Source organism: Oncorhynchus gorbuscha, linkage group LG04 (assembly GCF_021184085.1).
Source record: "Oncorhynchus gorbuscha isolate QuinsamMale2020 ecotype Even-year linkage group LG04, OgorEven_v1.0, whole genome shotgun sequence".
Lineage (NCBI taxonomy): Eukaryota > Metazoa > Chordata > Actinopteri > Salmoniformes > Salmonidae > Oncorhynchus > Oncorhynchus gorbuscha.
The window spans coordinates 20,778,085-20,921,711 of NC_060176.1; the positions used below are offsets into that span (position 1 = coordinate 20,778,085).

The window sequence follows — 143,627 nt, forward strand, 5'->3', positions numbered from 1 at the left end:
CCCTGTTCCCTGCATGGTGAAATCCATACTCACCACATCTGTCTCTTAGGAGGGATGCAATTGTCTCTGTTGATGGCAGTCACCCCCATAGCCATCTGTATCACCGTTATGTATTTCTGGTACTTCATGTTGTCCACCACTACTAGGTATCCACACCACAAACCAGTTTATGGAAAACATGTAATTTCTATTCGCTGGCATCCGCCTGCACCGCGTCTTCCTTGTTCAGCATCAGAACGCCATTTCCAGCGCTGAAGGACTGACAGGGAAAACACTCCCCACGGAGCTCAACAAAAGGTACCATGCCGCTGCAACCCATGTCTGCAATGACACCCTAATCTCATTAGTGCTCAAGAATAGATGGCTTATCCATTCAATGTTAGTCAGGACCACAACATTGTTTTGTTGTTCGCCCTCGAGGCACTTTTCTTTGGGAAAAAAACTCTAGCTAGCGAAACGCTGCAGCGGCACCCAAATGTCCGTGTGTGAAGTAGGAGAGTGTGCTGTGCGTGTGTTCAACGAGAAAGAGCAGGGAAGAGAGGCGTTAGAGAGAGGGAGGGAGAGGGAGGGAGAGTGAGTGCATGTAGAGCTGAGAGGGGTTCTTGTCCAATGAATAAATATTGATATTTAATTTGGGTGCATGATATAGTTTTTTTTGTTTTCTCAGAACAAACACAGGGTTCATAATTAAAACCTATAAAAAGGGCTGTATAAAAACTTGATTAATGGGCTGATCCTTGGACTGCTCCCAGACCGGTAGTTGTTATACCTACTGAAAGGAAGGGGGAGGGGGAAGGACAGCAGAGAAGAAAGATAGGCGGGAACAAGATACATATTTTTCTCCAACAATGTAATCATATTCTATTATCAACATGTTGATCACATCAATTACACTATATTAAATGAAACATAAATCATTAAATATTTCTTCCTACCCTATATCTTGCATTTGCAGGTAACAAGGCAGTAAGTGAAACTGAAAAACAGGGTTTGCTTCATCTGTGACAGCTGTCTACCTACTGACCTTGTTGTTTTAATCTCAATCTTTTTAGTCCGCCAAACCCTGCTCCTACTGAGGTCTGAAAGGCAGTCACCATTATCCCATCACTGGCTCAATTAAATAGAGTTCAACAACAAGGCTAATTGGGAAAGGGATTTGAGAGATGAGAATGTAACATTTGTTTGAATACAGAAACTGTTTCTAAGTGGTTTATGAACACAATACTACGTATCATTTTTGTTATTACTGTCCTAAACATAAGATTCTATATTGTTTTTCTGTCCTGACTCACAACGAGCAGGAGTCTCCCTTAACCAAAGATCCTTGACTGTCTGGTCCCAGATTACAGATGATTAGGAATCTAAAGTGGATTGAGTTAGATTAGCCAGCCTACTGCACACAGATTATTGTATACCGTTTCTGTTCTCATCACAAATAAAAACAAACCATCTCCATAATGAGACAGTTCTTCTCTTTTTCCCGTACAGATATATTCACCTATATTATTCTCTTGATACATCCCTGCTCAAGAGTCTTACATAAACATCTCATAAGAATCAGAGGTCAAACCAAGCGGTCAGCAGTCAAAGGCCAAAAGATCCCAGTATCTCTGGGAGGACCACTATTTTCACATCGATTCAATGTCCAATTCTAAGCAACAGTAAACATGTCTACATTTTCAGATACAACAAGAGGTGGAAAACACTATACAGAACATTAGACTTAAAAGGCTTGTCCCTTTCCGGTCAGATGAGTTCATGATCCAAGCACTGGGACTGTTTCAGAACCGCTCGGCCTCATGGGAAGGACCATTAACCTTTAAAGGTTAAACAAGTCTCTGCGTCAGACCTACAGCTCATTCATTTGAGCACAGCCACTGGACTGGATACACCAAAACATAAAAACAACATGATTGAATTTTACATACTGCAGTATTGGATATGAAATATTCAAAACGGCTTGTGAAACTGACGTCAGTGTGGTGCTAACAGTATATCTTCTTTCACTGTCCCTGTAGCCATACCGGGCTCGAACCAGTGATCCTCTGCTTTGCAAAACACACGTGACCGCACTCCTTGACAACGTACACATATTTTGCCACATACTATGCTAAGATGCTAACATGACATGTTACATGACAATAGAAGAATAAAACGTGCAGTTGCTTGGCTAATAACAAATTCAGGGCCAGTGAATGGCTGCCATTTTGTTTCCGTTGTATGTCTATGGGCTGTATTCTGGGAGTAAACAAAGTGCCTGTCCAATCACATTGAGGGATGGGGCAGGATGGCCTGTGTTTTAAATGGATGGTAGAGGTCTGTGTGTCAAATGGAAAATTTGGCCAGGGCACTAGACGTAACAGTTAGTAATCTTTCATTAAGCGCGAAGGGATTCTTAATGACTAAGCTGGGCCACAATCTCCTCTACCTCCTCTTAAAGCATGTCACTGCAGAGGAACATTACCGCCCATCAGCCTGGCTGGGAGGGGGAGGAGGGGTCTGATGCAAGGTAGGTTATATATCAGATGCCAATGTGGATATGCTATTGTGCAGAAAATATTCCTTCAATGGGTACAGGGTACAGGGGCCACAGGTTAGTCGTGGTAATTAAGGTAATATGTACATGTAGGTAGAGGTGAAGTGACTATGCATAGAGAATAAACAGAGCGTAGTAGCAGCAGCGAAAGGGGGGGGGGTCAATGCAACTAGACTGGGTAATGACTTAAATGTAATGTAATGTAATGTAGCCATTTGATTAGCTGATCAGGAATCTTATGGCTTGGGGGTAGAAGCTGCTAAGAAGCCTTTTGGACCTAGACTTGGCGCTCCGGTACCGCTTGCAGTGCGGTAGCAGAGAGAACAGTCTATGACTAGGTTGGCTTTGGCCATTTTTAGGGCCTTCCTCTGACACCACCTGGTATAGAGGTCCTGGATGGCAGGATGCTTGGCCCCAGTGATGTACTTGGCCATACGCACTACCCTCTGTAGCACCTTGAGGTTGGATGCCAAGCAGTTGACATACGAGGCGGTGATGCAACCAGTCTCGATGGTGCAGCTGTAGAACTTTTTTAAGGATCTGAAGACCCCATGCCAAATCTTTTCAGTCTCCTGAGGGGCACTCTTCATGACTGTCTTGGTGTGTTTGGACCGTGATAGTTCATTGGTGATGTGGACAACAAGCAACTTGAAGCTCTCAACCTGCTCCACTACAGCCCTGTCAATGAAAATGGGGGCATGCTTGGCCCTCCTTTTCCTGTAGTCAACAATCTCCTTTGTCTTGATCATGTTGGAGGGAGAGGTTGTTATCCTGGCACCACACTGCAAGGTCCCTGACCTCCTCCCTACAGGCTGGCTCATCGTTGCCGGTGATCAGGTCTACCACTGTCGTGTCGTCTGCAAACTTAATGATGGTTTGGATGTTGTGCCTGGCCAATACAGAGGGGACAGCTTAGTGATGAGCTTTGAGGGCACTATGGTGTTGAATGCGGAGCTGTAGTCAATGAATACCATTCTCACATAGGTGTTCCTTTTGTCTAGGTGGGAAAGGGCAGTTTGGGGTGCAATAGAGATTGCGTCATCTGTGGACCTGTTGGGGCGGCATGCAAATTGGAGTGGGTCTGGGGTTTCTGAGGTAATGGTGTTAATGTGAGCCATGACCAGCCTTTCAAATCTCTTCATGGCTACAGACGTGAGTGCTACTGTTCGGTAGTCATTTAGGCAGGTTACCTTGGTGTTCTTGTGCATAGGGACTATGGTGGTCTGCTTGAAACATGTTGGTATTACAGACTCGGTCAGGGACAGGTTGAAAATGTCAGTGAAGACACTTGCCAGTTGGTCATCGCATGCTCGGAGTACACGTCCTGGTAATTCGTCTGGCCCTGGGACCTTGTGAATGTTGACATGTTTAAAGGTCTTATTCACATTGGCTACGGAGTCGTCCGGAACAGCTGGTGCTCTTACGCATGCTTCAGTGTTGCTTGCCTTGAAGCGAGCATAGAAGTAATATAGCTCATCTGGTAGGCTCGTGTCACTGGGAAACTCGCGGCTGTGCTTCCCTTTGTAGTCCTTAATAGTTTGCAAGCCCTGCCACAACCGACAAGCATCGGAGCCAGTGTAGTACGATTCAATGTTAGTCCTGTATTAACGCATTGCCTGTTTGATGGTTTGTCGGAGGGCATAGCGGGATTTCTTATAAGCATCCAGGTTAGAATCCCGCTCCTTGAAAGCGGCAGCTCTACCATTGCTTCTGGATTGAGTAAGTACGTACGGTCACTATGGGATGTCATCGATGAAGCCAGTGACTGATGTGGTGTACTCCTCATTGCCATCGGAAGAATCACGGAACATATCCCAGTCTGTGCTAGCAAAACAATCCTGTAGGTTAGCAGCTGTGTCATCTGACCACTTCCATATTGAGCGAGTCACTGGTACTTCCTCCTTTAGTTTTTGCTTGTAAGCAGGAATCAGGAGGATAGAATTATGGTCAGATTTGCCAAATGGAGGGTGAGGGAGAGCTTTGTATGCGTCTCTCTGTGTGGAGTAAAGGTGTTCTAGAGTTTTTATCCTCTGGTTGCACATGTAACATGCTGGTAGAAATAAGGTCAAATGGATTCAAGTTTCCTTGCATTAATGTCTCTAGGAGCGCCACCTCTGGATGAGCATGTTCTTGATTGCTTATGGCCTTATACAACTTGTTGAGTGCGGTCTTAGTGCCAGCATTGGTTTGTGGACAGCCATTGGTAAATAGACAGCCACAAAAAATATCGAGGAAAACTCTTGGTTAATAGTGTGGTCTACAGCTTATCATGAGATACTTTACCTCAGGCGAGCAAAACCTTGAGAGTTCATTAATATTAGATTTCGGCACCAGCTGTTACCGGAAGGAGCTGTTCTATTTTGCCGATGCATGGAAAACCCAGCCAGTTGTACGTTATCCATGTCGTCGTTCAGCCACGACTCGGTGAAACATAAGATATTACATTTATTACATCAATAGCCTAACCCACTCAGCCTATAGGCTATAAGATTGCAAGAAGAACATCTGAGACCTCAGAGACCCTACTGTATGGATTTAACCAGCCAGGAAACCACAACATCCTTAAATGTAATAAATAAATGAACAGCACTAGAACAACAGTTCATGCCAGGATGTACAAGCTGGCGAGCAGCTGGTGAGGAAGGTCAAAATGAAACTGCTATTGTCAGCACCACTTTCTGTTTTTGGAAGAACAGAGGGGTGTCCTACTGAAATAACTGTCCACAGCCAAAATCTCAGTTTCTGACTTCCTGTCTCCTTAGGCTTATTTCAGACAGAATGGAACTTTAGGGAATGGAACTGTTAATACATGACAAACATAAATACAAGTGCGCTATCTTAATTTGACCATGCTTCTCTCAGCAGGAAAATAATCCTACAGAAATATAAATGTGAATTATTATCTAGATACATTGTTCATAAGGAAATGTTTTTTTTTTTTGTTTTTTTTTTTGAATTGTCATGACACTGTGTATAAGACAGTAGTTTTGGAATTGTTAGTTAGATTACTTGTTGGTTATTACTGCATTGTCAGAACTAGAAGCACAAGCATTTCGCTACACTCACATTAACATCTGCTAACCATGTGTATGTGACAAATAAAATGTGATTTGATTTGATTTGATTACTTCGGAATGGTAAAATATTTTCAGTGTAAAATTAAAAGACTAAAACCAAATATAAAGTATGTAGAAAATATAATGGAGCAATGTATTATTTAATAATATAATCTTTAAAAACTAACAATCACCAAAATAAAAACTAGACAGTCAGGGAGAATTTTTTTGTTTGTTTTTTTGTTTGATGTGTGCAGGAAAATTCTCTGCGACAACAGATTGATCAAATTAAAATAGCAGATCTGTACAAACAGAAGAATGCACACAAACAACACACACACACACACTGTGGAAGGTTTGAGGTTGTCGAGTGCAGCACCATAACAGGAGAATGACCTGGGTTGCAACCATGTAGAAGACAAGAGAGGACAAGGTCAAGGGAAGTGCAAAGTGATGCACAAGTCAACCCACAGCAGATTCTTTCTCCGCTGCTCCCCACCCTGCCCAGCACCCCTACACCTCCCAGTCACAGGTGACAGAGCCCAGCCTCCACTAACTCAGATAAACACAGGCAGTCTGCCTGCCCATTGACCACATGCCACCAGGATCAGGCAGAGAGAGGGCACACAATCACATCCATTTAAGTTACTGTAGCTTTAACGTGGTCACACTTCCACATAATTGCAGTTGTGGAGTGGAATTGAAGAACATTGGATTAGTTTAAGATTGAGATTTCCACTAGGAGCAGCACCCATCTAATGTGTTGATTATCCCTCGCCATAAATGACACTATCCACTGGCCCTAGACCATGATTAATCACATGACCCACTGCAGCAAGATTACATCTGTAGCCTTGAACTACAGTCTCTCACACTCTACCAGTCTCTCTCTTTCGCTCAAACACATAATAGAGAAACACTTACACTGCAAACATAACACACACACACAAGAACTCACACAAAGGGAGACACGGACATAAACAGCCACACAAGCAGAGTAGCCGTTATCACAATAACTGTGTGTGGCACGTTCTGCAGTCAGGCAGTGCAGGGCAGACAGACAGTGTGAGCCTCCAGCTGCTTGATGTCACTGCAGTCATGGAGGATCGCTGTAACTCAACACTCCACTGCAGTGCTGCTTTCATTCCCCACACACACACACACACACACACACACACACACACGTTCCCCTGCAATGCCTCGCATCGGCAGCTTGCACGGCCCTCCATCTCCTCTCTATTTAGAGATGTGGCTGCTGACACACAATTTACCATTTGCATACCGTACATGTTATTTGTCTCACATGCCAGAGTATAATGAAGTGAACATGAGGCACTGGTAGCATGGAAATTGCATACAGAGAACGTGTGGAGCATATTCATTTTAACATTACATGGGGTTGTCAGGTAATGTAATATGTATGCAAATGGACCAGAACAGTGTTTGCGAAGTGCCCACTACTTCCGCCTGTCCTCCTCAGCCTCTTCCCTCCTCTGCTCGCTACTGTTTTTCTGTGTTTGTGGTCTGACTGTGTCTTGGTTTTGTGCAGGCGGAAAGGCAGTGAGAGGACTGTGTGTGTGTGGCAGAGGAGGCTGGTGGGAGGCTCATTGTAACAGCTGGAATACAATGAACGGAACGGTATCAAACATATGGAAACCACACGTTTGACTCCACTCCAATTATTCCATTCCAGCCATTACCATGAACCCATCCTCCTATAGCTCCTCCTACCAACCTCCATTGGTGTGTGCGCGTGCGTGCGGCTGGTCCCGGAGGAGGCCTGGTGGAGAGGGGCCAGAAGGACGGTGAGGCAGGCAGACCTAGCTAGGAGGAGAGACTACGGCTTAGCGGAGGATGAGGCACTGGCCTGGCTGTGATTTATGGCTCCAGCTTCAGTGGAGAAGCAGGAAGTTGAGAGGAAAAAGGCCTCTCCGTGTGAGGAGGGATGCCAGGTGGAGTGGGCAGCCAGGCAGGCAGGCAGGAGGCTGTGTCGCAGTGCTCTGGGTGTAGACTGCAGGCAGCAGGTAGGAGACAGCAGGAGGCTGGGGGAACTGGCTCACAGCGTGGATCCAGTCAGCAGGGCAGTGAAGCAGGACTCGACATCTGCCCTCTCCTCCTCTGTCATCTCTTTTTTAAGAAGCTGTCTGGTTCAGACTTTTCCCCCTAAGTGCATCACAGCACAAATATGCTGAGTCAATGATGAACAGGGGAGCCTGCACACACACTGGAGCATCCACTCTCCTGTCAGAAAGATACACTTAACAGGTAACTACACTACACTACCATAAAAGTAGTTTATCTATAGCGCAGCAATACAAAATAAAATATATTGCCAGCCAGATGTCAATCACAGGTTTCTTATAGCAAGTAAAACCCCTATTTTAGAACCCATGTGCCAAAGGCAAGCTGTTACCTACTGCCTAAGATGGAACCGTATCCCTTGTCAAAGACCAATAGGTCACGAAACTTGAAGCAAAATCACAAAGGGGAGAAAAATCTATCTGTGTAGCTCCTAAGAGCCCCATGAAAGGACTCAGCAGATCAGGTGGAAAACATTGCAGTGAAAGTAATTGCAAAAACAGGTTTTGGGAAAGGTCTCTGATCTTAGGAGAAAACACACTCTGAAATACTGTACAGTTCAAAAATAATCAGTATGGCATGAGTGACTTATGTCAAATCACATTCTCAACCAATGAGAGGGAGCTGTTGATCTGACTGTTTTTCCATGGAGATCCGACAGGAAGCTGTGAGGATGCTGGCCCAATACTTCACACATAAAAAAGGTTTCAAATGAATGTGAACATTCACATTGAATTATGAAAATGACACCAAATCGCCAGGGGGAAATATGCTAAAAGCAATCTTTAAAGCAAATACAGAAACAATATTCATATAGGCCTAATATATGTTTTTTTTCAACTCCCACAACTGTGATGTTTACAGTGTCGTGCCCATGTGACCCATCACTCCGTATCAGTCAGCCCCTGTCAGTCAGTAAAGAGTGAGGACAGATAACAAGAATGTGAAAGTGGTTCTCTGCAGACAGAGTGGAGGAACAGGGTTACAGTGGAGGGAGGCACATTGAGTCTTCTTCCTGAGAGCAAGTGAGTGGCATCCCTGAGTGGGCCCAGTAGAGCTGGGGGATAAATGTCTCAGCGGGAGCTCTCAACTGTCCACGTGAAAGAGGGGGAGAGAAGGTAGTAATCACTGCAGACCAGAGTCTGGCCCAGCTACAATCACCGCTACTGTCACTCACCCTGACGCCAGGCAACTGGATAGCTAGCTGGGTCTGTTATTGACCATCGTTTCTGATGCAACACCAGTCAGTCACGCGAATACCTTACACATCTTTTAGCTAGGTCTCGCACTGACAGTCAGTCATGTGCTGTTTATGGCACAATGCTCCAATAAGTCTGAAGCCTTCAGTTTAAATTATCAGACGGCTTCCCTCTGGAAGGTGTGTGGGTGTGGTCTTGTTCTTCTATCCTCAGTGTTAGGTTAAGGGTGAGAATTAGTGTTAGGGGTTAGGTTTCAGGGTTAGGAAAATAAATGTTAGGTCCCCACGAGAACTGAAAAACAAGTGTGTGTGTGTGCGCACGCTCGCCTAGACTTCATGTAATGGCTGTAATACTTACATAACTGCACAAATAGTTCAACGAGTGCATTTTAACCTGGCACCGCTCCCTCCCACACCCGCACAGCTGCCTTCACCCCCTGCTGAGCCCTAAGGCATCGCTGTGCTCACCTCTAGCCATAGGCTTATGAGAGGTGGACCCATGCATGCAATAACTACTAAGCACACAAACATTGACAGATTTGATATGAGCACAGCTAAAGAGAGAGAAGTCACAATACATTTTCCCACATTGACATTGGTTTTAAGGTCTCTGGGGACCAACCAGGTCTCACTCTCTAAATAAACACATTTATTCAGATATATTCACACCCACATGCTCATGCTGAGTAACAGGGAAAGACGGAATATCCTTGATATCCCTTTGCTTTTTTCCTGTGTTTACCTCTCCTCTCCGTGCTGTGGGCTGAACGTGTGCCAGGCCAGGCAGGACTTGTCAGAGACAGAGGGCTGGGAGCAAGGGGTGTGGTTCTGCTGCACTGGGCAGATCTGATCTGCAGGGCCAGAGTCAAGGTCAAACCCAGTGCTCCCAGCCAGAGGCAGAGGAAACCTGAACCAGCACCGGAACGGAAGATAGCACCTCTCCCCTCACTGCACTCACTGCCTGTCTACTGGAGGTGTGTGTGTGGGGGGAGAGAAGGGTGTTGGAGCTGTCTCTCCTCCTCAACCATGGGCGTCCGTAAAGATCAGAAGCCAGGGAAACAGGAGACAGTCTGGATGGGCTTGGCTGGGGCTTCTGTATGCTGATACGTTCTGCATCATTAACACTGTCCCGGCATAGTGAAGAGCACACTGAACACTATCCACACGGCAAAGGAAGGACTCAGCAATAACAAACCTACAGCCCTGAGCCCTTGTAACGTACACCACACACACAGTTACCATGGTAGCGAAATGTAATTAAGCAATTAAAAGCTTTCTAGACTCTCTCACTCAAGACAGAACTAAGCCTATTACATAACTTAATAGCATCACAGCGTAGAGTAATAACATAATTCAGTGTACAAAATGTAAGACACGATATTACCGCTCTACAGACTTTTCCATTTATGTGGTTCCATCTATGTAGTTGATTAAAGCTCTGGGAGTGTCTCTGGATGAGAGGCACATTTAGAGTTGAACTACACCGACCAAAAAATGTGCTTAATACGTTGAGCGGATCCAAGGGAGGTGTGTGGAATTAATCAAGGAGATGGATGGAATGAAGCATTGAACTAAAACATCCCTGGCAGGTTGAAGTGAAATAACACAATAAAGGCAAGTTGAAATTAAAAGCCTGAAACTAAATGAATGATATAGTGCTGCTAAATGATCATTTCAGTGAGCTAGCCTATGTATTGTGGAAAAGCCTCCTCCATCTGCTGCTGTTGTGAGCTGAAGACACAGCCCAGGGGAGGGAGCATCAGAGCTGTCAGTCATCTATCCATATGCTATCTGACCTTTCACATATAGCACCTAGACAGGACCTAGCATCCGCCATTAACCAGAGTTCACAACGCATAGAACCCTACTGGAGGGCAACAGATTCTTCATCCTCACCCCTTAATCAAGGTCTTTTTATTAACAAGATTTAAAAGCTTTGACGGACAGGTCACTGATCCAATCATAAATGTCCCTGAGCATCTTCCCAGAGCTTTTCCTGGGGTTCTATCTTTGATCTGAGTCATTTGCACTCAGCTCTGAAACCAGGCCCCACAGAGACAGGCCACTGTCCCAAAGTACAGACCTATTTAGCCTAATGGTGCTTTAAGCTAATGGTGCTTTCTAACACAATAACGAGGGTTAACAGTTTACTTTTCACGCTAGAATTTGAACTGCTACAGTTCCCTGATGTCAGCCTAAGTCCTACCTTCAGTTGTTGCTAAAAACATCCATCAAAAGAGTTCCGTTCAAACTTAGCTAGAGGAATGACTGGGCATAATGGGTGGTGGTGTGATGCGTGTCTGACAGACAGTGGGTTTAGCAGCAGAATCCATCCTGTGCTCTCTGCAGTAAGTAGGTCCTCAAGAACTCAAGCATGGCAGTACTGGGTCAGGGGACCTCCACAAGGCCCTGGCTGACTAAGGAGGATCCGCCAGGCGTAGAAACATACGGTGATGCATAATGGAACCAGGAACAATGTGGTGACAAGTACACTCTTGGAAAAAAGGGTTGCAAAATGGTTCTTTGGCTGTCCCCATAGGAGATACCCTTTTTGGTTCCAGGTAGAACCCCTTTTGGTTTCATGTAGAACCCTCTGTGGAAAGGTTTCTAGATGGAACACAAAATGATTCTGCAAATGAACTGCAACCAAAAAGGGTTATTCAAAGGGTTCTCCTATAGGGACAGCTGAAGAACCCTTTTAGGGTATAGAAGCTTTTAAACTCACATTTGGGCACTTGGCTGGCAAATTGCCTTAAAAATTATATAAATATTATGCTATTAACATTTATAACCACAATGCACCTGGCTGTGACTGAAATATGACTTGGACATGATGTATATAGCTATTATCTAGCAAAATAACTACATGTTTTTATCTAGCACGGCGATACCACTGTCTTCGTTCTGAGAGGGCATGTCATGAAACTGTGCCATCAGTGAGCAGCTCCTTAATACAAAAACCTTTGATCCGATGCATGAGCCCATGAACTCATTCAGCAAAGTCAGTTCAGAAATATTGTGTATAAAAATATGCTGTATAGAGTTGACGATACAATACATCTGAATAGTGCTACAGTAATCTAGGTTTTGTGAGGTGAAACCAAGGAAGACATACAGTATAAACATTTCACACCCAACTCATGACCAAGGGGACATGACAAAGGACTATTTCTGAAACTGAGATGCTACATTGCTCCTTTGGTGACAGGAACCTAAACAGTGGTGTTGTATGGAATGCAGAACGAAGTGTGATTCAGTATAACTACCAGGGTCCAGACCTCAGCCTTGTCAGCCACAAGCTCAGGGGATGTGTAAATGAAGAGAACAGTGAGTCTGTGTTTAGACACGGCATCCTGTGTTGTTAATAGAGAGGAGGAGGAACAGGCCTCAGCATTAGGCTACACTACAGGTGGAGTGAAACCAGACTCCCCAATTACATCCTACACACTTCAGCCAAGTCTGTTGTTTATGCTGTGAGTGTTATTTTACTGTATGTACGTTATGGACATAAGAGAACCTTAACTTCTCAATGGTCTTATATCATCGAAGACCATAACAAGCTACCAATAAACGTACCTTGACAATAGAGGATCATGAACCATACAAATATACAACTTATTTCATCTCTTCTCTTATGATACAATTACTGCACTTGTGTTTTTGTGAGTGTCTGTGTGGGTGTCTATGTATGTGTCCCTGCCTGCCTTCAACTTCCTGTCCTTATTACAGTCCTTTAAATCAGGGGGCATGTGTTGTGTAGAGGCTACCTTGTCCACTCTGACCCCACTGTCAGACTCTCCTCACAAACTCCTCCACAGCCCCTTAACGGTCGGGGAAGCATGAAAACGGGACCTGCTTGCCAGGGATCCTCACATGGCCCAAAAATCACCCTGAGAAATGCCACAGTGTGCACAAGGCCTGACACAGAGTCCAGACTCCCCGTGGTGAGATAACAGCAGCTACAGCCTCTCTGCTGCTAACATTCTGGGGCAGCTGCCTTCTCACATTCTAGTTCCCATCTAAATAAGATATAAATAGAGCAAAAAAAAATCACCAACATCAACAATAATATAGTGGCAAATGTGCTACATAAATTCAAGGGGTTTGCGATAGCATCTTAAGTGCTTTGCAAAAGCATCAGCTGATATTGCACCAATTAGATGCATCACTACTTGAATATGGCGGTCTATTGAATCAATCAGGTTCTACACACACACATTCTCTGTTGGCTGCCATGCGCAAACTTAAGCTGGTGTTCCTGGTGGCATGCTATTGCTGTAACATGCGTTACTCACCATGCATGTCTGTTTTCTGCTTTCCCAGCCTCCACCTGTTTGGGCTCTGCTTTGGGACAGAGGGATTTGTACAGCGTACCTTGCTCACTGCCTGTTTTATAATTATCTTATCACGCATGCTCTGGCAGTGAGCTACCGCGAAGGAGCAGAGCCTAATGCCAAGACTAAGGTATTGTATGTATTGTAAAATAATTTTCTAACAAATGTAAAAATGAAATATGTGGCATTTCCTGACTGAATCGAGAGAGCAAAAACACATGGGAAAAGTAATAGTATTTTGTGTTGGAAAACTAGAAACATTTCCATTTTTCAGTGTTATTCTCTTCTACTGTATATTCAAAATATGTGGTCTGACAATATGGTCTGACGTATATTCCGTCGCTGTCGGATGAAAACCGTGTAACTCCATTTTTTTACCATTTGAATATTTTTTACATGTATTGACAGCAGTAACCCCTCAATGTACTCTGAACATTCCATGACTTTAGGACAAAGAAAATGTATTCAAAGTAGGTTGTGAAGTTATATAATTGTATGTTCCTTTATGGGAAAATGTTCCATTTCCTGAGAAGTTTCTGACAATGACTTTTCCCTTCTTTGTGGAGGCACTTTGTAATTTATTAGCAATGCTCTGTGTTAGTGCTCTTCTCTACATTTGGAAATGTAAAAATAGGACTTCTATTTTGGGACTGATAGTTCTGGCCTGACAAAATATCTTATACAGAAAGGCAAGTAGGTGAATGAGATGACACTCCAAAGGTGGAGGGAGCTGAAAGAACACCATCCTGCGGTGGCCTAAATCCCAGAATACCTGCAATAAAACACACTCCTTTAATATTTTGTGTCTGGCTCAGAGTGAAAAGAGAGACTTGAGAGAAGATTTTTGAGAAAGGAACCTTTTCATAGCCTATCCATTGGAAATGTACAAACCTATAGGTATACCTTGTTACCATCCTCCTACCATGTTATTGCCACTTTATTATAGACTGTTGTGTAGAGTGCTGACTTGGAATCAAAGAGCCATTCATAAGAAAAAGCATAGAAAACCAGAAGCTGACCGACACCATGAATGTCGGTATACAGTCAGACTAAGTGCTGTACATTCTAATGCTGTTAGCCTATAGAATGTACAGTAAAGACGAAGAGAGAACACTGGCTGGCCATCTCATGATGTCTTGAAGTAGCCGTTTCACCCTGTTTATCCTCGTTGGTCCACATTTATACCTCTGTCCATATATATACACTGCTCAAAAAAATAAAGGGAACACTAAAATAACACATCCTAGATCTGAATGAATGAAATATTCTTATTAAATACTTTTTTCTTTACATAGTTGAATGTGCTGACAACAAAATCACAAAAATTATCAATGGAAATCAAATTTGTCAATTCATGGAGGTCTGGATTTGGAGTCACACTCAAAATTAAAGTGGAAAACCACACTACATGCTGATCCAACTTTGATGTAATGTCCTTAAAACAAGTCAAAATGAGGCTCAGTAGTGTGTGTGGCCTCCACGTGCCTGTGTGACCTCCCTACAATGTCTGGGCATGCTCCTGATGAGGTGGCGGATGGTCTCCTGAGGGATCTCCTCCCAGACCTGGACTAAAGCATCCGCCAACTCCTGGACAGTCTGTGGTGCAACGTGGCGTTGGTGGATGGAGCGAGACATGATGTCCCAGATGTGCTCAATTGGATTCAGGTCTGGGGAACGGGCTGGCCAGTCCATAGCATCAATGCCTTCCTCTTGCAGGAACTGCTGACACACTCCAGCCACATGAGGTCTAGCATTGTCTTGCATTAGGAGGAACCCAGGGCCAACCATACCAGCATATGGTCTCACAAGGGGTCTGAGGATCTCATCTCGGTACCTAATGGCAGTCAGGCTACCTCTGGTGAGCACATGGAAATGCCGCCCCCCAAAGAAATGCCACCCCACACCATGACTGACCCACCGCCAAACCGGTCATGTTGGAGGATGTTGCAGGCAGCAGAACGTTCTCCACGGCGTCTCCAGACTGTCACGTCTGTCACATGTGCTCAGTGTGAACCTGCTTTCATCTGTGAAGAGCACAGGGTGCCAGTAGCGAATTTTCCAATCTTGGTGTTCACTGGCAAATGCCAAACGTCCTGCACGGTGTTGGGCTTGTAAGCACAACCCCCACCTGTGGACGTCGGGCCCTCATACCATCCTCATGGAGTCTGTTTCTGACCGTTTGAGCATACACATGCACATTTGTGGCCTGCTGGAGGTCATTTTGCAGGGCTCTGGCAGTGCTCCTCCTTGCATAAAGGCACTGAAAGTAAAGGGGCTGAATAATTTTGCACGCCCAATTTTTCCGTTTTTGATTTGTTAAAAAAGTTTGAAATATCCAATAAATGTCGTTCCACTTCATGATTGTGTCCCACTTGTTGTTGATTCTTCACAAAAAAATACAGTTTTATATCTTTATGTTTGAAGCCTGAAATGTGGCAAAAGGTCGCAAGTTTAAGGGGGCCGAATACTTACAGGCACTGTAAGTAATTTTTCCAATAATTGTTTACAGACAGATTATTTCACTTATAATTCACTGTATCACAATTCCAGTGGATCAGAAGTTCACATACACTAAGTTGACTGTGCCTTTAAACAGCTTGGAAAATTTAAACAAATTTTAATGACTCCAACCTAAGTGTATATAAACTTCCTACTTCAACTGTACCACTTGGATCCTGTTTCAGTAATAATGAAATCAGACCTTCTTGTTGCGTGTCTGATAATTTACTGTTTATATAGGAGTGGTTAAAACAAGCTAATAATGGCCCTCTGTGTATATCAAAAACAGTTTGGTATGATATTTGCATTGCTACTAAGTAAACCTCCAATTGGTCCCCACTATTCCACCCGCTAAAACCGCTCCTCATCCCGAGTTGTCATCCCAATGCCCGGCAGACCACCCCCGACTCCCCGGATCCCATGGCCCCGGAGAGACCGGGACCTATCCTTCAAGAAGAGCACACAGTGCCTCACACAGAACAGAAGCAGATCAACCGCCAAATTCATGGCAGTCTCTTTGGGGGTGCCACAGAGTTCAATTCTCAGGCCGACTCTCTTCTCTGTAAACATCAATGATGTCGCTCTTGCTGCTGGTGATTCTCGGATCCAGCTCTACGCAGACAAAACCATTCTGTATACATCTGGCCCTTCTTTGGACACTGTGTTAACAAACGTCCAGACAAGCTTCAATGCCATACAACACTCCTTCCGTGGCCTCCAACTGCTCTTAAATGCAAGTAAAACTAAATACATGCTCTTCAACCAATCGATGCCTGCACCCGCCCGCCTGTCTAGCATCACTACTCTGGACGGTTCTAACTTAGAATATGTGGACAACTACAAATACCTAGGTGTCTGGTTAGACTGTAAACTTTCCTTCCAGACTCACATTAAGCATCTCCAATCCAAAATGACATCTAGAATCGGCATCCTATTTCGCAACAAAGCATCCTTCACTCATGCCACCAAACATACACTAGTAAATCTGACTATCCTACCTTTCCTTGAATTCGGCGATGTCATTTACAAAATAGCCTCCAACACTGTACTCAGCAAATTGGATGTAGTCTATCACAGTGCCATCCATTTTGTCACCAAAGCACCATATGCTACAAACCACTGCGACCTGTACGCTCTCGTTGGCAGCCCCTCGCTTCATATTCATTGCCAAAACCACTGGCTCCAGCAGCTTACCGATCATTTCACCTGCACACAGCCCATCTGTAATTAGCCCACCCAAATACCTCATCCCCATATTGTTATTTATGTTTTTGCTCCTTTGCACCCCAGTATCTTGACTTGCATATTCATCTTCTACACATCTATCACTCCAGTGTTTAATTGCTAAATTGTAATTATTTTGCCACTATGGCCTATTTATTGCCTTACCTCCCTAATCTTACTACATTTGCACACACTGTGTATAGATTTTTCTATTGTGTTATTGACTGTATGTTTGTTTATTCCATGTGTAACTCTGTGTTGTTTGTGTCGCACTGCTTTGCTTTATCTTGGCCAGGTCGCAGATGTAAATGAAAACAACTGGCCTACCTGGTTAAATAAAGGTGAAATAAAAAATTACAATTAAATCCATCGCCCTCACCTCAATTTATATATAGCCATTAAAATATATATATATTTTTTTCAAAATCCTGTTTCTCTTATTTTCCATAATTAGCAGTTCATGTTTGTAGTAATGTAGGCAGTCTCTTGTCCACTTTCCCCTTTGACTCAGTCTCTCCAATCGTTTTATTTTTTTATTTAACAAATTAACTTAGTACCAGCTGGATTTCATATAAGGATTATACATACAGGCAATATACTGCACTTAATAGGACAGTAAGTAGATAATATATAAACATATAGACATGCACATTGACACCTAGGTTCTCTAACCAGATTTTAAGCTGAACATCATCAATCAAATTTCAATCAAATGTATTTATAAAGCCCTACTTACATCAGCTGATGTCACAACGTGTGGTACAGAAACCCAGCCTAAAACCCCAAACAGCAAGCAATGCAGGTGTAGAAGAATCAGGGCTTGATTTATAGTACACAGCCCACTGTGACAGCCATGCTGGCATCAAGAGCACACAGAAGCATTTCCCATCAATTTCACAGCAGATAGCACACTGTCCACTGCCCACACAGTAATATATTTTTTAATAGTCTCCTCAATATATAAAATACAAGGCTACATGACATTACTGCATTCAGAGAGACAAAACCAAATTCGTATTGGCATGCATCTTTGTCAGCTAGCCTATAAGCTCCTGACCTGCAAGCAAGCCTTCACTGATGATGACAAAATATTTAACGTGTCCATCATGTGACACCAGACCAGACAAATACAAATACAAACATTTTGTACAGAAAAGTATTAAGTCATTATATCAGTCTCTAATCACCAAGTGTGCATACTAGGATTGCTTGAGAAGCCAATATTTTCCTGTTTTAACCCCTCATTCAGTGCATCACTTACTTAGGTCACCTTCCATCGAATGCTGTTCATCCACTGCTAATAGATCAGAGGACCACTTTGTTCAATAGAGCGGACACTGTAGACTAGTGCTGAGCGATTAGTGCTTTTTGAGGTCGGTTTGGTTTCGGTTCGATTAAAAAATGATCACAGTTTTCAATATATATATATATATTTTTAAAACATGAAATGCACTTTGTGGCTTGAATGCTGTGACACAGAATAAAACAATTAATACAAGTCCCATAATGGTAGTGACTGCCCATTACTGCGTATCACTTATTAACCATTATTTATTCACTTTACTTTAATAAAAATGTTCAGCTGTTGTGTATATTAAATGTGTTTTATTTGATTACTTAATTATTTCATTCTAAGTCATCTCAGTAGAGCTACTGGCTATGCTGTCTGACAAAATCACTATTTTAGTAGCTCTTCAAAGTAAATAAGGCATACTTTTATGACTGCTGAATACCAACTATCAATCCCTTAGCTAATATATTTCAGGTAGAGATACCTCGAGAAGCAACTGCTCTCAAGACTATCTCTCTCAATCGCTCATTCTTCTCTCTTTTACATAGCAGGCATAAAAGAAACACCGACCGGACAAGTAGGCGTGCAATGGATTATGGCCATTGTAGTTCTTTAACATGTTTTCTGCGCTAAACTGCATTGAATATTGGCCTGTTGGAAAATACAACTCCCTACTACATCGCACAGTTTGGGCTTGATCTGATTTATCTCTATAGAAACTGCACATTGTGCACATTGAGCTCACAGACAAAAACAGAATTCAATGGAATTCACATAATTGAACCGATGACGGTCAATTACTTAGTTAAAAAACAAAAAATAACCGAAATTTCCGTAAATTGCTCAGCACGACTGTAGACACTAGTCCTTGCCATCTGAAAGTAACGGCATGTGTGAGATTTGCTAACATGGTCTCTAGAGAGTTAGAATTGCCAAACATCCGCTAAATTGGTTCAAATTAAATACTTTTAAGACACAACATATTGATCATTAAAGGTTAAGGTGTAAAACACACGGATTAATTCAGTTGTGTCCCAGCATCAGGGCCAGAAGACCACTGACCCCCAATAAAGTCAGCTCATATCACCATCATGTGGTTCTAGTAGGTACTACATCTACAGCCCATTGTATGTGATTGTGGTTGCTGCAGAATGCAGTTTTACTTTGTAGATATTATTGCTCACCTTGTGTTGAAGAGAGGGTCGTTATAGATGAATAGAGGGTGCATCACTGTACGCTCCCGAGATAGAAACACACCCTGGTTGTGAGGAGCCATGACTCCCCCTCCTCCTTGTGACAGCTCCTCAACGCAGGCTGATCTGTAAGAGATAATATAATAATAACAATGAGTGAAAGCATCCATAATATTCAAACTAATTTTACCATCAGATGAAGAAATACTGATGTGAAAACACACTTCACTTTTCCCAGATGATGAATTAAATCATGTTACAATATGCCACGTCATCATTCATTCCTTTGTTTAGGCCTAAACACCAGAAATTGAACATGTAAACAAAAATACAAACAAAATGCTGATTACCCTTTCTCTATTGTTTTCTTCATTTTACTAATTAGGACAATGGACTGTCTGGCACTGATGCAGCGGCCATGTGTTACAACATATCCAACTGGACAGACAATAATCTCTTCACTGCTGTGGCTTACATTTGCTATTTTGTCCCAGTTCTTAGGCAGTTTAGCAAGGGTTAAAACCTTCAGCTAACATCAACACATGAAACTGACAAAAATTACATATTTTGTCATTTAGACTGTGATTTACTGTACCTTTAATATCCAACAGAAAAGAGGTTAGCAAGTGTGGATACACCTCTTCCAGAACAGAGCAGAAAGCACAGAAGGCCCCAGGGCCCTTCAAAGACAACTTGTCCAGAAATATCTCTGCCCTTTTCTTATTGGTGTCATAACCCAGGATTTCCTTGCATTCCACCAGAGAGAACACCCTGTCATACACAAGGTATGGCAGCACCTTGTTGACATCCAGCTCCTTCAGTAACCGCTCCCTATGGTGTCTCATATTTTTGCCAGATGGTCTCCGGCGGCTCATCTGCTTCTTCACAAACCAATTCCGAGTATCACTGCCCAGCATTTTGAGGTTGGATAAAATTACTTTTTCTTAAACAATTACCACTCTCTTAGCAAAAGTAAATTGGATGGTAGCACATATTCTACAAATGTGGAGGTTGCCATGCCAAATATTTCCATAATGGTGACTATGTTTCCACCAGACATAATATCTCTAGACAGGAAGGTGGACAGTCTGGACATGGACAAAAAAAATAGTTTGGTGCTTATGTTGTTAAGAGGATTATCATACTCTGTTTAGACCTTCACAAACTGCTCACCATGAAAATACAGCACTCAGACCAATTTACTATTTGGCTTGGTTCTAACAGGCCTAGTAGTCTAATCATAATATTTATATTTGTAATACTTGTCTATTTAAAATCAGTCTATAGTCCCAATAAAATCAGGCTGGGCACTGCATATTTATTTATTGCCATGCTGTCATTGTTCTCTCTTTTCATGTCCCGACAGTGAGTTGAGGAGCTGTGATTGTGTTATAGAATTTATTTGGCATAGGCTACCAGACAGTAGCCTGTGAGTTTGGAGTCAATAAACCGTAAATTCGAGAACTGGTGTGGATACTATAATATCGGGGTGATAAGAGTACCAACCTTTTTTACCGCCAAGATGTCCATGCTGCGCTGCGCTGCTCGCGCCCTCGAATGGCAACATCCGGAACTCGGCCGATCATTGACGTCATCCTCACCTTGATGATTTGCTCAACATAAAGGTTTTCAGATTAACAAGGACAAACATTTTACAAACACTTTTTTTTTACTGAAATCTTTGGACAGTCTTTGCAAAGTATGTTCACAAATAGAACAGCATGGTTCTCAAATAGTGTGAGAAGAGGAAGCCGTTGGTTTTGGGGTAAGTTAGCTAACTTAGCTAGCTCAAGACTAAGTTACTTAGCTACACTTGAATACAATAACGTTACCAGTTTCATAATTTATTGAGTGCAAAAAATATGTATATTTCAGTATCTGAGGGTGGCGGTATTACAAGTTGGGAGACTGCTGACTACCTTTTCAGTGAGGATGCCACCTGTCCTGATACAGAAAGGTAACGTTAGGCTAGCTAGCTAGACTTGAAATCATTGTTGAACACTTTAATAAATGGATCACTAACGTTAGTCACTTTAATAATGACACTTTAATAATGTTTACATAGCTTGCATTACTCATCTCATTGATTTGATTTAGCTAACGTTAGCTATGCACATCTAGCTAGACAGTTATCTAATAAAGTATTTATTCATGAACTATTGTGACTCTTTACCGTCCAGATGAATTCTTACTTATTTGTAAAATAAAATAGCCACTTCGGATGTTGCTTTTGTTTTCTCTTGTTTGTACCTTTGGTCAACCCAGCTGAGCATGTTTTACTCTTTTTGTTCACTGATTTTCCTCTGCAAAATGTGACCGTTTTTGTCCTGTTTCCTGCATGCTGTGTCACTGTCATAGGCCCGCCCCTAGGGTGCATGGTTTCTTCGTCAGCAGTGCATCCCAGGAAATATAAATCGAAATGTAGACCCTTTTTTATTTATTTCAGGATATTTGAGAGTGTGGACTATGCTGAGAACAGGCTAACAGTTTTTCACAGCTTCTATCTAGCTGCCTGTGAGAAATGCCACAGTGTCAAGTCAGTGTGCATCGGTCATTATGTGCTGCCTCCAGTCTCTGTCCAGGAGGGTAAGTAGATAATATCTCAGCTTTCCTTTCCTTGCATTTTGCATGACAGTCATAATGCCATTTTTCCCCATAATAATATTCTCCATAACACTGAAAAATATGCACACAAAATATGTGAATAATTTACCTTTTCAGTGGTGAAAGCAGTGGTTGGGAGATTCATTTGGGAGCAGGAGGATAATGCAAAGGCTGTTGATACAGAGGTCAAATATGCTCTTCATCTTAGTTTCAATTTAGTGAGTCATAATTTGTTCACTTTAAGCACAATTCATTTGTATATGTATTGTATTTCTATTGTAAGGATTCAGATGACAGACTGGCATTGGGCAATAGGCAGAAGGAAGAGGAATACAGTGGAGGTTGCTGTGATCACACAGACATCAATAGTTGGTATGTACTGCGTCTTGTGTGGGTCTCCGGATCAGCTACTAATTTTGAGGGGTTCAGCACAATGACGTATATACACTGAGTATACCAAACATCAGGAACGCCTTCCTAATATTGAGTTGCCTCTCCCCAGTCAGAACAGACTCAATTCATTCAAGGTGTCAAAAGCATTCTACAGGGACGCTGGCCCATGTTGACTCCAATGCTTCCCACAGTTATGTAAAGTTGGCTGGATGTCCTTTAGGTGGTGGACAATTATTAATGCACACAGGAAACTGTTAAGTTTGAAAAACCCAGCAGCATTGCAGTTCTTGACACAAACCGCACCTGGCACCTACTAACATATCCTGTTCAAAGGCACTTACATCTTTTGTTTTGCCCATTCACCTTCTGAGTGGCACATACAGTACACAATCCATGTCTCAATTGTCTCAAGGCTTAAAATCCTTCTTTAACCTGTCTCCTCCCCTTCATCTACACTGATGGAAGTGGAATTAACAAGTGACATCAATAAGAGGTCATAGCTTTCACCTGGATTCACCTGGTCAGTCTATGTCATGGAAAGAGCAGGTGTCCTTAATGTTTTCTACACTCAGTATTTAAATAATTGGTCCAGAACAGAGCAGCTTTTTTTACATTTTTACCAGTAGGGGTCATATTTTCCTATGCAATGATTACAACTATTCAGTATAATGTGCTCACACTAAACAATATACTATTTTGTGAAATAGCCATGCCGTACCCTTTCTGGATACTCCGGATACTCCACAAAGAGAGGGTGCTCTGTGTTGTGAAGTACAACATTACCCAGTTAATAACATGGTTACAGGTAAAACAAATACTTTATCACCCAGCATTCTTACAATTATCCTTATCATGTGCTTTCCATGTGAATATATTATCAATTATAGAAATACATCCTTTCTTGAATAATGGAAATGTTTATAATGTAACAATGTTTTTTCTATTTGAAGGGTATGTCAGTATTGATGAACTGAGGACTTACTCAGGAGAACTTCAAGACTTCCTACCAGGCCATTGTGGTTCTTCAGTCTCTAAAAAAAGGCGCTCCACAGTAGATATTGCTTAATGTCATATTACAAGGATACAGATCACAGGGATAATTAAGAGTAACACTTTTTATTGGAGAAGAACAAATACACTATGGGATGTTAAATGGAAGATTTAGCAGGATCGCTAGACAATGTTGTCCCTTTTTCACTATTCACCATTGTTTTAGTTGTTGAATTATAAAAACATATATATATATGTTACCTATTGAATTAAAGAGTTTACGTACATATATTTTTATTTACACAGACATGATGAGATATACAGTGTGTTATGAATCAGAAATATCTGTCTCTGCTTCATTCACTTTTCCCAGCAAAATGAAGTCCAAACCCTGCATGAAGCATAGAAAATCAAAACTAAATGGTTACCAACACACACACATAGCACACCTGAACCAGACTGGTTTGCAGTCAATACTTAATCAACACCTTGAAGAACAATCACAAGTTCCATACTTGAAACAGTAGATAATTGTACCCAGCCTTTTGCTTGTTACCTTCCAATTTATTTTTATTTTATTTAACTAGGCAAGTCAGTTAAGAACAGGTACAATGACGACCTACCAATAGGCAAAAGGCCTCCTGCGGGGACGGGGGCTGGGTTTAAAAATATAGGACAAAACACACCACGACAAGAGAGACAACACAATACTACCTAAAAAGAGATAGCATGACAGCACCACATGACAACACAGCATCAGCATGGTAGCAACAACATGGTAGTAACACAACATGGCAGCAGCACAAAACATGGTACAAACATTATTTGGCACAGACAACAGCACAAAGGGCAAGAAGGTAGAAACAACAATACATCATACAAAGCAGCCACAACTGTCAGTAAGAGTGTCCATGATTGAGTCTTTGAATGAAGAGATTGAGATAAAACTGTCCAGTTTGAGTGTTTGTTGCAGCTCGTTTCTGCTGCTAGCTGCAGCGAACTGAAAAGACGAGCGACCCAGGAATGTGTGTGCTTTGGGGACATTTAACAGAATGTGGCTGGCAGAACGGGTGTTGTATGTGGAGGATGAGGGCTGCAGTAAATATCTCAGATATGGGGGAGTGAGGCCTAAGAGGGTTTTATAAATAAGCATCAACCAGTGCGTCTTGCGACTGATATACAGAGATGACCAGTTTACAGAGGAGTATAGAGTGCAGTGATGTGTCCTATAAGGAGCATTGGTGGAAATTCTGATGGCCGAATGGTAAAGAACATCTAGCTGCCCGAGAGCACCCATACCTGCCGATCTATAAATGACATCTCCATAATCTAGCATGGGTAGGATGGTCATCTGAATCGGGGTTAGTTTGGCAGCTGGGGTGAGCGATTACAATAGAGGAAACCAAGTATAGATTTTACTTTAGCCTGCAGCTTTGATATGTGCTGAGAGAAGGACAGTGTACCGTCTAGCCATACTCCAAAGTACTTGTATGAGGTGACTATCTCTAGCTCTAAACCATCAGAGGTAGTAATCACACCTGTGGGGAGAGGGGCATTCTTCTTAGCAAACCACATGACCTTTGTTTTGGAGGTGTTCTGAACAAGGTTAAGGGCAGAGAAAGCTTGTTGAACACTTAGAAAGCTTTGTTGTAGAGCGTTAAACACAAAATCCAGGGAGGGGCCAGCTGAGTATAAGACTATCATCTGCATATAAATGGATGAGAGCTTCCTACTGCCTGAGCTATGTTGTTGATGTAAATTGAGAAGAGTGTGGGGCCTAGGATTGAGCCTTGTACTCCCTTGGTGACAGGCAGTGGCTGATACAGCAGATGTTCTGACTTTATACACTGCACTCTTTGAGAGAGGTAGTTAACAAATCAGGCCAAAGACCCCTCAGAGACACCAATACTTCTTAGCCGGCCCACAAGAATGGAATGTTCTACCATATCAAAAGCTTTGGCCAAATAAATAAAAATAGCAGCACAGCATTTCTTAGAATCAAGGGCAATGGTGACATCATTGAGGGCCAATGATGTGGTTTGTGTCTGAGTGGTAGTCATCCCATTAAATCCAAGGATCAGGTCATCTTCCAGTGACGTAATGTCATTGAACTTCATACTCATGACTTGAAAACTTGTCATATCTGTAGAAAATATTTAATTGATTATGCATCTAGGCTAATAGTACAACAATAATATTGCGTTTGCTTTTAGCAACTTCTCTCTGCAGATACACTGTAAAGAGACTCAATGATCAGTTGAATGCACATGAAATCACTGACCTGAAAGTGATTTGGGCACATGCTCAAAACGGATTCTGTCCAAGTTGATAAAGTTATTGATTTAATCTGGAAGAGCCTTTAGTTCATTGCCTGCAGGTTCAACCAATGTAGGTCAGGAGGCAGTTCAGTGATTGCGTTATTGTTCAGACCAAGTTTTTGTAACATGTTGAGTTCTGATGGAGGAAGGCAGCATCATTAGACCACAGGCCTCAGCCCACAGCTCTGTCTCACAACCAGGCTGTCAGGTCTCCCAAGGCACATACAGTGGGGCAAAAAAGTATTTAGTCAGCCACCAATTGTGCAAGTTATCCCAATTAAAAAGATGAGAGGCCTGTAATTCTCATCATAGGTACACTTCAACTATGACAGACAAAATGAGAGAGAAAAAAATCCAGAAAATCACATTGTAGGATTTTTAATGAATTTATTTGCAAATTATGGTGGAAAATAAGTATTTGGTCAATAACAAAAGTTTATCTCAATACTTTGTTATATACCCTTTGTTGGCAATGACAGAGGTCAAACGTTTTCTGTAAGTCTTCACAAGGTTTTCACACACTGTTGCTGATATTTTGGCCCATTTCTCCATGCAGATCTCCTCTAGAGCAGTGATGTTTTGGGGCTGATGCTGGGCAACACAGACTTTCAACTCCCTCCAAAGATTTTCTATGGGGTTGAGATCTGGAGACTGGCTGGGCCACTCCAGGACCTTGAAGTGCTTCTTACGAAGCCACTCCTTCGTTGCCCGGGCGGTGTGTTTGGGATCATTGTCATGCTGAAAGACCCAGCCACGTTTCATCTTCAATGCCCTTGCTGATGGAAGGAGGTTTTCACTCAAAATCTCACGATACATGGCCCCATTCATTCTTTCCTTTACACGGATCAGTCGTCCTGGTCCCTTTGCAGAAAAACAGCCCCAAAGCATAATGTTTCCACCCCCATGCTTCACAGTAGGTATGGTGTTCTTTGGATGCAACTCAGCATTCTTTGTCATCCAAACACGACGAGTTGAGTTTTTACCAAAAGGTTCTATTTTGGTTTCATCTGACCATATGACATTCTCCCAATCTTCTTCTGGATCATCCAAATGCTCTCTAGCAAACTTCAGACGGGCCTGGACATGTACTGGCTTAAGCAGGGGGACACGTCTGGCACTGCAGGATTTGAGTCCCTGGCGGTGTAGTGTGTTACTGATGGTTAGGCTTTGTTACTTTGGTCCCAGCTCTCTGCAGGTCATTCACTAGGTCCCCCCGTGTGGTTCTGGGATTTTTGCGTGATCATTTTGACCACACGGGGTGAGATCTTGCGTGGAGCCCCAGATCGAGGGAGATTATCAGTGGTCTTGTATGTCTTCCATTTCCTTTTTTTTGTTTTTTATTTTTTTTAACCTTTATTAAGAACAAATTCTTATTTTCAATGACGGCCTAGGAACAGTGGGTTAACTGCCTGTTCAGGGGCAGAACGACAGATTTGTACCTTGTCAGCTCGGGGATTCGAACTTGCAACCTTTCGGTTACTAGTCCAACGCTCTAACCACTAGGCTACCCTGCCGCAGAAAAACAAAATTGCTCCCAGTTTGATTTCTTCAAACCAAGCTGCTTACCTATTGCAGATTCAGTCTTCCCAGGCTGGTGCAGGTCTACAATTTTGTTTCTGGTGTCCTTTGGCAGCTCTTTGGTCTTGGCCATAGTGGAGTTTGGAGTGTGACTGTTTGAGGTTGTGGACAGGTGTCTTTTATACTGATAACAAGTTCAAACAGGTGCCATTAATACAGGTAACGAGTGGAGGACAGAGGAGCCTCTTAAAGAAGAAGTTACAGGTCTGTGAGAGCCAGAACTCTTGCTTGTTTGTAGGTGACCAAATACTTATTTTCCACCATAATTTGCAAATAAATTCATTAAAAATCCTACAATGTGATTTTCCGAATTGTTGTTTCTCATTTTGTATGTTATAGTTGAAGTGTACCTATGATGAAAATTACAGGCCTCTCTGATCTTTTTAAGTGGGAGAACCTGCACAATTGGTGGCTGACTAAATACTTTTTTTGCCCCACTGTATATGGGATCATAAGGTTCCTCAGACATCTAATGGCAATTGGCAGCATAGTTTGCTGGTTCCCATCAAGAACCAGTTCCTCAAGCTGTTCTAAATGCAGGATCTTCACAAGAAAGTAATTTCTAATTGGCAAGATTTTAATGCTAGGCATTTGTACAACTTTTCCCCATGAGTGGTGCTATGTAGGCCGGCCTATGGATAATGTGGAAAATTGGGGTAACATCTTCAATGAAAGTTATTTTTTTCAGTCTTGCTTACCTCGTTTGAAGGGAAGAGAAGACAGTTGTCATTCAAAAACAGCTTTGTTTTATTTTGGTTAGTGTTGTAGGTGGAAGTACAACTTGACATGGGTGACTAAAATTGAACTTTTCCAAATGTTTGCGAGCACATTCAACAACCATATCGTTTTCAAAAGCCAAATACACTAAGTACAAAGCAGACGGACAGACATTTGAGTCAAAGATTCTTCACATTTATACATCCGGTGAAATATCTGTTCTATCTGTGGGTGAGTCTTATTCAGACCACCGATTCCGACGTCTTTAATATTTGTCTCCATAGAAACATTTCCTGTGTGTTTTCAACATCATTCCCGCCCCCGGAAACAAGACCTGTGATTGGTCCATTTACCAGGCACTGCAATTATGTGACAAATCAGAGCGCTCTGGGTTAGCTCAAATGCGACGCAGGCATTTTATAGTCTTACACCATTATCAACGTATAAATCATTAGAATAAGTCAGATTCGATTAATAAAATAGTTACGAAATAGCAATACACTTTTCGTTCAAATTTAAGAATAGCTCAATTCGACTCTCCCTTCTTTGCTATAATGGCATGTTCTCTCCAACCGTACGCCAATCACATGTTTTGTTTTGTCGACTGCCCACCTAGCAATAGGAAGATGCACTTTGAGCCCTGCACAGACCAAACAAGCATTTTACAAGATTTCTGATTTTATTCACACCGTAGTTGTCTTTGAGTGAATACAACATGGAAAAAGAAAACCTGTCCGTGGTGTTGCATTCCCAGGGTGACCTCAGACTGGTAATAAAGTAGTCTATAACTATGTCATGATGATGTAAGCAGATCGAGATTTCATGAAAACTGCAGCTTTCGGTCAATATCAGAAAGTTGCTAACGTTCGTTAGCTCATCTGCTCATGGCATTGCTTCGTCCCGGAACTAGCCATATAAATGACCATTTATAATATTAACAATTTTGACTGACTTTTGAACTTTACAAGTAAAAGCAAGATGCTTTAATATAAATGGTCATTTAAATGGCTGGTTGCGGGACACTACTCGTGAACATGGGGGAATGCCAGTATGAACGGATAAATAATTGCGTTTGATTATTTGAATGGTCGGGCTAATTGTGATGATTGATTTCTTACAGGAACAACGACCCATCCCTGAACCAGGTCCAAATGGTATAGGAACAATGTAGTATCCAGACGGCTTGTACAGTATAGTTCTGCATTTCATTTTTTTTTTGTGTACAGTTGGTGTATCCCGTGGAGCAATTGCTTGTCTTTCCTTTATTCAGAGGTGTTGCTTCAGATGCATTCAGTTGGGATCTGTGGGTCGGATGTGCACTACTGGCAAAATGGGCGCATAGGTGACTTTGTGGTAAAGAAGCCCATGGTGCTGGGGCATGAGGCTGCTGGTCGGGTGGTGAAGGTGGGCTCAGCAGTGAAGAACCTCAAAGAAGGTAAGAACTATGCAAGCATGTGAGAAGGAAATACTCAGTTGATTCAATGAGGTTCTGTTTGGCTTTTAATGCAGTTCATCAGTTTAAAAAAACATTGATCAGATAATGCAACTTTGGGTTATCTGTGTCAATTATTAATTTGTGTTGGATAATTAGGGGATCGAGTCGCTGTAGAGCCAGGTGTCCCTCGCGAGATGGATGAGTTCTTCAAATCAGGAAACTACAATCTTTCCCCCACCATCTTCTTCTGTGCCACACCCCCTGATGATGGGAATTTGTGCAGATTTTACAAACACAGTGCCAACTTCTGTTACAAGTGAGTTCATTATTTCTACTTTATCTACAAGGACAGATAACTGTCAACATACTGCAATGTAGAACATTGGGGGTAACATGACAAACCTACATTGCTTAAGTTCTCTCTGTTTCTGTGTATGAATAGGTTGCCTGACAATGTGACATATGAGGAGGGGGCCCTGATTGAGCCCCTGTCTGTGGGTATTCATGCCTGCCGCAGAGCTGGAGTGACCCTGGGCAGCAGTGTACTGATCTGTGGGGCAGGTAGGTAAAGCTCGGCTGTCATTCATTGTTACTGTTATTTGCTGTTACTGCAGCTTGGACCCATGAAGTGTGACACAATTTTGCAGTTGCAGCTATTCAGGTTTTATGTCCAGTCATTCAACTACTACAAGACATAATCAAATGAAATACAATTAAATGTAACTTTGCAGAATATACAGCCAATTAGAAGTATGGAGGTTGTTACATTCCACTAACATGCCCATGCAAGTTTGAAAATTAAAAAATGTGGTTTAGTTACAAAAGTGAGAATCATGTTGACACAGCATAATAACAGTGGGGAAACCCAATGAACTTAAAAACATGTAGTAACAGACTTGATATTTAACAAATCTACTCTTCTGGTAAGTGAGCGTGCTTTATAAACCATTAACACATGTAAATACCTAAACATTCATTAATGAATGAAAGGGTTGGTTAAATAAAGATCAGCTCTTGCTTTTTAGTTAATGATAGATGTATTTTCCATATAGGCCCTGCGATACACTAGCGTCCTGTCCAGGGAGTGTACTTTTACATCAAGCTGCCTCAAGCTACTGAATCAGGCGATAGGCTCCTGCCCTATGGGCCCTTCTGGCTCAGACAAGGCGTACGTACTATTTCCTATACCGACCCCTCATGTCATCACTTCTAGCCCTCATGCACACAGTTTCACAATGACCAGCTAAATTGAAAAATATCCAGTAAGATTACTAGCACAGCCTCATATCCCCATCGAGTGCATCGGCATGGAGAGCAGTGTCCAAACTAACAATTAACACGTCCACATTCAACATAAGCATCTCTCTCGTTTCTCTTTTCCCTATCACAGGACCAATTGGGCTGGTCTGTCTGCTGGTGGCCAAGGCTATGGGTGCCTCACAGGTGGTCATATCTGGTAAGGCACTGGGTGTAATAATACACTCTTTATGGGATCAATTTTGTTTCACTCAAATCGGAATGGTCTACCAGGGACTTCCTTCTTTTGAAAGGGCTTCGAAGTGAAAAGGTATAAATGTGGGTACATTAGTAATACTGTGTGCTGGCCCAATATAGTAGGGACTGCCACAGTATTCTTTTTGTCCTTCCTGTTTCAGACCTGTCAGCAGATCGCCTGGTCATGGCGAAGGAGCTGGGAGCAGACTTCCCTCTGACTGTGAAGAGAGAGGATGGGCCTGAGGAGCTGGCAAAGAGAGTGGAGGGAATGCTGGAAGCACAGCCTCATATTACCATTGAGTGCACTGGTGTGGAGAGCAGTGTCCAAACTGCCATTTATGTAAGTATAGCCACAAGAGTGATATTAGAGCCCATGGAAATACTGTACTGTGAAATGTTGCAGTTTTCTCTTAGAAAAAAACAAACTATTGGAACCATGACAAAGAACTGATGTTGGTACGAGATGGAGGGAATGTTGGAGATTAACTGACGAGATTACAGTTAACGAAAATGTACGCTTAATCCAGTATAACGTGATCTATAGAATTTATTATACAAGAGACAAAATTCACTAATTCTACAGCACAACGACAGAGTCATGTCTTAAGTGTAAAACTAATAATGACTCAATAATCCATGCTTTCTGGGAATGCTATAAAGTCCAAAAGTTATGGGCGGAGAAAGTTGGCTCTCAGAAGTATTCGAATGTGAACATGCTTTTAATCCGTCTGCATATTTCAAGACATGGCATATGGGGGAATAGTGAGAAACGCATTAAGAAGGAAAAAAATTCCACAAATTAACTTTTAACAAAGAACACCTGTTAATTGAAATGCATTCCAGGTGACTATCTCATGAAGCTGGCTGAGAGAATGCCAGGAGTGTGCAATGCTGTCATCAAGGCAAAGGGTGGCTACTTTGAAGAATCTCAAATATAAAATATATATACAGTGGGGCAAAAAAGTATTTAGTCAGCCACCAATTGTGCAAGTTCTCCCACTTAAAAAGAAGATGAGGCCTGTAATTTTCATTCACTATTATTCAACAGTATAGAAAATAGTCAAAATAAAGAAGAACCCTTGAATGAGTATGTGTCCAAACTTATGACTGGTACTATATATATATATATGCTTGCACCAGGCTACACGTCCTGGAGGAGTGGTGGTTCTAGTGGGGTTGGGTGCAGCGATGACCACTATCCCACTGCTTAATGCTGCTCTCAGAGAGGTGGACATCAGAGGGGTCTTCCGCTACTGCAACACGTGAGTGAACCTCCTCTCACGTTGACTAGGTACAGAAAATAAGTTGTTTCCATTTACACAAAAGTGCCCTGAAGCCAGCGCAGGACGTAGGTCTTCAAATCAAATTTTACTTGTCACATACTTCGTAATCAACAGGTGTAGAATAACAGTGAAATGCTTACTTACAGGCCCTTCCCAAAAATGGGAGGTCTTCAGGAATATGGTCCCTAATGTTCCAACAATTGCAGCAAGTTGTGTTTATCTGTTGTCTTATAACTCTTCTGTTCATGTGTTTGTGTCCTCTTATTCTAGCTGGCCAATGGCTATAGCGATGCTGGCCTCTAAGAAGGTGAACGTGGCGCCCCTGGTGACCCACCGGTTCCCCCTAGAGCAGGCTGTGCAGGCCTTCGAGACCACACGTCAGGGACAAGGGGTCAAAATCATGCTCAAGTGTGACAAGACTGACCAGAACCCCTAAGAGGACTGGGAACACCAGGACCAATAAGAGAGCCAGTATAGACAACCACAGCGCTGTAGATCTAACAGTTGATTATTGTTATGTCTATTTTTCTTCATGTTATTGTACACTTTTAATGTTTGATTTCAATGTCAGATTATGTTCAGGTATACATCTTAATCAGGTTACCTGTTGCCCAAACAGCAACTTTCACTCTTGAAATGTGATATTTGGAGACGTTACTGTATGAATCTAAGTATATGATTTGACAAAATGTTATGCTCACAGCAGCTTTCGCTTTCATCATGTGATTTCAAGTTGCTTTTGAGTGGCAAAACTGTTAAGTACAGCCTTAGAATCTTGTTATAAACCAGAATGAATAGAAATATTGTACTTTAATTTTTTGTCTCGTCCTCTCGTCAGTACCTAGCTGCTGCCACCAGGAGGAGGTAGAGACTAATTCACACGTTGTATGCCAAGTCCAGTGTGTTGCACATACTGTAATGCAATCAATCTCCTGTCCATACAATAAATATTTTAAAAATGGAAATGGTTTATGTGAAACTGTTGACTGATAAAACCTAATGACACAATTCACAGTAAAACAAATATATTCCAATGAGTCATCAAACAGAAATGGGGGTTTATTTGAGATTTTATTGTTATCTTGCCATAATGACTTGATACTATCATGAGGCATGCACACAGATAAAGTTAATTTTTCCAATGTAATTTTTAGTACAATGCATGTTAAAAGCAATACTCAGTCGTAAGGCTTCCTCAGTCACAGTGGGATTCTTTGTTCATCTTTCTCTCAAGGCTGAAGCCCGACACAGCAGAAGTGGGGATGTTTCCAGTGACTAACCGTGACGCTTATGATCACAATCCTAGACAAAGTTCTCTTTATGTACAGACATTCTAATACGGTTTATGGCAATGGACACAGTTCTTACAACACAATACATTCACAAATCGACTCAACTGAGTTTCTGTTGGGGTGAAACACACAAGATGAACATAGCACACGTAGAAACTACCCTTTCAAGTTTCATACATTGGTTTGATTTTCAAAAGAATATGCAATGTTGAGTTCAATAGTTTGGAATTAACTGTTATTAAAATGTGTGAGAGACAGTGCTGTCCAATAAATTGTGTTGACATAAGGAAGTTAAAAATAACACTTGTACACTAGTCAGTAACATTTACCTCATGACTTGTTGTCATGACGAGGTGGAACTAATGTAAAATGAAAAAGTTCAAATCGGAAGGGATATGGCGTTTTGTAACATACAACCTCTACTGCTAGCATTGGCTTGATATACAGTACCAGTCAAAAGTTTGCACACACCTACTCATTTAAAGGTTTTTCTTTATGTTTACTATTTTCTGCATTGTAGAATAATAGTAAAAACATCAAAACTATGAAATAACACATGGATTCATGTAGTAACCAAAAAAGTGTTAAACAAATCTAAATATATTTTATATTTGAGATTCTTCAAAGTAGTCACCCTTTGCCTTGACAGCTTTGCACACACTTGGCATTCTCAACCAGCTTCACTGTTATTCTACAATGTAGAAAATAATAAAAAATTAAGAAAAACCCTTATATGAGTAGGTGTGTCCAAAATATTGACTGGTACTGTATATAAACAATATTATATTACCCAAGTCATTCCCAAATTCCCTTTTATTGTCCATCTAACTATATTGACACGATACGACTTCAACTGTCCTTTAGCGGTCAAGGGCTCTCTTCCCTGCTATCAAACCAGCAGGAAAAGTCAATAAATATTTACAAAGCAACCATGACCCTTCCCCATTACTTCTGACGCATTAGCAAAATATGTATTTACATGAAAATTAAACAGAGCAAAGAGAACTAAATGAAACAATATGCAGGTACAATATGACATTGATATGAATATAAAAATATACATTGTGAGGCGTCCAAAAAAATAAAAAACACAAATAAATAACATAAACACCTTCTGCCCAGATGACCCTCTTTAGTATTAACATCAGCAAAGTATCGTGAGTGTCAGTTGAATGAATGTTAGCTCAGAAAAGATGGAGGAAATAAATGATAAGTCAGCGACACAACAGTAAGAAAGACAATCCTTGGCTCACTAGCCATCCTCAGACACTCATTAGTCTGCTAATCCTGTCCACCTAGAGCTCTCCAACTGGACTGTAAACAACAACCGCTTACAGCTCCCCTGTGGACGAAAATGGGATCTGTCCTTGGTTTATATATACATAGGAGTCTCCTGTCCTGTTAAGAGTCTGAACATGGCTGCTGGCATTGTCTTCATGTGAATCTGGTTTAGGAAAAGACAGAAAACAAACATTTAGCTCGGCACTTGCATCTAACGCTTGTTGTTTTATCTTTATTGAAAATAATCAAGCTTAGAGGCACATGCTTACAGCCTAATGATTGTATTGATGAATGCATATTATGCTCATTCCTGCCTCGGCCAGTAATCTAGTTTTGTGAATTCTCATACTATTTGATTGTGGTGTCCTCTGAGCTCCTTTATGAACTCTATGTGTGTATCTGAACGGAACCTCACCTCGCCCACAGAGTTTGAGAGGGCTTGGACAATCTTCTCATGTGCTGTAGCCACCACGCTTTGGCCATTGATCTCAATAATGCGGTGGCCAACCCGGACACCCCCCCGCTCGGCAATACCCCCCCGCATCAGGCTGCAGATCTGTGGGTGAAGATGACAAACAGAAGGTGAATATTGTCCTTCATGGCAGTCACTCACCCCCAGGGGCAACAAGACAGGGGCAGTTCTAAAAGGGGAATAAAGCAATGGTGCAACGTTGTTCCATTAAATCTGCTGGAACAGTTGTATTGCTAAAATGTCAAGGATAGTTCATGGGTTTGGTCGTGTGATCCTGATAGGGAGAGGCCAGGGTGGGATTTGAGCTCTGTGAATGACATTGTGAGGTTAATCTGTATGCAGTAGCAAGCATCTAGCTTCAGCCTCAGTGCAACGATAGCCACAAGAGATAAAACCGCAATTACATCTGGATTTATTTTTCTTTTTTTCTTATTGGATTTTAAAGGAATATTATCAGGCTATATAAATATTGCTCTAAAGAGATGACCATTTGTGTCACAGAAGCAATGTGCCCCAGAGGATAACCTGAACACAGCAGAGACTTGAATAAAGTGGTATGAGGAACACACTAAAACACGTGTGTATGCGGCATGTTTTTTTTCCACCAAAGCTTGTAACGCTCATGATGCAAATCACATACGTACAGACCTATAGGCTAACAACCTGTCATGTCGTTTAAACACGGTATTATTTCCCTCAGAATTGGTTTCTTTAGACTCTACCAGCTGAGAGGAGAAAACAAACATAATTGACGGGGCTGTCTTCTCCTATTCAGTTAACGTCCGCTGAAATCCTCCTGAGGGAATTGAAGTTCCATTGGACAAAGACATTGATGTAGTCCAGAATCTCATCAAAAACATTTTTCAACCAGTCACAGTTTGTTATCTCTGTGTTATTAAACCTACGCGGGAGAACACAGTATTCCAAAAACAGACAAAAAGAAGAGTGGTCAAGGCCTTTTGCTGTTGAGTGATGACTTGAATGAAAACATTACTGTAATGTGTTCATGGTTTGACATTGCACACAGGGCTAAAATGTAGTGCCTGATCTGATCGTACTTACAATCCCATTCTGGACGCTGAAGCCCAGCTGGTACTTGAGGTCTGGTCTCTTGATGAGCACGGTGGTGACAGGGGGACAGCTCACAATGTTCAGCTTCACCTGCACCTGGTTCTTCAGGCCCTGATGGACAAACACAGTGGTCAGACAGAGCAGAGGGCGTCCTGAAACCTCCACTGGGTTTAGTCAGTGGATTATTTGATCAAATTGCAGAATTCATGTAGTGTTACACAATGAATGCAATGTCACCATAATAACCACTAATGACTTTTCCTAGAACTCTGTCCCTGTCCATGCACCTTGATGATTCCCTGACAGGTGGCGAGCGGCAGGCCCACCAGGCTGGTGTTGTTGATGGACATGATCTGGTCTCCGATGCTGAGCTTCCCGGAGCGGGCGGCCGGCCCACCGTTCATCATGTTGGCCAGGATGACCGTGGGCAGGATGGAGCCCCAGCCAGACTCCACTATGACCACGCCCAGGATCTCTCCCTTATGCTTCTCCAGCTGCAGCTGTGGAGCCAGCCAATAGCGAGAGAAAGAGAGATAGAGTGTGATGAGTGCCTCAAGTCAAAGCGATTGTGGGCAGGAGAAAAATTAATCAGGGAGAAATATAATGGTGTAGTGGGAAGAACATAAACAACGTGCGGACGAAGGAGGTCCAGATGGATATAAGACCACTGTCAGCTTCTCTGGTAATTGGCTCAGTCCATGTGCAGTACTTCCACAGAACTAGACTGCCTCACCGGTCATCAGAGACTCTTTCATCCTAAGTAAGAGGTCACTGACTGAGCATCCAAAAGTCCTCAGAGAAGTAGATTGTACAGTGCATCTGAGGCACCATGATACAGTTACCTCATACAGTTAAATGAGAGTCTAACCTCTTTGCAGTTCTCAGAGTTTGAGAAGTGGATGAGGTCATCGTTGTACATCTCCTGCGTGTTGATGATGTCACTGTACTCCTTCTGACTCAGGTCCTCTGGGTTGATGCCGTTGGCCCTCAAGAACTCCTGGTAAGCCACGCTAAATGACTGCCCAATCGACTGGGCTATGAGCTGGGCCTGGAGAGCCAATGAGAAGAGAGGATACAAAACAGAATTTACCAATGAGTGTTTGAGTCAAATTGCTGTGGTCTGAGAGGCTTTTTCCCCTCCTAGTAATTATATTTCTATATAATAAAACCAGCTATGCATTTGTCAGAGAAGCAATACACTGACAATACACTGTCATAGTGACAGCAATGGGGAGAATCACATTACAGAGCAACTGGGGGATACAGATCAATATTCATTTATGTGGTATGAATCAACGCAGTGGAGCAACATGGAGTTGCTTCACTGTTGCCAAGTACTATATGAGGTCCAATAAACATTGGATTTAAATGTCAAAACCTATTTGCCATGTCTTCATTACTGACAACTAGCTTCTCTCCTGGCATCATTGAATAAAACCATATAAATGGACCAAAACATGTTCGAAAAGCTAAAGTAGTAAGCATCATGAAGCCTGTAGCCTTGGTGCAATGATTTCTTCATTTTTCGTATAAAATGGCAAAGGTATTGATTGTAAAAAGTGTCTCTAAAGAGAAGAAAAGGAGAGTAATCTAATTGCATATCATATGATATTAGAGGTGGTTCTATCCCAGTTTCCCTATAATTCCCTATATTTACCTCCTACCTTCCCTCAGGCAGTTTTAAGGAATAATATGTTTTCAAAGGAAGGAAGCTGTGGTTGCCCTGTTAACAAACTGACATTCAACCGCATGCTGGGCTTTGACAGACACACGAAGCACATCCTGGACTGCGGTATGGGTGAAAATTGGCAGTATTACTGTGACAGACAGCATATCACACATTGGCAACACATCTACACTGGCCGAGGGACAGGGGGGCAGTTAACCAGTGATTGAAATGTCATGGCGATATAAACAACCTGCTATTTGAGTTGTAGGAATCCCCTACACCTAAACCATGGTACAACCCAGTCAATCCTGCCCATAACGAATGAGGACAGTAAAGCCAGTTGTTGTCCTTATTCAGACCTGTAGATCAAGGATCAGGCCTACCAGGCAATAGGTAAACAGTAAGAAGACACTGTTGGGAGAGGCATAGTTGAAATATAGAATTGTCACTTCTGAGCTGAGGATAAATGACTCATGTGTTAACATTCAGACTCTGTCCTTTATATCACACCAGCTAATTAGGCATAGAGAAATGGCGACTAAGAGGAACAACGGCAATGCAGGGGCAGACGCTCGCTGGCAAGGGGAGGAGACAGGCAGAGAGACTGGCCTATCAGAGGTGGATCATCTTTTCGTTTCTTTTTAATGTTATTTAACCTTTATTTAACTAGGCAAGTCAGTTAAAAACAAATTCTTATTTAAAACATGTCAGAGGGTGTTCCTGGTGAGCATGTCATTCATAATGTGTTGTTGCGACTAATCTCTGAATCAGTTACAACCCATTACCTCGACATTTAGAAACATGTCCTGTGCCTAACCTTTCACCTGGTCCTGATCCATTCTACCACTTGATATTAGCCTCAAGGGGCAGATCACAGACATTTACACGCATTCACTTACGTCCTCAGACTCAAAGACGTGGCAGATCATCCGGTACTGTTTCTTGACCTCTGGGGCTCCAGGTGTGGACTCGATGCAGTCCTGGGAGGCTGTGCGCGGCATGCGGCGCCTCGCCATCAGCACCACGATGTTCCCAATGTCAGCTATGTAGGAGATGGTGCGCAGGGCGTTGTCCATCATAGTTTCCTGTGTACACCACCACAGCAACAAACATGGAACAACTAGTACCTTCCCTCGTAGACGCATACATGTGAACAACAAACAGGGCATCGTGACGACCGAACACACCGCAACAGGTGTACTAATACACAGAATAAAAATACTAAAATATCTACTGTATTACAGTTGACGCTTCGAGTCAAAGAAACACATGGTGTGCTTTGTAAGCCTCAGGCGAAGTATGACAAGGTGCTTATCTTCACACGAGCGTCTGGTAGCGAGGGAGGAGGAGCGGGAACGCTCAGCTCCGACCTGCACGCTCTTCAGCGAAACATCATTAGTCCGTCAGCAGAATTAATGATCCAATGTGTCTGTGCATGCCGCGCCCAACACCTTCCGCTTTTCTCATGGCGAGCAGCCTCAGCAGAGTGGCAGGACTCCATGCATGTCCCCTCAGTCCATATGCTCCGCAGCAGGCCGAGGCGTAGGAATCACACCTCTAATCAACCTGAGGTTCTCCAATGTTCTCATCCCCTCTGGTACACACAGACAGCAGGGGCTGAACCGAGGCACGGACATTTTTATTCGCGGCACCAAATGTTCTTAGTGTGTATGAAATATGACATTATTCCATCTAGGAAATGGTCGAATTGGTATAGTAAATAAGACAAATCACATGAAAGTGTCATTGTGCTGCAGTTCTGATTTCAACCTCTCACCAACTAACCAACAGAGCCCCATAAAACCGGACTTCTCCCATCTTGATGGTTGTAGGAAGCAGGTAGCCTTGTTCCAGGCAGGGAGTGGAGTGGAGAGACACTGCATTGCAGCACATTACAGTAGGCTGTGCCAGGCAGCCAGCCCACACACTGCTGTTCTGTTCTGTTCAGTCGGACTGCAACTCAACGACAGGGACACACATTCTGTTCACAGTCAGTCAGCTGGCACTCTAGTCTGTACACCAGAGACGTCACTGTTAACACTGCAGCTGAACCTCTCACATTGGACAACCTTGTTCCCCATTATGTTGCCATAAGACATGACATCAAAAGTAAAGTGCTACACAGTACCTCATGTATAACTGCATTACTGTTCAAAGCTATGTGTGTGTGTGTGTGTGTGTGTGTGTGTGTGTGTGTGTGTGTGTGTGTGTGTGTGTGTGTGTGTGTGTGTGTGTGTGTGTGTGTGTGTGTGTGTGTGTGTGTGTGTGTGTGTGTGTGTGTGTGTGTGTGTGTGTGTGTGTGTGTGTGTGTGTGAGTGTGTGTGTGTGTCCTAAATAATTAGGCTTTGGAGTCGAGATGATTTCTGACTAAGTATTATTGCAGATGGATTGGATTGGGAATCAAACGGGTTGGGATACAAAGTGTTTAAAGCCAGCTTTCATCTTCCTGCTACATCCCACTTTATTGACAGCTGTCCATAGAGACTTTCTGCCTTTAACGTTTATTTATTTGTATCCTCACTCAGAGGGAGATCAGATTTGAAAAAGATTCAATAAATAAAATGATCATCCAAAATCCATCACAAAAGTCACCGAGAGGAGTTGCGTGGCTATGGCCCCACTGCATCGGATTGGTCCTGTCAGGGCTGGAGTCAGGACCTCTACTCACCTGTGTGTCTGTCAGGGCTGGAGTCAGGACCTCTACTCACCTGTGTGTCTGTCAGGGCTGGAGTCAGGACCTCTACTCACCTGTGTGTCTGTCAGGGCTGGAGTCAGGACCTCTACTCACCTGTGTGTCTGTCAGGGCTGGAGTCAGGACCTCTACTCACCTGTGTGTCTGTCAGGGCTGGAGTCAGGACCTCTACTCACCTGTGTGTCTGTCAGGGCTGGAGTCAGGACCTCTACTCACCTGTGTGTCTGTCAGGGCTGGAGTCAGGACCTCTACTCACCTGTGTGTCTGTCAGGGCTGGAGTCAGGACCTCTACTCACCTGTGTGTCTGTCAGGGCTGGAGTCAGGACCTCTACTCACCTGTGTGTCTGTCAGGGCTGGAGTCAGGACCTCTACTCACCTGTGTGTCTGTCAGGGCTGGAGTCAGGACCTCTACTCACCTGTGTGTCTGCGTTGAGCACTTTGATCCTCAGGGTGGAGATGAAGAGGTCCACCTCTGTCAGTGTCTGTGCGTCTCCCTCTGGACTCTGGACGGAGACAAAAGAGAGACAGGTGTGTCAGAGTCCCCCCTGAGGCAGGAGAGAGCGGCCCGGGTGCCCGTTCTCTAAGCACCCTGGCCGGGGACTGAGGAGAGCTCACCAAGGGCCCACGGTTAACAGGCTGTCCTCTTTAATCTCCTGTTGAGAGCAGTTTTAAAGCTATTTCATAAATCGTGTAATGGTGTTATAGGTTGGGCCCCCAGCGGACTCCTGGCACGCTTACAGTAGGTGTTCAGTCAGTGCTGGACTATGGCTACACCCATAGAGAACAGCCATAAAATGTACATTCATATTCCATCTCGTAATCGGAATTCTAACACATTGTAACACATTGATATCTACTAAAGGATTGGGTAGTAGCATTACCATAGCATGTTGTTGTTGTTTATTGAGTGGTGGTCATGCTCACATTGTTCCACACAAAATGGGTCTCTGAAGGCTACTATATCTATACAATGGGGACTAATAATATAAATTCATGATAAATGGTCATGTGACTGCGCATGCAGGACTGCATGGAATACATGTGGAATTAAAAACAGCCATCTCTGTGACAGACAGGGTCAGTATCCACATCAGAGCAGAGTGGAAGGGATTTGAGGCAACAGCAGTGAGGGCTGGTCAATATAGTCACAGAGTGACCCGGTTGGCTCTGGGGCTTTACATCAATAGGTCCGACATGATGTTGGTGTGTTGAGAGTCGGCACAGATGAGAGTAGGCGCAACAAGGCAGCTAAGCCATTACAAGCTAGCGAATGTGTGTGAATACCAGTCCTGGACATGGGGTTTGCATTCACGCTAATCACCATACACTGCGTGTTAGTTAATTCATCTAAATCAAACGTGATTTAATTAAGTACTGATGTGTGTATAATGAGCAGCAGAATATACACGTTTTTTTAAATATGCAATATATAATGAAGCAATTTGTCTAATGATATGTCTAATAGTATTAATTAGAATTTGTAGTAATTCTGTGGAGGCTAGAATATTTCTTTGCATCATCAATATCATCAATGGATTTCACGTTGGCTGGCTCTGATTTTCAGAGCACAAGCTGCAGGGATGTTCCCAGAGTTCACACAGTCCAGCCTCTCAGTGATGCATGCAGGGTAATCAGATGGAGTGGGATTATGGAGATTCTCATCATAACTCTAGTCACCTCCTCACACTCCACGGCTCAGAGCGTGTCAGGGTGAGACAGACAGACGGAACACACAGACGGAACACACAGACGGAACACACAGATGGAACAGGGAGCCGGAGGGTGAGGGTGGAGTCAAGGTGGCCCCTCTCTCTGTTCCTATCAGATCAGATTGTTTTTACACACCGCCTTTTTCTTGATTTTGGCAGCCTTCTGAACCCTCTGGGTGGAGACGTTGGGACAGAACAGGGTCGTCAGACACGGGACGGGAGGAGCGGCAAAAACAGAGGGCAGGAAGTAAAGAAAGTAAAAGAAAGTAAGAGACAATAACTCAACCAAACAGCAGGTGTATCATTGCTCTGTAAAGGGATAGGAGCGATGACACAGCTGTGTTCTGCAGAAACAAATTAAAACGGCAATTAAAAGGATCATGATTGCTATTTTCCTTTTGAATACAGCAAATCATAAAGACATGCAAAAATGAGTTGATACCACACCTAAATATCAAAGTAAAAAGGGAACTTGAGCGTAGCATATGCAAATACTCTGTCAAAGGGTTTCAGGTTCAAATGTGAAGTCAAGGCAAGGTATCCTCAGCATACCTTTCCTGTCCACAACACATTCTTTCCGAAAATGGTGAGGAATTACAGCAGAGCCCAGCATCCTGAGATGACTTGACATGTAATTTAAGGCAACACAATGACTTAGTCCTGTACTGACATCAGTCACCATCCCCCTAGAGAAATGAGATGTCAAAACTGACAGTTGGTGACGGAGTGGTTTTCAAATGGTCTAAAAACAACATATTGAGAAACCTACTGTAGGGTGGCTAACCAGAAAACACTGACAAACACCAATTCCGTTATTTCAATTGATTCAGATTCAGTTCATTCAGATTCTGTTAATTCAGTTAAGATTCAGATTCAGTTAATCACACACCTCCTGTGCAACTGACTAGGTATCCCCCTTTCCCAACACGGAACCCCACAAAAAGACCTTAACGATGTATGTCAACTGCACAGGACCAGAAGGAGGGTGTGGTGAAGTCCAGACACATGTTTGTGAGCCCTGAGCTGAAACTGGTTCATCTGTTCCAGTCCCATCCATCATCAGTCAGATTGACTCCGTTACTATGGCTGCCTCACCATTTGCTGAGACACAGAGCAGAGGGCATAATCACACCTCTGTCGGGTCGAGGAAGTTGGATGTTTGCATGCTGCAACTAGTCCGTTTATTTGCGTTTGTATGAACAGTTGAACTTCAACTGTTCTGCCTGCGGCTATGGAACCCTGACCTGTTCACCGGACGTGCTACCTGTCCCAGACCTGCTGTTTTCAACTTTCTAGAGACAGCAGGAGCGGTAGAGATACTCTTAATGATCGGCTATGAAAAGCCAACTGACATTTACTGACTTGCTGCACCCTCGACAACCACTGTGATTATTATTATTTGACCATGCTGGTCATTTATGAACATTTGAACATCTTGGCCATGTTCTGTTATAATCTCCACCCGGCACAGCCAGAAGAGGACTGGCCACCCCTCATAGCCTGGTTCCTCTCTAGGTTTCTTCCTAGGTTCCTGCCTTTCTAGGGAGTTTTTCCTAGCCACCGTGCTTCTACACCTGCATTGCTTGCTGTTTGGGGTTTTAGGCTGGGTTTCTGTACAGCACTTTGAGATATCAGCTGATGTAAGAAGGGCTTTATAAATACATTTGATTTGATTTGGAAGCAGAGCAGAGAACAGCCTTTGGGAGGTGATGATCCTGGGTTGTTTGTAACACATTTACTCCTCCACCTTCTAATGCAAAGCAGACATCTGAGTCCTCCAGCTACATCTACTGCATCAAATCAAGGCAGGCAGAAAAATGAGTGGGCAATGAAGCTGCATAAATATTACATCAAAATGATGGGAGCATGCCAAAAAATATCTGTAGAAATAAAACATACGAAAACATTTTTTGTGTGTGTGTGTGTGTATTTGTGTCTGGCTTACTTTGTTCTCTGTAGCTTCGGACTAAATATTGTGGACAGCAGTGTAATTAATCTGTGTGTGGGTTGTTGTTGGTGTGGCTAAGATCTGAGAACTATAAAATGGTACAGAGGGACCCTGCCCAGTCCCAGTGCTCAGGGGTTGGTGTGTGAAGAAATGGTAGCTACCAACACATAAAAGAGCCCAATCCCCTGCGTCCAGAGTGACATATGGCCAATTCATATGTGGAGAGAACACATCATCTGTAGTTCCTCCTCAGATGAGGGCAGAGAACAAGTGGCATGCTTCCCGATGGCCTCCTCCACAGCTGAACAGCCAACATAAAGATAATGAAGAAGAAAAAAAAGATTGGATTTCTTTTCACTGGGATGGATGGAGCCAGATCCCAGAAGCAGTGGAAGGGAGGCAGGGGCCTTCAAGACTCAAATGTCCCTACAAAAGCTGCCAGATGGAAGGGACAGGAGGACAGGAGAGTGTGCCGCTGTGTCACTGAGCTGTGGGCCAATCTGACCCGCTGAGCTAACATATACTCCCATCTCTGCTCTGCAGTGACTGGCAGGCCTTGCCCACAGGTGGATGTTCCTAAAAGTAGATCCCAGCCAAGTGCCAGTGGACCACTGTGAGTTAGGTTATAGAATATTCATTATACAGCCCAGCACATGTTTTCATTAGAGGGAGAGGAAATGTATTGTGCCTGGACAGTTATTTGAACATTTGGTGTATCATCTTGGGTTGTATTTTCTTTGATCCAATAGGTATAGCTCCTATAGTCATGTATAGTCTCAACAATGGTCTCAATAATACATTGGTCGGCACACATGAACTCCTTCAAAAACATACACATTTCATTGCATAGGAATGCATACTGTGCAAATACTATATTTGTGATCATACTGTTATCAGACTGAGGGAAAACGGCCCTTGCATAAATGGCCTTTTAAAAGCTAGACTGCCAAAAGCAATCATAACTCCAGAGCTAGTTGAGAACCAACCAGTAGTGAAGTGATTGGAATGCACAGTGGCGGAGTCTGCTTTGAATAAGGCCATCCTCTCTGGCTGCTGCCCATCAGTATTCATAGCAGACGATAAATGTAGAAAAGGGAACGGAAATGGAAAGGGAAACATAACCTCTGTGAGCCAGCAATCCATTACCAACACCATGTGACACATGCTTTACCCCAATCTGACCCAACTGGAGCACTAATGGACTGCTAATTCTGGCAAAATATCAAACTGCTCTGACTGGGGAGATAAACAGCGTTGACGTCTATGTGGATTTAATAGGCCAATCTGGATCTCACTTGAATTAAAAAGACCAGCACCTTGCACTCACATTTGAAGTCCATTTATAAAACTGTATTTCTGTCTGCCAGATTGCAGACTATCTACAGCAAGAGGTTCCACTTAGAGTACTAATTAAAAAGGTTTCCAGAGGTTATGTCAATACTCTGTACCAGCTTTGAAGTCTCCATCCGGTTTTATATATGCCTGAAACATGAACATAAAGTTTATTCAAGATATACTAGAATCATATTGATGAATATCTTAAAGGTTGTTTCCTCTATAGGGGCATCATTAAATCCTGACAGTATAAAAATCAAACCGTGGGTTGTAAGCAGAGCTAAAAGGACTGTAAACTAACCCACTGGGGAGGAACATGATTACACAGTACCAGCGTGTCCTACAGTACAGTAGCAATAATCCTACTAGATTGGACACAGTCTCCTGGGGTGTAAACAAACACATCAGACACCCTTCACTCAGAATTTTCCAAAACGGTTCCTAGAGTCACAGTGAAAATATACCAGATAAAAACAACATCCATATGAAAAGGAAGGAAGGGAAGCTGTTTGCAGGATTTGAAACGGTGGTGCAGTGTGTGTGTGTGTGTGCGTGTGTCTATGGGTGCGTGCGTGCGTGCGTGCATGCGTGTGTGCGTGTGTGATGAAAGGCCTGTCTGCTGTCTGTCCGTACCTTGACCCGGCTGACAGCCTCCTGGGCCTGCATCATGCGGATGTTCTTGGACGGGTTCCTCTCAGAGAGCAGCTGGGTGGAACCCAGGTAGTTAGCAGCAAAGATGATGCCATCAATAAGATCTTCTGGCTCACAGGGCCCCGGAACTGACAGAGAGGGAGAATGGATGGACAGAGAAACGAAGGAGCAGGAGAAGATAAACGCTATTAGATCATATTTCTTTTGCAAAACAAAGAAATCTCTGTGTTTTTCTAGTTAAGCTCTGAGTTGAAAGGTCATATACTTACACTACCGTTCATAAGTTTGGGGTCACGTAGAAATGTCCTTGTTTTTGAAAGAAAAGCACATTTTTTGTCCATTAAAATAACATCAAATTGATCAGAAATACGGTGTAGACATTGATAATGCTGTAAATGACTATTGGAGCTGAAACGGCAGATTTTTTATGGAATATGCGTACAGAGGCCCATTATCAGCAACCATCACTCCTGTGTTCCAATGGCACGTTGTGTTAGCTAATCTAAGTTTATAATTTTAAAAGGCTAATTGATTCCCCCTTTTGCGATTATGTTAGCACAGCTGAAAACTGTTGTTCTGATTTAAGAAGCAATAAAACTGGCCTTCTTTAGACTAGTTGAGTATCTGGAGCATCAGCATTTGTGGGTTTGATTACAGGCTCAAAATGGCTGGAAACAAAGACCTTTCTTCTGAAACTCGCCAGTCTATTCCTGTTCTGAACAATTAAAGCTATTCCATGCAAGAAATTGCCAAGAAACTGAAGATCTCGTACAACGCTGTGTACTACTCCATTCACAGAACAGCGCAAACTGGCTCTAACCAGAATATAAAGAAGAGTGGGAGGCCCCGGTGCACAACTGAGCAAGAGGACAAGTACATTGGAGTGTCCAGTTTAAGAAATAGAAGCCTCACAAGTCCTCAACTGGCAGCTTCATTAAATAGTCCCCGCAAAACACCAGTCTCAATGTCAACAGTGAAGAGGCGACTCCGGGATGCTGGCCTTCTAGGCAGAGTTGCAAAGAAAAAGCCATATCTCAGACTGGACAATAAAAAGAAAAGATTAAGATGGGCAAAAGAACACAGACACTGGACAGAGGAACTCTGCCTATAAGGCCAGCATCCCAGAGTCGCCTTTTCACTGTTGACGTTGAGACTGGTGTTTTGCGGATACTATTTAATGAAGCTGCCAGTTGAGGACTTGTGAGGCGTCTTGCTCAGTTGTGCATCAGGGCCCATTTATTGCTTCTTTAAATCAGGACAGCATTTTTCATCTGTGCTAACATAATTGCAAAAGGGTTTTCTAATGATTAATTAACCTTTTAAATTGATAAACTTGGATTAGCTAACACAACGTGCCATTGGAACACATTAGTGATGGTTGCAGATAATGGGCCTCTGTACTCCTGTGTAGATATTCCATAAAAAAATCAGCTGTTTCCAGCTACAATAGTCAATTACAACATTAACAATGTCTACACTGTATTTCAAATCAATTTCATGTTATTTTAATGGAGCAAATAAATGTGCTTTACTTTCAAAAACAATTACATTTCTAAGTGACTTTTGAACAGTAGTGTATGAGTATTGGCAGCCTTCTGTGTCTCCCCTCCTGTCTCAGCCTCCAGTATTTATGCTGCAGTAGTTTTGTGTCGGGGGGCTAGGGTCAGTTTGTTATATCTGGAGTACTTCTCCTGTCCTATTCGGTGTCCTGTGTGAATCTAAGTGTGTGTTCTCTAATTCTCTGCTTCTCTCTTTCTTTCTCTCTCTCGGAGGACCTGAGCCCTAGGACCATGCCCCAGGACTACCTGACATGATGACTCCTTGCTGTCCCCAGTCCACCTGACCGTGCTGCTGCTCCAGTTTCAACTGTTCTGCCTTATTATTATTCGACCATGCTGGTAATTTATGAACATTTGAACATCTTTGACATGTTCTGTTATAATCTCCATCCGACACAGCCAGAAGAGGACTGGCCACCCCACATAGCCAGGTTCCTCTCTAGGTTTCTTCCTAGGTTTTGGCCTTTCTAGGGAGTTTTTCCTAGCCATCGTGCTTCTACACCTGCATTGCTTGCTGTTTGGGGTTTTAGGCTGGGCTTCTGTACAGCACTTTGAGATATCAGCTGATGTACGAAGGGCTATATAAATACATTTGATTTGATTTGATTTGATTATGTGCGTACAATTTGAATAAATAAAACACTGCACTTCTGTAGCTGTTGGGTATTATGAAGAGAAACAATCATGGCGGAGGCTTGAGCAGTAAAATGGCCACGGGTGGGCTGGGAGCTGAGAGAGGCACCAGGGGATTCATGTGCCTGTGTGATACGTAGATGTCGACTCTGTGACAACCACTGAGGGATACAATGCACTGTCATGATACCAGAGAAAGTGAAAGAAAGAAACAGCTCAGCCTCCAGGAAGATGAAGCCCTGCCGTTCGCTGCCCAGTGGTGAGAGGGGCTTGGCGAAGAACGCCTTGAAAACTTCTCGAACCAAACATACAGAGGCCTGGGACTGGCCTGCTTAGATACAGCCCTCCCACATTGACACGTCTGACATGATGGCTCTCAGGTAAAATAAAGATAGTGAAAAATTACTATGATCATTTGTATTTACTTTCTTTCAGTTTGTCTTAATTTGTTGATCTCTCTCTCTCTCTCACTCACTCACTCACTCACTCACTCACTCACTCACTCACTCACTCACTCACTCACTCACTCACTCACTCACTCACTCACTCACTCACTCACTCACTCACTCACTCACTCACTCACTCACTCCATGATCTGTCATTTTGCAACTAGATTTTGAGTGGTTATTAAGGAGCTTGAATTTTAAAGATAAATCTACTATCCTTGGAATGAGCAGATTCCTGCACCCAAAGTGATATAAGCCTCTTACAGGAAATATCTGTTTTTGATGTTGTGAATTTGATTCATTTTTGTCTTGATTTCATCCTCAAAATAAATAGACGTAGAGGTACCTTACCATCAACAAAGCTGGGGAAAGATGCAGCCTTCTTAGTTTCCTGAAAAACATAAAATCTTGATTGAACTCTCTGAATTAGTCAAGCAGAATGAAATATGCATTCTCATTTCATGAAACTGAAAGGAAAACCGCCTCTCTGCAAAGCCTTCGGCTTCCACAACAAACAACAGACCAACAAACTCCAAAAGCTTCATTCTGTCAAAGAAGACAAAACATTTTTGAACATCAGTTCAAAGTAACCTATGAAATTGATACAAACCCTATTCATCAACAGATGAGGAAGAAAATGGAAGAAGCGATGCAAAAACTGAATACATAGAAGTGTGCTACACTCCTAGAAAACAATGTGCCATCTAGAACCTGAAAGGGTTATTCAGCTATCCCCATAGGAGAACCCTTTGAAGAACCCATTTTGGGTCCAGGTAGAACACTTTTGGGTTCCATGTAGAACCCTTTCCATAGAGAGTTCTATATGGAATTAAAATGGTCCTACCTGGAACCAAAAGTGGTTCAACCAGGAACGAAAAATGGTTCTCCTATGGGGACAGCCAAACAACCCTGTTGGAATCCGTTTTTTCTAAGAGTGTATAGTACAGATCAAAAGGAAGCACAACTTTATGGCATCACCTGATTGTAAACAGTGGTCCATGTTAACATGTCGGGTCATGACATGCATAACTCTTCAGATGTAAAACACTACTGTATATCAATACTTCTACAGAAAAAACACTCTGAGTAATGGCCATCACTTAAAAGACATGCCACTCAAATGGAGGGTCCAGGCTGATATGTGTGGCCGTTCATTACAGTCTGTGAGGAAAGCCCAGGAGCATTATCACACCACTTAATAACTTAAAAGGGCAACAACTTCCTAGTATATATATATATATATATATGTACACGTATGCTATAGTGGCCTCCCACAAATATACACCAGCTGTTGTTTTGCCAATACTTAAATCCTACCGTATCATACTAGATTAGAGGTTGACCGATTAATCGGAATGGCCGATAATTGGTCATAACAATCGGAGGGATCCTTGGGGGATCAGCTTGGGGGATCCTACTTGCAATTTACAGTTAACTAGTCCAACGCAATAACGACCTGCATCTCTCTCGTTGCACTGTTACGCGAATGTAGTAAGCCAAGGTAAGTTGCTAGCTAGCATTAAACTTATCATAAAAAACAATCAATCATAATCACTAGTTAACTACACATGGTTGATGATATTACTAGATATAATCTAGCGTGTCCTGCGTTGCATATAATCTGACTGAGCATACAAGTATCTAAGTATCTGAGTGAGCGATGGTAGGCAGAAGCAGGCACGTAAACATTCATTCAAACAGCACTTTCATGCGTTTTGCCAGCAGCTCTTCGTTGTGCGTCAAGCATTGCGCTGTTTATGACTTCAAGCCTATCAACTCCCGAGATGAGGCTGGTGTAACCGAAGTGAAATGGCTAGCTAGTTAGCACGCGCTAATAGCGTTTCAAACGTCAAAACGTCACTCGCGCTGAGCCTTCTAGTAGTTGTTCCCCTTGCTCTGCATGGGTAATGCTGCTTCGATGGTGGCTGTTGTCGTTGTGTTGCTGGTTCAAGCCCAGGGAGGAGCGAGGAGAGGGACAGAAGCTATACTGTTACACTGGCAATACTAAAGTGCCTATAAGAACATCCAATAGTCAAAGGTTAATGAAATACAAATGGTATAGAGGGAAATAATCCTATAATTCCTATAATAACTACAACCTAAAGCTTCTTACCTGGGAATATTGAAGACTCATGTTAAAAGGAACCACCAGCTTTCATATGTTCTGAGCAAGGAACTGAAACGTTAGCTTTCTTACATAGCACTTATTGCACTTTTACTTTCTTCTCCAACACTTTGTTTTTGCATTATTTAAACCAAATTGAACATGTTCCATTATTTACTTGAGGCTAAATTGATTTTATGTATTATATTAAGTTAAAATAAGTGTTCATTCAGTATTGTTGTAATTGTCACTCTGGCCCCCCCAATGGTGGAACAAACTCCCTCACGACGCCAGGACAGCGGAGTCAATCACCACCTTCCGGAGACACCTGAAACCCCACCTCTTTAAGGAATACCTAGGATAGGATAAGTAATCCTTCTCACCCCCCCCCCCCCCTTTAAGATTTAGATGCACTATTGTAAAGTGACTGTTCCACTGGATGTCATAAGGTGAATGCACCAATTTGTAAGTCGCTCTGGATAAGAGCGTCTGCTAAATTACTTAAATGTAATGTAAATGTACAAATACATTTGTTTTTGTTTAAATTGGCCGATTAATCGGTAGCTGCTTTTTTTGGTCCTCCAATAATCGGTATTGGCGTTGAAAAATCATAATCGGTCGACCTCTATACTAGATGACCTTTAAAGTGAAGATGTGCCTTGCTCTGCAGTTTGGCTGTGCTCTCCAGGCTTTAGTGGTGGTGTGTGAATGACAGCCTGGCCAGACAAAACCATGTTAGGATGATAAGACTGGGTTGGGCAGAGGAGAGGGTTCCTATGGAGGTTGCGCAGAGCAGAAAGGGCTTTGTCACAGAGCGTCATTTGAACAGTCAGGTCAAGGTTGAGTGATTTTCCCTGATGTGAACACACAGCTTGCTGCTCCCAACCAGTGACTTGACTACAGAGTCAAAAAAAAGGGCACAGCCAATTCCCTTCCTTTCAGAGCAATGGAAGTGAGGGATGAGGTTAGCAGCCTTGTATAGAATGTCCCTGAGAGAAATGTCCACAATAATAACAGTGGTGATTTCCTTAAGAAAACTGGACAACCACACTGTGTTACCTGGAGACAGGGACTTAAGTCATTCATAAACACAGTTCATTGATTCTCATAAATCCTCTGGCACTGGCCTTTTAATGATCTCAAAGCCTAAGACCAAGAGGCATGGAGAGTCAGCCTTTAGTTATTATGCCCCCAGCCTCTGGAATAGCCTGCCAGAGAACCTGAGGGGGGGTGAAACTGTGGACACATTTTAAAGGGATTTTAAAACACATTTTTAGCTTTTCTTTTCCTTAGGGTGCTTTTTAGTTGTTCAGTTTGTATAATTAAAAAAAAAAATCTTATGTTTGTTGTGTAGTAAATATGTGACTCACCACCTGTATACAGTCTTACGTAGCAACATTTGAAATTGTGTTTTTTACTTTGCAAAATGGTATATCATACACTACATTTGAGGAACAATGGGGAAGTAACTCTGCTGTGAAAGTTGATAAACTTGTAAACTCACTTTTGAGAAAATGGCCTTTGAATGTTTTGGTATCTAGCGAAGAGCTCTTCTTTGTCTACACCATTCAACATCGTTCACACCCTCTTAAGCTTTAGCCCCACCCATCTCGTTTCCCCTCAGAGCATTCAGAGCGCAAACATAGATTAGTTTACCTCGGGATAACATGATAACTGCCTAACCAGCCCCGCTGGTAACAATTTCGTTCCGCTCTTTTGCCAACGTTTACTGACACCGGCCATATTCAACGGGTGTTGTACACTTTAGCTTAAGACATGTAGCTAGCTAGCTAGGAAAACAAATTAACCTAGCTAAGTAAACAACGTGTAAGATCACACATATCACATTACGTTAGCTAACGAGCCAGCCAGCTAACGTTAGCTAGTTAAACAACAATGAACATAGTGCCAAATCATGTCGTTACTACCCTGCATGAATCTGCTGGGAGCTAACCAACCAGGTTTAATGTTAGCTAGCTAACCTCTGAGATACAGCTTTTTATTTTCATTGTTATTATAATTTTTTTGTCTGAATTCTATAAATAAATATTGATTTGATGATAAATAATCTGTATGATAATAATCTGAAGAAAACCCCTTCACACCGGCTCTGAAGGACAAGCACAGGACAGTAATAATACTGTTATGTATTCCACATTATATCATCTGTCGCAATAAGTTTGGACTGCAGACAGAGACAGTTTACCTCCAGGACATTGTTGTTCTCCAGCGGCACGTTGAGGTCAGAACGCTGCTGTTTCCTGGGATGCTCTGCACCGTTGGTCATCTGTGGAGGTTAAACCAGGGGTTAAACAGGGACCAGCGGGCAACAGAGAGTTAATAATACATTTCCAAGCAGACAGTAGAAATTAAGGGGAAAAAAGGACTGGTTCCTTAGGGAGCTACAGCCAACAAACATTAGTAGTAAAGTCCGATACATTTCTCTATGGGTCAAAGAAAAGAGAGTAGTTGTAATGGGGGGTAAAAAATAAGGTCATGCTATTACTAGACATGAATTGAGATCAGTAACACGTGTTTGTGTGAATTACACACACACACACAATAACATGTTGACTTGAATACCGCTATTGCCATGACAGTTCACATTTACTTAGCGAAGCATGATAAAAAGATGAGGATATTGCTCTCATTTACATTTACATTTACATTTAAGTCATTTAGCAGACGCTCTTATCCAGAGCGACTTACAAATTGGTGCATTCACCTTATGACATCCGTTTCATATTTACATAACTCAACAATCCTTCTTTTTACAGTGACAGCACCGCACAAAGTCTGGATTAGTATTCAACATCTACACAACAGCTTGAGCACACAGTAATTCGTTAAGAATCATATCCATTTGTTTGACAGGATGGTCCTGTGTAGCTCAGTTGGTAGAGCATGGCGCTTGTAACGCCAGGGTAGTGGGTTCGATCCCCGGGACCAATCGTAGAATGTATGCACACATGACTGTTGTTTGATAAAACTAAATGGCATATATTATTATTATTATTATTATTATATTATAAAACAAATCTCTGCCCTGAGGAAGAAGGAAGTATCAAGCCTAAATCTGATGTTTTCAAACACTTCAGTGAGCCTTTAATCCCAGTACCTGAACGCTGAAAGCATTTAGCAAAACATTTACAACTGCTGAGTAAAATCACAAACAGTCACCGAATTTAACCTGGGCAGTAGATTTTTTATTTGTTGTCGTCAGTGACTGTTCCTGCACAATATGTGCTTGCTTACAATATAATCCAGTTCTGTGGCCTGTCCCATTTCTCTCCAACAACACAGTAAAGAGAACACACACAACCACAAGCATACACACATTACACACATGCACACCACGATGGAGCAGGTGTGTATCAGCATGCTGCCATCCCATACTGCAGGGCACGCGCTCAGGCTCTCCCCACACCTCACCATCTGGCAGGGCTGGGGGAGAGAATGGTAGAACACAGAGGAGCTTGGTGGAGGACAAGAAGAGGCGTGTGTGTGTGTGTGTGTGTGTGTGTGTGTGTGTGTGTGTGTGTGTGTGTGTGTGTGTGTGTGTGTGTGTGTGTGTGTGTGTGTGTGTGTGTGTGTGTGTGTGTGTGTGTGTGTGTGTGTGTGTGTGTGTGTGTGTGTGTGTGTGTGTGAGGCTGGATCTGAATGTGGGCAGTGGGCATGGGAGATGGGAGAAGGGAGCTCAAGATGTCTGGCTGTGGCTGGGGGAACAACCTCACTAGCTGCACTATAGCTAAAATGCAATAACCTGCCTGTCAACTACCTCACACATAATAAATATCCCCCTGTCGCAAATCTTGTTTTAATCAACTTCTTATGGCTGGGGGGCAGTACTGAGTAGCTTGGATGAATCAGTTGCCCAAAGTAAACGGCCTGCTCCTCAGTCTCAGTTGCTAATATATGCATATTATTATTAGTATTTGATAGAAAAAACTCAAAAGTTTCTAAAAACTGTTTGAATGATGTCTGTGAGTATATCCAAACCCATATGGCAGGCAAAATCCCGAGGAGAAATCAAAACAGGAAGTGAGAAATCTGAGCTTTGTATGTATTCACCAGAGTCCCCAATGAAATCCCCTTGAAATATTAATGATGATGCACTGCCTAGGGGTTCCACTAGGTGTCAACCATCCATAGAAATTTGAATGAGACTTCTACGGTGTTGTGGGAGTGAATGAGAGCAGAATCTATCAGGTGTCTGGCAGTCAGCCATTTTCTGATCACGCTTATTCCTCATGGTATCCACTTGCGTTCCATTGCTCATCAAGACACGAAGGAATACTCCGGTTGGAACTTTATTGAAGCTATATGTTAACATCCTAATGATTAAATCTTTACTTAGTTTGAAATGTTTCTTCGACCTGTAATATAACTTTTTGAAGTTTTTGTCCTACGTAACGCTGACCAGAATGAGCGTTTGGATATGTATACCAAACGCGCTAACAAAAGAAGGTATTTGGACATAAATAACGGACATTATCGAACAAAACAAACATTTATTGTGGACCTGGGATTCCTGGAGTGCTTTCTGATGTAGATCATCAAAGGTAAGGGAATATTTATCATGCAATTTATTGTTTATGTTGACCCCATCATTGCGGCTATTGCGACGTTTACTTCTGAGCGCAGTCTCAGATTATTGCATGGGTTTCTTTTTCCGTAAAGTTTTTTTTAAATCTGACACAGCGGTTGCATTAAGGAGAGGTATATCTAATTCCATGTGTATAACTTGTATTATCATCTACGATGACTATTTCTGTTAAATGATGTGGCTATGCAAAATGCCTCAATGTTTTTGGAACTAGTGAATGTAACGCACCAATGTAAACTCATATTTTGATAAATATGAACTTTATCAAACAAAACATACATGTATTGTGTAACATGAAGTCCTATGAGTGTCATCTGATGAAGATGATCAAATGTTAGTGATTCATTTTATCTCTATTTGTGCTTTTTGTGACTCTGGCTGGAAAATCTTTTGCTGGAAAAATGGCTGTGTTTTTCTGTGGCTATGTGGTGACCTAACATAATAGTTTGTGGTGTTTTTGCTGTAAAGCATATTTGAAATCGGACACTGTGGTGGGATTAACAACAAGATTAGCTTTAAAATGGTATGAGATACATGTATGTTTGAGGAATTTTAATTATGAGATTTTTGATGTTTAGAAATTGGCGCCCTGCACTTTCACTGGCTGTTGTCATATCGCTCCCGTTTACAGGATTGCAGCCATAAGAAGTTAATCAGTTCTAATGGCATAGCTCTGCATGAGAATCCGAACATAGTCTGGCAGTACATCTTGTGTTTCCAGCTGTGTTAAACACGTCGTAACCCCACTCTACGAGGGTGCCTCGGGGGGAATGGGACACGCATTTCCATTTCACCACACACTGTACAGGTTACACACTTGTGCATGTGTGAAACAGGACAAATATAAGCAGCCCCACAATTTGACCTTTAATGTATAACGTTAGTCTATACAGATGTCCCCCTTACGGCATTGTACCATCCCCCACTTGGGCAAAGTGTAAAGAAGGAGAAGCATGGTTTGGTTGGTTATAGAGCTTCTAAAATGGATACTTTGGTAAATGCCACAAAATCTAGTCATGTTTATCCGGAAGATTAGTGTGAGAGGCATCAGAAACTTTGAATTGAAAAAATGAAGTGTGAAAATCAGTTTGATCACTCAGTCCTTGATCTAAAATTTGTACGAGAGATTAACGTTGGATTTCTATTCTGACAACCTTCTCAACACATCACCTAAACTGTACATCTGACTTTTCATTCACATCATTTCAATAGAGGAGATTCAATGAGTGTGTATAGAAAATACCTATCAAAATGGCCTCTCCTTCTCACCTGTTCTTGAGCCCACTGCTGTCGCTCCTCCGGGGTGCGGGAGCGAACCTTGAAGCCCCTCTGGAGCTCAGGGTTGTTGTGCCGTGTGGAGGAGGGGAGGTTGAGGGACTTGGGTCTGCTGTCGTGGCGGTGTGAGGTTGGGGTGTAGGGGGCAGGCTCAGGCTTGGCGTGGGCCTCAGGAGGGTGGTAATCACTGGGTACACTGTCTTGCACCAGCTCGTCAGGACTCTGGTCAGTACCACCGCTGCTCAGACTACCCATGCTCATACTCATCTTGATCTCTGCCACTATCTGGTCAATGTCCTCCTCCGCCTCCTCCCCCGTCTCCCCCTCCACTACCACTTTACGGCCACGGTATGGATACCGCAATTCGTTAACCACGGAGTTCCCATTTTCCTCCTCTGGGCCATAGTAGTCCCCAGTGTAAGCAACCCCAGCTCTCACCTCCTCCTCTTCCTCCTCCTCTGTGGGTGGGGGGGACTCATGCAGGACGGTGGCGGGGTGGGGGTGGTGGTCCAGGACGTCGTAGATCTGTTCATTTGGGTCCTGCTCCACCACCTCACAGCGCACCTCCCCCACCTCCACCCCACCTTCTCCCTCCACCCACTCCTCCACCGCTTCCTGGCACTCGTCTGTGTCGCCCGGGGGCTCAGCCCGGACGTGCTGCACGGTGCTGGCGGTATAGTCAGCCTCGCCTTCGTTGCAGTCTATGCTGCCCTCCAGGTAGCTGTCATCCTCAGGGCAGTAGCGGATGTAGTAGGTGATGCCCTCGTCCTCCTCCGGCAGACCTTCATCATAGTCCTCCTCCTCTGAGGTGTTGTTCACATAGTCAGAGCTGGAGTCTCCATCCAGGCTGTCGGCGTGTTCGTGACGGTGGCCGTGGCAGCCTGCATGGTCGTGGTCATTGATGTGACTGTGGACGTGGCCATGGTCGTGGCAGTCTACATCGTCGTGACTGTGATCGTGACAGTCTGCATGCTCGCGGTCGTGGCCATGGCACTCTGCATGGTCATCGCTGTGACTGTGGTCATCATGGCCGTGGCAGTCTGGGTGATCGTGGTCATGGCTGTGTTCATGCTCGTGTTGCGGCTCCGGTGTAGTATGTGTGTCTGGCCGGCTGTCTGTCAGCTCTGGCTCCAGGCCCTGCTGGCGGCAGTAGTGGACGTCCTCCTCCTCCTCCCCCGGCCCCTCCTCCTGCTCCTGGTCGTGCTGCTCTGGGGGGTAGGCGGCGGGGCAGGGGGGCCGGACGGGGGGCTCCACCATGCTGCAGCTGGAGCCGCTGGTCCCTGGCCTCTTCCTATGAGCCATCGCTGGCGCTGGCTGCTTACAGGCCATGCATCTCAAATGGTCCTCAGTCCTACAGAACGCAGAAAGAGAGAACCACACCATTAGAGCTATACTGCTACAGTGCAATCATCACAAACAACAGCTCAATTAAATACAGTGCAGGAAGGCTACAAAGATGAAAAGTTTTGTAAGTGTTATGCCCCCCAGTGAGTGAGCCTAATAGACACAGTGAGAGAGTTAACCACTCTGTTGTCCGACTGTGAAAACCTGTTAGGGCCAATTACAGATGCACTATGACTGACAGGAAGGAAGGAAAGGCACGGTGGGATGTTTAGTTTTTCATCATCACATTCAAAACAAAAAGACGTAGTGAGGGAACCAATAAAGGTTTTTGAACAACTGCTCTACCCAAAATTACAACCAACTAATTTCAGTATTACCACAAAAATGGAATAGGCAAGTGGAAGTGGGAGAAAGTAAGGAACTTGTCTGTCGGCATTGCATTAAAGACCATGCTTGGTTAAAAGAAAATTGTTATGAATAAAAAAAGTATACCAGGTTCAAGGACCAGAAATTGACAGCTGTGCCATATAGATCGCAAAATAGTTGGGAAGAGATGTTTGATGTTCCGATTCCATGGCACATGGATCTTGAACTGATACACAAAACAATGCAGGATTCAACATGTAGATTTTTTTTCAATTTAAATGATTATACAAAATTCTTGCAATCAATAGAATGTTATATAAATGGAGGATACAACCATCCCAGCTCTGCAGATTTTGCTGCAGCGAGACATAATCATTAGATCATTTGTTTTGGTACTGTCGATATGTAGCTTATTTTTGGTCACAGGTTCAGGACTGCAGATAGCACTGCTGAGTGATCTGAAATGTCAGTCAATCAACAGTATAATACTCTTAGCAAAAATGTTTATCTTTCATTTACAATCTTTAGACATTTTGAGAATAGAAAGTGTAAAAGCTTTTGTGAAACACCACAGCACAGTTGAAAAATATGGCAAATAGAAATCACAACTGGATGGTGTTCAGAGACAGATGGGAGGGTAGCTGAAGGCTAGGACTGGATGGTGTTCAGAGATAGATGGGAGGGTAGCTGAAGGCTAGGACTGGATGGTGTTCAGAGATAGATGGGAGGGTAGCTGAAGGCTAGGACTGGATGGTGTTCAGAGATAGATGGGAGGGTAGCTGAAGGCTAGGACTGGATGGAGTTCAGAGATAGATGGGAGGGTAGCTGAAGGCTAGGACTGGATGGTGTTCAGAGATAGATGGGAGGGTAGCTGAAGGCTAGGACTGGATGGTGTTCAGAGATAGATGGGAGGGTTGCTGAAGGCTAGGACTGGATGGTGTTCAGAGATAGATGGGAGGGTAGCTGAAGGCTAGGACTGGATGGTGTTCAGAGATAGATGGGAGGGTAGCTGAAGGCTAGGACTGGATGGTGTTCAGAGATAGATGGGAGGGTTGCTGAAGGCTAGGACTGGATGGTGTTCAGAGATAGATGGGAGGGTAGCTGAAGGCTAGGACTGGATGGTGTTCAGAGATAGATGGGAGGGTAGCTGAAGGCTAGGACTGGATGATGTTCAGAGATAGATGGGGGGGTAGCTGAAGGCTAGGACTGGATGGTGTTCAGAGATAGATGGGAGGGTAGCTGAAGGCTAGGACTGGATGATGTTCAGAGATAGATGGGAGGGTAGCTGAAGGCTAGGACTGGATGGTGTTCAGAGATAGATGGGAGGGTAGCTGAAGGCTAGGACTGGATGGTGTTCAGAGATAGATGGGAGGGTAGCTGAAGGATGGGACTAAAAACAAACTAAAGATAACTGTTGTAAAAATATACTATGTCGGTAAAATGTATATAGTATTTATAAGCTGGAAGTAGAAACCTAAGTGTTGGTGTCCATTAGTTTACTCAGATTAGGGGAGGTAGACTTAGGGGACAATAATAAAGTAAAATATTATATTTAAAAATATATATATATATTTACAAAAAAATATATATAGTATATGGGGGATTGGAAAGGATGCAGACAACTACATTGATGGAAGGCCCAATCTATCTACAATAGCAAAGCTGATCTACCCCTTACATTTAAAAAAAGTATAATAAAATAAATAAAAGGCTTTTAACCACATACACACCCCAGCATCTTACAACTAGCATGGTAGAAGCACTGATCTCAGTGTGGAAACCATTCCAAACCATCATGTGCACCTCACTGTGGTAAAGATCAGGAGAACTAGTCTGACAAAACAAAGAGTCTGTGCTCTGTGCATACCTCTAAGTTAGGTCTAACTCATCCTAACATAGCATCAATGCCTTTACAAATGGTTGATGCACATTGATTCCCCTGCTGAACACAAAAGCCTCTCTCTCTTTCTTCGAACCTGCGACTGGACACAGGATCTCTTCACCACTGAAAGACCTGATCAATTTCTGCTATTGGAGGCAGACAGGTTCACGAGTAGCTTACCCACACCCACATTTAAGTGCTTACTTAGGACTACTGCATTAGCCTTGGCACAATACAGAACTCTGCTCAATACAACGCTTTGCATTGAGTTGTGTTTGGCCTGCGGACAAACGTCTGAGGCAAGAGAATGAAACAAAGAGGGAGCCTGCCTTTACCTTAAGCTAATTGGACCTCATGACAGTCATACAATCAATACTCAAATTGGAGGTCATCTCTACACAGAGGCCGGTGAATATTCACTCCTAGATCGGGAGAGATTGGCGAAATGTTCAGTCTCCCAGAGTATCTGCACTGGTATTGATCTGCACACAGCAGGGTGGAGAAAAGGCTCGCCTGGGAGATTTGGATCATTCTCCTAATTCAGATTGCTCGAATCATTGCTAGGGTGCGGCCACGAGGAGAGCTGGGAGAGATTACGTTGGGGTATTTCTGGTGCTTCTGCACGCAGGGCCCTAAACAAATTCAACAATCTCATTAAAAAGCTATCAAACAGGGAAGGGACGGTATAAGTCACGTGAGAAGCCATTAATAGAGGACGCACACACACACACACACACACAAGGCTGTGAAGACGAGTGCCGGCACAAAAATATTAGATGAGTATTAAAATACTGCGATTTAAAGAGAGAGTGACCTGGTGTCCCACTTTCTCTCCTCCTCTCCTCTATGTTCCTTCCACCGGTCTCATCTCCACCAGTTGCCACTGACAACTGGCTGCTCTCTGAGGGGCTTTTGTTGTGCCTTCCCCCTCTTCTCTCTCTCTCCCTCTGCCCATATTGACGTTTTGCCATCACAGGTGATTGCAACGGTTAATTATCCCCACTCCAGCATCCACAGGGAGGCAGAGGCCCCCTCCCCACCTCCCTGTCCGTCAGGAGGCTGTGTCTGGGCGTGGACGAAGTGTAGCTCCAAAAGCACACATTCACAGTCACAACCCACATTATGGCCATCCATTCAGGTGACTGACTCAGAGTAATACTGCTGATGCTGTTGCTAGACAAAGAAGCTGCTCACTGGAAAGTCTATGGGGAGAGCAAGTTCAAACACATGTACAGAACACATGATTCCCCATTCAACCCAGCTTTCTATCGTTATAGTTGGTACAATAGGAAATGTGATAGTTGAAACATGCGGTAGATAACTGACTGGCAGAAACTCATAAAGAGCAACAATAATAAGGCATGGAACTATATGTCCTACCTCTGTCTCTGGTCTTGAGCAGTAGTAGAAGAGGGCCAGGCGTGTAGTGATACAGGCGTATTGCCCTGCCTCTTAACCCATCCCCCACCAGCTGCTCTCCTCCCTGTTCTCTGCTCCCCCAATTATTTCCAGCATCCTCTAGCAGCCACTCCCAATGGGCAATTATTAGTGGCTAAGAGTAACTGCCTCCTATGGGTACCAATAACCTTTCACCATCTCTTTGTTTGGTTCTGAATAAATCCACCACATGACCCCTGGATACATCTGTTGACTGAGTGTTTCCACCAAGAGTGTGTATGTTTTACCTCTCCTGTATGTTTTACCTCTCCTGTATTCTGTCTGCCTGGATCGATTTTGTATGTGCAGAGTGTCTGTGTGTCTACCTGTCTATCAATATAATTTCTGAGGTGTGAATCATTCAATCCTCCCAGTCCCCAAATAGCTTTCCCAAATTCTGCTTTGTTTGGGCTGGGCCGTATGAATTAGACTTGACAGCTTTTATTGAATTTGAATACATTACCATGTGAATGACGAGCTATCACAACAAATACATAAGGAATCTGTCCTACCTGTTCAGGGCAATTTGTATTCTGTCTCCTGGTATACCCCATAATTCAAAATGAAATATAACGCAGAACGATCTACATACCGTTCAACCTTTTCCCCATAGACTACTCCTCTCACAAAGATGTCATCCCCTGAACGACACATCACCATGTCAATGTGAATCCAGACACCAGCCAGTGCCACATGCCTATTGTGTCCAAGTCCCAAGTCTCCCTCATCTGATTACAGGAAAACATGTGACAGGCCTGACGACTAAACCCTGGTACAAATCACAGTTGGTCCTTCTTGAACAAGCAGCCTTAATTAGTGACAATGAGCGTCACAGTGAGGAAATGACTGGAAAGCGCACAGAAACAGCACAACAGTAAAATATACGTTTTTTTTTCCCATGTGCTTCCTATAATTAGGGCATTCTAATATGCATGCATGTCAAGAGAGGAATCTCAAAGCGGTTTCTCTATGGCTGTTCCCTCGTGATATAGGAGCTTATGCAGTATCTTTGTGTAACACACCTACTGTCCATGCCCATGCTTTTCTTAATATGACTTACTGTATTCTACCTGTGGAGGAGGTTAATCTGCTTCTTTCACAGCAGCCCAACCATTCTAACACTTAACAACAAGGAAACAATAATGTTTATATTCTACTGGATATATTTAAATGAGCCTATAGCTTGCTGGAAGTACAGCACGGACAGAATTCAAGCAAGACTGGTGTTAACAGAAACAGTGGCATTGGCAGCGCCTATATCGTATTGCAGGCAACAACAGTGAAATGGATCCCAACTAATTGGCCTTAATCACACTAGTAATTGCACTCCAGCGCTTATTTGATTAGATATGTAAAACACCTCCTTTGTAAACCCCAATAGGATGGCTTAATCACTTCCTTTCCAAACAAGCTGCAGTGTGTTTTTGCTGTCCTTTCAGCTTCCATCGCTGTCGTTGCAGCTCTCGGCCCTTTCAACTGGCACTGCATCTGGCTCACATTGCAATAGAGAAACCTATCAGAATATTGATCAACACCCACTGTAGAAAACTCCAGTCCACACATGACAGGATCATGTTCTAAGATCAGTCTCACACACCACTGTTCTGTATAGGGTAAAGTATGACCAACCGACACCCAAAAGAAATGTGTCTATAGACGGGTTAGCTAACAGGTCACGAAAACAATGCGCCTCCTTCAACGGGGCAGAAGGCAGTGTGTTGTTATGGTTCTGGATGGCCAGATAGCTTGCAACAATGACAAGAAGCTGCCCTGTGGGGAATCGTAAGTGGCTCGTTTCAGCTAGTTTTATCTTGTTCTTGATACCCATCCGTCATGTTTTGAGGTGTTTTTACTAATGTCACGTCTATGCTAATATGACAAAAAATATAGAGTTTGCTAACCAACAACTGTTAGAAAGAATTTGAGAGACAACAAGTGCTCATTGTGCAAATGTACTTGTGTTTTCAATAAATATTGGAGACAAAATATAGTTTACATGGTGTCAATAATCGACACCAACCCCGTCTGCCTTGCCCCAAAGTTACACACAACACCGCTCTCTCCTACAGCACAAAGAAACAGAGGTGTTAAAAGGTTTTATATTAGGTGTATTACTTGGAAGGTTCAAAGCGGTTCAAGTAGAAGGTGTTTTGCACCTACAAAAGGATGTTACATACTGAATGATATGAACAGAATAACAGAAGAAAATCAATCGTAAAATGGATCAACAAAATCGGGGAATTGCTCCTGAGAGTCTTAAATAAGTAGGTGCATCATTACTCCTACCACTGTAATGATTCCTACTGTTAGGAGATGTGTCTCCTTCAATATTTACAGTATTATGAAAAACAGAACGTTTGGTGTGCCTTGTTAAAAGCTGCCCTGTTCCAAGGCACATGCAGACATTTCTTTAGATCCCCAACACAGGGCCTCCTGCACATCACATCAGACCGCAGTGCTATGATGCATGATTTCAATTTAACAGGCAGAGACGTAATACAATTTGCTGAGGATTTACTGCACCTCCATGCCTGTGTCCATAAGACCACTTTAAGCCGTACACTCCACAGAGCTGGGCTTTACAGAAGAGTTGCCAGAAAAAAAGCCATTGCTTAAAGAAGAAAATAAGCAAACACGTTTGGTGTTCACCAGAAGGCATGTGGGAGACTCCCCAAACATATGGAAGAAGGTACTCTGGTCAGATGAGACTACAATTGAGCTTTTTGGCCATCAAGGAAAATGCTATGTCTGGCACAAACCCAACACCTCTCATCACCCCGAGAATACCATCCCCACAATGAAGCATGGTGGTGGCCGCATCATACTGTGGGGATGTTTTTCCATCGGCAGGGACTGGGAAACTGGTCAGAATTGAAGGAATGATGGTGCTAAATATAGGGAGATTATTGAGGGGAAACCTGTTTCAGAGATTTGAGACCCGGAGACGGAGGCTCACCTTCCAACAGGACAATGACCCTAAGCATACTGCTAAAGCAACACTTGAGTGGTTTAAGGGGGAGCATTTAAATGTCTTGGAATGGCCTCGTCAAAGCCCAGACCTCAATCCAATTGAAAATATGTGGTATGACAAAGATTGCTGTACACAAGCAGAACCCATGCAACTTGAAGGAGCTGGAGCAATTTTTCCTTGAAGAATGTGCAAAAATCCCAGTGGCTAGATGTGCCAAGCTTATAGAGACATACCCCAAGAGATTTGCAGCTGTAGTTGCTGCGAAAGGTGGTACAAACCCACAAAAAAATACATTTTAATTCCAGGTTGTAAGGGAACAAAATAGGAAAAATGCCTATACTTTCGCAAGCCACTATATACAGTACCAGTCTACTGGTGGCGACTTTGAAGAATCTAAAATATATTTTGATTTGTTTAACACTATTTTGGTTACTACATGATTCCATATGTGTAGTTGTGATGTCTACACTATTCTTATTTTTTATTTGACCTTTATTTAACTAGGCAAGTAGGTTAAGAAGACATTCTTATTTACAATGATGGCCTAGGAACAGTGGGTTAACTGCATTTTTCAGGGGCAGAGCAACAGATTTCTACCTTGTCAGGTCGGGGATTCGAACTAGCAACCTTCCAGGTCTCAAATCTCTAGGCTATCTGCCACCCCAGTGTACATTGTAGAAAACAGTACAAATAAAGAAAAACCCTTGAATGAGTAGGTGTGTCCAAAATTTGACTGGTACTGTACAGTGGGGCAAAAAAGTATTTAGTCAGCCACCAATTGTGCAAGTTCTCCCACTTAAAAAGATGAGGCATGTAATTTTCATCATAGGTACACTTCAGCTTTGACTGTATATGTTTGGGTAAGAGATATGAATAAAACAATAAGTGCCACACAGCACCTGATTGGGTGAAAACTTGGAGGCCAATTCTCCCCAGACAGGATCTATAGACAGATATCTGATACAAACTGTATGTTCCCTGCACCATCATAACATGGTTATTGTTTTACTTCTTTACTATGAACATTGTTCACATGGTTTTCCTTGAAATATTTTCACTCTAGGTGAAATCTTGGATTGACTGATCAATAAACACATAGATTTATAGTAGACTATAATTAAGTCAGTGGAATATTCCCATATATACTGTACATACACAGGAAGCAAGGTAGGCGTGTTGATGGAAGATTCGCCTTCCTCTTCAGCAGCCTTAGTGTGTGTGCATGTGTGTGTGTGTGTTTGTTACATTTAGAGCCCTTTGTCTGGCCCTTGAGTTCCAGTCAGGCACACAACTTGCTGCAGGCGATAGAGAGAAAGCTGTCATTAGTGTGAACCAACTGAGGTCCCAGTGCAGAGGTGAACCTACATGACTGCAGCAGCCTCAGGGCATGGTTGGATGGGGCGGCAGCGTAGCCTAGTGGTTAGAGCATTGGACTAGTAACCGAAAGGTGGCAAGTTCGAATCCCCGAGCTGACAAATCTGTCATTCTGCCCCTGAACAAGGCAGTTAACCCACTAGGCCGTCATAGAAAATAAGAATTTGTTCTTAACTGACTTGCCTAGTTAAATAAATAAATAATTAAATGGTGATGGTATAGTTGAGACACACTAATTTCACCCTGTCACTGGCCCAGCATAGCACATTGAGATTCCGTCATAATTATAATGCATGGACCCATACAGTCATTATCAGTCCCTGCTCCACTGTGAACCTCTTCTTGCTGGTACAGTATAAGCTACCAGTACCCACACGACTAGAATGGACACGGTCCTGAAAGTGAATGTAGTGGTAATGAGCAGAGAACTGAACAAGGGAGAGCGTGATAAGCAGGCGGGTGTTGGTCCCCGTGAGATAATGCTGAGCCCGGGTCGCTCAGACTCCATGCCGCATCTCAATAAAGTGATATGAGAGACTCAGCTGGGAAGGAGCACTCACTGGCTTCCTCATATGAAGAGACTTACTGAAAGTACATCTGTGGATGAGCTACAGCTTCAAAATAGTCTGTGACGCCTTCCTTGTTTGGCTGACAAATTGGGACCGGGTCTCTCCCGATTCCTGTGCCTTAGGGCGGAGGAGGCAGGGAGGCATTCAGTAAGGCAGGGACCACCACATCCCTCTGTGTGAGGAGCAGAGGCCTGAGGAATACTAATGACTGTGCCTTAAGCCCCTTAAGTGCTGCCCAGTGTTTATTCCAAAACCAAAACAACAGGCTTAAACAATGGTAAAATAGAAGAAAACAGAGCCCACAGTGTTTTTCCAGGGTCAGGAGAAGAGGGTGCTTTCCAACACTAGCTACAGTAACTCTCTAGCATATCTTTGGCTGATAAGTATTGCAATATTGATTTTACAACTGGAACAAATAAATTGTACCCTATATTGATATCATCACTAATAAGCCCATTATCATTTAAGATGTATGCCATGGGGATGGGATGGCGAACATCATCATGGTATTTAACTTGGAACATATCAAGTCTGCCAAATCGCTATTTCTAGATGCTATTGGTCCTCTAAAATGTAAAGCAGAGAGGAGAGTAGAGCAGCATTAGTGGGCCTGTACCCCTTCTTCTGATGCCTTACAACACATTTTAATGACTTGCCTTATCAAGCATGCCAGGGTCATTAAAGACTACATTAAAGTCATGAAACGTAGTCAGCTGGAAAGATTAGACTTTAAAAAGGAGAAATTCGCAGAGAATCTCCTCTGGAGTAAGTTCATTTGTCTGAGGCCAATAGTCCACAGAGCACGCACACTGGGCGGGTTAAGTATCTGGGCTGTGTGTTTGTAATGCTCTGGTCTGCTTAATATATGCTTCACATTTCACTCCCATCTCCAAGTCTTAAACAGTACCAGTCTTTAACAGTATCACTCACAACGGATGGCTTTAGGTCTGATGAATTTAAATGCCTTCTTGAAAGGAAGTAAGAAACTCTTCATGGGCAGAGTGAAAAAGGCCTCAGTTCTCACAGAGAGAACAAAGTGCAGTGGAAGGAATATTTTCCTTTTAAAGGTGAAGTCCTGGCTACCTTCTGCTTGCCACTTCCAGAGTAAAATTGTACTTTGTATTAAAGTCTACTTTGGTAAAGGGCTGGTATCATGACAACCCTACTAAGTGTTGTGAGCCACCTACCTGACACTAAATCTAACACAGAGTTTAGGCTTTGTGTCGGTGCTCAAAGTGGGAAACTGAACTCTTATTCTCTCCCTTCCGACAGCTTTACGATATGCACAAGCCCTTCCCTCCTTCCCTAATGAATGAGCCTCCAGTTTGACTTCATGGTCTTTTACCAACTCACCATATCCATTTATTATTCTGTCACCGTCCTTGATTACAGCCACGGTAAAGTCACATCCTTAGTGCCAGTAACTATAGCTGGATTAATGAATCACTTCTCTATCTATCTGGGAAAGGATGTGTGGTTATATTACACCACCATAATCATTTGTGGTTCAATCTAGGTTTTACACCACTAGTGATGTATTGTTATCACATAGTTATAAGAAAGCCGTTGTGTCTGTGCTGAGCGAGAAAAGGGAAGGCTCCATCTCTCAGTTTTATTGCGATTCAGTGTTCTCACCCCAGCCTCCCACATACTGCAGGGGGGGGGGGAGACAGAGGGAGACAGAAGGAGACAAAGAGAAGAGCGAGAGAAATGGAGAAAGGGAAAGAGGAGAGGCCCTAACACAAGCAGCCAGCCCAACCCTCCTGTCTTTCTGCCCACCCGTCCGTCCTCCTGGTACTGCCGCCAGGATCCTGACACGCCTACCTCCTCCCAGTCACCACGGCAACTCTTTGTTTTCATGAGTCAGATCACCCCTGAGATAGACCCCAGCCACACCACAAAGCCCTCGTGCTTTACCCTCACTCTAGATCTGCAACCTCAAACGCATCGCTCCTTCATTGACGTGCTAGACACTTCACTGATTCATTGTATTTAACAGGCTTTTTTCCAACCTTAACACCAAAATGGTTGACAGAGTGGCCAACTCGTTACTGGGAACCTGAAGGGAGAATGAAAAGGTTGAATTAACCTTTCAGAGGAAAGTAGGTTTGAGTATAATGGTTTTAATTAATTCCCTGAAGGACACAACTAACAAACTGAAGCGTCTTGGCTAAGACCCACATCTTCCTGCCAGATACACAGTTGAGTTAAGTCTTCAGAGCTTTTTCTCACCAGTGCTTGAGAGCCAACCTTGGGCGTTGCAGCACCTGCTAATCTCCGGGATGGACAGCGAGCCAACCAGTATCATGAATACCTTTCAATGTCTGCAGAGTAAGAGAAGAAGGAAAGGACCCAGAGGGTACGGATGAGGAGGCTGGCCAAAGATCAGAGCTGAAACTAACATACCAATAATATAATTATTTAGCCCATCTACATTCTGCTGCTCCTATACCATTGATGGTACGGTGTGGTCATTTTGTGACCGTAAATCCCACTGCTCCTCTGAATGGGGTATGTCTTTGTTACCTATCGGTACAGAACTCCGGCGCTCTTTAAAGTCTGCCTGACGACAGCTCTGCTCCACGGTACTGAACACAGAGCATAATGGCCCCTGAGGGAGAGGTACTGGGGACCATCTAACACGGAAGGTTTGATCGGTGCCTGCTACTGCCAGCTGGATCCCCTCCATGCAGATGAGCCAGAGAGAACACAGGAGAAACACTGAGGTGTTATGGCTGTTATGAACAGGGTTATTAGCACACATGCTATTGGTTTATTGCGCTCATCATCGTTACAGAGAGAGGAAGTGCCGTTGTAAAAGCTGAGGTCCATCATCATTTCAGCAATACGGAAACACACACCTGTTGTCCTGTAACACACACACACACACACACACACACACACACACACACACACACACACACACACACACACACACACACACACACACACACACACACACACACACACACACACACACACACACACACACACACACACACACACACATGGCCCTGGGATGACTGGGGAGAGAAGTGAGTATGGCTTAGACACACACACTAACCCACAGTGAACAGTAGCCTGCTGAACGCCTGGCACACTGTCACCCGGCCTTCCGACACCTCTGACCACTGGGCAACAATAACACACAGAGCCCTGGGCAGGACCCCCCACTACCCACAGCCCACCACCACCCCCTCCCAGGCTGCTGACACTGGGCACAATGTATGCTACAGATGGCCTCAAAATGACTCAAGACAAGAGGAGTAAAAAAAATTGACAGCGGCCTTTAGAGGACTGTCAAGAAAATGAATGTGTGTGTTTCTGAATAAGCACTTGGGAGCAGGATCCGAGAGTGAAAGGAAAATCACAGTGGCAGCTACCAGATAATTCCTCCCAGTCTCCAGCTATGTTTTGATCTCTGCTTCTCTCGCTATTTTTTACTCAGTATGTCTCACTCTCGCTATTCTCTATTTTAAAGCTTTTTGTTGGTTACTCCATCTTTGTCACTTGCATCACGCACGCATGCACACACACAGACACATACAAAGAGGTGTCACTGCAGTCGCATGTTTAAATCTGGTCTTTCCTGTCAGCCATCTGGGGTTTGAGCAGCTGCACTGAGTAGGTCGTAACATGCTGGAGACTCTAAGCCCATGGTACCAAGGATAGACGCAGCAAAAGAGTTTTAGAAGGAAAACCAAAAGAGGCTTTGTCAAACAATATATAAACACTTCTGCTTTGATGTTTGCATAGCTTTTTAAAATGTTTTTTGGGGGAAATTTAAATGTGTGGCTGGGACTCAGAAAGGATAACCTCAGTTTAATCATTTTTGATGGAGGATTAGGCCAGTGTTTGGGAGTGCTTCCAAATCTTAGGATAAAGAAAAAAAATGAAATTGAAATCATGTACAGTTCCTACATAGTCTACAGTACAGTACAGTTTTCGCATGAATCACTTATACACATAATGTACTCAGTTGAATGGTGCAGTATTAATGAATTACTATAGGCACGGTCTATCATGGTCCAAACACACCAAGACAGTCGTGAAGAGGGCACAACAAAACCTATTTCCCCTCAGGAGACTGAAAAGATTTGGCATGGGTCCCCAGATCCTCTAAAAGTTCTTCAGCTGCACCATCGAGAGTATCCTGGGCGGTTGCATCACCGCCTGGTATGGCAACCGCTCGGCATCCATGACCTCTGTAAGGTGCTACAGAGGGTTGTGTGTACGGCCCAGTACATCACTGGGGCCAAGCTTCCTGCCATCCATGACCTCTATACTAGGCGGTGTCAGAGGAAATGATCAGTCACCCAAGTCATAGACTGTTCTCTCTGCTACCGCACGGCAAGCGGTACCGGAATGCCAAGTCCAAGTCCATAAGGCTCCTTAACAGCTTCTACCCCCAAGCCATTAGACTGCTTAACAAATAATCAAATGGCCACCCAGACTATTTACATTGACTGCCCCCCTTTATTTTTTACTTTTATTTTTTTTACACTAGTTACTCGCTGTTTATTATCTACGCATAGTCACTTTAACTCTACCTACAGTACATGTACATATTACCTCAATTACCTCGACTAACCTGTACCCCCGTTAACTCTGTACCGGTATCCCCTGTATATAGCCTCGTTATTGTTATATTGTGTTACTTTTTTTACTTGAGTTTATTTTGTAAATATGTTCCTAACTCTCATTGTCTTAAAACTGCATTGGTTTGTTAAAAGGCTTGTAAGCAAGCATTTCACAGTAAGTCTACACCTGTTGTATTCGACGCATATGACAAATAACATTTGATTTGTTACAGAGAGCAGCAGAATAAGAAGAAGAGAACCAACATGTCCAGTCTGGATCTTAACTCTTCATAATTGGTTTTGCCTTGAAATTAATTCTAAGGGGAAGCGCCACTCAGATGTGACATGGAGAGGATCAGTGTCTGCACCACGTACTCTCATGATTGGTGTCCTCCAGGGCTCGGTTATAGGCCCTCTCATCTTCTCTTTATGCCCCAAGTCACTTGGCTCCGTCATATCCTCACATGGTCTCTCCTATCATTGCGGATGACAGTCAACTACTTTTCTCCTTCCCGCCTTCTGACACCCAGGTGGCGACATGCATCTCTGCATGCCTGGCAGATATCTCAGCTTGGATGTGGGCCCACCTTCCTCTCCACAAATTTCAAAGAAGTGACTCGCTCCTACAGGTGCATTCTCTACAACATCCTTATCCAGAACGCTGAAACCCGCCTGGTGTTCAACCGTCCCAGTTTAAGACCATGGTACTTGCCTACGGAGCAGCAAGAGGAACTGCCCCTCCATACCTTCAGGCTATGCTCAAACCCTACACCCCAACCCAGGCAGTCCATTCTGCCAACTCTGGTCTCTTGACCCTGCCACCATTACGGGAAGGCAGCTCCTCCTCAACCCAGTCCAAACTCTTCTCTGTCCTGGCACCCCGATGGTAGAACCAGCTTCCCCCTGAAAACATCTTCCGAAAACATCTGAAACCCTTTCCTCTTCAAAGAGTATCTTAAACAATCCCATAGCACCCCATCTCCCACCCTGTAAAAATGTTTTCCTCTTTCTAAATGTCAGAGAAAAGCTGACAGCCTCCCCAGACCTTGTGCCGTTGCCTATAGGCTTACGTTTCTCCAAGGTCGGGGATATCTGAGACTACCTCTGAGTCACCACAGCCACAGCCAGCTGGCGATGGGGGGATACAGCAAACTATTTTTGCACTAGTTTGCTGTATTTGCCCCAGAAATCCTGACCTCTCAGCTCTAATACACCATACAGTTTCAGCTAGATGAGCATTTCTTACTATGTACCAACTCGTTGACATTTGCTCAGGAAAGTGAGAATCAAATTGATATGCCTACAGCAATATAGCATACAACCATGACCTCATAGCCCAAAAGGTGTACATTAACCTGTGACATCAACATGTTTTGACGTGTCATAGTATCGCTGGTTGCAATCATATTGATACTATGGGGAGGCGTAGGCTATACAGGTGGCATCACAAATCCTCATTATCCTTTTAATCATCCCCTGGTGATCAGTGCCATTTCACACATTTCCTCCACCACGGCATGGTCCATGATTTAGCCTATCAGAGGCAAGGATGGTCATAAATCATACTAGGGAAGCCAATGGAATAGACCTTGGAGAGCACTGAAGGATGTACTGAGAGGAGATGTGAGACAGAGGAGAGAGACAGTAGCGCTCATCTGGAGAATACATAGTTCGACACAAATAATTAAAATAGCAGTTAACACACAGATTTGTTTCCAATTAGCGAACGCTATTCAAAAAATTGCATTACACAGATTGGAAACACCATTAGCTAGGTGATTTATAGTACAGGTGTAGGATCTTAATTTGATCACCCTGTTGCAGGATCAATTCCCTTCAAGTCTTCTGAAGTTTGTAATTTCCACTTTGACATTTTAGACTTGATTTTCCTTTACGAAAAAATGTCCATTAATTGTTATCCACCAAATAATTCACATTTCCTGTCGCTGCAGGATTATTTTCCTGCTGTAGCAAACTAGCTCAAATTAAGATCCTACATCTGTACAAAGCACATCTCATAGTGTACTAGGTATGCATAACCTGGCATGGATTTGTTGTGTAATGTGTGTCGATCGGAATGAATGTTTATCAATAGTAACACGTGTTTGACCTGATTGTATATGGAGGGCCTTGTCACTGTAGTTTCTCCTTTATACTGTACAGAGGTTTGTTTGGAATGAGCAAAGCATTCATATGCAGAAGAGAGATGGAATAGGAGAGAAAGAATTGACAGGGGTTGGGGAAAATAATGTTAATAACAGTCATTGAAAATAGTGATGTTCATTGTATTCGATGACACCTCAATACACAGCGATATGAGGTGGGGGAGGACAGTAAATGTTCCCTTATCAAACCCACAGCCACAGTAGTAATGATTGGGCCCAGTACTGCAGTTTGGTAGCAGCCATCCACACAAGAAATATCTCCTGACTTCAGTCACTAACAGCCTCCACATGGAAAGCCAGGGATGAATTATTCATTAGCCTTCACATCATACACACACTCAGAAAAGCGTACCTACACACATCTTATAATATCTCTCACACACACACACACACACACACACACACAGCTCATGAACCCTGACATCTTACACGAAACACCATCTGTGCATTTGATGAGTGAACTGGCCCTTCCAGTTCTCACCCCTGGGCATTAGAGAGGCCGAGGCTTAACCATTCATCATCCAGGAGAATGGCCCATTATCAACAAGAACAAAATAAAAATGGAGGAAGAGCCAGGGATTCTATTATCAGCCCAGCCCATGGTTGCCTGGTTCTTTTTGTGTGTATCAGTGTGAGTGCATGTCTTTGTGGCTTTGTATTCTTGTGAATGTTATTCTTCTGTTTCTGGGTGTGGCCCTGTTAGCTGAAGATATCGATCCTGATCGATAAGAGGGACACGTGTAGCACTAGTGTGTGCGGCTGTTGCATCACTACTGACAAAGTGGCAGGTTCTGGAGGACCTGTCAGCGCCCCCCTCCAAGCATCCTTCACGCTTTAGTGGGCCCAGGGGACACAGCGTGACACAGAGAGAGGCAGGCTGGGAGATTGGAATCTACTTCCCCATCTCTAGAGGAATGTCGGCGCCACGTTCTCGCTCTCCCTGTGTGCACGGCAACAGCCAGCAACAACCAATTCTAACACTGAGGAAGAGAAGAAACAGAATGAACTTAATAAGCATTCTTTAATGTTTCTTCACTGTAGAAGGGGGAGTCATCAGTCACCCAATAACAAACACAAAGCTATGGAAATGAGTTCAGGGAATCTTTTCAAATTGCAGGACTTGAAGATAACAAGGGGAGACAATAAGCACCGCAGAAAATGCTGCTTGACAGCACCGGCAGTCCCAGTACGAATAATGCATGATTCAAAGCTATTTTAAGAAAGTGGTGCTGTTTTAGCAAGCCCTGTGTTATTCTGGGACCTCTCCAATCTCCATCATTCCCTGCCAGCTGTGCTAGTAGGAACATAATGCCTTACTTTAATGGAAAGTCATTCAACAGTACCCAGATTCCTGAATCAAAGGTGTGCTAATGCATGTCCAGGACAGTCATGCAATGCTTTGTTTTGTTCTGATGTACATGGCAGACTCTGGGTGCCTGGTCTAGACACTACATGCTCTCCACCAGGTTGCTAGCAGCAGGGGCCTCTAATGGCTGATCCCTGAGTTGTCAGTGTGCATGAGCATCTGTAGCCAATAGCCAGTATTTACGACACTGCAATAACTGCAACCTGCAAACACCGGGGAAGTGCCAATGAAGAAGACGGCAGGGACCATCAGGCATGAAGACAAGACCGCACAGGACAGGGTGAAAGGAGTAAGTCAAACACTGAACTATTCAATAGCATCCAAACAGAAGACATGGAGACAGATCACAGACAAAAGAGACTGAGAGACAGATAAATCTCAAGGCCCTACAGCTCTCCCATCCCCTTTAGGCACACAGCTCAGTATCTGTCTTGTCTCAGTGCTGCGGCTGTTGCTGTCACCAGTTTGGAGGGGATTCTGGATGAAAGGTTCCACTTGTTTCTCAGAGAAGCCTGTGTTTCATTCTGCCACCATTGTCTTCAAAATGCATCGTCTTCTCCGAGAGTCACAGCATCTCAAATTGGCTGAGTCATACATCTTGGGATGAAACACAGAATAGATTAAAGAAGAACAAAACGAAGCGAGGGAAGGCAAGGCACGGTGACGAATGAGGAAGGAAACAGGAGCGACAGCAGCAGTGCTTAAACAGAGGAGGTGGTGGCATATTAACATTGCCAAACCATCTCAAGGCATCACATCAGAGCGTGCATTTTGGGTCCCCTAGCACTAAAGATTGTGATGAAAAAACGTGATGAACTACAGAGTCCCTGGTGGAAACAAGTGACGTCCTCACCCCTCTGGCCAGACATACTGTAGCTCTGCTTCTGATCCACTGATGATGCTGGAGGTCTGGATGGATGGATTACTGGTCTCTGATTGCAATCCCCTTATATCACAAAGCTCTGCAGCTCCATTCAGTCTGCCTCTATAAACCCAGCTTCCCTTCTGGGCATGTATGTCGTGCCATCACCACATCTGGTAAAGACCTCATGGTTCATAACAATAGAGGACAATGACATTACAAGCATTGTAAAAAAGGGCGAGAGCACCTTTGCTTGGGTGTTTGTTGGATATTTGCTTCGAAACAGATAGAAATGATAATGAATGACTGAATTTTTAAGGCGGGGATCTATTTGTTATTCACAACTAGTTTAAAGGGGCTACAGCTGAAGGGTTTTATTAGCATATAAACCCTCTTTTCAGTTGAGCAAACTTAGACACACTTTAATGTCCACACTAGCAACTGCCACTGAGCACCACTACTCCTATTAGTGTTTGCAAACTGCGGTCAGGCTATGGAACTGGAACTGCCTACGCCTCAACAGAAAAAGAGGTGTGATTTGCATGGTCTGAAATATTAAATTACCCTTCTGTTTGTTCACGCTGCTCCCAGAGGATCTAATTCATTTAGATACAACAATTTGTCCTCAGTGAGACTAAATTGCCTAAATGAGTATAAGCAAGAGGATATGCAAGACAGCACACACACCCAATGGATGAATACACACACACACACACACAAGCCAGCTCAAGACATACACATCATGTTATACAAAGTTAAAATAGTCAGCAAGGGAAAATTTTCCTTTGAAAAACTGACAATGAAGAGGGGTGTAGGCGATTCAAGAAGTCTAGTTCTCCTTAGAGTAGTCCCAAATAATATTCCTTGGGAAAATGGGAGGAATTGATTCCATATTCAACAGCATACACGATGACAGGCCAGGGCACTTCCTTTCCACACTTCACAGTCAATACGATTCCTTGGCATCGAATGCACAGAGGATTAGAAACGTATCATTATAGTGAGTAGTATATCATCAGCTTACACTTATGGCTTTTAATGATTCAACTAGCTAGATGTTGATGTCCGCCATCTCCTCGGTTATTCAAGCTTTTAATCGTGATCTGTAAAGCACTGTTTCAACAGATGATAGACTCCACCAAATACACGAGTGACTCTGCCGCCAAATGCAGTCATCCCAAAATGTGTCTTATATGGAAGCATGGGCCCCATAACACGCATGCAATTCCCATACACTATCAGTGACGTGCAGATGGATGGGGACTATTTGAGAGGAGATTATAAGCCTACAGGATAAGAAACAGAGAGTGGACAGGCAGGCAGAGTCTTGGGACCCGTCACAGTGCTATCTGGCTCAGAAACACAGCCTTCTGGAGGGCCACATCACAGCCAGCCATTCTGCTTCCATGGGTTCAGCAAGCAACCCACAACAGCTCCCTCTCCTTTTCAGCCAATAATAATCCTCTTTAGTGCTCAATCAATCATGGGCTTTTTGGCTGAAAGCGAGCAGAAATATGGAAGATGGAAATAGGGAGAGAGATTTTCACCACCCGGATCATATTGTTCATGTAAATAGGAGAACTTGTCCTGATTATGTTCTTTATGGTCACATGTCACACATCTGGATACACAGTCAGTGAAGGAGAGTTTAAAAATCGCAGAGTAAAAACATTTCAAGTTAAATTAACTTGGAGTTATCTTTACCCTCAACAGATTGATATGGTCCCTGGACTTAGTATTGATAACAGGAGTTGATTGTGACTGAGTACTTTTAACTACATTATGGGGGCTTTCACACCAAATTTGTTTGGTTCGTTTTTGTCCGAACTCTAGTGAGTTTATCCCCTTAGTTTGGTTGGTTTGGAATGGTGTGAACACTATCCACACTCGGGTCCGGAATAAACAAACAAAAAGGATGGTCTCGGTCCGATTCAATTTGTACCTTGATGTGATTCGCTGCAGGTGAGAACGCTGTCAGGACCAAACCCCACATTATTATTATTATTATTATTATTGTTTGTTTGACTGCGAGCATTTGATCAAAATTGATATATCTGAAACATTCTGTGAGTACCAGCACATTTATGAGCATATCTGATGCAGATTAGGGGAGACGGGGCTATACGGGGGATATAGCCTACTGAGTGTAAACCTATTCACGTCGCAGATAGAGGTGCTATTGCGATGTTTCCTCCCGCATGTTGTTAGAAGACCAAAGAGAAAGTCATATGAAGATTGGAACACACAGCGATGCTTCATGATAATTCATCTTAAATGGATTTAACTACGGCATTTTTGTCCAATAAATAAATTACTGACATTGAAATGTGGTTTTGTTTGTGAATTGTTGTTCGTTTTTACATTTGGCAACGTGAAACCAATGTGTCAAAAATATATCATGTAACAAATGGTGGAACTCTGATTCAAACTGTAGCTCAAAACTATGGTGTGAAAACACCCTAAGAGTAACCAGAGACACAGATAAAACTATGTATTGTCATATTTCCCAGCATGCTCTGTTGCAGGTAGATTTCTTCAATAGTTTGTTTTAGTATCTGTTTTCGAGGGGTACATTGATTGTTTTTGATCAGATGCTACACAATGATATGTAACATACATTTTCCTAAATTAATCTAATCTATTAACAGTTGGATGTATTGCAATTGTAACTGAGGTGGTTCCAGTTTTCATTATGAAGGTCATCTCTTATTTTTTTACCCCCTTTTTCATGATATCCAGTTAAGATCTTGTCTCCAGTTCGCTGCAACTCCCCAACGGGCCCGAGTGAGACGAAAATCGAATCACGTGTCCTCCGAAACATGACCCGCCAAACCTTCTTTACACCCACCCTCTTAACCCAGAAGCCAGGCGCACCAATGTGTTGGAGGAAACACTGTTCAACTGACGACCGTGGTCAGCCTGCAGGTGCCCCCCTGGCCAAACCCTCCTCCTAACCCGGACAATGCGAAGCCAATTGTGCGCCGCCCTATGGGCCTCCCGGTCACGGCTGGTTGTGACAAAGCCCGGGGCCGAACCCGGGTCTGCACCACTCGGGAGGCCTGATGAAAGCCATCTCTAGCAACAGTACTCTCCTCCCTGTTCTGACATACATTCTGATGTGGGTGATGTAAAATTGCTGGATATCCTCCCTCTTAAATGGATACCAATAGAGCGGGGATCCCCAACTAGTGGCCTGTGATTTTATTTGGCCCCCCAAGATTTCTGAGCCAAAAAATACTAATTGTATTTATTTATTTGTATTTATACTGAACAAAAATATAAACCCAACATGCAACAATTTCAACTATTTTACTAAGTTACAGTTCATGTAAGGAAATCTTAAAATAAAAATACAATTTAAATAAATTCATTAGGCCCTAGTCTATGGATTTCACATGACTGGTCAGCGGTGCAGCCATGGTTGGGCCTGGGAGGACATAGGCCCACCCACTTGGGAGACTGGCCCACCCACTGGGGAGCATGGCCCAGCCAATCAGAATGAGTTTTTCCCCACAAAAGGGTTTACACGTGGTCTGCAGTTGTGAGGCTGGTTGGATGTACTGCCAAATTCTCTAAAATGACATTGGAGGAGGCTTCTGGTAGAGAACTGAACATGAAATTATCTGGCAACAGCTCTGGTGGACATTCCTGCAGTCAGCATGCCAATTGCACGCTCCCTCAAAACTTGAGGCATTGCGTTGTTTGACAAAACTGCACATTGCCTTTTATTCTCCCCAGCACAAGGCGCACCTGTGTAATGGTCATGCTGTTTAATCAGCTTCTTGATATGCCACATCTGGCAGGTGGATGTATTATCTTGGGAGTGGAGAAACGCTCACTAACAGGGATATAAACACATTTGTGCACAAAGTTTGAGAGAAATAAGCTTTTTGTGTGTATGGATAATGTTGGTGATCTTTTATTTGAGCTCATGAAACATGGGACCAACACTTTACATGTTGCATTTATATTTTTGTTCAGTGTATTTATTACATGCTAGACATAAAATACTGTGAAAACACCAGCAAATCAGCTACAAGTGATTTAGATTTTGGAAATCTGTTCCAAAAGTATTCTCACACATGACAGAGACGTATACTGTATGTGACAATATACAAATGTAATCAAGGTTGGAACTGATAATATTTTAGTCATATATTATATCGGTTTGGTCTTATTGGTCAATTTGCAGTCCACAAATCATTAGAATCACGTTTCCCGCCGCCTGACCATCCGCTCAAGAAAAAAATTATTGTAGTTGATGAGTCCTGCAATAGAGATTGGATGTCACATTGTAAGCCATCATAATATGACAAGAAATACTTAAAATGACACATTACACCTTAAATGGGAGCATATAATTTGATTTGATATAAACCCCCAAATAGTGTTGAGTTTGAGGCCATAGGAGTTGAATTAACTCGTGATTATATTGTAAGAGTAAACATTACTCGAAATAAATAACTCTAGAGTACTGAACAACACTGCAGAGAATTAAAGTAAGAGTTATTTTCAATTAATACTGTACGAAGTGAAACGCAACGATGCAGAGTTAAATATCAACAGTAAATTGAGCATATTCAACTCTGTTGCCAGAGTACCTTTTACTCTTTTTAAACTGGGACCAAATGTTATCTGTGGCAGAATTTGATTTTCTTCAATTAGAGTTCAATTTACTCTGTAATTTTACTGTGTATGCACCTGATTCTCCTAATGTGGTAATACACAAGAGGCCATGATCTGCAGGGCAGGGAAGGTCACTTTCTAAATGGAATCTGTTAGTTACTAGTTACCTTTCCAAAATTATAAATCAGTCATGTAACTTTTGGATTACCCAAACTCAGCACCGTAGTCTGATTACTTAAAAGCTGCTCTAATGGAATGGCATGCCTTGAGCACGACCAAAAAGTGCTATTTGCATGTGAAAAATGAATGCCATGTACTGCATTTGCTATAGGCCTATTGATTACGTTTTTTTGTTGGTGACACTTTGACAACTCGATAATTTGAGTCTGTTTAAAGGGAAAATCCACAGTTGAAACAATAACCAAGGGCCCACCCTGCCTCTGTTTTGGTAAAAAGCTGAGGGATGGGCCTGTAAACACTCTCACATGAATAGGCAGAGCTATGGATACAAGGTCTGACCATCCATGATATCAAAAGTATTGTTTCAACCATGCTTTGGAGGCTATACAGCGTTTGTTTACATTTACAATGTTTACAAACATTGGATTAAAACAAGCTTATATTTTGGGTTATCCTGCGGGTGTGACAGTTGAACTAAGCTAATGAGGCATTAATAAGTTATATTCTTTAAGAATCAATGAGCATACAGTATATTATTAATTTATAAGTCTGAAAAATGGATGTGGCAACTACATAACGCCCCTTTAAGTCTGTCAAAAGTGTGCGAGTTTGAGCATATGTATGTTAGGCCTATGGATATTTTGTTTTGAATCAGCCCAAATTCGATTGAGCAATAAAAGCACCAGTCGTGGTCTCCTTAAATTAAACTAGTTGTTGAAAGTATGGAGCCCAATACCATGGAGGAGTTTATAAGGTAGGAAGGAACACACTCAAACTTTTATTCTATAGGCTGGGATCTACGCTATGCAGCTGTTGCAAGTGCGCATTTATCATGACTGTCCACTGGTCGCAAAACAATGATTGATAGGCAGCTTAAACTTCATTTCAAACATTATTGGGTTAAAATACACATACAGTGCCTTCGGGAAGTATTCAGACTCCAGGGCTTTTTCCACATTTTGTTAAATTAGAGCCTTATTCTAAAACGGTTTAAATACATTTGAAAAACTCCACAATCTACACACAATACCCCTTAGTGACAAAGAGAAAACATGTTTTTAGCATGTTTGGAAATAAAAATGTTTCCATTGATCATCCTTGAAATGTTTCTACAACTTGACTGGAGTCCACCTGTGGTAAACTCAATTGATTGTACATGATTTGTCTATACAAGGTCCCACAGTTGACAGTACATGTGTTGATACCACCTTTTGAAACGCACTCGTTGTCATTGAGATGTGCACCTGATCCCACCTTTCCATCTAATAAAGCCAACTAGTTTAAACAACAGCAACACATCTACAAGAACCATGAGAATGAAACCCATTAATGCTGGAAAGCAGAAACACCAAAATAGGCATACTACTCACCAATAGCTGTAGGTTGGTGGCTGATGTGGTCTATTTCCCAGGTGCACTCCTGAAACAAAAAGAGTACAAGGCTGAGTATGGCGAAGAGGCAACTTGTTCAGCTCAGACAGTAAAGTCTTGATCCCCCCCCCCCCCCTCCCTCAATCTCTTGGTAATAAAGTAGTCTGGATTTTGGGTCAAAGCAACATCATTACTGCACCACTCACAGCAAGATTTCCAAATTGTTTTTTTTAGCAACACCGCACAAATAAAGATGAGAAGCCCAAAAGCCCAATCTTTAACAGGTGAGTTGAGCACATGTAGTCATCACATGCTCTCAGGGTGCTTCCTGTCACAGCTGATCAGATCCTCATGCCAATGCACTCAACAAAGAGCACTTTGAACGTATCTCTGGGTGGGAGGGAGCCTCCTGAAAGGAACTGGTATGTCATTAGATTAGCAACAAACCAAAGCACTAACACATTTAAGAGAGGAGGAGAAAAAAAGTGTGATGTGATTACTGAGTACGGGCCCTTGTAAAACTGACCCTACCAATCCTTGACTTCAGCAATGTCATTTACAAAATAACCTCCAACATGCTACTCAGCAAACTGGATGTAGTCTATCACAGTCCCATCCGTTTTATCACCAAAGCCCCGTATACTACCCACCACTGTGACCCTGTACGCTATCGTTGGCATATTCGTTGCCAAACCCACTGGCTCCAGGTCATCTATAAGTCTTCTATAGGTAAAGCACTGCCTTATCCCAGCTCACTGGTTACCATAGTAACACCGACCCGTAGCATGCGCTCCAGCAGGTATATTGCACTGGTCATCCCCAAAGCAAACACTTCCTTTGGCTACCTTTCCTTCCAGTTCTTAGCTGCCAATGACTGGAACGAATTGCAAAAATCTCTGAAGCTGGAGTCTTATATCTCCCTCTTAACTTTAAGCATCAGCTGTCTGAGCAGCTTACCGATCACTGTACCTGTACATAGCCAATCTGTGAATAGCACACCCAACTACCTCATCCCCATATTATTACTTACCCTCTTGTACCCCAGTATTTCTACTTGCACATCATCATCTGCACATCTGTCACTCCAGTATTAATGCTAAATTGTAATTATTTTCACCTCTAGGGCCTATTTATTGCCTATCTCCATAGTCTTCTACATTTGCACACACTGTACATAGATTTTTCTATTTTTATTTTATTTTGTGTTATTGACTGTACGTTTGTTTAATGTGTAACTCTGTGTTGTTGTTTTTGTCGCACTGCTTTGCTTTATCTTGGCCAGGTCGCAGTTGTAAATGAGAACTTGTTCTCAACTGGCCTACCTGGTTAAATAAAGGTGAAATAAAAATAAACAAACAAATATTCTGATTCATTAAGTAGCTCTATTCTTCTGGCAACATAATGGGGAGACGGAGCAGAGGGAGAGAAGGAGATTGACAATTGACAGGCAGCACGGGAAGAGGATTCTGCTGCTTGGCTGTTCACACACACACATAATGCTGTCTCTTATAGAAACACACCTCCCTCTGGCCAGATGTTTTCTGCATGATAAGCCTTGTGCCGACACATCCTTCCTCCCCTCAAGGCTTCAGGTGGCACTGGAAGTGATTTGCACATCGTATTGTTACTGAGACCCATTTGGAGACGCCAACCTCGCTGAAGAGATTCCTTACACTAATCAGAGCTAACACCACAGCACAGAGACACTAATGTTATCTTACCACATCTTCCTATCCAGAGATAGCTTCTGTTCGTGCTCAGGCTGGAGTGCTGATTAAAGCTGGGCTGCTTCTTTGATGTCCTAAAACAGCCTGTCTCCCTTTACCAACATCAGATGATACTGAAGGGGAGAGGTTTTTCAAAATAAAACAACAACACCAGAGCAAACCAGACTGATCCCCTGGGCCCTCAGTGTGAAGTGACAGAATTGTTATCTGGGGTGTTTGTGCCTCCATCTTGGATACAGAAGCATAAGGGAATAGGTTTCCAGCATTCTAACAAGTTGCATCCTACTTTGCCTTCCAGGAGAGGTTGCCATCTGCAGCTATTGACAGTTTGGGTGGAAACAGGGCAGATTCTCCCGCAAATCTTGACAAATGGCTGGAGTCACAAGCTGTGCCCGATAGGAATACTGTAGTAGAGTCCAGCCATTATAAATCTCAGCCCCACATCCTGCCTGTGAAGGTACGCTTCCACATCCACATTCATGTTCCACTCCACAATTTGAGCCTAGAGAGGATCCATCCAGCTTCAGAGGGACAGTTAGTTTGTCAGGAGAGAGGAGAGATGAGGAGGGAAGAGAAGGGATGAGGAGAGCTTGCTGACAGCATGGAGAGCTGAGTGTTACTCAACGAGCATGTGGGAGATGCCATGACTATAGAGTGCTGATGTTCACGGTCAGGCTGCCATCGTGGGTCCTCAGAGGCCACGCGGGCCCACTCCTGCTATTACCCCATGTCATAAACCCTGCCGGAGTCTGACAGACTATTCCTAACCAGCACACCTAAGTGTTGTTCTGTGCCCCCCTGTCCCCATGCCTGTGCCCACTGTTCAGCCATTTTAATTATCAACCATCATTTGGTTTAAGACAGGGTATAATTAAATCATTGTTATGTGTGGCACACATAAAAATCTAATCAAGAAAAATCTGATCAAGATCAATAACATTACTGCAGCAAATCTAAATGCTTAGGAGAACTGATAGTGCCAGAAGAAGCATTGCCATATGATAAATGTATGAACAAGTAGCACCAAGCTGAGCGATCTACCAAACAATGCCCACGTTCCATCGGAGGATTAAACTGCTTTGAGCCAATAGTAAGCAGCGCTGTGTGACTCATCCTGCCAGGGGAAGACACAGTTTACAGAAAAAAGACAGAGAGAGAAAACAACCAACTGTGCTTGTTACTGAGAACACAGTGCCAGTTAGGAGGCAGAGCAGAATATATTATCACCTCTTCAGGTATTGGAAGTTTAGCTGGGACATTCCCTATGGTTTGCTCAACTTCTCTAGGCACAAAACAATCAGCACATTATCTCTGGCGACTGCAACGTGTCCTGCACATGCACACACATGCAAAACAAACACACAAAAGCATGCAGACACACACACACACATTCTCTCTCCTTTTCTAAGACAGATAAAGTGTCAGCAACACCACTGTCTCTCCCGCTCAGCCAGGCAGTCAAATTGTGCTCTGGTTGCAGTATCATCTCATGCCCTGGGGCTCCGTTTGGTCCCAGAGGCCCCACTCGCACTGCAGTACACTGCAGCTGCTACTTCTCTGCATAAGACCATTCAGATCGGTCGCTGGAGATGCCAACAAATGACACGTGTTCTGTTGAAGGGAGGAGAGTTACCAACACCTGCAACAACTCACAATCAATCGGAATCTAGCAATAACCAATTACAGTACATTACTACAATACGGAAAACCAAAATACTGTGCCAAACTTACAGTATCAGTAGGCCTGTCAAATTTTTACATTTGAGATGTGGTGAAAACATATAGCCTAATATAGTAGCTAGCTACAGGTGTAGGATCTTAATTTGATCACTCCTTTGTTGATGAGAATTTTCCTACAAAGCAGGATATGCGTACTTGTAGTATATTCAAGGTTTAAAAAGTCTTCTAAAGTTTGTAATTTACATTTAAAAATGTCAGACTTGATTTGCCCTAACATAAAATGTATCAGCCCTTACAAATAAATATCCATGAATTATAATCCACATAATAATTCAAATCAAATTGTATTTGTCACATGCATCGTACACAACAGGTGTGGACTAATAGTGAAATGCTTACTTACAGGCTCTTTCCAACAATGCAGAGAGAATGAAAATAGAGAAACAATTTAAAAGTAAAACAAGTAATAACAGATACACAATGAGTAACAATGACTTAGCTATATACACTGGGTGTACAAAATATTAAGAACAGCTATTTCCATGACATAGGGTGACCAGCTGAAAGCTATGATCCCTTGTTGATGTCACTTGTTAAATTTACAGTCAGTGTAGATGAAGGAGAGGAGACAGGTTAAAGAAGGCTTTTTAAGCCTTCGAGACAATTGAGACATGGATTGTGTATGTGTGCCACTCACAGGGTGAATGGGCAAGACAAAATACTTAAGTGCCTTTGAACGGGGTATGGTAGGTACAGGTGCACCGGTTTGTGTTAAGAACTATAAACACTGCTGGGTTTTTCAATCTCAACAGTATCCTGTGTGTATCAAGAATGGTCCAACCCCCAAAGGACATCCAGCGAACTTGACAACTGTGGGAAGCATTGGAGTCAACATGGGTTAGCATTCCTGTGAAACACTTTCGACACCTTGTAGACTCCATGCAATGCAATATTAGGAAGCTATTCCTAATGTTTGGTATACTCAGTGTACAAGTTTATGTTAGGGGTAAGAGATAATTAAGGTAGTGTGGCAAAGAAGTGGGTTGAGTGATAAATGGCAGATAGGTGAGGGCAGAACTAATAATCGGGCTCTGCACTCTCACTAAAATGAACTTCTTATGGCTGGGGAGCGGTATTGAGTAGCTTGGGTGAATAATGTGCCCAGAGTAAACTGCCTGCTACTCAGGCCCAGAAGCTAAGATATGCTAATATTCGGATAGAAAACACTCTGAAGTTTCTAAAACTGTTAGAATGATGTCTGTGAGTATAACAGAACTCAGAAGGCAGGCAAAAACCTGAGAAAAAATCCAACCAGGAAGTGGGTAATCTGAGGTTTGTAGTTTTTCAACTCTTTGCCTATCCAAGATAGTGTAAATTTGGTCCAATTGCACTTCCTAATGCTTCCACTAGATGTCTGTCTTTAGAACCTTGTTTCAGGCTTCTACTGTGAAGGGGGAAAGAATAAGAGCTGTTTGACCAAGAGGTCTGGCAGAATGCCATGAGCTCAGTCTCGTGCGCGCCTGTGAGAGCGACCTGTGTTCCATTGCATTTCTAAAGACAAAGGAATTGTCCGGTTGGAGCATTGTTGAAGATTTATGTTAAAAACATCCTAAAGATTGATTCTGTACATCGTTTGACATGTTTCTACGAACTGTAATGGGAACTTTTGGACTTTTCGTCTGGACCTAGTGCTCGCGCCTCAATGAATTTGGATTTGTGAACTAAACGTGAGAACAAAAAGGAGGTATTTGGACATAAATTATGGGCTTTATCGAACAAAACAAACATTTGTGGAACTGGTATTCCTGGGAGTGTATTCAGATGAAGATCAAAGGTAAGTGAATATATATAATGCTATTTCTGACTTCTGTTGATTCCACAACATGGCGGGTATCTGTATGGCTTGTTTTTTGTGTCTGAGCGCTGTACTCAGATTATTGCATGGTGTGCTTTTTCCGTAAAGCTTTTTTGAAATCTGACAAAGCGGTTGCATTAAGGAGAAGTATATCTAAAATTCTATGCATAACACTTGTATCTTTTATCAATGTTTATTAAATCACCGGATGTTTTGGAAGCAAAACATTACTGAACATAAGGCACCAATGTAAACTGAGATTTTGGGATTTAAATATGAACTTTATCGAACAAAACATACATGTATTGTGTAACATGTGGTCCTATTATTATAGTGATGTACTGGGCCGTCCGCATTAGAGGTTGATCAATTATGATTTTTCAACGCCGATACTGATTATTGGAGGACCAAAAAAAGCCGATATCGATTCAATCATTCAATGTTTTTATATATATATATATATATTGTAATAATGACAATTACAACAACACTGAATGAACACTTATTTTAACTTAATATAATACATAAATAAAATCAATTTAGTCTCAAATAATGAAACATGTTCAATTTGGTTTAAATAATGCAAAAACAGTGTTGGAGAAGAAAGTGCAATATGTGCAATATGTGCCATGTAACAAAGCCAACGTTTTAAGTTCCTTTCTCAGAACATGAACATATGAAAGTTGGTGGTATCTTTAACATGAGTCTTCAATATTCCCAGGTAAGACATTTTAGGTTGTCGTTATTATAGGACTATTTCTCTCTATAGCATTTGTTTTTTTATATACCTTTGACAATTGGATGTTCTTATAGGCACTATAGTATTGCCAGCCTAATCTCGGGAGTTGATATGCTTGAAGTCATAAACAGCGCTGTGCTTCAAGCAAAGAACTGTCACGCCTTGGTCATTGTATTTTGTGTTTTTGTTATATGTTTGGGTAGGCCAGGGTGTGACATGGGTTTATATGTTGTTTTCGTATTGGGGTTTGTATTAGTTGGGATCGCGGCTGATTAGGGGTGTTGTTAGGCTTGGCTGCCTGAGGCGATTCTCAATCAGAGTCAGGTGCTTATCGTCGTCTCTGATTGGGAACCGTATTTAGGGAGCCGTGGTTTCGCTTTGTATTTCGTGGGTGATTGTACCTGTCTCTGTGTTGTGTCACCAGATAGGCTGTAATTAGTTTCACGTTCCGTTCTGTTGTTTTTGTATTTAGTTTCAGTTATTTCATGTACCGCGTTTTTCATTCATTAAAGTCATGAGTAACCAACACGCTGCATTTCGGTCCGACTCTCTTCCTTCAACAGACGAAAGCCGTTACAAGAACTGCTGGCAAACGCAGGAAAGTGCTGTTTGAATGAATGCTTACAAGCCTGCTACTGCCTACCACAGCTCAGTCAGACTGCTCTATCAAATCATAGACTTAATTATAATATAATAAACACAGAAATACAAGCCTTAGGTTATTAATATGGTCAAATCCGGAAACAAAACGTTTATTCTTTCAGTGAAATACGGAATCGCTCCGTGTTTTATCAAACGGGTGGCATCCAAGTTTAAATATTGCTGTTACATTGCACAACCTTCAATGTTATGTCATAATTATGTAAAATTCTGTCAAATTACGGCCTTTGTTAAGAAGAAATAGTCTTCACACAGTTCGCAACGAGCCAGGTGGCACAAACTGCTGCATATACCCGGACTCGGCTTGCACAGAACGCAAGAGAAGTGACAATTTCCCTAGTTAATATTGCCTGCTAACGTGAATTTATTTTAACTAAATATGCAGGTTTAATTTTTTTTTATTGTGTATTGATTTTAAGAAAGGATTGATGTTTATGGTTAGGTACATTTGTCACGCCTTGGTCTTAGTATTTTGTGTTTTCGTTATTTATTTGGTCAGGCCAGGGTGTGACATGGGTTTATTTTGTTGTGTTTCGTATTGGGGTTTTAGTAGGCATTGGGATTGCAGCTGAGTAGGGGTGTCTAGCATAGGCTTGGCTGCCTGAGGCGGTTCTCAATCAGAGTCAGGTGATTCTCGTTGTCTCTGATTGGGAACCATATTTAGGTAGCCTAGGTTTCACTGTGTGTTTCATGGGTGATTGTTCCTGTCTCTGTGTTTGTTTTCACAAGATAGGCTGTATATGTTTTTGCGTTTCGTTTGTTGTTTTGTAATTTTAGTTATTTCATGTATCGTACATATTTTCATTAAAGATCATGAGTAATCACCACGCCGCATTTTGGTCCAACTCTCTTTCAACAGACGAACGCCGTTACAACATTGGTGCAATGACTGTTTTTTTTTCGAGAATGCGATTGTCAACCATCTCCCATTTGGCGAAGTAGCCTGTGATTCAATTATAAATTAACAGGCACCGCATTGATTATATGCAACGCAGGACAAGCTAGTTAAACTAGTAATATCATCAACCATGTGTAGTTAACTAGTGATTATGTTAAGATGGATTGTTTTTTTATGAAGATAAGTTTGTTAGCTAGCAACTTACCTTGGCTCCTTGCTGCACTCGCGTAACAGGTGGTCAGCCTGCCACACAGTCTTCTCGTGGAGTGCAATGTAATCGTCCATAATCGGTGTCCAAAAATGGCGATTACCGATTTGTTATGAAAACTTGAAATTGGCCATGCCATTTAAATCGGTCGACCTCTAGTCCGCACTACCCTCTGTAGCACTTTGCGGTCGGATACCAAGCAGTTGCCACACCAAGCTGTGATGCAGCTAGTCAAGATGCTCTCAATGGTGCAGCTGTATAACTTTTTGAGGATCTGAGAGGTGTTCAGTCCCAGGATCCTTAGCTTAGTGATGAGTTGAGGGCACTATGGTGTTGATGCTGCGCTGTAGTCAATGAACAGCATTCTCACGTAGGTGTTCCTTTTGTCCAAGTGGGAAAGGGCAGTGTGGAGTGCAATAGAGATTTCATGTTTTTTATAAAAAATGTGGGCGCCGATTTGTCGTTTTATTTATATTTTTTTATACCTTTTATTTAACTAGGCAAGTCAGTTAAGAACACATTCTTATTTTCAATGACGGCCTAGGAACGGTGGGTTAACTGCCTCGTTCAGGGGCAGAACGACAAATGTTCACCTTGTAAGCTCGGGGGATCCAATCTTGCAACCTTACAGTTAACTAGTCCAACGCAATAACGACCTGCCTCTCTCTCGTTGCACTCCATAAGGAAACTGCCTGTTATGCGAATGCAGTAAGCCAAGGTAAGTTGCTAGCTAGCATCAAACTTATCTTATAAAAAACAATCAATCATAATCACTAGTTAACTACACATGGTTGATGATATTACTAGATATTATCTAGCGTGTCCTTCGTTGCATATAATCTGACTGAGCATACAAGTATCTAAGTATCTGACTGAGCGGTGGTAGGCAGAAGCAGGCGTGTAAACATTAATTCAAACAGCACTTTCGTGCATTTTGCCAGCAGCTCTTCATTGTGTGTCAAGCATTGCGCTGTTTATGACTTCAAGCCTATCAACACCCGAGATGAGGCTGGTGTAACCGAAGTGAAATGGCTAGCTAGTTAACGCGTGCTAGTAGCGTTTCAAACGCCACTCGCTCTGAGCCTTTTAGTAGTTGTTCCCCTTGCTCTGCATGGGTAACGCTGCTTCGAGGGTGGCTGTTGTCGTTGTGTTGCTGGTTCGAGCCCAGGGAGGAGCGAGGAGAGGGACGGAAGCTACACTGTTACACTGGCAATACTAAAGTGCCTATAAGAACATCCAATAGTCAAAGGTTAATGAAATACAAATGGTAGAGGGAAATCATCCTATAATAACTAAAACCTAAAACTTCTTCCCTGGGAATATTGAAGAGTCATGTTAAAAGGAACCACCACCTTTCATATGTTCTCATGTTCTGAGCAAGGAACCTAAATGTTAGCTTTCTTACATAGCACCTATTGCACTTTTACTTTCTTCTCCAACACTTTGTTTTATTTAAATTATTATTATTATTATTAGCAATTTAAACCAATTTGAACATGTTCCATTATTTACTTGAGGCTAAATTGATTTTATTGATGTATTATATTAAGTTAAAATAAGTGTTCATTCAGTAGTGTTGTAATTGTCATGATTACAAATGAACAAATAAAAATTGGCCGATTAATCGGCTTTATTGGTCCTCCAATAATCGGTATGTATCAGGCGTTTAAAAATCATAATCCATCGACCTCTAATAGAGATTGCGTCATTTGTGGATCTGTTGGGGAGGTATGTGCCATGGAACCATTGGAGTGGTTCCAGGGTGTCTGGGATAATGATGTTTATGTGAGCCATGACCAACCTTTCAAAGCATTTCATGGCTACAGATGTGAGTGCTTTGGGGCGATAGTCATTTACACAGGTTACCTTGGTGTTTTACAGACCGAGTCAGGGAGATATTGAAAATGTCAGTGAAGACACTTGCCAGCTGGTAAACGCATGCTCTGAGTAGGTGTCCTGGTAATCCGTCAAGGCCGCAATATTAACCTGTTTAACTAGGACTGGGCGATATAAAATTAAGTGGATGAATTAGAATTTATGTTTTTGCGCGATATTCCCAACACCTATATCGCAAGAATCTAGGTTTTGTTATTTTTCGTTTTTATGAGTGTTTATGTCCGCTTGTTCTCGTGTTGTATTTTTGATCTCGTCTCTTTCGATCCTTCTGTGCGCCTCCTCATTTACACCAGAGATCTATATAAGGACGAGATGCACCTGCACAATGGGAGTTGTTGTCCCAAGTTGTTGTCTCAAATCTGTCGTTCTGCCCCCGAACAAGGCTGTTAACCCACTGTTCCTAGGCCATCATTGAAAATAAGAATTAGTTCTTAACTGACTTGCCTAGTTAAATAAAGGTTAAAAAATAAATAAAAATGCATGAAGGCAGGCGACAAGCCTAGGTCTAAAATAAACCCATAGAAACGCATTTGGCTTCATTTATGGCCTGAATGAAACCTTTCACTTCATCTATGGTTTTACACACACATCAAGCCCCTCCCCTTGCCTCTCACGCCAACGAGTTGAATGAACACGTCATCCTCTCTGAACAAGCTGTTTCAACTCGCTACTCTCATTTGCAGAATCGGTCATATGGACACCAAAACACAGCGAGACATTTTACTGTACTAGAGAAGATAACTTTTCTAACGACACCCTTTTCAACTATCAAATTGCATGCAGAGCAGATACTACTAAAACAAGGGTATCAAATGAACATTGATTCTGGAAAATGTATGTTCAGTTTGTCGCGCGCGGCATTAGGGTACCGCTAGCAGCATTTTAGCCAAGGACTGTTATACTAGCTGTCTAGTCTGTTTTATGAATGTGCAATAAGCATAAAACACAATTAAGGAATTGGCAACTTATTCTCATTCTGAGAAATAAGGTAAGCCACTTGATTTCAACATCTGAACAAAAGTGGACAGACTAACATGCTTTTCAAACAGTTTGAGACAGACAGAAGGGTGTGTTCATAACAATTCAACTGTTCAAACTTGTTAGCTAGCAAATAGATCAAAGTTGGCCAAACTTGATGTTGAAATATATGACATTAGCCGGCTAATCACTAGCACGTGGGTTTGAGAGATTGTTGATGAGACCTGTGTTCATTCTCTATAGCCTAATGCCTGCTACAAGAAGTTAGTCATTATTAGTTCATGTGCATTATGCATGGTTCAAATTAAATTTATAACCAAAAAGGGCATTTTCATAGACTTGAAAGCCAGATCATTGATTATTGCAACAACAAAAAAAGCAGGTTAAACTATTTTGATAAAATAATGCAATTATTAGTGGATCTTATGGTTGTGGAAGTCTTATATTTAGCTTCGGTATAACTTCACAAGCCCTGAATTCGTTACATTATTGCTGACTGTTTGAAATACAGTGTATATTAACTTTAATTGTAAAACCATGCTTATCTAGAGATTTCTTATATGAGTAGCCCATAAGATTGAAAAGTTTGAACCATAATCACCCATCCCTATGTTTAACCTGTTTCCAAATTTCCTGCTGCTGACAGGTTATTTTCCTGCTGTAGCAAACTGGCTCAAATTAAGATTCTACATCTGTACATGGTTGAACATATCATATATTGTCCTTAGGAAGTGATGACTGTAGTATGAGTCAGTGTAGTAGCTTCTCAGTGTGTGCTAACAGTGTCGTGTATTTGCCCTTCTTATCCATTTTGTTAAAGGTGACAGAGACGTTGTGTTGATCCTCTACCAGTGTTCTGCAGACAATATTAAGTTCCTACAATAGGCTGCGGTGTGGGTGACACCTCTAGGAGATAAGACATTGAGGAGCACACTGCTGTCTGCCAATAACTCCTCTTAGCTGAATCATATGCCAGGAGCTGACATCCATTAATGTTACATTACACATCCTCTATGCTGGTTGATCTCTGCCATAACACTTAGTCCACTCCATTAGATTCTTCAAACAAATCACAGGAACATATGCAATCAGCCATCATTAATTACACACACAGGGCTTCAATTGCTCTGCATGCACAGAAATATTCTCCATTCTAAAATGGATGAATAAGTGAAAGTACACTATCCTCTACATAAGGCCTGACTCAGAACATAGACATCTCTGCAGTCCAGAGGAACGCGCACACACACACACCAGGTGAGGTCCAGAAGGAAATCTATTCCATCGATCTCCTCTAACCTCTCCCTTACAGCAGACGAAGGATTGCTAAGCTTTTCCAAGGCCACTTTAGACCCCATCAACCTTTTTACAAGGTTTCCCACCTCCTGAGATGCCTTGCCCTTGCATCCCAAAGCAATCATTGGACTCTTCTCTATATTGTAGACACATAATCGGCAGCAATCAGCGGGAAAGGAAATTAAAGGGATTGAGGCAAGAACTATGATAAACACACGGTTATCGGTCAAAATAGTACGCATTCACCTCTAGATGTATTCCCCTTAGCCTGGGCGCTACGGTATATACATGGCCAGGCAGTATGACTCTGCGACACCAGGTAAGACATTATAGAGGTTAGAGGCTGGCTATTAACATCTTGCTCGAGCGAATGTGATCAGAATTAAACCAGGGGTGACATACAGGTCAGGTAAGTTCAACGCTGTAAGTGCTGACACTAGAGCTTGTAATATTATTTCAGTCACCATCTCTTCCCTTCAAAACGCCTTCTCTTAATTCCCTCATTAGAATGCATGAGCTGGCATCTTCACAGTGGCAAAAACAAAGCAAGGTTATTCTGATGTTTTGATTTGGATACTAAGGAGCACTACGAAGAATGCCCAGTCAAGAAGTGCCACTTTTCTTGTTCACTCATCCTTTGTCGTCCTCATATTTCAACTATCTTACTTCAGCACAGAAGAGAGTTCTGTGTCAGCTCTACACTAATGTCTCCCCCTCTATTAGTCAGCAGAGTTTGCTAACTGATACATATGACGAGTCAGTAGGAGGGCATATAAATTACAGCACTGCAAGCGAAGCTGAGACTCTGTGTTGCCTCTCAGTGAGACTTCTGAGCAGGAGAGAGAGAATAACATTGGCTGAGGCACTTTTTTATTTTTTTAACTAGGCAAGTCAGTTAAGAACAAATTCTTATTTTCAATGACGGCCTAGGAACAGTGGGTTAACTGCCTGTTCAGGGGCAGAACGACAGATTTGTACCTTGTCAGCTCGGGGATTTGAACTTGCAACCTTCCGGTTACTAGTCCAACGCTCAAACTACTAGGCTACTCTGCCGCCCCAACTTAAGTCAGACCTAAAACCCCTAGAATCCTATATTTTTTAAAACATTTTGTTAAAAATACTTCTGCGAGAAAGACAGAGGCATGTCAGACTTTTTAATTTATATTAATTTATTCCCAATGTGACGACCCTCCCACTCTGTCTGCCGTATTCTGTCTTTGTTCTTGTTTCCTTATTAGGATGCCGGTGGGCGGAGTTGAGAGGGTCGTCAGCTACATGGGAAACACCTGGGCCAGGTGTCTCCCAGGATAAATAGACCTCTTCAACATTCATGGAGGAGACTCTCTCCATGCAGACACCTGTTGTAGATTGTGGTGTGGTTCTTGGTGGCCTTTTGTTTGTGTGCTTTGGCACCTTTCAACACCCTGCATTATCACATTCATGCATGCAAAACACTCACTTACACTACGGACTACTGATTACACACACCATTGGATATTTTCCTTAGTTGCTTTAGTTAATAAATATATCTTTTGTTACTCCTTATCTCCACGTTGTCTCCCTTTGTTACGGGCTTTGAGCCGGTTCGTGACAAGTGGGGGCTCGTCCGGGATCTTTGAACTATTGGTTTGGGAGACCGTGGAGGTACGTGTTTGGTTTGAATATGGTGTTTGAGTGTGATCGGCCCAGTATTGGTTGCCTTTGTTGTTTGGTTTGTGTGCTGCGTTGGAGAGAGTATAATGGTTAGTTTCCAGGCCTTGCCTAGCCTGGAAACTCTTGTTCTACTTTCTGTTGGGAAGTCAGTCTGAGGAGGTGAGTAAATCGGCTGTGTACCTCGGTAGGAGATTTGTGTAGGGTAGTGGAACTTGCTACCCGGAGCTATAGCCTTTTCCCCTGATAGGTTTAGCGACGTGTTTCATTTTTTGGAATATGTTGGGCATGGTTAATGTTTGTTATTTTTGTGTGGTGTCTGTGGACTGAGCAGTTGTCTCGGGGCACATCCGTGGCTTGGTGGAATTTGCCAGCATGCTGGGGAGTTCTATTTCCTTGCCAGCGGGCTACAGTGCGTAAATTCCCACCGCAAATCTGCACGAAGACTAGGGTTGAGTTATTGTAGGTTTTGGGGAAGCTCCATATCTCATCTCTCTTCTGTGGTGCTCAGGGTGATTGTCAATTCTCGGGTTGTGTTCTGGTGTGCTCAGCAGAAGGGAAGAGCGAGAATTTTTTTTTGTGTGATTATGGCGTCTTATGTAGATAAGTTCATTCGCTCTCCATCAGAGGAATTGTTAGATTTAGGTACTAAAGAACAGCTGTTGAAGGTCGCGGAACACTACAAGGTTGAGATTAGTGATAAACGTCTAAAGAATTCTATTAGGTTGATATTGAAAGCCAATCTGATGGAGAGTGGTATTCTTGAAGTTACCACCGGGCCAGCCTCTGCTGAGGATTTGTTGTCTCCCCATAACGTTACAATGGCCATTCCATCGGTTAGTCCTAGTAGCCTTCTTTTTGAACAGCAGAAAGAACTGCTTTTGTTACAGCTAGAGCATGATCGTGAGAAGCTAGAGCATGATCGGCAGCATGATCGTGAGAAGCTAGAGCATGATCGTGTGAAATATGAAAAGGAATTGGCATTTAAACAATATATGGAGCGTGCTAAAATCAAGTTGCAACAAGAACGTATAGAGTTGGTTAGGGAAGGAAAGATCTCAGGGGAGAGTTTGTTTTGGGAAGGTGACCCAGATTTACCTAGGGGTAGTTCCGCTTTTGGTTGTGCCCCAGAGACATTTGATATTGTTGGGAACTTGCGGTTATTGCCTCGGTTTAATGAAAGGGACCCCGAGACATTCTTTTCGTTGTTTGAGCGGGTTGCTAACGCTAGGAGTTGGCCTGATTCTGACCGCACTTTAATGTTGCAGTGTGTGCTGACTGGTAAAGCGCAGGAAGCATATTCAGCTCTTAGTGTACACGACAGTGCCAGTTATGATAAAGTTAAAACAGCTGTGTTACAGATTTATGAATTGGTCCCTGAGGCTTACCGCCAACGATTTAGAACTTTAAAAAGGGAAGATAACCAGACTCATGTTGAGTTTGCGCGACAGTTATCTTTACAGTTTAATCGCTGGTGTTCTGCCTCTGCAGTTGTGACTTTCCAAGGGCTGTGTGATCTGATTATGTTAGAGCAATTTAAGGACACAATTCCTGATCGTATTGCCACTTATATTAATGAACAGAAAGTAAAGAATGTTGCTGAAGCTGCGGTTTTGGCAGACGAGTATGTGTTGACTCACAAAAGTGTCTTTGCAAAACCCCGTATTCGGAAAGAGTGGGGGCGTTCGGATAGATTTGGGCTTCGCTCACCGAGATACTTTGATTCTCGGGCAGAGTTCTATTCAACTAGGGTTGAACCTGACTCCCATGGTAAGGCTGACTTTGGGCAGGAGTGTCACTACTGTCAAGGTTCAGGTCATTGGAAAAACGAATGTCCACTTCTCAGGTCAAAGGGTGCTTACGCTAAATCTAAGCCTGCTGCGTTAGCTGCACCTGTTCCACATCAGTTCATTCTTGACTCATTTCCTCAGGCCCAGGAGAATGTGAAAGTCCATATTGATCCAGACTATTTACCTTTCATTACAGAAGGTTTTGTGTCTATGTTAGGAAGTAAAGACCTAGTGCCAGTGAAGATCCTGAGAGACACAGGTGCCTCTGAATCATTTGTGTTGGAGTCTGTGTTACCCTTTTCTGCTGAGACTGATTCGGGGAATAGTGTTCTAATTAGGGGAATAGGTTTGAACACTCTGTCAGTTCCATTGCATAAACTGATGTTGGATTGTGGGCTGGTGAAGGGTGAAGTTGTTGTGGGGGTGCGTCCTTCGTTGCCTATTGAGGGTATCGACGTTATCCTTGGGAATAACTTGGCAGGTGAGCGTGTATGGCCAGTTGTGTTTCCATCTCTAGTGGTTTCCACTAAGCCGTCATTTGTTGGGATTCCTGATGAGAGTGTACAGAGTTTCCCAGAGGTGTTCTCTGCGTGTGCAGTGACACGTTCTATGAGCCGTGGCGAACTAGTCACTGCGCCGACTAATGATAATAATACAAAGTATGTCACTGTTTTCCCTGTTATCCCGTTATCTGTAACCCGCTCAGATCTAATCAATGCTCAACGGGATGACCCCACGTTGGAAGAGTTGCGTGATCAAATTGTGCCTATAGAACAGTTGGGAGATGTCGCCCATGGCTATTTTCTCCAAGAGGATGTCCTGATGAGAAAGTGGGTGTCTCATGATAGTGTTTTTCTGGGGGAGGCAATTAGTCAGGTTGTTGTACCAGTTAAGCTTCGTGAGTTGGTGTTGGAAACTTCACAGTGACGTTGCTGGACATATGGGGGTGAGGAAAACCTACAATCGCATATTAAGACATTTCTTTTGGCCTAGATTAAAGAGGGATGTTTCTGATTTTATCAAAACTTGTCACACCTGTCAATTAACTGGTAAGCCTAATCAAGCTATTAAACCAGTACCATTGTTTCCTATTCCTGTACTCAGCCAACCTTTTGAGTATCTGATTATTGACTGTGTGGGTCCTCTGCCTCGTTCTAAAAAGGGTAGCAGTTACCTGTTCACTGTGATGTGTCAGACCACTAGGTTTCCTGCTGCCTATCCTCTCCGATCTATCACGACTAAATCGGTGTTAAAAGCTTTGACTCAGTTTCTCTCATTGTTTGGAATCCCTAAGGTCATTCAGAGTGATCAAGGATCTAATTTTACCTCTAATCTGTTTGGTCAGGTTCTTCAACAGCTCCATATTAAACACAATGTGTCTAGCGCCTATCACGCGCAAAGTCAAGGAGCACTGGAACGTTTCCATCAAACACTTAAGTCTTTGTTGAGAGCTTATTGTACTGAGATGGATAAGGATTGGGAGGAGGGGTTGCCTTGGTTACTGTTAGCCGCTAGGGAAGTTTCACAGGAGAGCACAGGTTTCAGTCCAAATGACCTTGTGTTTGGACATAGGGTGCGTGGACTTTTATCTGTTCTCCAGGATGACTGGAAGTCTCCCGAGCCTCCTCAGTCCCTGTGTTCGTATGTGTGTGATTTCCGGCGACGGCTGTATGCCGCTGGTGAAATGGCTAAAGAGAAGTTATCATCTTCACAGGATAGGATGAAGGGCATATTTGATCGCCGAACTGAGCCTCGTCACTTTAGTCCAGGTGACCAGGTTCTTGCTCTGCTGCCAATTGTTGGTTCTCCTTTTCAAGCCAAGTTTCAAGGTCCATATACAGTGGTGCGCCAGTACACTGAGCAAAATTATCTAGTTGCCACTCCAGAACGGAGGAAAGCACACCAGCTGTGCCATGTAAATCTGTTAAAACCCTATTATGCACGTTCCTCTGAGACTGAACAGTGGGATTCTACAGAGGACGGTAAACCTGTTCTTTTGGCTGATACCGTTGTTTCCTTGGGTTCTTGTCGTGCTAGATCTGTGCATGAGGAGGAAGATGTTCCTGGTCCTGACGATTGTATATTGCAGGGTAGATTGAAAAATTCAGAAACACTGGATATTTTAGACAGTCTTCTCACTCACCTACCTGTTGATGAGCGGAAAGAGATGGTTGGTCTGATTCAGAGATTTCCAGGTTTATTTTCTGATACACCTACACGTACAAACTTAATAGAACATGATATTGACATTGGAGGTGCTGACCCCATTCGTCAGCGGTTCTATAGAGTTTCTTCAGAGAAACTACGTTGTCTGGATGCTGAGGTCAAGTACATGCTGGAGAGTAAGATAGCAGAGCCTTCTTTCTCCAGTTGGGCTTCTCCCTGTATCTTGGTCAGTAAACCGGATGGAACAAACCGTTTTTGTACGGACTACCGTAAGGTAAACAGTGTCACAAAGCCAGATTCATTTCCTCTTCCTCGGATGGAGGACTGTGTTGATCAAGTTGGTGCAGCTAAGTTTGTGAGCAAATTTGACCTGTTAAAAGGCTATTGGCAGGTGCCACTGACGAGTAGGGCACGTGAAATCTCTGCCTTTATTACACCCTTTGGTCTGTACTCGTATTCAGTTATGAGTTTCGGTCTGCGCAATGCACCTGCCACTTTTCAGCGACTTATGAACAGGGTTGTCGCCGGTCTGACCGGGTGCGCTGTTTATTTGGACGATGTAGTGATCTATGCAGATACTTGGGAAGAACATCTGTCCCGTATTCAAGCCTTGTTTGAACGTCTGGCTGCAGGTCGCCTCACAATCAATCTGGCAAAATGTGAGTTTGCTCAGGCGACCGTTACATACCTTGGAAAAGTGGTTGGGCAGGGTGAAGTGCGTCCTGTTCGGGCTAAAGTGGTGGCTATTGATGCTTTTCCACCACCAACTACTAAAAAGGAACTGATGCGTTTCTTGGGCATGATTGGTTATTACCGTAGTTTTTGTAATAACTTCTCTACTGTGGTCGCTCCCTTGACAGATATGCTGAAAGCTAAGGCTGTTTACGTTTGGTCTACTCGTTGTCAACACGCTTTTGAAGATTCAAAGAGGTTGCTTACCTCAACTCCAGTGCTGGCTGCTCCTCGCATGGATTTGTCATTTACCTTGCAGGTGGATGCTAGTCATGTGGGGGCAGGTGCAGTTTTGCTGCAAGCAGATGTGTCTGGGATTGAGAAGCCTGTTAGTTTCTTTTCTAAAAAGTTTAACGATTATCAGTTGAACTATTCGGTTATTGAAAAGGAAGCGCTAGCACTCATTTGGGCGCTACAACACTTCGAAGTGTATGTCGGGTCGGGGTAGTACCTATTGTGGTCTACACCGACCATAACCCCTCACTTTTTTGAGGTCCATGATGTGTCCAAACCAGAGGATAAATGCGATGGTGTTTATTTTTACAATCATTCCATCTAGATGTGAGGCACATCCGGGGGACTGAAAACGTGATTGCTGATGCGCTCTCTCGTGCGCCCTGTTCCTAATGTTTACGTGACTGACCATTGTTTCGTATTGTCATGTTCTCTCTGTCCTGTCTGCTCCCTCCTGGTCTTGTTTTCTTTCCTCTTAAATGTTGCTTCCTGTGCGAAGGTTGCTGAGGTCTGGGGAGGAGGTTGGCTGGGGCAAATTGTAAGTGTGAACACGTAAACCCTCATCAATTTGGGGCACAGAGGCCTGTGTCAATTTGGGACGCAGAGGCCTGTGTCAATTTGGGACGCAGAGGCCTGTGTCAATTTGGGACGCAGAGGCCTGTGTCAATTTGGGACGCAGAGGCCTGTGTCAATTTGGGACGCAGAGGCCTGTGTCAATTTGGGACGCAGAGGCCTGTGTCAATTTGGGACGCAGAGGCCTGTGTCAATTTGGGACGCGGGAGGCCTGTGTCAATTTGGGACGCGGGAGGCCTGTGTCAATTTGGGACGCGGGAGGCCTGTGTCAATTTGGGACGCGGGAGGCCTGTGTCAATTTGGGACGCGGGAGGCCTGTGTCAATTTGGGACGCGGGAGGCCTGTGTCAATTTGGGACGCGGGAGGCCTGTGTCAATTTGGGACGCGGGAGGCCTGTGTCAATTTGGGACGCGGGAGGCCTGTGTCAATTTGGGACGCGGGAGGCCTGTGTCAATTTGGGACGCGGGAGGCCTGTGTCAATTTGGGACGCGGGAGGCCTGTGTCAATTTGGGACGCGGGAGGCCTGTGTCAATTTGGGACGCGGGAGGCTGGTATGTTGTTCCGGGGTCCTTGTTGGTCCCCGGTTTTATGGGGGGGAATGTGACGACCCTCCCACTCTGTCTGCCGTATTCTGTCTTTGTTCTTGTTTCCTTATTAGGATGCCGGTGGGCGGAGTTGAGAGGGTCGTCAGCTACATGGGAAACACCTGGGCCAGGTGTCTCCCAGGATAAATAGACCTCTTCAACATTCATGGAGGAGACTCTCTCCATGCAGACACCTGTTGTAGATTGTGGTGTGGTTCTTGGTGGCCTTTTGTTTGTGTGCTTTGGCACCTTTCAACACCCTGCATTATCACATTCATGCATGCAAAACACTCACTTACACTACGGACTACTGATTACACACACCATTGGATATTTTCCTTAGTTGCTTTAGTTAATAAATATATCTTTTGTTACTCCTTATCTCCACGTTGTCTCCCTTTGTTACGGGCTTTGAGCCGGTTCGTGACACCAACCACAGCGACACGTCAGATACGTACAGTAGAAAAATAAATGCATAACATTTGTTCAGTCAAAACTTAACGGAGAGATGGAATACATCAATTTGATGTGATGCAGAGTTGACATGAAATAAATATTTGTGCATATTTGTTATCATCCATCTTTGTTTCTACTCTACCATTACATCCCCTTTGCCATGACATACTCTGATAGGAGTGTTTTAACCCTAGTCATTACAACGAATGAATCTGAGAAAAGGCAGTTAACCCACTGTTCCCCGGGCGCCGAAGACGTGGATGTCGATTCACAGGGGTTGGGTTAAATGTGGAAGACACATTTCAGTTGAATGCATTCAGATGTACAACTGACTAGGTATCCCCCTTTCCCATATCAGGACCCCTAATGTCATCTGGGGTTTTGATGTGTCTACTGTTTGTCATCCTTCAACATGTGACACTCCATCTGTGTGACAATTCAGGAGATATCCGTCTGCCCATCATCCCAGTGAGGAACCTAATGATATTTCACCAGACTGTAGTTCAAAGCAGGTGTTCCACCAGGATATCAGATACAACACAATGTGTTTACAACTGACTCCAGAAAGGAACTGTCCAAGGTGCTGAACAGCATACAGATAACATGGTGCACTTCATAAGCAGGACTATTGACGAAGCAAAAATGTACATTCATGTTTCATCATGTTTTGTACTATGATACCTAGCACCAATGAAATCTCTGAAATATTTGGTCAAACAAAATGTCTACATATTTCTAGCTATGCCATCACTACCCAGATATAACAGATCACACTCAGATGGGTGTAAGGGCTAGATATCTGAGGAGCTTAGTCCATACTGGCAGTCTATCTTGTGAAGGCTTGCGCCCCCCCTGCTCTCGCTTACTCAATCTTCATCCCTCTCTTTCTCTCCCACCCTAGCTTTCTCTCTGATGGTTTTGAAAGACATCAAACTAAATTGGATTCTATTTGAAGGCGGCAGCACAGTGTCCTCACATGAAATATACATCTATATCCTTTAAAAGAGTCTAAGCCAGGATGGAGTGGACAGAAGGACATGAAAATAGCTGTGCAGCGACGCTCCCCATCCAACCTGACAGAGTGAGAGGATATTCAGAAAAGAATGGGAGAAACTCCCCAAATACAGGTGTGCCAAGCTTGTAGCATCATACCCAAGAAGACTTGAGGCTGCCAAAGGTGCTTCAGCAAAGTACTGAGTAAAGGGTCGGAATAGTTATATAAATATGATATTTCAGTCGAATAAAACATTTACATTTGCAAACATTTCTAAAATCCATTTTAGAATAAGGCTGTAACGTAACTGTGGAGAAAGTAAAGGGGTTTGAATACTTTCCAAATGCACTGTACTTCCAGATAAGGGTCATATACGGAAGGGTCATATTGGTGTGTAGCCCAAACGCTACAAACAGGTGGGCAGATCGGCTGTACCGACTTCAGACGAGCCCCAAGTCTCGCTCTCTCTCTCTATGCCATAGATCAAACTCCCTCAGCTGGTGTTTCTAAATTAAATCCATCATGGCATTGATTAACCATCATTCGAAATGTCTCAAACTGCCATAGATACAAGAGCTACTGCAGTTTTTTAGATACACATCAAATTCAATTGCAGGCTAGCCCTTTGCTGTGTAACATATCAATGTTAAATCAAAACTTAAAATAAGTCAATGTTTTCATGGCTGCTGTAGAGAGAGATGGAGAGCAATCCAGCTGTGTGGTAGTGTATTGTAGCAGATAGCCGGAGCCCTCTCTCCATCTAAATGTTCATGTCATGCAATCCTCCCAGAAACACAGCGGCTAATGAGCAGGTCCACTGAATACAGTCAAGCCAAAAGTAGGAATAATGACAACATAGGAAACACAAAGACGAAGGTGGGCTTTGTTGACCCACAACCAGCGGTGTAAAGTACTTAAGTAAAAATACAACTTAAGTCGTTTTTTGGGGTGTGTGTACATTACTCTACTATTTATATTTGTGACAACTTTTACTTTTACTTCACTACATTCCTAAAGAAAATGTACTTTTTACTCCATATATTTTCCCTGACAACAAATGCTTCCATACATTTTGAATGCTTAGCAGGACAAGAAAATGGTCCAATTCACACACTTATCAAGAGAACATCCCTGGTCTTCCCTACTACCTCTGATCTGGTGGACTCACTAAACACAAATGCTTCATTTGTAAATGATGTCGGAGTGTTGGAGTGTGCCCCTGCCTAAAAATGGTGCAGTCTGGTTTGCTTTATGAAAGGAATTTGAAATTATTCATACTGTTACATTTACTTTTGATACTTAAGTATATTTAAAACCAAATACTTTCAGACTTTTACTCAAGTAGTATTTTACTGGGTGACTCACTTATGAGTCCTTTTCTATTAAAAGGTATCTTTACTTTTACTCAAGTATGACAATTGGGTAGTTTTTCCACCACTGCAGCAATGTACAGGACGACTGGAAATAGGTATAGCAAGGTCACACACTCACACCTGCAACCTCACTATGCCCACCTACATAGAATGTAATAACCTAGCATACTACATACTGTAGGCCTACAATTACCAATTTGTAAGTCGCTCTGGATAAGAGCGTCTGCTAAATGACTTAAATGTATGTAAATGTAATTCCCAAGGACAAATAGAAGCAGACATACATGCTAACTACTATGAGAAACAAGAGTATGTAGATTACAGGGACTTTCAGACTGGATGTATGCAGAAGCTAAAGTTTTTCTCACACTTGTCACAAAGCTGCCGTCACTACTAATGATAAATGAGGCCTCTCTAGGCTACAGCCCCCCCAGTTACTTTATAAAAGAAAGAATCGAACCGAGATGAAAGAGTAATATGGATTGTTGATCTGCATGCTTTTAGTTCCACGCTTTGCTCAATTTGAAGGTGTTTTGAAGGCACAGGAGAATTCTCCTTGCCTCCCTCTTTGGGTGTTAATAAGCTTTCCTTTAGTGCCACCCATGATTTATACAGGCGTGAATGGGGCTTTCTCTAGGGGCTTCAAGGTTTTTCTTTGTTGCCAATTTTTCTTTTTCCAAAAGGTGGCTCCATTCAGCCTCTGAAAGTCTGTGTAATTGGGTTTAGTTCATTTAAATGCTAATGTCCTGGGATCTGGAAATGACATGCAGATATCACCTCATTGATTCTGAGAGACACCAGCTCGCCATTGACATAATGTCTAGAGATTTGAATCAGGACTCCTTAAAGCTCAGATAACTCATCAGAAGCATTCGTTCCGTCTACATGACACAGATATACTTGCCGATAAAACCAGCAAATAATATAATGTGCTAGGGTTGTGAAGATTTTTGTCAAAAATCATGACAGTCTTCATCCATAACCGACAGTTATACGGTAATTGTGTCAGCCCTATAATGTACTGTAGTTAACAACATGTTCAATGGAGTTAAAGGACTGGTTCACTAAATGGCATGTAATAGAAAGGTACAAACACCTTTTCTGCGATTTCATTTGTTTTTGAGAAACATACCCCAGTTGCAATAGACTTCCTCGTTGCTACTTGTGCATTGTGGGGGCGTTGAAAAACAAGAACGCACCAAAATAGTTATTTTAGAAAGACACTTTATAGTGATGCAGGTCTTTAGATATTGTACACATGAAATTGTGTAATTCAGAACTTTACCTGCATGTTATAGATTTGTTTTTATCCTGTTGCAAATCAAGCAATAACTCTCCCGTCCACTCTAGCAGCAGGCTACACGGAGAATGATCCAGCTGTGTAGGGGAAACAGCTCAAGTCACACAAAGTGGAATATAGCCTCGAGGATAAGGTTCAGTAGGGTAACAATGTCATGTGTACAACATCTAAAGACCTACATCGATATACTGACAGTGTGTCCGTTTCTAAAAGAACTTACAGTATTTGGATGTTTTTTGTACACCCCCACACTGCACAATGAGCGACGAGGAAGTCTATCGCGGCTGGGGTAAGTTTCTCAAAAAACAAGTGATGATTTCTATTTATGATTTCTACATTTCTATTTCCATTTACATCAAAAACAGAAATGCACTTCAGAAATAATTAACTCTTTAAGATTATAATTTAGTAAGGGTTTAAAATTGGTACAATACATAGCCTACGTAAAATAGATGCTCGTCTATATTCTCACTCCACACAGTGTGTGACTCTCTCCAGCTGTATGGCAGTACCTCGTTTCTCTAAAGATTAAAAGTGCCATGTCCTGGTAGCCTTGGCCCTTAAACACTGAAATAAATGTATCAGCATTCAATCAGCACACTCAGCAAAGCCTATATGACCCAATGCCCTCCTGGTATATGAGGACTGTCAGACATCCACATCTCTCATAGCTGAAAACCATTTCATCTGGGTCATCCACCAGGGCTAGAGGTCACTGACGAGACAGACCAAATCTTGTCCAGCAGCACACAGCACCGTTCATACTTCACACTCGGCCGGGCGGGTCGGGGAGAGCAGGTGGGTGTGATTGCGTTCAGTGTGACGCCAGCAACAGACGGAAGGGAAATAACTGTGGCAGGCAAGCAGTGTACAACGGTTATTGACAGAGGAGCAGGAGCATGAGGAGGAACATGCTCTCTACAAAAGACCGATATGAGTCACACACACTGTGGGAGTTATTCACAGGCGGGGGCTGGCTCTCTCCGTTTTCCCTCTGCCAGGAAACTGCTCAGCGCACATCAAACGGCTTTCCACCCTAGCTATGAAACCCTCAAAGGCCGAATATCAGAGTGCTCCTCATTTCTCATCCCTGCAGATAAACAGCACACTTTAAAGAAGGCGTCGGATTTTGAAGGATGATGGTTACAAATGATCAACGAGAAGGGTGTTGAATCAATATGCCACTAACCAAGCCAGCCTTGACTGCCTTGGGCCCTCTCTGTCCTCAACACAAAGTAAAAGATCTGGAGGGGAGACCTCTAGTCTCAGATATCACGACTTGGTACTAAGTCATCCTTCCTGCTATGACTTTGATTGAACAATCAAACCTCTATGTGGACCGAGAAATGATTTCCCCTTGAAGAGCCCCATCATTCATTAGACTAGACCGTGCTAACTGAACACCTGGTGGGTAAGGAAGGGTAAATGCGGAGTCTAAAAATACGGAACCGGCGTCCCTCCCATCCCTCCACAGCAGGTAGGTCAGGTGGCCCTGCTAATTACCTAATCTTCCTAGCAGGGCATAATGGTGGCTGCCATCATCACTCACTAACCACTAGAGCATTTGAAAAAAACGCCTGATGACTTGCTGTTTTTAACTTCGCTTTTATATTAATGAACATCAGTGCCTCAAGACAAATATATAGCCACAAGCTTCAGTTTTTGAATGAACAATTCTGTATAAAATGAAAAAGAATCCTACTTTGAGTTCTTTAAATGATGTTCCAAAGTTGTATTTCTCTGTTCACTTTTAGCATTAGACTGAGATAGCGAAGGAGCAGAGTATTCTGAAGCCATCTCACAGCATGGTATGACTAAGGGTGGGCTCGATGTTGACGTAGATCCCCAGCAAAATGCAGAAAAATGTTTTTTAGAAACATGAAAGATTGTAATCACACAGCTTGTCCCTGTGATGCAACGACTTCAAGAAAACACGAAAATCCCCTTTCCAACATACACGTCCTGATGACATACTACAACCATCCTGGCAATTGAAAGCCCACACCAATCCCATGAAATTCAAGAACATTTTAAACTGTGGACAAGCAACTACACAAAGAGGCCATGTGATGGAATCCCTCTAAACAGTTCAGCTATTCTGAAAGGAAGGAAATACATGGGGCCATACAGGGATGTTTTAGAGTGTAAAAAGCTGTCACAATGCCACGAGATCAAAGAGTAGCCTCTGACTATACTCTCCTCATCCCAAATTCACAGCCACATCTCTCATAACACAGTCATAGCACACGGCTGGCAGCTCTCCTGCAAGGTTAACATCCTGTACTAAAGGAACATTACCACAGGTTTAAAACATCAGCTCACAGACACAATTCACACAGAGGTGTCTATTACTGAGTCACTGGCTTACTGGTGCTCTTGCATGCCGTCCCTAGGAGGGGTGCGTCACTTGAGTAGGTTGAGTCACTGACGTGATCTTCCTGTCCGTGTTGCCCCCCCCTCTGGTTCGTGCCATGTGGGAGATCTTCGTGGGCTATACTCAGCCTTGTCTCAGGGTAGTAAGTTGGTGGTTTGAAGATATCCCTCTAGTGGTGTGGGGACTGTGCTTTGGCAAAGTGGGTGGGTTTATATCCTGCCTGCTAGGCCCTGTCCGGGGGTATTGTCGGACGGGTCCACAGTGTCTCCCGACCCCTCCTGTCTCAGCCTCCAGTATTTATGCAATAGTTGTGTCGGGGGCTAGGGTCAGTCTGTTATATCTGGAGTAGTTGTCCTGTGTGAATTTAAGTATGCTCCCTCTAATTATCTCTCTCCCGGAGGACCTGAGCCCTGGGACCATGCCTCAGGACTACCTGGCCTGATGACTCCTTGCTGTCCCTAGTCTGCCGGGTCGTGCTGCAGCTCCCGTTTCAACTGTTTTGCCTGCGGCTATGGAACAATGACCGGTTCACTGGACATGCTGCCTTGTCCCGGAACTGTTTTCCACTCTCTCCTCTACAGCACCTGTTGTCTCGAACTCTGAATGCCCGTCTATGAAAAGCCAACTGACATTTACTCCTGAGGTGCTGACGTGTTGCACCCTCTACAACCACTGTGATTATTATTATTTGACCCTGCTGGTCATCTGTGAACGTTTGAACATCTTGGCCATGTACTGTTATCTCCACTTGGCACAACCAGAAGAGGACTGGCCACCCCTCAGAGCCTGGTTGCTCTCTAGGTTTCTTCCTAGGTTCCTGCCTTTCTAGGGAGGTTTTCCTAGCCACCGTGCTTCTACATCTGCATTGCTTGCTCTTTGGGGTTTTAGGCTGGGTTTCTGTATAGCACTGTGACATCGGCTGATGTAAAAAGGGCTTCATAAATACATTTGATTGAGGTGTCTGTGTGTCATATATAAAACATATTTTTTTGCTACTTTCTGAGCCAGGTTACAATTCACAAAAATGGTTCACCTGGATTGCTATCTAAAAATCTGATCACAAAGACTGTTTTAACCAAATTACTTCTGAGCAGTAGTTTATTTATTTATTTTGAGATAGCATATGACATTTAAATGATCTGAAAACAGAAAAGCTACTGATAAAAAGGTTTCCATTTGTACTGCTACAAAAATACACCAATGTTCCAGGCAGTAATACCATGCAATAACTGGGGTAGTAATTGTCATCTCTCAAACGAGTTCCTACATTAATCAACTCTCAAACGGATTTCCTTGGGAGCGTTGCAGGCTGAGAGACGTGCCTAGAAGCACCACAAGAGGCAGTAGAGAGAGTTCTCCAACCTTCAACACATCTGATCTTGGACACAACCCGCCAGGGGGCAACTGACTGGCCTTGAACATCAGTATCCTACATGACTGGCTTGCAAAGAAATAAAAGGACACATTATACATCATAAATAGCTGTCTGTGACAGTAGCTTTTGAGGTGAAAACGGTTCTGTTCAAACATAACATTTGAATTAGGCTACTATGAAGACGTAGCTTGCATCTGTCATTCACAGGACCACAGCCGAATCTAATTATCTTATCTTGATTAAGTGTACAGTATAATGCTGTAAATATGGTAATAGCCATTTATCTGAAAAAACAGAGATCAAGCCTTATCGGATTCGCTTGTCCCAGTCATAATAATCATCAGCCTGAGCAGAAGGGAAACAAGATCCAAGTACAACCTCTCTCTTGGCTCTCTCTCATCCGCAAGAGTCCAATTTAGAGTTCTCCTACTGCTGCATGAATAGCATCCCAGCAGGCTGCTGCGACACAGTGTTTGTCCTTCAGCTCCTGTGGCACACATAAAACAGGAACGAGCAGAGGGGCACCCTCTCTGACGGCTGGGAGAGGGGAGAGGGTCAGGAGAAGGCGGGCCGCCAGGCGCCAGCCAGAACGTGGAGCTAGTCTCGGACACGGAGTGAGCCCACCTGCTGGGGACCGTGGTGCCTCCAGAGCCGCACACCTTGCCCCAGCGGGCCATTTTAAAACCGGACACCTGCTCTAGGACAGAATGGCCATTTACTAAGTAGAATTTCCAAATGTGAATGTAACGTCACAATAAAGTGCCAGTATTATCACGCAAATGTTATTTGGGCACAGACGTTAATTCAATGTCTAATCCACGTTAGTTCAACGTAATTACATTGAAATATGGAAACCACGTTGATTCAACCAGAACAGTGGGTATTATGTAAAACAACCCCAAAAAAGGTTGGTATTTATTCATCTTTAAAATCAGTCATCATGTTACTGTAATCTAATTTACAGTCATCCTGAAAGCAAGATACACAACATGACCAAAGGTATGTGGACACCTGCTCGTCGAACATCTCATTCCAAAATCATGGGACATTAATATGGAGTTGGTCCCCTCTTCCCTCTTTGCTGTTATAACAGCCTCCATTCTTCTGGGAAGGCTTTCCGCTAGATGTCAGAACATTGCTGCGGGAACTTGCTTCCATTCAACCACAAGAGCTTTAGTGTGGTTGAGCACAGATGTTGGGCGATTAGTCCTGGCTCGTAGTCGACATTCCAATTCATCCCAAAGGTGTTTTATGGGATTGAAGTCGGGGCTCTGTGCAGGCCAGTCAAGTTCTTCCACACCGATCTCGACAAACCATTTCTGTATGGACCTCGCTTTATGCATGGGAGCATTGTCATGCTGAAATAGGAAAGGGACACAAATTTGGAAGCACAGAATCGTCTAGAATGTCATATGTTGTAGCGTTACGATTTCCCCGCACTGGAACTAAGGGGCCTAGCCCGAACCATGAAAAACAGCCCCAGACCATTATTCCTTCTCCACCAAACTTTACAGATGGCACTATGCATTGGGGCAGGTAGTGTTCTCCTGGCATCCGCCAAACCCAGATTTGTCCGTTGGACTGCCAGATGGTAAAGCGGGATTCATCACTCCAGAGAACGTTTCCACTGCTCCAGAGTCCAATAGCGGCGAGCTTGACACCATTCCAGCCGACGCTTGACATTGCCCGTTGTTCTTAGGCTTGAATGCAGCTGCTCGGCCACAGAAACCCATTTCATGAATCTCCCGTCGAATAGTTATTGTGCGGACATTGCTTCCAGAGGCAGTTTGGAACTCGGTATTGAGTGTTGCAACCGAGGACAGAAGATGTTTACGTGCTAGGCGCTTCAGCACTCTGCAGTTCCGTTCTGTGAGCTTGTGTGGCCTACCACTTCGACTGAGCCATTGTTGCTCCTAGACGTTTCCACTTCACAATAACAGCACTTACAGTTGACCGGGGCAGCACTAGCAGGTCAGAAATTAGACAAACTGACTTGTTGGAAAGGTGGCATCCTATGATGGTGCCATGTTGAAAGTCACTGAGCTTTTCAGTAAGGCCATTTTACTGCAATTTTTTTCTATGGAGATTGTATGGCTGTGTGCTCGATTGTATGCACCTGTCAGCAACAGGTGTGGCTGAAATAGACGAATCCAGTCATTTGAAGGGGTGTCCACATATTTTTGTATATATAGTGTGAAAAAACATCAAGGACTTCATTAAAATTTGTATTGGGCTAAGACTGACATCAAACCCCTAAGGCAAAAATTCCAAACATGCTGTCATCTCACAATTCAACAGTCTTGAAGCAGTTATAATTCCTACCAAGCCTGACTAAAGGACAATCAAAATGTAATCAGAGCATGGTTTGGTCTAATTTAAAGGCCAATTTCAGATTTAGTTGGGCTTGCTTTTATGTAGGCTTTCAAATACATTTCTTTCAATATGCAGCAGCAGACAGACAGACCGGACATGAGTTGACTCCACTGAGTTTACCAACCCTGACATGTCTCCTTGAGTTTCTATAGAACAACACACCAAAAACAATTACAGTGAGTGTGCTGTCTGCTCTGTCCTCTTGTATGGCTAGCTCTGGAACTCTGGCTCTGGCTCTTCATTAGCAGTCCATTTTTTGTTCATGATTATGGAGCTGGTGTGTGTGAGTGAGAGGACATAGATCACCTTACAATTACACAAGTCAACAAAATGTTTTTTTCAAGATTTATCAATGGCTAATGTACTTTATTACACAGCCTGCTACAATTATGACAACATCTGAAGTAGATGTGGCCACATAATGTTTTTCTCCATATAACACCATGATTTTCAAATACAATTTTGACAATACATTTGTTCAGATTAGATTTATATTCCCAGCATTTAAGCAAAGGAGAATGCAGCGTGTATTGGATAATTAGACACATTTACCCGCATTAAAAGTGTGTCGAACAGGCGGTTAAAAATCCATATTGGTGAATGAGCTAGTTGCAGATGATGAGCCTATGCCATGGTTGCTGTCTGCTTTCTTCAAAAGATGCTTTAGGAATAATGGACCAAAAAACACCTTTCTTTTCGACACACCGGTAATGATAAATCAAGCATTTCTTTGTAGATAAATGAAGGCCACACTATCTTACCTGCTGAATTCAACGTTTGTTCTTCGGTCGCTCAAGTCACCTCCCTTTAAGAATTGTGAAAGCTGATGATGCTTCCAAGACACTTGCACGGGATCAGATTGCATCGAGAGAAAGCGACCAGCCCCGGAATCTGAAAAATAGAAGTACCAGTTGAAGCGGCCCCGGAACGTGTATAAAGACCCCACTGCAGTTCTCCCCATTGGGTTTCCCACAGAGTTTATGAAACACTTGTGTTTCTCCGGTCGTTACGGTGGAGTGGCGGCAACCAGAGGCGATAGACTCGAACCCCACCCAGTCACCGAGAATGAAAAGATAATGGAGGGAAAAAAATTGGTTTACAAAAGAGTGCAGTGCGACCCATGATACAAAACATAATTGGCCATCCTATTTACTTTTTGTTGGTCACAGTTAATTGGCTATAGATTTGCGTTTAGCCTAAAATAAATCATGCATGGACGAGAGAAAGAAAACCTCTGAATCATATTATCTGCGCTTTTCAAATCACTTTCATGCAGTGGCGGTTCTAGCTTGTATGGCTCCCTGGGCGAACCCCACCTTCAGGGCGCCTCCGCTCCCCCAAAAGCACCATTCTGCACTAACTGTAATTTTTATTCAGACATTTGGAACACAAATAAATAACCATAACATTTAAAACCATGTAACTATAAAAAATATACACAAAAGTAAGACTCATAAATATCAAAAATAAGTAACAAAGACAAATAAATAAACACATTTGTTTCTGGCACTAGAGCATCAATACATTACCCATCCCCCAACACTGTCAACCAAGAGTCAAGACTAAATCAATTGACCTTGATGGTGTGCAGACTGGTTTTATATTATTAACAATTTTGCACAAACCAGAAAAAAATGCAACAATACGTCTGTGAAACTATATATTCACAGTATTATGAATGAATTATGGTTTATTTGGTAGCATTTCAAGTGTGACTAATTTTTCTCATTGCATTAGTACTGTACAAAGTTAGGGGTGCGCTATTTGATAGATTCCCCCGCTCCCCCTACCTCGGGCTTCCAGTGTGGAGACCTGAGGTCAACCTACCCCCGCCCCATCTCGTACTTCTGAGTGTGAGACCTTCCCAGGCCTGCCAACAAACTAGAATCAGGGCGCCCACCACAACAAGGTTAATTGACCCACAGTCCCACACGGTGATATATCCTTGACGTGATGTAAAAATGAGCGATAGAAAATCGATCATGCAAATGTCACCATGGGTATAGGCTGCCCATGTCACCTATACCTAAATCCGCCACTGCTTTTATGGTAGTGACAAAAATAACTACAATGTTATTGTTGTATAAATGGATGAGGTCAAATATTTTTTTTAACCTAAAATTACCAGTCACATAACAGGGTGGCATTTCTGTTTAAAAAAAAAACAAATTTAAAGAAATGTCATTGAATGGGGGAGAGATTGTATGTATAAGCCAGTAATTCTTCCTAAAGCATCAGTGGGCAGCTCATTGAGTGATCATATTTAGCAAAACGACATTACACAACAAAAAGAGGACGAGATTGGAAACCATCGTACTTCATATCACGCAATAAAATCCATTCATCTTTGCCTCCAGTGGCAAGTTATGAATTAATTACAATGCCGTCAGAAAGTATTCACACCCCTGGACATTTTCCACATTAGTTGTTTTACAGCCGGAATGTAAAACAAATTAAATTGAGATTGTGTGCCACTGGCCTACACACAGTACCACATAATGTCAAAGTAGAATTATGTTTCTAGACATTTTTACAAATGAATTAAAAATTAAAAGCTGAGATGTCTTTAGTCAATAAGTATTCAATCCCTTTGTTATGGCATGCTTAAATAAGTTCAAGAGTAAAACTTTGCTTAACAAGTCACGTAAAAAGTTGCATGGACTCACTGTGTGCAATATTAGTATTTAATATGATTTTTGAATGACTACCTCATTTCTGTACCACATCCATACTATTATCTGTAAAGTCCTTCAGTCGAGCAGTGAATTTCAAAAACAGATTCAACCACAAAGACCAGGGAGATTTTCCAATGCTTCGCAAAGAAGTGCACCCATTGGCAGATGAGCATGGTGAAGTGATTAATTACACAATTGGATGGCGTATCAATGCACCCAGTCACTACAAAGATACAGGAGTCCTTCCTAACTCAGTTGCCTGAGAGGGATTTCACCATGTGGCCAATGGTGACTTTAAAACAGTTACAAATGTATATGTCTGTGATAGGAGAAAACTGAGGATGAACCACAACATTGTAGTTACTCCACAAAATTAACCTAATTGATAGAGAGAAAAGAAGGAACGCTTTATCTTGAATACAAAGCGTTATGTTTGGGGAAAATCTAAACACAACTGAGTACGACTCTTAATATTTTCAAGCATGGTGGTGGCATCGACAAGGACTACAGTTTTTTTTTAAATAAAAAGAAATGGAATAGAGCTAAGCACAGGCAAAATCCTAGAGGGAAACCTGATTCAATCTGCTTTCCAACAGACACTGGGTGACACATTCACCATTCAACAGGACAATGTAAAACACAAGACCAAATATACACTGGAGTTGCTTACCAAGACAACATTGAATGTTCCCGAGTGGACCAGTTATAATTGACTTTAAAATCTTCTTGAAAATCTATGGCAAGACATGAAAACATCTTGACAGAGCTTGAATCCTCTTTTAAAGAATAATGTGCAAATATTGTACAATCCAGGTGAACAAAGCTCTTGGAGACTTACCCAGAAGGACTCACAGCTGTTATCCGTGTCAGAGGGTTGAATACTTATGTAACCAAGATACACCACTAGTCAAAAGTTTTAGAACACCTACTTATTCAAGGGTTTTTCTTTATACTATTTTCTACATTGTAGAAATGTAAATGTAATAATAGTAAAGACATCAAAACTATGAAATAACACATTTGGGGGAAAAAAAGTGTTCAATCAAAATATATTCTATATTTCAGATTCCTCAAATAGCCTGCTTTGCACACTCTTGGCATTCACAACCAGCTTCATGAGGTAGTCACCTGGATTGCATTTCAATTAACAGGTGTGCATTCTTAAAAGTTAATTTGTGGAATTTCTTTCCTTCTTACTGCATTTGAGTCAGTCAGTTGTGCTGTGACAGGGTGGGGGGTATACAGAAAAAAGCCTTATTTGGTAAAAGACCAAGTCTATATTATGGCAAGAACAGCTCAAATAAGCAAAGAGAAATGACAGTCCATCATTACTTTAAGACATGAAGATCAGTCAATAAGGGACATTTCAAGAACTTTGAAAGTTTCTTCAAGTGCAATTGCAGAAACCATCAAGCGCTATGATGAAGTTGGCTCTTGTAAAGACCGCCACAGGAAAGGAAGACCCAGAGTTAACTCTGCTGCAGAAGATAAGTTGTTCTAGGCACCAGACTGGTGACAAATTATTGGCAAAGCTACTGAATGTGCGTATTTCACATCAAATTAAACTATTACATGTTTAACACCGCAGAAAGTCAACGACATAAACACATTGCCTGAAATGTAGTTCCAAAACAAGAGCCTGACTAATGTAATTAGGAATATATGCTGAGGGCTATGAATTGATATTCATGCGGAAACTGTGAGGAGGTTCCTTTTGCATTTCTTCACTCCAATTCCTAACAGCCTGGAGAACTACGGCATTGAGGAAATAAGAAAAGCCTGCTGCAACACTAAAGATAAGACTGGACAGGCTTCTTAAAATGTTCATACAATTAAGCATAAATGCTTTTAGTACACTGAAACAACCTTATTACACTCAACATGCTTATCAGTTCATACATTTTTATATTAAGACATTTGTCCTGTTGCATAGCAAGTTCAAATTAGATTTCCAGAAGTTGCAAATCAAAAGGCCATTTTGCTTTTCTTCACAATGAGAGAGAGCATTCCTCTGAGAGCCAGCTGAAAGGTGTATAATTATTGAATTCGCTCCAAATAAATATTTCCACAGCAACTGTTTAAATCCATGTGAAAATAAGAGTTATTTCATATAAAAACATTTATCTATCTACACATGAAAATGAATTAATACATGTGAATTTCCTCACCATAAGTGCTTAGAGTTGATCATAGAATTTATTCACAGCAGAGGCAAATAGACTCTTAGTTTTAAGGCAGATAAAGCTTTTTTGTTATTTTTAAAGGAAAACAAACCAATACACTACCAGTCAAAAGTTTCAGAACACTTACTCATTCAAGGGTTTTTCTTTATTTTTGACTATTTTCTACATTATAGAATAATACTGAAGACATCAAAACTATGAACTAACACATATGGAATCATGTAGTAACTACAAAAAGTGTTAAACAAATCAAACTATATTTTATGCACTCAAATGCATTTCAATTAACGGGTGTGCCTTCATAAAAGTTAATTTGTGGAATTTCTTTCCTTCTTAAAGCGTTTGAGCCAATCAGTTGTGTTGTGGTAAATGACCAAGTCCATATTATTGCAAGAACAGCTCAAAAAAGCAAAGAGAAACATCAAGACATGAAGGTCAGTCAATATGGAACATTTCAAGAACTTTGAACGTTTGTTCCAAGTACAGCCGCAAAAACCATCTAGCGATATGATGAAACTGGCGCTCATGAGGACCGCCACAGGAATGGAAGACCCAGAGTTACCTCTGCTGCAGAGGATAAGTTCATTAAAGTTACCAGCCTCAGAAATTGCAGCTCAAATAAATGCTTCAGAGTTGAAGTAACAGACACATCTCAACATCAACTGTTCAGAGGAGACTGTGTGAATCAGGCCTTCATGGTCAAATTGCTGCAAAGAAACCACTACTAAAGGACACCAAGAAGATCATCTTGCACCCAGTCACCTTTTGGGGTGGCCAGAAAACCAGAGCAATGGACATTAGACCGGTGGAAATTTGTCCTTTGGTCTCGAGTCCAAATTGGAGATTTTTGGTTCCAACCGCCATGTCTTTGTGAGATGCGGTGTGGGTGAACGGATGATCTCTGCATGTGTATTTCCCACAGTAAAGCATGGAGGAGGAGGTGTTATAGTGTGGGGGTGCTTTGCTGGTGACACTGTGATTTATTTAGAATTAACCAGCATGGCTACCACACCATTCTGCAACAATACAACATCACATCTGGTTTGGGCTTAGTGAGAGTTTTTTCAACAGGACAATGACTCAACACACCTCCAGGATGTATAAGGGCTAATTTAACAAGAAGGAGAGTGATTGAGTGTTGCATCAGATGACCTGGCCTCCACAATCCCCTACCTCAACCAAATTTATATGGTTTGGGATGAGTCGGACAGCAGAGTGAAGGAAAAGCAGCCAACAAGTGCTCAGCAATATGTGGTAACTCCTTCCAAGACTGTTGGAAAAGCATTCCAGGTGAAGCTGGTTGAGAGAATGCCAAGAGTGTGCAAAGCTGTCATCAAGGCAAAGAGTGGCTATTTTTAAATACATTTTGATTTGTTTAACACTTTTTTTGTTACTACATGATTCCATGTGTTATTTCATAGTTTTGATGTCCTCTCACTATTATTCTACAATGTAGAAAATAGTATAAAGAAAAACCCTTGAATAAGTAGGTGTTCTAAAACTTTTGACCAGTAGTGTATATATTATATTTCATAGATCAATGCCCTGCTATTATACATATAAAAAATGTTACCTTTGCTATCATTATTACTGGTGGAAAAAGCGCAATAATAAATCAATTTTCAAACCGGCTAATTGTGAACTACAGAGTTTATGAGACCTGTGGGTATTCAAGCTTGCTCCAGTTCCACAAGTACACCATCACAGTCTTTTGGGTGGAGGAACATGACAGGTTTCCCATGAGCGCCTATCCGTGGTTTAGCTGACAGGGTTCTAATGTTCCTAGCCTTCAGATCCACTATCGCTGCATTGATATCATCAACCTGAAATCACAAAAATAACATACAATATGATTAGATTAGAGAACAGATGAGGGGACAAGGATAGAGAGTGAACACAACCCATTCATGTGGGCTGAACAGCATATGCAGCATTGCTAAGACTGACTCACCTCAATGCAGATATGGTGCATCCCACCAGATGTGTTCTTCTGTAGGAAGCCTGCAATGGGGCTCTTCTCCCCGAGTGGGTGCAGCAGTTCCAGCTTTGTGTTACCCAGCTCCACAAAGACAGTGTAGACTCCATGCTCAGGAAGGGGAACTTTATCGCTGACCTGAGCCCCCAGTACATCTCTGTAAAGAGCAGTGGCTTTCTCCATGTCTGGCACAGCTATAGCGATGTGATTTAGCCTTCCCAGTTTCCAGACAGATCCTGGAATACCTTGGCAGAGTGGTGTTGAGTTTGAAATTGTCCTCAGCATTGGAGAACAAGTGTGACGAACACATTTTGAGAGACCTGTAACTAAATAAATCAATTATTTAGTTCAGCCATACAATGCCATACAGTTTTTTGATGAGTACGAATCGTATTTGATTGAAAATGCTACCTGGATAAGTCAAGTAGCTAGCAACAGGAAACACTTGCTAAAAGTAATTCTGCACTAACAACGGTGGATTTACCTTACTTTGTTTTGTAGCCCGAGATAAAGGTCTAAAGAGACTGTTTCTTACATGTGAAACAATATTTATCTGCTGCAAAATGGCTAACAACAACAGATAGCTATCTATACGTACGTGCAACCTTCAACACCGACGCCGCCATATTTTAGAAGATTCGTGCAACGTAGGATAGCGAATGGCTTTGAATGTCAATACAATGGGATAGAGTACACGTATATTGCTTTTCAATTAAACCCCGTACATTGCCATTGTAAATACAGTTATTTGGGATATTAATGTTGTCTATCTAGCTAGCTACGTCTAAATCTGACCTGCTATCCGGAACTTTATAGCACAACAGAGATTGTTTCCGGGGGGATAATATTTTCTTGTTATACACATGTTCCCATGTGAGCAAAAACGATGGCTACCGGGGACATAGGTAACACGTTGGACGACTGTTTAAAGCTACTCAACATAAAGAACTGCACATCCAGAACATTTTCTTATGTAAGTGCAACATTTCTATAATAATATCTCGATATGTTTAACTTAAAATAAATTAATTCACTTGCTGCCATCGTTACACAATGCTAAGGCTAGCTAGCATCTGTCAAATCAAAGTTTATTTGTCACGTGTGCCGAATACTTTTTATTTTATTTATTTATCCGTTATTTTACCAGGTAAATTGACCGAGAACACGTTCTCATTTGCAGCAACGACCTGGGGAATAGTTACAGGGGAGAAGAGGGGAATTAATGAGCCAATTGTAAACTGGGGATTATTAGGTGACCGTGATGGTTTGAGGGACAGATTGGGAATTTAGCCAGGACACCGGGGTTAACACCCCTACGATAAGTGCCATGGGATCTTTAATGACCTCAGAGAGTCAGGACACCCATTTAACGTCCCATCCGAAAGATGGCACCCTACACAGGGCAGTGTCCCCAATCACTGCCCAGAGGCATTGGGATATTTTTTTTTTTTAGACCAGAGGAAAGTGCCTCCTACTTGCCCTCCAACACCACTTCCAGCAGCATCCGGTCTCCAATCCAGGAACTGACCAGGACCAACCCTGCTTAGCTCCAGAAGCAAGCCAGCAGTGGTATGCAGGGTGGTATGCTGCTGGCGACAGGTGAAGGTAGACCTTACAGTGAAATGCTTACTTACAGGCTCTAACCAATAGTGCAGGGGAAAAAAGGCGTGTGTGTGTGTAGGTAAGTAAGTAAAGAAAAAAAAAACGGTAAAAAGACATTTGAAAATAACAATCGCAAGGCTATATACAGACACCGGTTAGTCAGGCTTATTGAGGTAGTATGTACATGTAGGTATGGTTAAAGTGAATTTGCATATATGAAGAACAGAGAGTAGCAGTAGCATAAAAAGAGGGGGTGGCGGGACACAATGCAGATAGCCCGGTTAGCCAATGTGCGGGAGCTCTGGTTGGTCGGGCCAATTGAGGTAGTATGTACATTAATGTATAGTTAAAGTGACTATGCATATATGATAAACAGAGAGTATCAGCAGCGTAAAAGAGGGGTTGGGGGCACACAAAGCAAACAGTCTGGGTAACCATTTGGTTACCTGTTCAGGAGTCTTATGGCTTGGGAGTAAAAACTGTTGAGAAGCCTTTTTGTTCTAGACGTGGCACTCCGGTACCGCTTGCCATGCGCTAGTAGGGAGAACAGTCTATGACTGGGGTGGCTGGGGTCTTTGACAATTTTTAGGGCCTTCCTCTGACACCACCTGGTGTAGAGGTCCTGGATGGCAGGCAGCTTTGCCCCAGTGATGTACTGGGCCTTACGCACTAACCTCAGTAGTGCCTTGCGGTCGGAGGCCGAGCAATTGCCGTATCAGGCAGTGATGCAATCGGTCAGGATGCTCTCGATGTTGCAGCTGTAGAACCTTTTGAGGATCTCAGGACCCATGCCAAATCTTTTTAGTTTCCTGAGGGGGAATAGGCTTTGTCGTGCCCTCTTCACGACTGTCTTGGTGTGTTTGGACCATTCTAGTTTGTTGTTGTGGACACCAAGGAACTTAAAGCTCTCAACCTGCTCCAGTACAGCCCCGTCGATGAGAATGGGGGCGTGCTCGGTGCTCCTTTTCCTGTAGTCCACAATCATCTCCTTAGTCTTGGTTACGTTGAGGGATAGGTTGTTATTCTGGCACCACCCGGCCAGGTCTCTGACCTCCTTCCTATAGGCTGTCTCATCGTTGTCGGTGATCAGGCCTACCACTGTTGTGTCGTCTGCAAACTTAATGATGGTGTTGGAGCAAGCAACCATCTGCAAGCATTCCCTGTTTGGTTAGCTAGAACACATCATCAAATATTCTTAAAGATAGCCCAGCAGCACCGATTCACTTGATTCTAGTAATTCAGCTACCCTTGATTAGTGTGGGTACTGGGATAGAACAAAACCCTGCACGCCCTGTGGTTTTCAAGGCCAGGGTTGGTTGAAGAAGACTGTTAACGTTATTAACCACTACTACTTGAAGAATACTGTTAACAACAATTGCTTTTTGTATTTTTTCTTTGTGTATAGTGTTCACTTAGTGAATAAATAGAAGAGGAGATGAGAGATGGAGATTTGGAAGATGAAGATTGGCAAGGAGAAGAACCACCCATGCTTAAAACTGCTATGGATGCCTTGAGAAGGGATAACACAGACGAGGACTCTGATATAGATTTTGATGCGGACGCATTAGAAAAACAAGCTCAACAGAAGAAATGCTTAGCAGGGAGAGAGTCAAACCACTGGGTCCTCCATCAGAGGTTGATGACCAGTTCTTCAAGGTCTCAGAGATGGAGTCCTTTCTGGACTATATGGACAGAAGAGAGGGGAAGGAGGGGGATAGTGATGTAGACTACTTCCATGACTTGCCCTCTGGGGATGAAGATGATGGCGTAGACCTCTTCAGTGAAGATGTTTCTTCCAAAAAAAAACAAGCACAGTATGTATCATATAGTTTTTCTCTCTGCCAGACCTAGCTACTATTCAGCTACTTGTGTTTGGTGGTGTTTCTGGTCATTATTGTAGACGAACACACTGAATTCCTATTAATGTATTATGCTCTTTCTGTAGCTGAAAAGTTCCAGGAATCTGAAGTACAAAGACTTCTTTGATGCTGTGGATGATGATCCTGTGCAAACAGCTGACCAATCAGATGCAGAGGATGAGGACAACAGTATGGATGGACTGCAAGAAGATGATGATGAAGAAGAAAATGAGTAAGTGGCTGATGCAGGAATCTCATGTGAATGTCATGGTTGGAATTGCATTAATAGGGAATATAGGGCAGGGATATTTATTTTCTACTTAAGAGTTGTTTGTTCCTTTGCTGTTTTAGGGACTTTGTTGAGGATGACGGGTGACCTTTAACCTACCTGCAGAAAGTGATGACAGTGAGGGAGAAGACATGGCGGACATCTTTGGAGGAAAGTCTCAAAATGCAACAAAACCTGAAACCAAATGATCCTTTGAGAAACGACAAGACAAAGGCAAGCTTTTCCTCGAGGGCTGTTTTAGAATATCTAAATTAGGTTGGTTGTCATTTCATTGACTTTTTTTCATCTGCCGTATATATAACTTTATGTAGCAGGCTAATGAAACTGTAAATTCTTACCTTACACAGATGGCTGAAAAGATCCAGGATTTGGAAAAGGCTGTCATGGGAGAAAAGCCATGGCAACTAACAGGAGATGTGTCTGCTCAGACTCGTCCAGAGAACAGCCTTCTTGAGGTTGATGTGGCATTTGACTCGGCCTCCAGGATGGGTACGTACCACATGCTTGTCAGTCTGTTCAGTTTAAGCTGTCAGTCCCATTGGAGAAGGTTTAGTATTTTACTTACTGCAAGTTTGTGTGTTGGAGAGGGTGCTTGTTCAGTCAGGTAACATTTGCTCTGTTTTCTCTCAGCCCCTGCTGTAACAGAGGAAACCACTTTGCAGCTGGAAGACATCATCAAGCAGAGGATTAAAGACCAGGTCAGTGTCTAGACAGGTCAGTGTCTAGACGGGTCGGTTGTTTAGCAACAAAAACGATGCATGTTCAACTATGGGGCGAAACAGACTGGGTTGGCTTAGATTTAAACTATATTTAGTCGCCAATGTTTATTGAAAACATACATTTTCACAATGAGAATTGTCTTTCAAGTACATCGTTATAGTTGTTGGTTAGCTAGCTAGTGAATTTGAGCCATTTTAGCTTAGACATCGGTCAAAACACCTCAAAACAAGACATAGTATCGAGAATAAGATGAAACTAGCTGAAAAGAGTCACCTATGATTCCCCACATGGCAGCTTCTTGTCATTGTTGATAACTACTGTATCTGGCCATTCAGAATCACAACAACACACCAACGTCTGCACCACGTACAAAAGCATTCAAGTGTTGAAGTCAACCAATGTACTTCTGTGTTGTCTACCATATTAGCCTTTTAGTAGATTCTTAACACTATTTCCTTTCTGATCTTAGGAGAAGAACAAGGCTGGCGACGTGCTGGTTGACTCTGAAAAGACCTCCACAGACAAGAAACGAGAGAGACGCAAGAAGAAGAAGGTGAAGAGCATCAAGATGAAGGAGAAGAGACGGAAACTGAAGGACAGAACTGGAGAGAATAAGAAACAATCAATGGCAGAGTGTGGCAGAAAACCTCAAACTCACAAAGGAAGGCAAATCAACATTATTAAAGGTCAGTGTTTTCTTTCTCTCTTCATGTCTCATTTTTATATTTAGTTAACCTTGTCTTTCAAATGCAAGCACCTCCATTATATTTCTTTGTGATCAATATAGACTGACAAGGCCATTGTTCTCCACACATTTTCATTTGTATTTATTACAATAGCTAGGATTCAGCTGTCTGCCACAGTTGCAAATAGTTTCGTAAAAATATATATATTTTTTATTTGTTCTCTGTTCAAGGATGGGGGGAAGGATAAAGCTCTCCGCTCCTCCTCCTCCTTCTTCTCCCAACTACAAGACCAAATGAAGAGCCAGATCAAAGGAGCCAAGGACCCGGGCTCCAAGAATAAGAAACACAAAGAAGTCTCAGCCAGCAAACTCAAGTTGTAGCATTTATTATGATGCATGTGTTATGATAATTCATATTTCTTGGTACAGATTTTTTTAAACAGGAAGCTGCAATTTGTTAAACAGTGGTCGATAGTTTGTAATTTGCAATAATAATAAAAAAACAAAGCTTGTCATGCTGTAATTTATTCTAACTTTTTGTGACCAATTAGATTCACACTTTTAATCTGTTCAGCTAATCGATCTGTGGGCAGCAGGTAAAACATTGGCTGATGTGCCCATGGGCAAGGCACTTAACCATAATTTGCTCCAGGGTTGCGATACGATTATGGCTGACCCTGTAAAATGGATGCCAAACTCATTCCATGGAGGACCTAGTGTTTTTCGTTTCAATCAAGACCTAGACAACCAGGTGAGGGGAGTTCCTTACTAATCCATGAGCGAAAACCCGCAGATACTTGGCCTTTCATGGAATGAGTAGACATGCTGTAAAACCACATTTTGTTGCACCTATCCAGTGTATGTGATTATTGTTCAAGGTTCACACTACTACTTGCAGCTTCATTTTCATTTGAGTGAGTATTTAAAAGGGTTTTCTGATCTAAAAATGTTGATCTGTGGGGTGTAGTTATGAAACTCAGCCTTGCTGCCCTGTGCAGTTTGACCAGCTATATTGTGGTCATCTTCCTCAAAGCATATCTGGCTATGTGGCAAGCGTACTGTACATTCATGGCATTGGGTCTAATTTCTTTGAAATCTAGTTTATGGCTCTCAAATCCACTATCGCCTTCTAGTGGTGTAAACAGCAGGTGTGACACGCCCACGTTTTGCACATTTCCCGTGACGTCACTCTGTCTTTTTCGGTGTTATTGAAGGAGGAAGAGTCGCATTCACGGAAGTCAAGCAACTCGACAAGTTGCTGTTAACCTAGCTAACAGGTAATGTAAAAAAAAAATGTGTTCATTAGATATGAAATGTAAAGTATAATATATACGATGCTTTTTATTGTTTGGTCGTTTTTTAAGGTAACTACTGTAGCTAGCTGGATACGTTTTATTCGAACAGCACTGCTTTGTTTATCAGACGTTAGCTAGCTATCTTGCTAGCATAGCTAACAACTAACGTTAGTAGTGAACTATATTTCTTCATCCTTGTTGTGCAAACTAACTAGTTATCTCACTATTTCCTTTACTATGCGATCCATCAACATGGATTTAGTTAATTAAAATGTTTATACTTTCTGCATTTCTGATAGAGGTGATGTAAGCTAGTTAGACGGTTATTGGTTTCAGGGGTAGATACTGTTAGCTTTTTAGCTACATAGCTCAATACCTGCCTGTAGTTACTGGTGTGGCCATCAACCCGCTCACATGATGGTGATGACTCACTAGTGTCGAAACCTCTCCTTATTCCCTCATCTTCTTCATCTTCACGTTCTCTGAACAAAGGATAGGTGAAAACAATATGGTCGGTGATGACAGTATGTCAGTGTGGCAAATAAATTGTCAGACTTGCCAGTATGTATTGGCTCCTCTTTTCAAGACCAACTTATTTTGTTTCCTTAGCTGGCCATCATGCTTGGGGGAGGATTCAAAGCAGAAAGACTCCGGGTCAACCTCAGACTGGTGATCAATCGCCTGAAGCTCTTGGAGAAAAAGAAAAGTGAGCCAGGCAACAACCGTACCAGTCAGGGGTTTTCTTTATTGTTACTATTTTCTATATTGTAGAATAATAGTGAAGACATCAAAACTATGAAATAACACATATGAATTCATGTAACCAAAAAAAGTTTTAAACAAATCCAAATATATTTGAGATTCTTCAAAGTAGCCACCCTTTGCCTTGATGACAGCTTTGCATTCTTGGCATTCTCTCAACCAACTTGATGAGGTAGTCACCTGGAATGCATTTCAATTAAGAGGTGTGCCTTGTTGAAAGTTCATTTGTGGAATTTCTTTCCTCAATGCATTTGAGCCAATCAGTTGTGTTGTGACAAGGTAGGGAGTAGCCCCATCTTCTTCTACAAAAGATGGGGTAAAAGACCAAGTCCATATTATAGCAAGAACATCTCAACATCAACTGTTCAGCGGAGACTGTGTGAATCAAGCCTTCATGGTCAAATTGCTGCAAAGAACCACTACTAAAGGACCCCATTGATAAGAGACTTGATTAGGCCAAGAAACCCAAGCAATGGACATTAGACCAGGTGGTGAGGGTAGGCAACAACATCTCCTCCCCGCTGATCCTCAACACGGGGGCCCCACAATGGTGCGTTCTGAGCCCTCTCCTGTACTCCCTGTTCACCCACGACTGCGTGGCCACGCACGCCTCCAACTCAATCATCAAGTTTGCGGACGACACAACAGTGGTAGGCTTGATTACCAACAACGACGAGACGGCCTACAGGGAGGAGGTGAGGGCCCTCTGAGTGTGGTGTCAGGAAAATAACCTCACACTCAACGTCAACAAAACTAAGGAGATGATTGTGGACTTCAGGAAACAGCAGAGGGAACACCCCCCTATCCACATCGATGGAACAGTAGTGGAGAGGGTAGCAAGTTTTAAGTTCCTCGGCATACACATCACAGACAAACTGAATTGGTCCACTCACACTGACAGCGTCGTGAAGAAGGTGCAGCAGCGCCTCTTCAACCTCAGGAGGCTGAAGAAATTCGGCTTGTCACCAAAAGCACTCACAAACTTCTACAGATGCACAATCGAGAGCATCCTGGCGGGCTGTATCACCGCCTGGTACGGCAACTGCTCCGCCCTCAACCGTAAGGCTCTCCAGAGGGTAGTGAGGACTGCACAACGCATCACCGGGGGCAAACTACCTGCCCTCCAGGACACCTACACCACCCGATGTTACAGGAAGGCCATAAAGATCATCAAGGACATCAACCACCCGAACCACTGCCTGTTCACCCCGCTATCATCCAGAAGACAAGGTCAGTACAGGTGCATCAAAGCTGGGACCGAGAGACTGAAAAACAGCTTCTATCTCAAGGCCATCAGACTGTTAAACAGCCACCACTAACATTGAGTGGCTGCTGCCAACACACTGTCATTGACACTGACCCAACTCCAGCCACTTTAATAATGGGTAAATGATGTAAATATATCACTAGCCACTTTAAACAATGCTACCTTATATAATGTTACTTACCCTACATTATTCATCTCATATGCATATGTATATACTGTACTCTACATCATCGACTGCATCCTTATGTAACACATGTATCACTAGCCACTTTAACTATGCCACTTTGTTTACTTTGTCTGCACACTCATCTCATATGTATATACTGTACTCGATACCATCTACTGTATGCTGCTCTGTACCATCACTCATTCATATATCCTTATGTACATATTCCTTATCCCCTTACACTGTGTATAAGACAGTAGTTTTGGAATTGTTAGTTAGATTACTTGTTGGTTATCACTGCATTGTTGGAACTAGAAGCACAAGCATTTCGCTACACTCGCATTAACATCTGCTAACCATGTGTATGTGACAAATAAAATTTGATTTTGATTTGATTTTGAATTGGTCTGATGGGTCCAAATTTGAGATTTTTGGTTCCAACCACTGTTTCTTTGTGGGACGCAGAGTAGGTGAGGTGGTGATCTCCTCGTGTGGTTCCCACTGTGAAGCATGGATGAGGTGTGATGGTGTGGGGGTGCTTTGCTGGTGACACTGTCAGTGCTTTATTTAGAATTCAAGGCACACTTAACCACCATAGCTACCACAGCATTCTGCAGCGACGTGTGGTTCCCACCAGATGACCTGACCTCCACAATCCCCTACCTCAACCCAATTGAGATGGTTTAGGATGTGTTGGACAGCAGAGTGAAAGAAAAGCAGCCAACAAGTGCTCAGTGTATGTGGGAACTCCATCAAGACTGTTGGAAAAGCATTCCAGGTGAAGGTGGTAGAGGGAATGTCCAGAGTGTGCAAAGCTGTCAAGGCAAAGGGTGGCTACTTTGAAGAATCTAAAATATATCTTGATTTTTGTTTTGGTTACCACATGATTTCATAGTTTTCATGTCTTCATTCTACAATGTAGAAAATAATAAACATAAAGAAACCCTTGAATGAGTAGGTGTGTCCAAACCTTTGACTGGTACTGTACACACACACACTGTGCAAGCTGTAGTCTCTGTTATTTAAAATTTTTGTGTCTGATTTGTCTGTAAAATAAATGCTTACAGAATGGATCTTCTGTCCCTTTGTAGCTGAGCTAGCTCAGAAAGCACGGAAGGAGATTGCAGACTACCTGTCAACAGGAAAGGATGAGCGAGCACGGATCCGTGTGGAACACATCATCAGAGAGGACTACTTGGTAGAGGCCATGGAGATCCTAGAACTGTACTGTGACCTGCTGCTGGCTCGCTTTGGCCTCATCCAGTCCATGAAGTAAATGAGCCTGCCTAGAGGACTCGGAAAAGATTCTCCTTGTCCAATTGTTTATTTCCTTGCATCATGTCTCCTTGCTGCCTCCTCAAAACACATTGGATGAGGTTAGAGAGGGGAGGAGCCTTGCGACTTCTCTTCCAACGCATTTTGAGACTGAGACGAGAGAGGATGCAAGGAATCGAGTAAAGACAATTGAAAGAAGAGCCAAAACTCCTTTCCCTATTATGGGTGTTTTGAGTTTATCCTTCAGGGCTCGACATTAACGCTTGTCCGGGACAGGTAAACAATTAGTTGGACAAGAAGAATATAGATTTACTGTAAATTGTCTGGAAGGACAAGTTAAAAAATGAAATCCTAAAATTGCGCCGATCACAGTTTTGCAGTCATGAGATGATCAAAGCTCAGAGCCTATTTGTTGATATTCCTTACTAGTTAGTGGGTTATTTGCCCACTGACGGTACATTTTTGATTAGCAAACAGATCATACGGCCATGATTGTCCTGGAAAAGTCATGTGTACATCCCCTGCATTTCTACCAGTGTGATTGGGCCTGAGGAGAGAGATTGTCGCAGCTAGACTATGGCCTATAAAATAATGATACACTAACAGATGGACTAGTTAGCCAATTCAAAACATATCATGTAGTTTGGCTGGTTATCTTGGTAGTTAAGTATTTAGCTAATAGCATGTATTGATGTCCTTCAAAAATGTTGTCCAGCACTTCTGAATAAATGACCGTCGCGCAGTTGATGAATGGGTGCGTTAACCTACTCCTGTTATATATATATATATTTTTATTATATATATATATATTTTTTTTTATTAAAAAGCATCTCAAACACTATTCAACACCGGGCATGTCATTTTGACAGTGTTTAAAATATTCTTAGAATAGCTAGGGCTGGGATGAAACCAGTGTCGCAATATTTCTTCCATGAGAACCCAAAGCAGTCCCAACTCTTTGGTCCTTTAAAAACCGTCTGTATGTAAAATATTGTGTGCTATAGCTCGTAAAATACAGAAATATGACCCTGGATGAAAAATGTATGTTTGTTTCCAACATAGGGCTGTTTTCCTAAATCCGCTTCGTGTTTTGTTTCCTTGCCCCGATAATGACGAGTATCACCCGGGTCCTAAGAGTAGCCTAATTTTGAAATTACTCCTATCCTGTCAATAGATCTCCACGAAAACCTTCATATTTCAGCCTTACATGGTTATAGATAAACATATATTTGAGAGTTACCTTGCTTTGAAGTAGCCTACTTAAGCCATTTGATCCCTTATTCATTTAATAGTATTTGGTTGTAATTGTAAAGTTAAAATGATTTGTGTTATTTAAGGATTGCCAACTATCCTCCAGGAGAGCCTTAAAGGGCGGCAGGTAGCCTAGAGCTTTGAGCTAGTAACAAAACTCGCTGGTTAGAGTATCCGAGTCGACGAGGTAAAAAATCTGTCATTGTGCCTTTGAGCAAGTTACTTAATACTAATTTTCTACAGGGGGCGCCGTACTACTGTGGCTCACCCAGTAAAACGACAAGTTTCACTGCACCTATCTGGTGACACAACATTTGTATTTTTTTTAAAGGGCTGTGTTCGATTTTGAGACAGTCTGAATATGCAAAGAAGTCTATAGGCAGAGGGTGGCTTACATTTTTCTGATTCTCTGTATGGTAATGATAATTGTTTTGTAAAGTGGTTCCTTGCATCATACAACACCCATGTTAAGTCACCCTTTTGGCCCATGATGTTACAGACCATTTTTAATTTGAGCCTTCAGACAAGTAAAAAATCTGTCAAGCCCTTAACACCTATTTGTCTGTTTCTTGAAAGGGAGCTCGACCCTGGCCTGCAGGAAGCTGTGTCCACTCTCATCTGGGCAGCCCCACGTCTGCAGTCTGAGGTCAACGAGCTCAAAATTGTGAGTAGTATACATTGTGCATTAACATGTCTAGCATGTCTAGTCTCTTGGATTAGTCATATTATACTGCCTAATTTAAACACTTGCATCCTGCCCCTTACCCAATACACATGTAACTATTGAACTATAAATTGTGCCTTCCTGTATTATACTTATGTTACAATATATTATTCTATTCAACTGCCATTTACTTTATGTTCGTATTTTTATCTTTTATGTTTTATTGTTTCATTGTCGAAGAAACCTGCTTATGTTGTGGACCATGTATACCATGCATATCCTCTACATAGGACTAATAAAACTTAACTAGTCCTCAGTAAAAAAATATAAAAAAATGTGTGCATTTTGTACTCTTTTTGCTATGTTGTGATCCTTGATACTGTGCTTTCTCCATACAGGTGTCTGATCAGCTGTGTGCCAAATACAGCAAGGAGTATGGCAAGCTCTGTAGGACAAACCAAATCGGGACAGTCAATGATAGGGTATGCACTTTTAGATGGTCTGCTTCAAGATACAGTACCAGTCAAAGTTTGGACACACCTACTCATTCAAAGGTTTTTCTTTTTACTATTTTCTACATTGTAGAATAATAGTGAAGACATCAAAACAATGAAATAACACATATGGAATCATGTAGTAACCAATAAAGTGTTAAACATATCCAAATATTAGATTCTTTTTTAGATTCTTCAAAGTAGCCACCCTTTGCCTTGATGACAGATTTGCACACTCTTTGTGGTATACAGAAGATGGTCTTTTACCAAATTGGGCTAAGTCCATATTATGGCAAGAACCGCTCAAATAAGCAAAGAGAAATGACAGTCCGTTACTTTAAGACTGGGTCAATATGGAACATTTCAAGAACTTTGTACGTTTCTTCAGGTGCAGTTGCAAAAGCCATCAAGCGCTATTATGAAACTGGCTCTCATAAGGACCGCCACAGGAAAGGAAGACCCAGAGTTACCTCTGCTGCAGATGATAAGTTCATTAGAGTTACCAGCCCAATAAATGCTTGACAGAATTCAAGTAACAAACACATCTCAACAGCCACTGTTCAGAGGAGACCGTATGAATCAGGCCTTCATGGTTGAATTGCTGCAAAGAAACCACTATTGAAGGACACCAATAATAAGAAGAGACTTACTTGAGACAAGAAACACAAGCAATGGACATTAGACCAGTGGAAATCTGGTGTCCAAATTTGAGATTTTTGGTCCAAACACTGTGTCTTTGTGAGACGCAGAGTAGGTGAACTGATGATCTCCTCGTGTGGTTCCCACCGTGAAGCATGGAGGAGGAGGTGTGGGGGTGCAAATCTGTCATCAAGGCAAAGGGTGGCTACATTGAAGAATCTCATATTTTGATTTGTTTAAAACTTTTTTGGTTACATGAATCTATATGTGTTATTTCATAGTTGATGTCTTCACTAGTATTCTACAATGTAGAAAAAAATAAAGAAACCCTTGAATGAGTAGGTATATCCAAACTTTTGATTGGTACTGTAGATATGTGTTTGTTTCTGCCTGAAACATTTCCCTGTCTCTACTTTACCCCATAGCTCATGCACAAACTGAGTGTAGAGGCTCCACCTAAGATCCTGGTGGAGCGCTACCTCATTGAGATTGCCAAGAATTACAACGTGCCCTACGAGTCAGACGCCATGGTCCGAGTGAGTATCTGATGATAACCTGTCTGCCTCCCGCCATTCACCTGTGTGCCTGTCTCCCTGTGCCCACCCCCTGACTGACTCTACTATTTATATACTACCAAGTCTGGAACCAACAGGACCCTGAACAGCTTCTAGCCCCAAGCCATAAGACTACTAAATAGTTAACTAAATACCTGCCCGGACTATCTGCATTGACCCTTTTTGCACTCTTTTGACTCATCACATACACAGCACTCATTGCCTGTCCTGTTGCCTAGTAACTTTATTCCTAGTTATATGTATGTATCTACCTCAATTACATTGACCCAGTACTGGTAATCCGTGTATATAGCCATGTTATCAGTACTCATTTTGTATGCATTATTACTTTACGTGTTATTATTTCTCTGTTTTGTTTCTCTCTGCATTGTTGGGAAAGGCCCGTAAGTAAGCATTTCACTGTTAAAGCCAATTTATGCTTCATCTGAAAATGTGGTCAGAGGCTTCGTATGGAGGGTGTGACGCTCATTGCGGAGCCTCCAGAAGCATGCAGAGGTCAAGCTCTGTGCCGTTTCGCCGGGCACCTCTCAAATTTTGTAACAATGCAAAGGGCCTTGTTTATAGCACCGCATTGACATGATTGGTTGACGGTATGTGAGGGGGGGAGGTCCTGTATGAACGCAAACTCACTTCCTTGACAACTGCTTTGCTGCGCGCGAGAAAGTATGAATGCACCTACTTTTGCAGAGGCCGTATCATCATAAATGTTGCACGGCCAATGCAGACGTTGGATTGATCATGCAGTCCTTTTAGTCTACACCTGTTTACGATGCTGGTGACAAATTACATTTTATTTCTACACCCCCCCCCCCACGCAGCCGGAGGTGTGTAAAGGCGAAGAGGCTGACCTCATAGACGTGGACTCTGACTTCAAGAAGCCAGGTGGTGGTGGTGGTGGCGGCTTCACTGCTGGAGCCATGCCTATGCCCATGGGCCCCCCATCAGCGTTCAGCTACCCAACACCCAAAGGAGCAGTAAGACTTTTTTTTTTTTTTTTCAAAAGTGGCTTGAATGACACCACTCCTGTTTGGAGAGATAGTTGCTTACAGATGGAGTCCGCAGTAGGGGGAAACGGCGCCACTGACCGCTATTGTTCATGCAGCATGGGAAAAAAGTGCTGTACGTATGTGCTTTTCTGTCGCGTGTGCGATGTCAGAGAGGAAAACAGTGTTAGTTGTTTAAGGTAACTTTGTTGTCGTAATATCTCAAACAGACATGGCTGTTTCACCATTAAGGATTCCAGCTTTAATAAATATAGAGATGTTGATTTATAAATGTGATGTTTTTATTTATATTTGTTTTTTTCTTTAGATGCCCGGCCCCATAGGGTTCAACGGCCCCTCTGTTGGCACATATGATGCCTTTAACAACTTCCAGCCTCCAATGAGAGGAGGGCACCCCCCTGAGCTGCCCAGCTGCCCCCCTACCTACGAGTCTGTAAGTGTCAGAGCCCCCTGCCCCTTCTGCTTCTCCAGACAGATGGACAGACGGCCAGTTCACCTTTCAGGGAAGAGGAGTTCATTCTAGTTTGCTTGTGCCATCGCTTGTCTCTGCAGCACAGTGCTATGATACAGGGACGTGATGGGGATTGGATTAGAACAGATAGAATGTGGAAACGGTCATAACTGGTATTAACTGCTAATCACTAACCTTGTGCTGAACTGCTTACGACTGTGTTTTGAATGCTCTGAGTGATTTATAATATGCTGAAACAGATCTACTTGCTGTCAAACTAGTATGTTACTGGATGTGGCAGGGAAGCCATGTTCTTCATAGTGAAGTGAATGCAATTTGAGGTTAATTATATTATAAGCTCTTACTTTTTGCTCATTCTTACCCCAACGGTGTTGACCTTCTCAGCAATGCACTACTTCAATGATTATTCCTCCTCCAATCACATACTAACAAACAAAACATTGTTTTTCTCTGCCTTGTCATGTATCAATACAACTTTAACATTTCAACATGCAGGCAGGGTGATCATGATGTGTGTGTATTTTTCAGATTGATGAGCTGTCTATTAAACCTTCTGATCGATCCCAGGTGTCTGGTAAGTTGTTTTCAATCAATTTTTCCTTTCCTACACGTCAATCTCTTCAGCGATAGTATTGCTTTCTTTTTGCATAACTGTTGCATTGGGGTGTATTTGTAATGTCAATCTAAACATATGTTCTTTCCACAGGCCCCGGGCCTTCATCCCAGATCTACGATAACAACGCCCTCCCTGAGCTGCCCTCAGTTCCCGACACGCTTCCCACTTCCTCCTTTGGAGTTGGACGAAACACTGCGAGCTCTGATGACATCGACTTTGATGACCTGTCACGGCGCTTTGAGGATCTGAAGAAGAAGACTTAATCCTCCAGTATCCCATCATGCAGTGTTGTCAGTCACCGCAGTTACAGGATCAGGAAATGTTTAAATATTTGGATTGGCACCCTTTGCAGTGAAACTCTCCTCACTGTGTAGTTTTACTGATGTAAACATGGACTGTACCTCATTCAAACACACGTGTCTGTCTGGCACACTAAAGGTGAAAGCCCTTTAGAGGGCTATTTGACAGTACATTTTGCAGTACACTTTATTATGGACTGCGTCCAATCAACTGGACCATATAGGTGTCATCTTTATATGAGCACTTTGGATGTTACTGATAGTAACTAGTATTCTATGTAACCTTTCGATCTTTCTCGTTCTGGTTGTCATCTATCCCCTGACTCACAGTATGAGACCATATTTGGTTAATAATCAAATAGTCTTAACTAATAGTGTCTCTCGTCCAGAGACGGGATTGAGTAATCCAGAATGTCAATAGTATGTCAGTGGTGGGTTTCATGAAACTGTTTTTTTTACCTTTCACTGAATCGCCTACTAGAAAAACCTGTTTTCTGGCACACCCATTATGTCGAAATATTCAGGCCTAGGACATTTTCAAGACCGGGTGCTACGGCCTATTTTCGGGTTTTACTCTCTGGCTCTGGACCTTTGGTGACATCTGAAACCGGTTCTTTGACATCTGTTACCTTATATGGGGTGAAGGGATTTAATTAGACTTGATAAAGTGGGGTATCGAGATATGAAATACACAATGCTATTTACAGGAATGATTGTTTTAATTGTACAGCAACCATATGTTGGTAGGAGATTGAAGGCAAGAGTTGGAAAATATTTTTATTTTGTACATTTGTTCTAATAAAATCCACTTGATGTTTTAAAGATGATTTAGTTTAACCCTATACATGCACTTTCCATGTTTGTGTAAAATAACCCATGCAGTGTATTGGTGACTGGAATGCATGATTTCACTGGTGACAGAAATTATACTCTATGAAAAACCACTTGACCATGTAAGTTTGATGTAAATACGTCCCTCAAATGTAATGGGTTCTTCTTCCTCTTTGTGTAATAGAATGTTTATAGTGTGGTTCAGTATGTTATCTATGGATGTGTGCCACACTGCATTTACCATCATCAGAGACCTTCCCATTCTGTAAGTATATTCAGACTATGTACACGTAAAATGCAGTGGTGGAAAAACTACCCAATTGTCATACTTGAATAAAAGTAAAGATGCCTTAATAGAAAATGACTCAAGTGAAAGTCACCCAGTAAAATACTACTTGATTAAAAGTCAAAGTATTTGGTTTTAAAATACTTAAGTATTGAAAGTATAAATAATTTAAAATTCCTTATTTTAAGCAACCAGAAACCACAATTCTTGTGTTTTTAAATTTTGCGGATAGGCAGGGACACTCCCAACACAGACATAATATACAAACTAAGCATTTGTGTTTAGTAAGCCCACCAGATCAGAGGCGATAGAGATGACTAGGGATGTTATTTTGATAAGTGTGAATTGGACCAATTTTCTGTCCTGTTAAGCATTCAGAATGTAATGCGTACTTTTGGGTGTCGGGGAAAATGTTCAACATTTTTGGGGGGGGAAAGTAGTGAAGTAAAAGTTGTCAAAATTATAAATAGTAAAGTACAGATACTCCAGAAAATGACTTAAGTAGTACTGTAAAGTATTTTTACCTAGGTACTTTACACCACTTGTAACATGCCTATTTCTTAATTCATATAATCTTTGTTAAAATTAGTTTAAAGTTTTTTTATTTTGTGAACATGTATTGAATCTTGGAGATGGAAGTAGTTTTGATAAAGGAGAGAAACGGGGCTGGATTTGCTGTTCCAGTCTTACAGCTTGTTTTCACTCATTTACTATGGATGTCAGTAAGGACAGTCTACTCCACCATCCTAAAATAAGACTTTAACACTACCGTACAGTGACCCGCTCACTGCTTTGACTGCTCATCCTCTTAGGTGTAATATAGGATTGTTTGAAGAGTGTTCGATACTAACTTTGATTAGCAAGTGTACTGTATATGTTGTCACAAAGCAGATATTAGCCTATGTTTTTTATGTCTAATAAAGGACGTATTTCTAATTGAAGTTCTGGGGTGGCTAATTTTCTTAGATGGAATTGTTTCTGTGTCATATCTTTTCAAGTGAATAAGTGCTACTGTAATCAAGGAAGTGGGTTGGTAGTGCAGTGTAGATACTAGTGCTGCCACTAGAGAGGGTAGATTACCAGCGTTAGTTGTTTGCAGTAACTTTGTTGTTGTTTTAATATCGCCAACAGACATGGCTGTTTCACCATTAAGGATTCCAGCTTTAATAAATATAGAGATGTTGATTTATAAATGTGATGTTTTTATTTGTTTGTTTTTTTCTTTAGATGCCCGGCCCCATAGGGTTCAACGGCCCCTCTGTTGGCACATATGATGCCTTTAACAACTTCCAGCCTCCAATGAGAGGAGGGCACCCCCCTGAGCTGCCCAGCTGCCCCCCTACCTACGAGTCTGTAAGTGTCAGAGCCCCCTGCCCCTTCTGCTTCTCCAGACAGATGGACAGCCGGCCAGTTCACCTTTCAGGGAAGAGGAGTTCATTCTAGTTTGCTTGTGCCATCGCTTGTCTCTGCAGCACAGTGCTATGATACAGGGACGTGATGGGGATTGGATAAGAACAGATAGAATGTGGAAACGGTCATAACTGGTATTAACTGCTAATCACTAACCTTGTGCTGAACTGCTTACGACTGTGTTTTGAATGCTCTGAGTGATTTATAATATGCTGAAACAGATCTACTTGCTGTCAAACTAGTATGTTACTGGATATGGCAGGGAAGCCATGTTCTTCATAGTGAAGTGAATGCAATTTGAGGTTAATTATATTATAAGCTCTTGCATTTTGCTCATTCTTACCCCAACGGTGTTGACCTTCTCAGCAATGCACTACTTCAATGATTATTCCTCCTCCAATCACATACAAAACATTGTTTTTCTCTGCCTTCTCATGTATCTATACAACTTTAACAGTTCAACATGTAGGCAGGGTAGAGCGATCACGATGTGTGTGTATTTTTCAGATTGATGAGCTGTCTATTAAACCTTCTGATCGATCCCAGGTGTCTGGTAAGTTGTTTTCAATTCATTTTTCCTTTCCTACACGTCAATGTCTTCAGCGATAGTATTGATTTCTTTTTGCATAACGGTTGCATTGGGGTGTATTTGTAATGTCAATCTAAACATATGTTCTTTCCACAGGCCCCGGGCCTTCATCCCAGATCTACAATAACAACGCCCTCCCTGAGCTGCCCTCAGTTTCCGACACGCTTCCCACTTCCTCCTTTGGAGTTGGACGAAACACTGCGAGCTCTGATGACATCGACTTTGATGACCTGTCACGGCGCTTTGAGGATCTGAAGAAGAAGACCTAATCCTCCAGTATCCCATCATGCAGTGTTGTCAATCACCGCAGTTACAGGGTCAGGAAATGTTTAAATATTTGGATTGGCACCCTTTGCAGTGAAACTCTCCTCACTGTGTAGTTTTACTGATGTAAACATGGACTGTACCTCATTCAAACACACGTGTCTGTCTGGCACACTAAAGGTGAAGGCCCTTTAGATCGCTATTTGACAGTACATTTTATTATCGACTACGTCCAATCAAAACTGGACCGTATAGATGTCATCTTTATATGAGCACTTTGGATAAAAAATGGCCTTCCTGATAGTAACTAGTTCTCTATGTAACCTCTCAATCTTTCTCGTTGTTATGGTTGTCACCTATCCCCTTGAGTCACAGTATGAGACAATATTTGGTTAATAATCAAATAGTCTTAACTAATAGTGTCTCTCGTCCAGAGACTGGATTGAGTAATCCAGAATGTCAATAGTGTGTCGTTGGTGCGTTTCTTGAAATTGTGTTTTACCTGCCACTGAATCGCACCTGTTTTCTGGCAAACCCATTGTCGAAATTTCCAGGCCTAGGACATTTTCAAGGTCGTAGCACCCTGTCAAATCAAATCAAATTGTATTTGTCACATACACATGGTTAGCAGATGTTAAATGCGAGTGTAGCGAAATGCTTGTGCTTCTAGTTCCGACAATGCAGTGATGTCTATGTCAGGTTGAAGCAGTGCTACTGTAAATCAAATGAACTCAGTTGATAGTGCAGTGTAGATACTAGTACTGTCACTAGCGGGTAGATTACTATATGAACAGTGACTGATATGAATGCCTCAATGGATGAGGCAGGTAAAGGGTTACACACAGGAGACAGAAACGAGTCTCCTATGCCTTGAGGGACCCATCTCCAAGAGAGCAGGGTTTCATTCAATGACCTTGAAAATACTTTGAAACAAACAGAAAATAAAAATAAGTGTACTTCAACTAACTTTGAAGTGGACCCTTCGTTTTAGGAACTTTCCCAAGGTTTGAGCTTGCAGTACATGACCCAGGATCCTGTAGAGGGAGGCTTGTTTGACACTGTTGTCTTGCGTAGATCTGTAGCATTGCAATGGGAAGTTTTCCTGGAACTCAGGAGTTTGAGGCTTTTTTCAACGCTGTCATAACATTTTGTCTTGATGTGTTTTGCCAGTGGATGTAAGGTAGTGGGGGGGCTCGGTGAAGTGGACTGTCCCAACAGTACAAAGCTCTATGACATTATTACTTTGGATGATTTCTATGTGGAATGCCTACTCTCTGTGCCAGTTGCGTTAAAGTGGTTCAGAATAAGTGCCTCAGAGTCACAGAGGGCTGTTGAGGGGAGGACGGCTCATAATGTCTGGAATGGAGTAAATGGAATTGATGTGTTCGATACCATTTCATCCATCCCGTTCCAGTCATTACTGTGAGCCTATCCTCCCCAATTAAGTTGAACTGGCCAACTGTGCTCAGTCCTTATAACTTCAAAGAGAATAGATGCTACATCAGAGTGGTCTTTGATCTGTGGCTCTCCAGTTGCATTCATGGTCACATCGCAGAGCATCCTGTCCTGTCCAGATTACTGTCGGAGAGGTTCTTTTTTTCACACCTTTATTTAACCAGGTAGGCGAGTTGAGAACTAGTTCTCATTTGCAACTGCGATCTGGCCAAGGAAAATCAAAGCAATTTGACACATACAACAACACAGAGTTACACATGGAATAAACAAACATACAATCAATAATATAGTAGAAAAAAAGTATATATACAGCATGTGCAAGTGAAGGAGGACAAGGGAGGTAAGGCAATAAATAGTCCATGGTGGCGAAGTAATTACAACATAGCAATTAAACATTGGAATGGTAGAATGTGCAGAAGATGAATGTGCAAGTAGAGATACTGGGGTGCAAAGGAGCAAGATAAAAAAAATAGTTAGTTGGATGGGCTATTTACAGATGGGCTATGTACAGGTGCAGTGATCTGTGAGGTGCTCTGACAGCTGGTGCTTCAAGCTAGTGAGGAAGATAAGAGTTTCCAGCTTTAGTGATTTTTGCAGTTCGTTCCAGTCATTGAGATATACCTGCTGGAGCGCGTGCTACGGGTGGGTGCTGCTATGGTGACCAGTGAGCTGAGATAAGGCGGGGCTTTACCTAGCAGAGACTTGTAGATGACCTGGAGCCAGTGGGTTTGGCGACGAGTATGAAGTGAGGGCCAGCCAATGAGAGCGTACAGGTCGCAGTGTTGGGTCGTATATAGGGCTTTGATGACAAAACGGACGGCACTGTGATAGACTGCATCCAAGTGTTGGAGGCTATTTTGAAATGACATTGCCGAAGTCGAGGATCGGTAGGATGGTCAGTTTTACGAGGGTATGTTTGGCAGCATGAGTGAAGGATGCTTTGTTGCGAAATAGGAAGCCGATTCTAGATTTAATTTTGGATTGGAGATGTTTAATGTGAGTCTGGAAGGAGAGTTTACAGTCTAACCAGACACCTAGGTATTTGTAGTTGTCCACATATTCTAAGTCAGTAGTGATGCTAGGCGGGCGGGTGCGGGCAGCGATCGGTTGAAGAGCATGCATTTAGTTTTACTTGCATTTAAGAGCAGTTGGAGGCCAGTGTCCAAAGAAGGGCCAGGTATACAGAATGGTGTCGTCTGCGTAGAGGTGGATCAAAGAATCACCAGCAGCAAGAGCGACATCATTGATGAATACAGAGAAGAGAGTCGGCCCGAGAATTGAACCCTGTGGCACGCCCATAGAGACTGCCAGAGGTCCGGACAACAGGCCCTCCGATTTGACACACTACACTGAACTCTATCAGAGAAGTAGTTGGTGAACCAGACGAGGCAATCATTTGAGAAACCAAGGCTGTTGAGTCTGCCAATAAGAATGTTGTGATTGACAGAGTCGAAAGCCTTAGCCAGGTCGATGAATACGGCTGCACAGTAATGTCTCTTATCGATGGCGGTTATGATATCGTTTAGGACCTTGAGCGTGGCTGAGGTGCACCCATGACCAGCTCTGAAACCAGATTGCATAGCGGAGAAGGTACGATGAGATTCGAAATGGTCGGTAATCTGTTTGTTTACTTGGCTTTTGAAGACCTTAGAAAGGGAGGGTAGGATAGATATAGGTCTGTAGCAGTTTGTGTCTAGAGTGTCTCCCCCTTTGAATAGGGGGATGACCATGGCAGCTTTCCAATCTATGGGAATCTCAGACGATACGAAAGAGAGGTTGAACAGGCTAGTATTAGGGGCTGCAACAATTTCGGCAGATAATTTTAGAAAGAGAGGGTTCAGATTGTCTAGCCCGGCTGATTTGTGGGGGTCCAAATTTTGCAGCTCTTTCAGAACATCAGCTATCTGGATTTGGGTGAAGGAGAAATGGGGGAGTTTTGGGCGAGTTGCTGTGGGGGGTGGAGGGTTGTTGATCGGGGCAGGGGTAGCCATGTGGAGACCATGGCAAGCCGTAGAGAAATGCTTATTGAAATTCTCAATTATAGTGGATTTATCGGTGGTGACAGAGTTTCCTAGCTTCAGTGCAGTGGTCAGCTGGGAGGAGGTGCTCTTATTCTCCATGGACTTTACAGTGTCCCAGAACTTTTTTGAGTTTGTGCTTCAGGATGCAACTTTCTGCTTGAAAAAGCTAGCCTTAGCTTTCCTAACTGCCTGTATATATTTGTTCCTAACTTCCCTGAAAAGTTGCATATCACAGGGGCTATTTGATACTAATGCAGAATGCCACAGGATGTTTTTGTGCTGGTCAAGGGCAGTCAGGTCTGGAGAGAACCAAGGGCTATATCTGTTCCTGGTTCTACATTGTTTGAATGAGGCATGCTTATTTAAGATGGCGAGGAAGGCAATTTTAAAGAATAACCAGGCATCCTCTACTGACGGGATGAGGTCAATATCCTTCCAGGATACCCGGGCTAGGTTGATTAGAAAGGCCTGCTTGCTGAAGTGTTTTAGGGAACGTTTGACAGTGATGAGGTGTGGTCGTTTGACCGTAGACCCATTACGAATGCAGGCAATGGGGCAGTGATCGCTGAGATCTTGGTTGAAAACAGCAGAGGTTTATTTGGAGGGCAAGTTAGATGGGATGTTATCTATGAGGGTGCCCGTGTTTACAGATCTGGGGTTGTACCTGGTGGGTTCATTGATAATTTGTCTGAGATTGAGGGCATCAAGCTTAGATTGTAGGATGGCCCGGGGTGTTAAGCATGTCACAGTTTAGGTCACCTAGCAGCGTGAGCTCTGAAGATAGATGAGGGGCAATCAATTCACATATGGTGTCCAGGGCACAGCTGAGGGCAGAGGGTGGTCTATAGCAAGCGTCAACGAAGAGAGACTTGTTTCTGGAAAGGTGGATTAAAAAAAATAGAAGCTCAAATCTTTGGGCTACAGACCTGGATAGTAAGACAGAACTCTGTAGGCTATCTCTGCAGTAGATTGCAACACCGCCCCCTTTGGCAGTTCAATCTTGTCGGAAAATGTTATAGTTAGGGATGGATATTTCTGGGTTTTTGGTGGTCTTCCTAAGCCAGGATTCAGACACGGCTAGGACATCAGGGTTGGCAGAGTGCGCTAAAGCAGTGAATTAAGCATACTTAGGGAGGAGGCTTCTAATGTTAACATGCATGAAACCAAGGCTTTTACGGTTACAGAAGTCAACAAATGAGAGCACCTGTGGAGTAGGACGTGAGGTAGGCACTGCATGGCCTGGATTAACAGAGGAGGAGTAGGATAAGGGTATGGCTAAAGGCTATCAGGACTGGTCGTCTAGTGCGTTCGGAGCAGAGAGTAATTTTTAGTTTTTCTATTCTATCCATATTTCCTAAAGAGATATAATTATTCTGACAAATGTTATAGAACCGCTTGAATTTGCTAACATATTGTCCCAAGAGGGGATTGCTCAATCATTTCTAGAAAATACCTCAAATAAATCGCTGAACATTTTCAAATTACTACCGGAGAAACACACGTAGCTGTCACCACACACTGATAAATATTTTGTGTGTTAGGGTGGGGGCGCATGAGAGGAGTCTGAGCTAACACCACAATACGGGCTGGGTATACAAGGATAGAAATAAACAGGACTGACTAAAACTTAGATAAACGCATTATACACATTATCAGACGACTTAGATAAAATGTCTGCAGCCACCACGCCCAAACAAATGATTGCAGTAGAAACTCAAGACCAAGGGGAGCAGCCAGATAACACTCAGATCGTAGCACAGACTGTCTCTCAGATGATCCAACAGCAGGCAGCCCCACCACCCCAATACCCTTCCCCACAGCGGTATATCCTGCAACAGCAACGGGCTCAACGAGGCCCCTACACTGGACCATACAGAGGGGGAACTACCAGTGTTATAACTGCAGAATTCCCGGTCACTTTGCCAGAGATTGCAGGAAACCACTCTCCCCGCAGCAACAGCAGTGGGGAGAAACAGGAGGAGGAGCACCAGGAAGTGGCAGAGGAAAACCAGGACCCTCTCCTAATCACATGCAAC

The 143,627-nt window shown here is 42.7% G+C and overlaps 8 protein-coding genes across 17 annotated transcripts in view; 5 read left to right on the forward strand and 3 right to left on the reverse strand.

The window, feature by feature from the left end:
* The window catches only part of LOC124033821 (tight junction protein ZO-1-like), a 151,960-nt gene extending 151,497 nt beyond the window's left edge, over positions 1-463 (reverse strand). The window contains 1 exon segment of the mRNA XM_046346175.1: positions 34-463. Within this exon segment, the coding sequence (XP_046202131.1) occupies positions 34-128 (95 nt within the window). The 5' untranslated portion in view covers positions 129-463.
* A 20,341-nt stretch (positions 464-20,804) lies between these two features.
* terb2 (telomere repeat binding bouquet formation protein 2) lies at positions 20,805-23,698 on the forward strand. 2 transcript variants are annotated; one of them, XM_046346174.1, is made up of 7 exons: positions 20,805-21,175; positions 21,286-21,367; positions 21,857-21,996; positions 22,132-22,199; positions 22,305-22,386; positions 23,115-23,212; positions 23,358-23,698. In XM_046346174.1, exons 1-7 carry the CDS (start codon positions 21,112-21,114, stop codon positions 23,379-23,381), a joined length of 558 nt encoding a protein of 185 aa, XP_046202130.1. In that variant the 5' UTR covers positions 20,805-21,111; the 3' UTR covers positions 23,382-23,698. The 2 variants fall into 2 exon arrangements, with proteins under 2 accessions (XP_046202130.1, XP_046202129.1); XM_046346173.1 differs by having other exon boundaries at positions 20,809-21,175; positions 22,298-22,386.
* Positions 23,699-28,620: 4,922 nt separating this feature from the next.
* Positions 28,621-33,187, forward strand: sord (sorbitol dehydrogenase). Its single transcript, XM_046345083.1, has 9 exons — positions 28,621-28,779; positions 29,131-29,164; positions 29,281-29,445; positions 29,602-29,761; positions 29,888-30,006; positions 30,836-30,901; positions 31,101-31,279; positions 32,080-32,201; positions 32,493-33,187. The coding sequence occupies exons 1-9, from the start codon at positions 28,726-28,728 to the stop codon at positions 32,656-32,658; spliced, it is 1,065 nt and encodes a 354-aa protein (XP_046201039.1). The 5' UTR covers positions 28,621-28,725; the 3' UTR covers positions 32,659-33,187.
* A 977-nt stretch (positions 33,188-34,164) lies between these two features.
* On the reverse strand, positions 34,165-112,996 carry apba2b (amyloid beta (A4) precursor protein-binding, family A, member 2b). 3 transcript variants are annotated; one of them, XM_046346176.1, is made up of 14 exons: positions 112,730-112,996; positions 82,058-82,106; positions 56,960-58,316; positions 53,291-53,371; positions 49,332-49,371; positions 46,325-46,470; positions 42,545-42,580; positions 41,116-41,202; positions 38,907-39,092; positions 37,207-37,386; positions 36,626-36,838; positions 36,330-36,449; positions 35,211-35,351; positions 34,165-34,958 (listed from the first exon to the last, which is right to left on the reverse strand). In XM_046346176.1, exons 3-14 carry the CDS (start codon positions 58,292-58,294, stop codon positions 34,887-34,889), a joined length of 2,637 nt encoding a protein of 878 aa, XP_046202132.1. In that variant the 5' UTR covers positions 58,295-58,316; positions 82,058-82,106; positions 112,730-112,996; the 3' UTR covers positions 34,165-34,886. The 3 variants fall into 3 exon arrangements, with proteins under 3 accessions (XP_046202132.1, XP_046202133.1, XP_046202134.1); XM_046346177.1 differs by lacking the exons at positions 82,058-82,106; positions 112,730-112,996 and adding exons at positions 69,141-69,232; positions 69,435-69,478; XM_046346178.1 differs by lacking the exon at positions 42,545-42,580 and having other exon boundaries at positions 112,730-112,994.
* Positions 112,997-118,221: 5,225 nt separating this feature from the next.
* Positions 118,222-119,629, reverse strand: mcee (methylmalonyl CoA epimerase). Of its 2 annotated transcripts, none has more exons than XM_046345090.1 (3): positions 119,400-119,629; positions 118,778-119,121; positions 118,222-118,649 (listed from the first exon to the last, which is right to left on the reverse strand). In XM_046345090.1, the coding sequence occupies exons 1-3, from the start codon at positions 119,425-119,427 to the stop codon at positions 118,497-118,499; spliced, it is 525 nt and encodes a 174-aa protein (XP_046201046.1). In that variant the 5' UTR covers positions 119,428-119,629; the 3' UTR covers positions 118,222-118,496. The 2 variants fall into 2 exon arrangements, with proteins under 2 accessions (XP_046201046.1, XP_046201045.1); XM_046345089.1 differs by having other exon boundaries at positions 118,778-119,127.
* Positions 119,417-124,469, forward strand: LOC124033138 (U3 small nucleolar ribonucleoprotein protein MPP10-like). 4 transcript variants are annotated; one of them, XM_046345087.1, is made up of 8 exons: positions 119,417-119,774; positions 121,809-122,217; positions 122,349-122,494; positions 122,657-122,764; positions 122,899-123,040; positions 123,182-123,249; positions 123,741-123,957; positions 124,188-124,469. In XM_046345087.1, the coding sequence occupies exons 4-8, from the start codon at positions 122,663-122,665 to the stop codon at positions 124,202-124,204; spliced, it is 546 nt and encodes a 181-aa protein (XP_046201043.1). In that variant the 5' UTR covers positions 119,417-119,774; positions 121,809-122,217; positions 122,349-122,494; positions 122,657-122,662; the 3' UTR covers positions 124,205-124,469. The 4 variants fall into 4 exon arrangements, with proteins under 4 accessions (XP_046201043.1, XP_046201040.1, XP_046201044.1 ...); XM_046345084.1 differs by having other exon boundaries at positions 119,419-119,774; positions 122,614-122,764; XM_046345088.1 differs by having other exon boundaries at positions 119,420-119,774; positions 122,614-122,806.
* A 643-nt stretch (positions 124,470-125,112) lies between these two features.
* LOC124033823 (IST1 homolog) lies at positions 125,113-136,793 on the forward strand. 2 transcript variants are annotated; one of them, XM_046346179.1, is made up of 10 exons: positions 125,113-125,233; positions 125,861-125,957; positions 128,538-128,718; positions 130,549-130,636; positions 131,035-131,118; positions 132,195-132,305; positions 133,163-133,318; positions 133,656-133,781; positions 134,349-134,394; positions 134,527-136,793. In XM_046346179.1, the coding sequence occupies exons 2-10, from the start codon at positions 125,870-125,872 to the stop codon at positions 134,697-134,699; spliced, it is 1,053 nt and encodes a 350-aa protein (XP_046202135.1). In that variant the 5' UTR covers positions 125,113-125,233; positions 125,861-125,869; the 3' UTR covers positions 134,700-136,793. The 2 variants fall into 2 exon arrangements, with proteins under 2 accessions (XP_046202135.1, XP_046202136.1); XM_046346180.1 differs by having other exon boundaries at positions 134,388-134,394.
* A 135-nt stretch (positions 136,794-136,928) lies between these two features.
* On the forward strand, positions 136,929-138,986 carry LOC124033824 (IST1 homolog). Of its 2 annotated transcripts, none has more exons than XM_046346182.1 (3): positions 136,929-137,205; positions 137,770-137,815; positions 137,948-138,986. In XM_046346182.1, exons 1-3 carry the CDS (start codon positions 137,080-137,082, stop codon positions 138,118-138,120), a joined length of 345 nt encoding a protein of 114 aa, XP_046202138.1. In that variant the 5' UTR covers positions 136,929-137,079; the 3' UTR covers positions 138,121-138,986. The 2 variants fall into 2 exon arrangements, with proteins under 2 accessions (XP_046202138.1, XP_046202139.1); XM_046346183.1 differs by having other exon boundaries at positions 137,809-137,815.
* Positions 138,987-143,627: the final 4,641 nt, after the last annotated feature.

Excerpts from the sequence above, each read along its gene's own strand:
- terb2 (XM_046346173.1), top strand. The coding sequence starts at position 21,112 with ATGTTCACAAATAGAACAGCATGGTTCTCAAATAGTGTGAGAAGAGGA. Across the intron at positions 21,997-22,131 it reads TCCAGTCTCTGTCCAGGAGG|TGGTGAAAGCAGTGGTTGGG; the intron begins GTAAGTAGATAA and ends TTACCTTTTCAG. Across the intron at positions 22,200-22,297 it reads CAAAGGCTGTTGATACAGAG|GATTCAGATGACAGACTGGC; the intron begins GTCAAATATGCT and ends TTCTATTGTAAG.
- sord (XM_046345083.1), top strand. The coding sequence starts at position 28,726 with ATGGAAAAAGAAAACCTGTCCGTGGTGTTGCATTCCCAGGGTGACCTC. Across the intron at positions 28,780-29,130 it reads CCCAGGGTGACCTCAGACTG|GAACAACGACCCATCCCTGA; the intron begins GTAATAAAGTAG and ends GATTTCTTACAG. Across the intron at positions 29,762-29,887 it reads AGTGCCAACTTCTGTTACAA|GTTGCCTGACAATGTGACAT; the intron begins GTGAGTTCATTA and ends GTGTATGAATAG.
- apba2b (XM_046346176.1), bottom strand. The coding sequence starts at position 58,294 with ATGGCCTGTAAGCAGCCAGCGCCAGCGATGGCTCATAGGAAGAGGCCA. Across the intron at positions 49,372-53,290 it reads AGAACAACAATGTCCTGGAG|GAAACTAAGAAGGCTGCATC; the intron begins GTAAACTGTCTC and ends TATGTTTTTCAG. Across the intron at positions 39,093-41,115 it reads TGCTCAACGCAGACACACAG|GAAACTATGATGGACAACGC; the intron begins GTGAGTAGAGGT and ends TGGTGTACACAG.
- mcee (XM_046345089.1), bottom strand. The coding sequence starts at position 119,427 with ATGGCGGCGTCGGTGTTGAAGGTTGCAC. Across the intron at positions 119,128-119,399 it reads GTCGGTGTTGAAGGTTGCAC|TTACAGGTCTCTCAAAATGT; the intron begins GTACGTATAGAT and ends TGATTTATTTAG. Across the intron at positions 118,650-118,777 it reads TGCACCATATCTGCATTGAG|GTTGATGATATCAATGCAGC; the intron begins GTGAGTCAGTCT and ends TTGTGATTTCAG.
- LOC124033138 (XM_046345087.1), top strand. The coding sequence starts at position 122,663 with ATGACAGTGAGGGAGAAGACATGGCGGACATCTTTGGAGGAAAGTCTC. Across the intron at positions 122,765-122,898 it reads TGAGAAACGACAAGACAAAG|ATGGCTGAAAAGATCCAGGA; the intron begins GCAAGCTTTTCC and ends TACCTTACACAG. Across the intron at positions 123,041-123,181 it reads TGACTCGGCCTCCAGGATGG|CCCCTGCTGTAACAGAGGAA; the intron begins GTACGTACCACA and ends GTTTTCTCTCAG.
- LOC124033823 (XM_046346179.1), top strand. The coding sequence starts at position 125,870 with ATGCTTGGGGGAGGATTCAAAGCAGAAAGACTCCGGGTCAACCTCAGA. Across the intron at positions 132,306-133,162 it reads AGTCAGACGCCATGGTCCGA|CCGGAGGTGTGTAAAGGCGA; the intron begins GTGAGTATCTGA and ends CCCCCCACGCAG. Across the intron at positions 133,319-133,655 it reads ACCCAACACCCAAAGGAGCA|ATGCCCGGCCCCATAGGGTT; the intron begins GTAAGACTTTTT and ends TTTTTTCTTTAG.
- LOC124033824 (XM_046346182.1), top strand. The coding sequence starts at position 137,080 with ATGCCCGGCCCCATAGGGTTCAACGGCCCCTCTGTTGGCACATATGAT. Across the intron at positions 137,206-137,769 it reads GCCCCCCTACCTACGAGTCT|ATTGATGAGCTGTCTATTAA; the intron begins GTAAGTGTCAGA and ends TGTATTTTTCAG. Across the intron at positions 137,816-137,947 it reads TGATCGATCCCAGGTGTCTG|GCCCCGGGCCTTCATCCCAG; the intron begins GTAAGTTGTTTT and ends TTCTTTCCACAG.